At 50.8% G+C, this 115,430-nt stretch overlaps 2 protein-coding genes and 10 non-coding genes across 19 annotated transcripts; 5 read left to right on the forward strand and 7 right to left on the reverse strand.

Moving 5' to 3' along the window:
• The first annotated feature begins 2,087 nt into the window (after positions 1-2,087).
• Positions 2,088-59,773, forward strand: LOC144732875 (inositol hexakisphosphate kinase 1-like). 6 transcript variants are annotated; one of them, XM_078614533.1, is made up of 9 exons: positions 2,088-2,278; positions 5,698-5,759; positions 38,407-38,577; positions 39,360-39,515; positions 40,205-40,372; positions 50,331-50,571; positions 51,029-51,279; positions 51,622-51,797; positions 53,288-59,773. In XM_078614533.1, exons 4-9 carry the CDS (start codon positions 39,404-39,406, stop codon positions 53,789-53,791), a joined length of 1,452 nt encoding a protein of 483 aa, XP_078470659.1. In that variant the 5' UTR covers positions 2,088-2,278; positions 5,698-5,759; positions 38,407-38,577; positions 39,360-39,403; the 3' UTR covers positions 53,792-59,773. The 6 variants fall into 6 exon arrangements, with proteins under 6 accessions (XP_078470659.1, XP_078470658.1, XP_078470654.1 ...); XM_078614532.1 differs by having other exon boundaries at positions 2,089-2,278; positions 38,407-38,593; positions 40,202-40,372; XM_078614528.1 differs by having other exon boundaries at positions 2,093-2,278; positions 40,202-40,372.
• Positions 59,774-67,072: 7,299 nt separating this feature from the next.
• LOC144732937 (U4 spliceosomal RNA) lies at positions 67,073-67,214 on the forward strand. Its single transcript, XR_013588272.1, has one exon. It is a non-coding gene; the product is annotated as a U4 spliceosomal RNA (small nuclear RNA).
• A 1,710-nt stretch (positions 67,215-68,924) lies between these two features.
• LOC144732935 (U4 spliceosomal RNA) lies at positions 68,925-69,065 on the forward strand. Its single transcript, XR_013588270.1, has one exon. It is a non-coding gene; the product is annotated as a U4 spliceosomal RNA (small nuclear RNA).
• Positions 69,066-69,986: 921 nt separating this feature from the next.
• On the forward strand, positions 69,987-70,127 carry LOC144732944 (U4 spliceosomal RNA). Its single transcript, XR_013588278.1, has one exon. It is a non-coding gene; the product is annotated as a U4 spliceosomal RNA (small nuclear RNA).
• A 1,192-nt stretch (positions 70,128-71,319) lies between these two features.
• On the reverse strand, positions 71,320-71,460 carry LOC144732938 (U4 spliceosomal RNA). Its single transcript, XR_013588273.1, has one exon. It is a non-coding gene; the product is annotated as a U4 spliceosomal RNA (small nuclear RNA).
• A 1,232-nt stretch (positions 71,461-72,692) lies between these two features.
• Positions 72,693-72,833, reverse strand: LOC144732946 (U4 spliceosomal RNA). The gene has a single exon (XR_013588280.1). It is a non-coding gene; the product is annotated as a U4 spliceosomal RNA (small nuclear RNA).
• Positions 72,834-73,855: 1,022 nt separating this feature from the next.
• On the reverse strand, positions 73,856-73,996 carry LOC144732942 (U4 spliceosomal RNA). The gene has a single exon (XR_013588277.1). It is a non-coding gene; the product is annotated as a U4 spliceosomal RNA (small nuclear RNA).
• A 1,475-nt stretch (positions 73,997-75,471) lies between these two features.
• Positions 75,472-75,612, reverse strand: LOC144732945 (U4 spliceosomal RNA). The gene has a single exon (XR_013588279.1). It is a non-coding gene; the product is annotated as a U4 spliceosomal RNA (small nuclear RNA).
• A 935-nt stretch (positions 75,613-76,547) lies between these two features.
• Positions 76,548-76,688, reverse strand: LOC144732950 (U4 spliceosomal RNA). Its single transcript, XR_013588284.1, has one exon. It is a non-coding gene; the product is annotated as a U4 spliceosomal RNA (small nuclear RNA).
• Positions 76,689-78,149: 1,461 nt separating this feature from the next.
• Positions 78,150-78,290, reverse strand: LOC144732951 (U4 spliceosomal RNA). The gene has a single exon (XR_013588285.1). It is a non-coding gene; the product is annotated as a U4 spliceosomal RNA (small nuclear RNA).
• A 1,161-nt stretch (positions 78,291-79,451) lies between these two features.
• On the reverse strand, positions 79,452-79,592 carry LOC144732936 (U4 spliceosomal RNA). The gene has a single exon (XR_013588271.1). It is a non-coding gene; the product is annotated as a U4 spliceosomal RNA (small nuclear RNA).
• A 721-nt stretch (positions 79,593-80,313) lies between these two features.
• ATP5F1C (ATP synthase F1 subunit gamma) lies at positions 80,314-93,284 on the forward strand. 3 transcript variants are annotated; one of them, XM_078614534.1, is made up of 10 exons: positions 80,429-80,554; positions 82,602-82,636; positions 83,493-83,624; positions 84,266-84,470; positions 85,145-85,288; positions 85,510-85,574; positions 86,943-87,098; positions 87,461-87,557; positions 88,539-88,568; positions 92,994-93,284. In XM_078614534.1, the coding sequence occupies exons 1-9, from the start codon at positions 80,514-80,516 to the stop codon at positions 88,543-88,545; spliced, it is 882 nt and encodes a 293-aa protein (XP_078470660.1). In that variant the 5' UTR covers positions 80,429-80,513; the 3' UTR covers positions 88,546-88,568; positions 92,994-93,284. The 3 variants fall into 3 exon arrangements, with proteins under 3 accessions (XP_078470661.1, XP_078470660.1, XP_078470662.1); XM_078614535.1 differs by lacking the exon at positions 88,539-88,568 and having other exon boundaries at positions 80,314-80,554; XM_078614536.1 differs by lacking the exons at positions 88,539-88,568; positions 92,994-93,284 and having other exon boundaries at positions 87,461-87,561.
• The last annotated feature ends 22,146 nt before the right edge of the window (positions 93,285-115,430 follow it).

Raw genomic sequence — 115,430 nt, forward strand, 5'->3', positions numbered from 1 at the left:
CCTGTCAACCCTAATGGTTTACCCGTATTCTTATACATGTTGTACATGTTTGTCTATTTGTTTGTGTTTCTCCCTTGTGATTGGACTTTGTAGGATGAATGTTGAGATTTATAAGGAGCACGGGGTGACCAATAGGGTCAGAATTGATGTGTAATAAGGTTGGCACTGATAAGGGGTTGACAGGAATGTGTATAGTAATAGGTTTTTACCCTTTCAACTGGTACAAAACTGACACCTTTATACAAGGGATCATGTTTGCAATAACCACAACACAAGCAGTCAAAATGCAAACAAAAAAAACAACTCTGATAGTGATAATGATATGCACTGTCCTTGAAGTTGATTGGTCCACACCCGTGGCAGCTTTTCCTAGAGCCTCGTCTCCATTGGTGTTGGACCAGATGACGCCAAAAGGCGTACAATTCAAAAACAGCGCACTATCAGAGTATTGAGAGCTCGGGGTAAGCATTTACACTATGATACCTCCTTTACCAGTGGCAAAATATAGTAATGTATGTGTATGCCAGGCGAAACAGGTGAGTTTTGAGAGAACACCTTAACACGGTTTAATCACCTCACCTGTCCACCTCTCCCCGCTCTATGGAGTTGCCCAACATTGTACGCACACAGCCAGATTATAAATCAGATGATCTGGTGTTGCTGATGCTACATTGGCAGTGATACACAACTACAACAGCCATTCGCTCCGAAGTAGCGGTGACGTCACCAAGGGGCCTGTGCCAGGCCAGGTGCACTTTGAGGCCACGTGAAGGAGGAGGCCTCGGGGACAGACGCAGCAGGCGCCGTGGGTTGGCTGTTGTTGTTTGACTTGCATCCCACTGCGATTTTTGTACACAGCGTTGGTGTACGGTGCCTTTTCTGCAATATTTTGCTGTCTTTTCTTGGATTTTCTGTTTGCACATATTCACTTTAAGATGTTTCCTTGTTCATGTTTAAGTTTTTTGTTTGTTGCGGTTGCACCCGATTCAAGAGCCGAATGGCTCACAGGGCTATACCTAATACATGAACTTGACTGAGATGACCGGCAGATGCACCCAGCTGTACCCCTCCCACTTTGCCAACTTGCTCTATTTTATCCGCCCGGCGCTCCGCTCGTTGTTGTGAGCGTCGCTCCTCTGCTCTCCGTTGTTGCTGGAGAGCGACTGCCTCCAACAGCAGCGTCCTTCACGATCCTCCTCCATGAGGACAATAACACCACGCTCATGATCACAGAAGTTGACCCTCAGAGTGACATCTCGCGATGGGTGTGACCTCTGAACGATGGGCGTGGTCTAGTGGCGGATGGGCGGAGCCTCGTTCTTTTGTGGGCGTGGCTTCGCCTAGGTGGGCGTGGTCGAGTGGCCCAAACAGAATGAGACCCAAACAGCGCAGGAGGAATCCGATGAGCTATAAAGCTCTTCCCCCCCTCCCCCCACAGATGTTCAGTCGTCTTGTCCACGCCACTCATCTCACTCGAGGGAGCTCTCGAGAAGCACCTCAAGAGGGTATTTTGTCCAGTGGGGGCGGGTCAGAACGATAACAACAAACAATACAAAAACGCGATAGCAGTGCATAGTTACGGAAAGGTCAACAAATCACACAACATATTCTTGTTTCTTTCGGTAAAGTCACGTAGGTAGAATTTTTTTTATAATAGAGAAATGTTTTTGCTTTTATTATTTTAAATGTATTAATTTTTGTGAAATTATCTTTTCTTTTCTATCTACGTGATTTTGGGCAGATGGGCGTGGTCTCGTCTACGTGGGCGTGGTCTAGAGGGGCGGATCCTGGAGGAAGGAAGGGCGTGGTAATGTGCGTGTTCTATTGGCGAGTGGGTGGGGAGGCTTGCGATTAGGAGGTGTGGTCTCGGTAAACTGGGCGTGGTCTAGTGAGCGGGCCGGAAGCGTGAGGGGGCGTGACTTCATAGCAATGGGCGTGGTCTAGTGAGCAGACCGGAAACTGAGGGCGTGGCTTCGTCTCAGTGGGCGTGGTCTAGTGAGCGGACCAAAAACTGGGGGCGTGGTTTCGTCTCCGTGGGCGTGGTCTAGTGAACGGACCGGAAGCTGGGGGCGTGGCTTCGTCTCAGTCTGCGTGGCCTAGTGAACGGGCCGGAAACTGGGGGCGTGGCTTCGTCTCCGTGGGCGTGGCTAGTCACCAAGGTGGGCGTGGTCTCGTCGCCGGGCGGGGGCGTGGCCTCGCGCCCAGTAAACAAACCGATCGGAGCGGTGCATTGTGTGGGGTTGTTTACACGACGCCGCTGCTGCCCCTGGGAGTCAAGGTAACGCGCACCCCCCCTCCCTCACTCTTTGTTGTTGTTGTTGTCGTGAGTTGTTGTTCATAAAACAACCGCGGCTCACGCCGTTACTGCCCCGCCTTTTGTCAAATCCGCTGCTTGGATGAGGGCCGCACCACCACCACCACCAACGCGTTCTGATCGGGCTCGTGGGAGTTCTTTAACCATACTTCACCTCAGTCTGATGGACCATACTTCACCTCGCTGGTCAAGGCGGCGGGGATGAGGCGGTGGGGGCTACATAATCGATAACCACTGCACCACCCGCTCCGAATGGATACCGGGCAGCAGTCCCACATCTCTCTCCTCTGGTCCCAACATGCCCTGTTGTTGTTGTTGTTGCGCACTCACTCGCTGCAATCCGTCCAGTGAGAATCTATGGCATTGTCCAGGAGGACATCTGTGCAGGACATCTGCCAAACACTACTGGACACCTGTGAACAAGAGCTTGATTGCTCATCGGGTTTTTCCAGTGTGAATACAAACTCTGATTCTGATATTCTGTTGTACTGGAGAAAGCAACTACTGTCACTCGCAGATGGCAGTGAGGCGGTGGTGGTGGTGGTGGCTGAGATGTTTTCACCATTAAAAATATCTTTGGTCACATCACGCCATCTCTGCTCTACTTTTATTTACGAAAGTTAAGTAAACATTTTTGTTGACTGCTAAGTAAAGTAAGTGAGCGGGCTTTGGCCGGGGACGTCATACCTAGAAGGAATGATGGTCAGTGTTCGAGTCTAATCATGGAGTGGCAATCAACACAGGGAAGAAACCTTCTTGGTTGTTTCGGTAAAGTCACGTAGAATGGAAATAATAAAATAATGAAAATAAAACATAATAAAATAATTCTCACGACGTTGTATTTTTATTATTTTATTATTTTCATTCTACGTGACTTTACCGAAAGAACCAAGAAGATGAATCCCTGCAGTCACGAAAGCTTTAAATCGAAAGGGAAGACACCGTACATGCCAGTGTTCTTCACTCATTTTCAGGGGGTGCGTGGGGGGCACTTTGGCCGATAAGACATCAATTTGAGGGCCGCCACACATTAGACTCCATTGGGGTTTGACAACACGATGGGGTGTTGACACATTTGTGTGTGTGACCACATTCTGGCGAATTGCCCGATGATGCTAGATGCAATTACCAGCGAAACGTCGTGCTACTCAAAAATTGTAAATGCTGTGGTTTCACGCTTCAACACACCGGTGGGCTAAAGCAGTGAACTATTTTGTCTTGTCAACGTGACACTTTTTTTGCTGATTGGCCGTGTCGGGTTGTGGAGGGTTACGACACATTTATAAATAACGCGATCTAACCCCAAAAAAACGTTAATTATTAATAATATTGGTCGCGAAAGCCTTACGTGTTAAACTAACATTCACACATGGACACCAGGGGCCCCCAAGAGCCCACAGGCCTTGCAATGAAGAACGAGACTGTCCATCGTGGAGGTGGAGGGATGAAATATATTTTGTGTGCGGGAGCTCAATGGTTTGTTGACTCAGGCAGCTAGCTATGGCTGTAGGGTTTTGGTGGTACATGTTGTTGATGTCGTTTATTGTGAAAATTCGGTCACAGTTCCTATGATCACTGTTTCATTGCTTTCATGGCTTTATTTTGGTGATTTCGAAAAGTGTTTTGGTTTGGCCATGTTTGTTGTAGTACGGAGTTAGACTGATGGCCTTAATCTAAGTTGTCTTGTGGTTGTTGTTGTTGTTTGACTTGCATCCCACTGGGATTTTTGCACACAGCGTTGGTGTACGGTGCTTTTTGTGGAATATTTTGCTGTCTTTTCTTGGGTTTTCAGTTTGCACATAGTCACATAGTCACTTTAAGATGTTTTCTTGTTCATGTTTTTTGTTTGTTGCGGTTGCACCCGAGTCAAGAGCCGAATGGCTCACAGGGCTATACCAAAAAAATTTAACTGAAACTGAATCCGTCGCAAGACTGAAGGATGGCGATGGCTTGGGGAGTCCTCCCTACAGGAGTGGATACACAATGGCTGATGATGATAATTAATCATAGTGACATGCCTGCTATAAGACAATCTTCTTTTAACGCAGCTCTTAATAGTTCTGTTCCGTAATATAGTAATAAAATCCACCAATTGATGAAGGCCCTTACACGCCATGCCTGTTTGAGGGAGAGGTTTTTTTAAAACCATACTTCACCACAACGGTCAATGGCTGGTTGGTGAGGAGGGCTTTAATCTCTCAATCGATAATTTCTGCCGCAGCCAGTCCGGTTTGTCATAGGGATAATTATTGGCGTAAGGCATTGCCACCGAGAACCCAGGGTACGCCTATCCATCATCATAATAATAATGCTGTCGTGTTGCAAACCCTCTTCCTATAATCCCACGAACAGGTGTTTTGTTTATAAATAAAAAGAGAAATATAAGGCGAGGAGATGGATGTGTCGTGCCAAAACAATTCCCGGAACAGCGTGCCGGGACGTTAATCGGCTGCAATGACCGGCAATGTAACAGTGCAGCGTGCTAACCACTGCGCCTATCCCAGCACTTGAGTTGTTGTTTTGCGTTTTGTTGTTGTTGTTTTGTTACGCGTGCCGAGAGAGGACATCGTGGCGCGCGCAACACGAGCCCACGCGGTGGGAGGGGGTCGATCTCTCGGCCAGGATAAACAATCGTTTGTTTGAAAATAGGTTTTCACATTTATTTTTTGGTGTTAAGATGTTAAAACACCAAACTTAAACCTTTTTACAAGGAACCATGTCTGCATTAACCACAATACTTGTGGTCAGAATGCAAACAAAAAACATACTCTGATCATTTCTGCATATATTATCAGAGTAATGCGAACAAAAAACATACTCTGATAATTTCTGCATATATTATCAGAGTAATGCGAACAAAAAACATACTCTGATAATTTCTGCATATATTATCAGAGTAATGCAAAAAAATACTCTGATAATTTCTGCATATATTATCAGAGTAATGCAAACAAAAAACATACTTTGATAATTTTTGCATATATTATCAGAGTAATGCAAACCAAAAACATACTTTGATAATTTTTGCATATATTATCAGAGTAATGCAAACAAAAAACATACTTTGATAATTTCTGCATATATTATCAGAGTAATGCAAACAAAAAAACATACTCTGATCATGTCTGCATATATTATCAGAGTAATGCATATATAAAAAAAACATACTCTGAAAATATATGCATATATTATCAGAGTGTTTTTTTTTTGCATTCTGACCACAAGTATTGTGGTTAATGCAGACACGATGCCTTGTAAAAGGTTTTAGTTTGGTGTTTTAACATCTTAACATCTGCTTTGTTGCCAGAAAAAAGGGGAAAACCTATTATCATATTTTGGCGCTGGCAAAGAAGGTCCCATAAAATCGTTTTCTTTCTTAACAGCTGCTCCTGCCGCTACTGCTTACCGCTCAACAGCAGCTGCGAACCAACATCGCATCTCCACGGTGGGTTACACCGCCATCGATCTCACAGAGCGGGTGGTGCGGAGATTCGCGTGATACCCAATGAACCCTTACCCACCCGATATAGCTGCCGTGTGAGGGCCTCCCCCCATCGATCCACACGGAGCGCTGTGCGTGGGTTGTTGTTGTTGCTGTTTGACCGTTCGTTTGTGAAAACAGAGGGCGTGGAAGTACGGAACAACGAAGGATGGTTTGCATGTATTGCGCTGCGACATCAATCCTCGCAGCCTATGCCAACCGTTGTGCTTGGTGGCCGCCCGTACAATCGCTAGCCAGGCGCAAACCAGATTAGCTGCAGAGATCTGACGAAATTGATCTGACGACATTCCTTGGGGGTTAAGCGTGGTGCGTGTTGTGGAGATTTTAGGTTTTAGGGGCGATTGGTGGCACGGTGGTTAGGGCGCTTGGCTATTGTACCTGATTGGCCTGGGTTCGATTCCCGCGTATAGGCAACATCAGTGGCGAATATGTCACCTGGACCTGGAGCCCCCCCCCCAGCCTTATATGAGAACTTTGTACGGTGTGGAAACATCAGCACTGGGGAGACAAAGGCGGCTGGGCGTGGGGCTGACCATACCGTCCCATCGTGCGCCGTTCCGGCCTTTATAGCTGATTGCTAGCGGCACTTGCCCCTACTGCCTCTATAGGCTATACGGGGGATCTTCGCCTTCGTATGTGTTTATATATGTATGTGTAAACACATACAGATCCACTGACTCGCCTTGCAATTTGACACTGATGTTGCTGTAAGCATGGCCCGAGGAAGAGTCTAGAGTTCTCGACTTCTTGTTTCCAATTCACAGGGCGACCTTTGTAAGGTTACCATGTCTTAAATTCTGTACGTATGTAGGGTGAACTTCTTTCGCACTGTACGTAGCCAACGGCGCTAATCGGAGGTGCGGGGGAAGAACAGAAAACTGAACACAACAAGTAGTTCTAAAGAATTAAAATTTTAATGTAGATAACTTGAAAGTGCATAGCTCCAGTGGCTCCTATGATATCGGCAAGGAAGAGCATTCCAGACGGCCGCAGAAGCAGAACAGAACTACTAAGAACTGCGTTAAAAGATGATTGTCTTATAGCAGGCATGTCACTATGATTAATTATCATCATCAGCCATTGTGTATCCACTCCTGTAGGGAGGACTCCCCAAGCCATCGCCATCCTTCAGTCTTGCGACGGATTCACTTTCATTTATTAGGTATAGTTCTACACTATGGGAACCTCATTTGCCAGTAAAAATATGATAATTGGTTGTTGGTGTCATCTGGTCCAACCCATGTGAGACTAGGCTCTAAGGAAAGCTGTCTCGGGTGTGGACCAATCAACTTCAAGGACAGTGCACATTATTCGAGTTATGTCTTTTGTTTGTATTATGACTGCAGGTATTGCGGTCTATGCAAACATGACTCCTTCTAAAAAGGTGTCAGTTTTGTTGCCAGATAGAAGGGTAAAAAAACAATTATCAGGTATAGTTCTGCGAGCCATTCGGCTCTTGAATCGGGTGCAACCGCAACAAACAAAAAGCATGAACAAAGCGCACGATGGGGTGACCGTCTTAAGGGGGGGGGGGGGTCAATAAAATCACTCTTGACATTATTTTCACACAGCAGCAATCCGGCGCTCGCCCGATGCTCCACACGGGCATGGGGCAGCCGTGCGTGGGGCAGCGGACAACGTCGAGCGCCAGGAGCAAAGAAAAATTTACCCGTAAAAACAAAGTTTTTCACTATAAATCCTTTATATGCATGGCGGCTAGAGTCCTCTCGTCCTCTGGCTTGAGATGGCTGCCACCTATGGGTCAGATGATTGCCTGCCACCATTAAGCAATTGGTAATTAAATATAAAAAAAAAATTCCTAAAAAGTGTAAAATTTTGGAGAAAAAATGTCAGCTCGATTGGATCACGGGAAGTGGGTTAAAAAACGACCGAAAGATTTGCACGGTCGTAAGCGCGCAAGCATGCAAGCACGCAAGCACGCAAGCAAGCAAGCGAACTTAATATAAAGGATTTAAAAAAAAAGTCTGGAAATCCGCGACGGTCGCGAGGGCACCTGCCAAAGAAGGCACCTGCGCTCGTAGCTCATTCAGCGCACGCCGGACTTAGCCGGTGGGGGGGGGGGGGGCGGGTAGGCGGGCGCTATGTTTGGGGGGCAGTGTTGGTTGGGGCTTTGTTGCGGTCAGCAGTTCAATCCGCTGGACGGGAGCCGTGGCGTTGAGCCCGGTCGGTGTTGATTAAAATAGCGGCTTCGTCATCTTCGACAGCCGACCCTCAGCCCCTTGTCGTTGGTTGTCCATCTTCATTACCGTTTTGAGCCACCACCACCACCGTCGTCGTCGTCGTCGTGATCGCCGTCGTTGTTGCCGCCGTTGGAGTGGTTGTGGAGAATAGGGATTACGGATCGTGAATTTGTGGCGTGCCTGCTTTGAACGAATCCCCCAGCATCATCAGAGCGCCTCGCATCGCATCTCCGCCTCCATTATTCCGGTGCCCACAGCTGTAGGTTGATTTAAAGCTTTCGTGACTGCAGGGATTCATATTCTTGGTTCTTTCGGTAAAGTCAAGAATAGGTTTTATTCGTTGTTTTAATCGAGGGCGGGGGTCGGCGACCTGCGGCTCCGGAGCTGAGTTGCGGATCTTTTAAGGATCGTTTCGTGACGATGTTTTATCCAGGACCGCTGTCTCGTGTGTGTCACGTTGCGTTGTGGCTTTTGAAATGTTGAGGAGTTTTTGTTATTTTGGTTGCCGACCCCTGGTCTGGGGGGACCCCCTGATGGCAGCTGCCCCTGTGTGGCACAAAGTGACGCAGCACCGGCCTGCTGGTGGGCACGATGTTACGAGTGGTTATTTCAACGCGAGAATTGTTGTGTTTTTTACTTAGCAGAAGTTTAACACGTAGGCTTTCGCGACCAGTGTTATTCATAATAAAGACTTTTGGGTTAGATCGCGTAAGTATAAATGCGTGGTAACCCTTCACCACCCGGCAGGCGGTGAGGTTTATCATGTAAACAACGCGCCAATTAGTTACTACTTCACCACACCGGTGTGTTAGCAGATGCTGAGCTGTGACCTACTCTTTTATCAAATAAACGCTTGCGGTAACTTGCACAGGGTAATTCCTGTGCACTCACAGGCTTAACCAGGGCGGCCTGACCTTTGCCAGTGTCTGTCTCTGGGTCTCCTTTAAGAGGTGGGAGGGGTATTTCAGCCGATTCGAAGCGACATCGACGGTTGTATTTTTTTATTCGGGAAATGTTGCGTAACTCGGTGTGATAATGTTACGAGGGATGGCGACAAGATCTTGTGGACGGAAGGAAGCAAGGGGCAGGCGTGGTGGCCTTGGAAGCGTTGGCCATGATGACCTCTTGACCTTGACTGGAACAAAAACGTGAATTCTAAATCCTGTATGCGAGGGTCATGAATAGGGGTGATGCGTGCTAATGCCCCTATCATGACCATCAGCAGCAGTAACCATGATCTATCCACAACTCGATGAAGGTCTTTGACAACCACCGCCATCTCTCCCAGTCTCGCAATCCAACAATCCGTCCGGCTCTTCCACACGCGAGCGGAATTTCACTCGCTCCTTCTCCGCGGCGGAAGTAGGCACCGGCGTTTTAACAACTTTTTAGTTGTACTTGTACGCCCCCCGGATTATTTTTGACGCTTCCGCCAAAGTTGGCACCGGATTGCTCGCAACCGGATCGGGACCTGGCTCGAGGGTGCTCGGACCGCTCCTCAAATGTCAAACTGGCAGAGGCCTCGCCTGGCACTGGACCATCTTTTTCTTTTTAGCAATCGGAGCCGGGAGGTGAGTGCCCACCCTCTGTGTCCGCCGCTGTGTGTCAGCGGAATTTTCCATTCTTCTTCTTGTTTTTACCTCCTCCTCCTCCCCCCCCCTCCTCTTCCTCCATCCAGTTTATTGATATCCAGTCCGGACACGCAGTGAACTTCCGTCGTCACGCGTTCAGTTGGAAATTTGTGCACATTCCTTGCATGTTCCACTTGAAGACGGAAGCTTGTGTTGCCTCCGAAACGTCGTGATTTTTTTTTACTTTTATTAATTTTAATTTTTTACCTACGTGACTTTACCGAAAAAACCCAAGAATATGATTCCTTGCATGATTTTTTCCGAACTTGTTTGTTTCGTAGTTGCGTGAACAGTAGGTTATAATATTTGCTGCTTAATACGTCTGTCCTTTTGTTTTGCTCGACCCTATCTTGAGCCAAACCTTGCAGCCTTCTCTATTCAGTTGCGTAATCGTTGTGGTTCGTGTGCATTGGGTGTAACAAATGCTGTCGCGGGTTGGGCTAATCACTTGAAGAAGCTGTCAGCACGGCGAGCGAAACGTCGCGCGTCCGTGCCGAACGCCACACGAGGTACGGCCCGCAAACCTGGCGAAAAAAATTTGAACAATGTTCTGAAAAGTGCGCAAAGAAACATGTGTGTGTGTGTGTTGAACATCTTTCGGACCGTACGTAGCCAACCGCGCTAATCGGAGGTGCGGGGGAAAGGACAACAAACTAAACACAAAAAGCGGCTCTAAAGAAATGAGTTTTCAATCGAGATTTAAAAGTGCCGTAGCGGCAGCAGCTTCACACGTAGGTTTCGCGGCCAATATTATTCATAATGAATATTTTTTTGGGGTTGTATCGCGTAAATATGAATGTGTTGTTAAACCCGCCACCGCCCGACACAGCCAATCAGTAAGAGTTTGCGAAGTAAACAAAACGTGCCAGTTAGTTACTAGTTCAGAACACCGGTGGTGTGTTGGAGAGTGCACCCACGACATTTGCGATTCGAGCACGATGTTGCGTTGTGCCCCCCCCCCCCCCCCATTGACCACGCTGGTCAATCCGGGTTTGCGGTGAAGGTGCTTACCCCCGATGCCAAATCAGAAATCACTCGCCAACGATGTTTGTCGAACTCAGGCTGCCGGGTTCATCGCGCAGTGCGCCACCGCTGTCCCACCGCTCTCCCTCGCCCACTTATTACGTAGGACCCCTGATGGAAGTCTTCACGTACGGCTGAGACTTCCATGAGTAAATTATTTTTTTGATAATTGTGCAATAGACAAAGCGGGGGGGGGGGGGGGACCAGTTTCAAATTACAAGATCAGCCATCACTCAAGTGGTGGCATTGTTTATTTCAGGGCTGGCATCCCCAGCACTTTGTGTAACATCGCAGCATTTCACAGCAACGCGTTCATTTCTGTTCCTCCGGGGCTCGCGTTGCCGCGTGAGTTTGCCGCGTTTGCGCTGCTGTGCTGCGCTGTGAGTCTTTAAACCAGGGGTGGAGAACGTCCGGTCCGCGAGCCGTACAACGCTCGCGAGATCATTTGGTCTCTGGCCCTGCCAAGGCAAACGCAGGCGGGACTCGAAATTCAATAAATCTCGGAGCAAACCTGGAAAAGCAGTTGCGAGTAGCAACATCGTCAATAGCAGCTAACATCACACGCCTTGCCAAAGAGAAGCAGTTCCAGCCATCGCATTAGGGGCGAGTTAATTAAATGTTTGACCAAATATAACGGGCTAATTTTTACATTGATAATTTTGTATGGCCCGCGAATGATGTTACAAATATCCAAATGGCCCTTGGCAGAAGAAAGGTTCCCCACCCCTGTTTAAACCATCTCGATTGAAAACTAATTTCTTGAGAACCGCTTTTTGTGTTTAGTTGCCCTTCCGCCCGCACCCCCGATTAGCGCGGTCGGCTACGTACGACGCGATGTTCGACGTTTCGCTCCACGCGCCGCCGCTAGCTTCTTCGGGAACTAGAGGAACTCATACGGACGGGGTGGGTGGCCCACTTCCACCAATACGTTTGAGACGCCTGTAAAGCCCAAAGCATAAAACGCATCACCGACAAGTGGGCCATCCACTCACACCCCGGCGATATCGCTGCAATCCGCACTGCGTCGACCGCCGCCTTGGATTGGTTGAAGGGCCTTAACATCCAACTATGGCATCATCGACACAGACTGTTGCTCACGTGCCATACGAAGGAATAATTTTAGGTTCCGCAGCCCGAGCGAGGGTCAGCCACCATGTCGCCCCGTGATGTTCTCCAAGCGGATGAGCTTCTTCTACAGCAACGTGATGGGGGTTAAACCGAAGAAGCTGCTGTGCATTTGCACGTGGTGATGATGATGATGGGCCACTTTGTTGAACTGTCATTTGTGGCCAGGTCGCTCCTGAAAAAGAAGCTAATAGCTCAATGGGCTTTACCTGTTAAGGTAAAACGTTGTTTATGTATATATATTTTTAAGTGATTTGTCCTATAATTTGCACCCCTATCGTGTTTCGTGTTTTGTTTGTTTGTTGTTGTAACCGTTCTGACCCCGTGCCCCTATTGGACATCTGTCAAAAAGAGCTTCATAGCTCATCGGATTCCTCCTCCTGCGGGATAAATAAATATTCTGATTCTGGAAGCGAAACGTCGGGCGATCGGCACAAGCGAGCCGGAGAGAGGCTCACTTTGTGTCGGCTCTTACCAGCTTGTATTTTTTTTGTCATTGTCGCTGGCCAGGGGCCAGCGGGAATTTATGCAGAGTTTGTTTGACAGAAGGCGTAGTAGGCATCACTTTATTTATCTCCGTCTTCCCGCAGTGCCCGTGGTGAGATGTAACCCGCTTGGTAAACTGAAATGCACCGTCCTTTGAAGTATTTTCGAATACAGAGCCTCAACCGGTGGGGGAGGGAGGGGGTGGCTGTGTTGCTGCCGTCACCGCCGCCTCTGCCGTTGAAACATTTTTAAATCCTTTATATTAAGTTCGCTTGCTTGCTTAGGACCGTGCAAATCTTTCGGTCGTTTTTTAACCCACTTCCCGTGATCCAATCGAGTTGACATTTTGCACACAGACTCGTTGTGCGTGATAATGCATTTTCGTGAAAAAAAATCCAAAATTTTCCACTGTTTAGGGAATTTTTTTTTAAATATTTAATTACCAATTGTTTAATGCTGCCAGACAATCTTCTGACCCATAGGTGGCAGCCATCTCAAGCCAGAGGACGAGAGGACTCTAGCCGCCCCGATGCCACGCATATAAAGGATTTATAGTGAAAAACTTTGTTTTTACGGGCTTACTTGTTTCGAACCAAAACGGATCGTGAAGCGGCGTCACGGTGTGACACGAGTCCGACGACCCGAGTTCTACTCCCGGTCAAGGGCCAACGACGGCGCTGAGCGGTGAACCGGTCCGAGGCGGTCTCGCTCGCTTCACCAATAACACTGGTCGACACACTTTTTCTGGCATAAGGTATTCCAACGGTTTTAAGGTAAGTTTGGGGTGCTGATTCCACATCTGGCATCAGTTTTTGTCTATCACATCAGGTTTTTGAGATATCAAATATTGCATTTTCAATAAAAACTGCAGAAGAAAAATATTAAACAAATGTGGATATCTACATAAAATGATGTTATAAACACACTTTCCTAAAAATACAGCACCATATTTTAACACTAAAGCAGTCACTGACTCGCAACAACTTGCAATCATAAGTGACAGAGTTAATTTCGGGTAAAATCAATGAAAATGGGGTATGCCGATAGCATAAAATGAAATGTGATAGAGCAAATCCGAGATCAGATTTGGAATCAGCACCCTGAAATTAGTCTAAAACAGCTGCAAAAGTCCAGGCCAGAATTTTTGTTGTTGTTGACCAGTGTTATCCGCGTTGGCCGATGTGGCGAAGTATGGTTAAAACGACCCCCACGATTTCCCCCGTCGCGGCTAACATCGACAGAGAGTGAACTAACTGCTCGTGGGTTCCCCATCACTTCACCGATGCACACTGACCGGTACGGTGAAGGTATCGTCAACCAAGCCCCTATGGCGTATACAGCATGGGAATGCCATCGTGCAGCAGGGGAATGATAAGGGCCTTTGCATTAGTTGAACCTCACCGCTCTGTTACCACTCTACTCTTCTCCACGCACTCTCTGCTCTAGCAACCTTGGCTCTTCTGTCAGAGTCTGCGGTCAGCCTGAGCTCAGTGGAAGGTCGCTCATTCTCCTCTGCTTCCCCCCCTCTTCCCCACTCCCCCCCCCCCCCCACCGTGTCTAGAACTCCACTCCCCTAGCCGCCCGTGCTGTCGACTCCCTGTCCCCTGGCTCAAGTGCGGGCTCGAGACCTCCCCGTTAGCCTCACACAGGGGTCGGCAACCAAAATAAGAAGGGACATTTTTTTTTATTCGGTGAAGAACTCAATATTTAATGAGCCGCGATGCACGTGAATACGAGACAGTGGGTCCTTAATAAATAACTTCACGAAACAGTCCTCAATGAGCCGCGTACGGCTGCAGAGCACCAGGTTGCCGACCCCTGTCCATGGTAATCTCATGGACTTCCATGGTCAGGGGGTCTGCGGTCAACGTAACAAGAAGAAGAGACATTTTTTTTCGAATTTCAAAAGCCGCGCTGCAGTCCTTAATGTGCCAGCATGTCTCTCCGGAGCCGCAGGTTGCCGACCCTTCGTCGAACCCAGCAGACGCACCTCTCTCTCTGCCCCCCCCTCTCTCTCTCTCTATTTAAGGCCTCGACACAGAGGCATTGGGTCTCTGTGTGTCTCTGTGTTGTCTCTCTTTGTGTGTCTCTCTCTGTGTGTCTCTGTGTTGTGTGTCTCTCTCTGTGTGTGTCTCTGTGTTGTCTCTCTCTGCTTGTGTGTCTGTCTGTGTGTCTCTGTGTTGTGTGTCTCTGTGTGTGTGTCTCTGTGTTGTCTCTCTCTGCTTGTGTGTCTGTCTGTGTGTCTCCGTGTCTGTGTTTCGTCTCTCTCTCAAATTTATTTCTACCTGATGACGTTTGCTTGTGTTGCAATCGAAACGTCGTATTCTATTATTTAATTAATTTTCTTTCTACGTGACTTTACCCAAAGAACCAAAGGGTTAGTAGTAGGTTTTTACCCTTTCAACTGGTACAAAAACTGACACCTTTATACAAGGGATCATGTTTGCAATAACCACAACACAAGCAGTAAAAATGCAAACAAAAAGAAACAACTCTGATGATGATAATGATATGCACTGTCCTTGAAGTTGATTGGTCCACACTCGAGACAGCTTTTGGCGTCATCTGGTCCAACACCAATAGAGACTAGGCTCTAAGAAACGCTGTCTCGGGTGTGGACCCATCAACTTCATGGACAGTGCATATCATTATCATTATCAGAGTTGTTTCTTTTTGTTTGCATTTTGACTGCTTGTGTTGTGGTTATTGCCAACATGATCCCTTGTATAAAGGTGTCAGTTTTTGTACCAGTTGAAAGGGTCAAAACCTACTACTATATTTTGCCACTGGTAAAGGCGGTCTCAGTGTAAACCAAAGGGTTTCTCACCTTTTACCGCAGCCTGCATCCCTTTGGTTCTCAAAAGGCGCTCGCACCCCCAGAGGAGTGCGGGCAGCCCGGGTCAAGCACCACTGGCCTAACCGATCGCCTCTTCCCCTCTCTCGAAATAGACGTGCGCACCGTGCCTGCGAGCTCGTCATCGCGTCTTGGATTCCGCAATGTGTTGTTTTGGCCGCGCCGTAGTTCCAGCTCGGGTCTTGAGCAACGGACGTGGTCGTTCTGGCAGGCGGCGGCGTCGCCGCGAGCGCCGAATGCTCGCGACTTTAAAGGCTTAGCGAGCGCAAACTCTGCCGCCTCGTTACTCGGCAGCGACCAGGTCGTAGGAGGAGGTGTCGATGACCTGTTTTCTTCGGCTCGGATCTCGGGGCAATAGATATGCGCAGTTGTGTTTGGCCATCTCACCACAGCGGTGGGAGTGTGAGGATGATGATGATGATGATATGAATGGAGAGGTTTTTTTTTTATAGATGCAGCGGAATTTATGCCTCATCACACAACGCTTGCGCGGTCCGCAAGCGTGGAGCCGCGGACGATCAAGATTGGGTTCTTTGTTTTGGTGCCATTTCTTAATTTGTTGATTAATTTTAGATTGTGCTCGCTAGTAGGGTTCTTATTTATATGTTCTTGGTAGTGGCTGTCCGTGAGCCGCTTCGTTGAGCTATCATTTGTGGCCAGGTCGCTTCTGAAGAAGAACTACGCAGCTGAGTGGGCCCTTGCCTGGTTAAAAAAAGGGAATTGGTATTTTATATAATTAATGTGCATCGTTATGGGATTCCATTAATATGGACGATGCTATTTTAAAATTAAATTTTTTTTATCTTCTTGGTTCTTTCGGTAAAGTCACGCGTCATTCAGGCGCTGTCTTTCCGACAGACCTGTTCTTCACCTGAGGACGGCTGCTTGCGTTGTGGCCGAAACGTCGTGAGAATTATTTTATTATCTTTTATTTTTATTATTTTTATTATTTCCCTTCTACGTGACTTTACCGAAAGAACCAAGAAGATGAATCCCTGCAGTCACGAAAGCTTTAAATCGAATTTTTGTTTTTATTACGATGTTTTCAGCCAATTGGTGAGCGTGCGTGCGTGCGTACCGTTGCGGGAGGAAACCGGAGCACCCCGAAAAAAACCCCACGCGTGTGGGTGGGGGGGGCCCGGGGTTGGGGGGGGGCCCGTGGGGGGGCCCGACGTTCAAGCGGATGAGATTAGTCCGCGCTCTGCTGCACCGCCTTCACCTGGCGAGCCAGGGTGGTACGGCACCTCATCGATGCCGACCCACGCGGAGAAGGGAGGGAGCTTAGCGGCGTTCGTGTGCGGTGATCCACCAACTCTCGCTGCTGCTGCTGCTGCTGCCGCTTCCACAGCGCTGGGTCACAGACAGCCGCGTGCAGCAGCAGCAGTGTAGCCACTACCACCACCACCGCCGCCGTTCACCATCAAAGATCAAAGGCAACGATCCCCCGTGTAGCCTTTAACAGACGGGGCAAGTGCTGTTAGCGGGCACCTACGAAGGGGGACGGTGGACAGCACCACGCCCGGCCACCTTTGTCTCTTGAGCTGCAATGTTTACTACACATTGCACCAAGTACTCATTTGAGGCTGAGGCGATCTAGGGAAGGCCCAGGACCGGTTCGTATAAATGTCATTGGTGTTTCCCGTGAGCGGGAATTGAACTCGGGTGGCCAGGTTCGTAGCGCGGTGCGCTAACCACTGCACTACCGCCACCACCCGCCGCCACCACCACCACCACCATCGCCGCCGCCACCATCGCCACCGCCACCACCGCCGCCGCCGCCACCCGCCGCCGCCGCCGCCGCCACCGCCGCCGCCACCACCACTGCCACCACACCACCAAAGTCACCGTGCAATGCTAGCGGCAGGGGCATCTGTCTTCCACGTAGAACTCTTGGTGGTCGAGTTAAAAGTGGAGGTCAAGGACAAACTTCAAACGGCACACGCAGATGAAACGCGGCAAATGCCGATACGTCGATGGTGTGACGATGAAGCGGTGACATTTGATTGCATCGGTGCAATTACGATGGGAGGGTGACAATCGTGAGACAGACGTTTCATTCGACAATTCGTAGTGCCGTAGTTGTACGATAATGAAACAAATAAATAACACCGATGGTGGTATGTTGATGATGAAATCACGCAGGTTTGAATACTGTACATCAGGCCTTCACAGGTGCTCACCGACAGCACTTGCCCCAAAAGTCTGTTAAGGCTATACGGGTGATCTTTGTGTGTATGCGTGTTTGTGCTCCAGATCTGTACAGCTGTATTGACACTGGGCACAAGTTTGGGGTTGCGTCTTACACTCCGGAGAACACTTTGGTGAGATCATAAAAAAACTGACATTTTTTACGATGCATCAGTCATGCGAGCTTCTTCGCACGGCCGATGTTGATGCAGATGATCACGTTGGGAGTAGCGCAGTGCATCACAGCCGTGATGAAGCCTCCCCCTTCGTATTTGTGATTCGGGCATTGAGGCGTTATGTGACTTGCTCACATTTCCTATACTTGGCACTTTGCTCATGATGATGATCCGTAATAGAGGTTTTTTTTTGGGTTCGATCGCGTAAATATAAATGTGTCGTTAAACTGACCACCACCCGACACAGCCAATTGAAAAGGTTTGTCACGTAAACAGAACGTGGCCAATTCGTTACTAGTACAGCACACCGGTGTGTTGGAGAGCAAATCCACAACATTTACAATCATGAGTACGACGTTTCGCCAGTCATTACAAACAGCATCATCAGGCGACAGCCAGATTTGTTCTTCACCTGAGGACGGCTGCTTGCGTTGTGGCCGAAACGTCGTGAGAATTATTTTATTACGTTTTATTTTTATTATTTTATTATTTCCCTTCTACGTGACTTTACCGAAAGAACCAAGAAGAGAAATCCTCCTGTTTCGTTCTTAAATTAGGGGATGAATGTGACGTCGTTCCTCGTGAGCCAATCAGGTGCGAAGGCCAGTTCGGGGGGGGGGGGGGTTATTGAATGCATGTAAATTACAATGGATATGCATTACCGGATTGGGTTATTCATATGGTAATCAACATACATTATGCACGCACATTGTGCTTGTACATCTGATGATGATGATGATTATGGGGATTCATCTTCTTGGTTTTTTCGGTAAAGTCACGTAGAATGGAAATAATAAAAATAAAACATAATAAAATAATTCTCACGACGTTTCGGCCACAACGCAAGCAGCGGTCCTCAGGTGAAGAACACCTGAGGACGGCTGCTTGCGTTGTGGCCGAAACGTCGTGAGAATTATTTTATTGTGTTTTATTTTTATTATTTTATTTTTTCCATTCTACGTGATTTTACCGAAAGAACCAAGAAGATGAATCCCTGCAGTCACGAAAGCTTTAAATCGAAAAAGATGATGGGGATGTTGACGTTCGTCAACAGGTGTCCCTCGCGAGCAATCACAGCCGACCGGTCACTCCGTTCGACATTCAGTTTGCCCACTGTCCAGCTCAGAGGGGGCTGGACCTCAAAACTCTCCGGTCCTCATCCAGAACTCCGTCCCGTCTTTCCGCTCGTGCCGCCCGCCGAGGAATCGTCCCGCGAGTGATGAGGTTATATAACTCGGAGTTGACTCGCGCGCCTGCAGGAACCAGTGGAGGGTACAGGGGCAGCAGCTGAGAGGTTGTTATGATTCACGCCGGCGCTAATGAGCAAATCAAATCCCTGCTTAGCTTGAGATCTCCGAAACGAAAGCGGGCTCGAGGCTGGACCAGCGCTTGGGACGGGCGATCTCCAACGCAGACAGCTTCGAGAGACGGGCAGAGGGACGCGTGGTGCGGAGGAGATACGCACGTTACGATGTAGTCGTGAGATTGTAAATGCTGTGGGTTTATTCCCCCGCGCTACGAACCCGGCGACCCGAGTTCGATTCACGCTCACGGCCAACACCCAGTGACGATTATCTGAATAGGTCCCGTGCCTTCCCTAGGTCGACTCGGCCTCAAATGAGTAGCTGGTGCAATGTGTAAACATCGCGGCTGGGACGTGGTGCTGGCCACCCACCCACCCCCACGTGTGCCGCCCCGGCCTTCATAGGTGCTCGCTAACAGCACTTGCCCCAACAGTCTGTTAAAGGCTACGCGGGGGATCTTTGTGTGTGTGTGGGCGTGTGCCCCGGTGTGGTGGGGCTGGGGCGGGGGGCGCGGGGGGGGCTGGGTGGGGGCAGCCGGTGGCGGCTGGGCTGGTGTTGGTGGAGTGGGGGTGGGAATGCGATCGGTGTGCAGGGTCGTATAAGGAGTGTTGAATCAGCGAGGAGCCCTGCCTGTGAAGTCACGGCCGGTAATATTAGCCTCCCCCGACCGCGACGGCCACACCTCGGACGGCCTTCCGCCGAACCTTCGTTCCGTTGACGTACGTGTACGTCATCTGAAATATAATAACTTAATTAGTAACGAAGATCCCACAAGGCCATCATGCGGGGAGGGCGCGTGGCACAGTTTGGCCCCAGCTATCGCAGAGTGTGGTCGTGTCACTGCAGTTCTCTGCAGCGAGACAACTTCTACGACTCTCTGAATAAAATTAATGCTGAGCCGTTTGCGCCTTGCGATATTCAGCGGTGAACGGGACCCACTCAGCAACTTGCAGAAGTCATCGGAACGGGAAAGGGTCGATCATCCGTTGGCTACAGCCTGGGTCGAGCAGCGGCAAGAGCACAGTGCCGCGAACCCGGCGAGCCGAGCTCACTCCTGACCGACTGCGGCTAACATCCGTGGCGTCGTTGGGGATGCCCAAAAACTCAGAAACCTATCGGGAGAAGCCCCCGGTTGAGCCAGCCTGCGTGGCCGCCTCGGTTCAACGTACGTGCCGACATCATCGTGGAGCTGCCCCTGCGTCGTCGACTTCAGAAGTAGCTCCGTGAAGGCATCTTCCCGGGGACCGCGCCCCGGTGCCGCAACACCGCTCCCCACCACGCTCGCCGGCGTGACCTCCGCGGCGGGAGTCGTCCGGCGTCTTCGTGTCACGACGCCGGGAGGGGGCGAATTAAAAACAGCCGCGGCATATCTACAATCCCTTCGCGGGCTTTTTCTGATTTCTAGGTCACGCTCCATGCGCCCCGGGCACAGCGGCGACAGTGGGCGCAGATAAATATATGCTGGTTTACGGCCAAGTGTCTCAATCTTTCCACTCACCTGACATGAGCGCGTGATTGCCGCTCGGCTCGGCCGCTGCCACCCCTCGGATCGTGAACGCCGCGGTGTTTCGCCAGCGGATGGCGACCTCGGTGGCTAGGAGATGTAAACTACCTCGCCTGGTGTGCAGGAGGGCGTGGGTTCGATCCCCGATCCTGATGCCTGCTGCGGTATATTTGGCGTCTCGGTCCGCGTGAATCGCGTGGAAATGTTTGTTTGTGGGTCCTTCGATTTTTCCCTCCACATTTAGAATGAACATCACACGTTTCGAGTATTTGGCTCCTATACATCGATGATGGACTTTTCCACGTCGTTTACCTCGCTGGGTTTACATGAGGTCGTGCGTTCAGAGTATTATATAAATGTCCACGTGATCAGCCACTTCGTTGAGCTCTCCTTTGTGGACAGGCCGCTTTTGAAAAAGAGCTGCGTAACTCAGTGTGGCCTTACGTGCTCAAATAAAAAAAAAGCGTTTACAAGTTCTATAATGAACAAGAGCCCTGTCGCCGTTGCGATGGATGGCGCCATTGGCAATTAGCTATTATTCCGTGGCCGTATAGTTAGCGAGCGTGAACGCCGCTGTCCGTATAAAGTGAAGCGACCGCCGCATTCTCTGGATCGCAACGCACCTTCCCCCCCCCCCCTGCGTCGTTTTGGCTCCCCTTGGTGGTTTTGTTGGGAGCAGCCTCAACACACGGACAGACGGACACACGGACAGACGGACAGACAGACGGACGGACAGAAGTCTTTGAAGGGCAACGCGGAGAGGTTGTCACGAGGGGCACGTGGATGGGCTTACACAAACACTGACACGTGTTAAATTGCTTACATATAAAAACAAAGACAAAGATCCCCCGTACAGCCTAAACAGACTGTTGGGGCAAGTGCTGTTAGCAAGTAGCACCTATGAAGGCCGGGACGGCACACGTGGGGGTGGGTGGCCAGCACCACGTCCCGGCCGCCTTTGTCTCTAAAGTGGCGATGTTATCACATCAGGTACTCATTTGAGGCCGAGTCGACCTAGGAGAGGCCCAGGACTGGTTCAGATAATAATCGTCACTGGTGTTCGCCGTGAGCGGGAATCGAACCTGGGCCGCCGGGTTCTTAGCGTGGCGCGCTAAGCGTTGCATCGCCGCTCCCCATACGCACACACACACACGCACAGGTAAGCCTTGGTTTCACTGTTACCTGTAGGGTCGGTGCAGCACACACACTGGTAAGGCATTGCTAGTGTTACTGTCTTCGCCGGATTAGAAGATCGCACTTTTCACCCCTGTAATTCAAGAACGTTGGCCGTGTGTTGTATAATCCGCTCTGCTGCGTGTGTGTGAGTGTGTCTTTGTGTGTGTTAGAGTGTTTGTTAGTGAGTGTAGGTGCTCGCTAACAGCACTTGCCCCTACAGTCTGTTAAGGCTATACGGGGGATCTTTGTTAGTGCGTGTGTATTAGTGTTAGTGTGCGTTAGTGTGTGTGAGTGTGCGTTAGTGTGTGTTGGTCTGCCGCTACAAACCCATTGACCCAAGTTCAATTCCCCGCTCACGGCCTACACCAGTGACGAGTATCTAAACCGGTCCTGGGCCTCCTCTAGGTCGACTTAGCCTCAACATGACTACCTAGCGCGATGTGCAAACATTGCCACTGGGAAGACAAAGGCGACCGGGCGTGGTGCTGGCCCACCCACCCTTGATAGGTGCTCGTTAAGGCTCTACTGGGGGGATCTTAGTCTTTTGCTGGTGTGTGTGTGACCAGATTTGTATAACTCTATTAACTCCGGGCACAATTTTGGGGTGCGTCTTATTGCCTCGTGCGTCTAATAACGCCGAGACCACGGTCAGTCGTGCAGAATAGAAGAGAGCGAACTCCGGTCATCCTCATAGCGGTGGCTTGTGGGCTAACCATCGAACAGCGGCGGTCACCGCACAGCCCCGGCGCTTTCAGATGCGCTTCTGCGGCAGTCTGGAACGCTCTTCCTTCCGATATTAGGAAGCCACTGGAGCAATGCACTTTTAAATCATCTCGATTGAAAACTCATTTCTTTATAAATGTTTAGTTTGTTGTACGTCCCCCGCACCTCCGATTGTAGCACAGTTGGCTACGTACGGTGCGGAAGAAGTTCAACATAAATGTGGTTCACCCTGCTAGATTTTTTTTTTAGGCCTGTCTATTTCGGGTATATTTAAACACGTGGGTGATTGGATGTGAAAATTAATGCCGGTGAAACTTTATCCACTGTGAAAGATGTGCCCTTTGAATTAGGCTCCAGTTCAATTACTGACATTCTAAGGTAATTGACAGGCACTACCGGATTGGGGATGCCGTGGCGGTGAGTGTCGTCAGTGCCGGATTATCCTCGTAGCAAAATTAGCTCCATATGCTACGGGCCCTGCACTTTAAAGGGCCCCGCGCTAAACGCATTCAAGCTGTCAATTCCGGTTCAGTGATTCTGCACTTGCTCTATGAGTATAGTACTATACCGCCTTCAACTTTTATGAACGACTGGGTGTTTAAGCTTAGCGATTTGTCGTATTATCTGGCTGTATAGCAAATGAAAAAATACAATTACTTTACTATGCAAGTAAAAAATGTGTGTTTTAATATTTTTTTTATTTAGGGCCCCTTTATAACACATACTACAGGCCCCGCACTAGCTTAATCCGGCACTGAGTGTCGCAATAAGCCGGCCGTGAAGGGGCAAGCCTCCGATCCTGGGGTGTGGAGGCGAGGGTGAGTGGATCACCTTGAGATGTGTGAAACTTCCAAAATCCCAAGAACCTTGAGTCTCGGTGTGGCTTATCCTGGATAAGTGCACTGCGCCTTGTCGAACGTTCTTCTTGGTTCTTTCGGTAAAGTCACGTAGAAGGGAAGTAATAAAATAATAAAAATAAAACATAATAAAATAATTCTCACGACGCTTCGGCCACAACGCAAGCAGCCGTCCTCAGGTGAAGAACAGGTCTGTCGGGAAGACAGCGTCTGAATGAAACACCCCAGGCTTGGAGCGTATATTTAAGCTGGGTTGGAGGGGGAAGAGCGCCTTGACAAAATAATTTGCATATCAAGAGGAATTTAGCATATTTATGGGAAATTCAGATATGGGATTAGTACTACTTGTGAAATGCGTAGGTGGGCGGGGGGTTTCAAAGTCATATGCCCGTGCATTATGCCGGATTAGCAGCATCATGTTTTATTTTTATTATTTTATTATTTCCCTTCTACGTGACTTTACCAAAAGAACCAAGAAGATGAATCCCTGCAGTCACGAAAGCTTTAAATCGAAATTTGTTGAACATTGTATAGGGTTCTCGCTGTCAGTCTTGCAATGCAGGTATGGGGAATTTATTATATGTCTTGTTCCCGAAGTTTTATTGCCTCAACCGAAAACGATTTTTTTATTTGATCAGGTAAGGCCCACTGAGCCGGAAGCGACCTGGCCACAAACGACAGCTCAACGAAGTGGCTTATCACCACGTGGAAATGTACAGCAGCCAAATAAACGCACGTTGGTTCTAAATGTGGAGGGAAAAACCGGAGGACCCGGAGAAAAATCCGTCCGTCCACTGCGAGAACATGCAAACTCCAAATATACAGCGGGCGTCAGGGTTGGGATCACGACCTCCTGCACACCAGGCGAGGGGGTTAACATCTCGCCACCGCGGCGCCGCTGAGATTGTGCTCTTGACGTCTCGCCGTGCAACGATTTGGAAGTAGATATGACAGAGCTACCTCCGAGACCCCTTCCAATGACCCTGCCGTATGGCAATTTATTCAACCTGCAGTGTGAAACCAAGATTTTACGCGTTGTTGTTGTTGTTGTTGGTTATTGTCAACTCGGTACGCGCGGAAACCCGCGTCAGTCGCGGGCAGCGTCTGAAACCCGGACTCGAACCCAGGCTTCTTATCCCCTGACCCCTGAGCCAACCCGGCCGCCCCACCGCTGCGAAAACGCAACGCGCAGCGCGCCCGATGCGAATGCCCACATATGGGCGGTCTCGCGCATTCCATCGCGATTAGCGGCGGGCATTGCCCTCCTCCTGGCGCGCTCGTGCGCCTTTTGAGTACGGTGAGTACGGTGAGTACGGTGAGTACGGTGCGTACGGTGAGTACAGTGCGTACGGTGAGTACGGTGAGTACGGTGAGTACGGTGAGTACGGTGCGTACGGTGAGTACGGTGAGTACGGTGAGTACGGTGGGTACGGTGAGTACGGTGAGTACGGTGAGTACGGTGCGTACGGTGAGTACAGTGCGTACGGTGAGTACGGTGAGTACGGTGAGTACGGTGAGTACGGTGCGTACGGTGAGTACGGTGAGTACGGTGAGTACGGTGAGTACGGTGAGTACGGTGAGTACGGTGCGTACGGTGAGTACGGTGCGTACGGTGAGTACGGTGAGTACGGTGCGTACGGTGAGTACGGTGAGTACGGTGCGTACGGTGAGTACGGTGAGTACGGTGAGTACGGTGCGTACGGTGCGTACGGTGAGTACGGTGAGTACGGTGAGTACGGTGAGTACGGTGAGCTTGTTCTTCTGTGTACGGTGAGTACGGTGAGTACGGTGCGTACGGTGAGTACGGTGAGTACGGTGAGTACGGTGAGTACAGTGAGCTTGTTCTTCTGTGTACGGTGAGTACGGTGAGCTTGTTCCGCGCCGTGCGTCGCAGACCCGGCTAATCGGAGTCCCCCGTGGATGCGTCTGCCTGGCTCCCCTTACTCGCGTGTTCATCATCGAGGCTCCCTGATCGCGCTGCGCGGCGTTTTGGCCACTGCTGCCGTTACGCAATATTACGTGTGTGCGCGTGTGTGCGTGTGTGTACGTGTGTGTACGTGTGTGCGCGTGTGTGTACGTGTGTGTACGTTGAACTTCTATCGCACCGTACGTAGCCGAACGCACTAATCGGAGGTGCGGGGGTTGGCGTGGGGAGGAGGGGGGGGCGATGAGGGTGGCATTGTAATCGGTGCCCGAGTGCAGCGGACCAGATCTCAAGGAGCCAAATGAGAATGATGTCCTCAACAAACTTCCATGAATTGTTTCGTTGCGATTCGTTCGGCATGGGGTGGGCAACGCACGTGAGCTCGCGGGCTACGCGACTTGGCGGTTCGTCCTGTGATGGAACTTCTGCAACTTTTAATTCGCTTTCCTCCCTTTCCTTCTTCCTTCCGATATGAGGAAACCCCCGCTGGGAGCTGCGCACTGTTAAATCATCGAGATTGAAACACTCATTTCTTTAGAACTTCTTTTTGTGTTGAGATTGTTGTCATCCCCCCCCCCCGCCGCGCGCACCCCCCGATTGGCGCGGTTTGGCTACGTACGGCGCGAAAGAAGTTCAACACACACACAGCAGCAGCAGCAGCAGTGAGGCTCGCCTTATGCCTAGGGCTGCCCGGCTCGCTTTCGTTGCGCGTGTGCGCACGCGCATGCGCGCGCGTTGATCCGAAGTCGCGTGTTGGAGGTGTGTCCCGTGCGCGTCGCGCTCCTGTTTATGTTTCTCCCACCGCTCACCGCTCACGCGCGCGCGCGCGTGCTCGAGCGTGTGCGCGCGTGTCGTACACACACGCACACGCGCACGCGCGCGCGCCCTCCCCCGGTGACGCGTCGCGGCGAACGCGCATCGGCAAGCCGGCGGTCGACCGCGGCAGGGGACACTTTTATTGCGCCGGCCCGCGGCTCACAACCAAGTTCGGCTCGCGGGCATGTGAGTATGTCCTCTTTGCGCTACGATTTACGGTTACGGAGGGAACAGCCAAAACCTGTTTACTATATATATAGCGTATATATATACACACGCGCGCACACGCACGCACGCTAACACACGGTCGGACAGCGTAAGACGATAACTCGTAAAAGCAAGTTTGGGAATTAAAAACGTGATGAGTCGTTGTTTTTTTTTAAGTTGGAACGCGGCGCAGGTTAATAAGCGGCTTCGCCTGTTGACGTTGCGTTTTGGCCAAATATCGTCTCGAGCTTGGAACATCCAAGGAACGTTCAGTACTTTTTGAATCGTAACGGTGATCTTGCCGTTGCTGCCGAGTAGGGTTTATTTATTTTACGGTCGTGCCGTGCAGGGACAGAGGGTGCTCAGAAGTGGAGCATTCGGCTCCCGAAGAAGCTCCCAGCACGCGCAGCGGAACGTCGGACACCGTGCCGAACGACACGCGGCACGGCCGCAGGACACATCGGAACGGAGCCATAGTCCTCTCGAGCGAACGCGTGCGCGCAGTGTGTGTTGTACGTTGTGTGGGTTTCGATGTAAGTCTGCGGGTGCTCAATATAAGTCCGTAGGATCTCAATGTAAATGGGATGTTGTGGTCCTACGGCGTCCGCCTGACGCAATGGGATTCCCCCGCGATGCGTGAAAAAAAAACCACCCGCGGCGTTCCGTGGGAGATGACACGCCGGTCGGCCGGAGTAAGGTGGCAGATGAGCAGTGGTAGCGGTGAGGCCGCGTCGCGAGTGGGCGGATTGGATGTGGTGTGGCCGGGCTGAATGCGGTGTGGCCGGTGGTGTGGACATCTATTGCTGCACGGGTGGCCTGACCAGGACAGAGCCGGCTGGAATTAAGCCCTGCTCTTAGTTTATGGCTCTCTTATGTAAGTCTATGGACCTCTGTGCAAGGCTATGAGACTGTTGTGTAAGTCTACGGGTCTCTATTTAAGTCTATGGGTGTCTGTGTAAGTCTATGGGTCCCTGTGTAAGTAAGTGGGTCTATATGTAAGTCTACGTGTCTCTATTTAAGTCCGTGGGTCTCTATGTTTACGGGTCTCTTATGCAAGTCTATTTGGTCTCTAAGTCTACGAGGCTCTATAGGTAAGCCTTTGGGTCCTCCCCAGGGCTTCAATCTCACTTGCGTATTCTCCCGTTCGCTGCGTCGCTGTACCATGTTAGTCGGCGACTTGCAGTGCACAGGCCACGGCGAGGAGCACGCACGGCCGCGGTGCACCGCGTGCCCAAATGTATTCCATGTCGACATTGGGCGGGAGGTTGCGGGCCAACGGGGTTCCCCCACGCGAACGCTAATTGTCACCGGTAAAGAGTTAGAATTAGCGAGCTGGGGCGGTGGCGGTGGTGGTGGTGGGGGGCATGTGTAGGAGGGAAGGAGGAGGATGGGGGGGGGGTGAAGAGTGGAACAACACTGGGAGGGAGTGGGGACAGGGAGGGAGAGAGAGAGAGGGACAGAGGAGAGACGGTGGCTGGGAGCTATTTTGAGCGCGTGTCGGTCTGTGACGTCCCCCGCTCGCATCGCTCGCCGTCTCTCCGTATCTCCCTCTCTTCTCCCCCTTCCTCCCTCTCTCTCATGCTCGGTGTAGTCGGCACTTTGCTTGGGTCATCATTTCGTTTAAAAAAAAATCTTTATGTAAACCCCCCCCCCCCCCCCCCCGTTTTAAATGAAAGATTTCACAAAAGATTTCACGCTCTGCTCTCCTTACCCATTCACTCTCTCTCTCTACCCCCTCTCTCTACCCCCCCAACACCACACGCTCTCCCTCTGACGCCCCCCCCCCCATCCCTCTCACGCTCTCACACGGACGCGATTCGCCCTCCACGCCACTCGTCCCCCACGCCACCACACGGAACGAGCGTAGGCAGCGGAGGCTGAGTTCGTTTTGACTTCACTGCCACCCCTCAGCCCGCTCCACCCTACCCCTGCAGCCCGCTTTGTTTTGATTTACCTTCAGAGAGCGCCCGTACCGGGCCCTCCCCCCCATCGATTAGAACTCCTGCAGCACCTGGTGAGGCTCGCGTGCGCAACGCGTTCCCTGTTTTTTCCCGCGCGTGTTGTTTATCGCCGAGATTCGGACGGCGTTCATTGTTGTTTGGTTTGTGGAGGGGGGGGTTGTTCGTCGGAGAGGTTTGGAGGATGGCTACGGTGTGAGAGATGGTAGGAGGGAGACGGTAGGAGGGAGACGCTGGGGGAGACGGTGTGGGGAGACGTCGCAGAGCCCGCAGGGAGGACGCGCGCGTGTCCGGGGTTCGTTCTGCGCTGCCGCCGGTTCGAACCCGTGCGGCCGCCCTCTGGGTGGTTTGGCAACCCCCGCGGCGCGGTGACGCTGCCAACGCTTTGGCGTCAACGACAAAGAAGAAGAAGCTGCTGACCGCTACGTCTGACCCCGGCTTTGTGGTCGTGCTGTTAATGATGTGTGCGTGTGTGTGCGTGTGTGCGTGTCTGTGTGTTCGTGTGTCTGTGTGTCTGTGTGTTTGTGTCTGTGTGTCTGTGTGTTTGTGTGTCTGTGTGTTCGTGTGTCTGTGTGTCTGTGTTTGTGTCTGTGTGTCTGTGTGTTCGTATGTCTGTGTGTCTGTGTGTCTGCGTGTTTGTGTGTCTGTGTGTTCGTGTGTCTGTGTGTCTGTGTGTCTGTGTGTTTGTGTGTCTGTGTGTCTGCGTATTTGTGTGTTTGTGTGTCTGTGTGTCTGTGTGTTCGTGTGTCTGTGTGTTTGTGTGTTCGTGTGTCTGTGTGTCTGTGTGTCTGCGTGTTTGTGTGTCTGTGTGTTTGTGTGTTTGTGTGTCTGCGTATTTGTGTGTTTGTGTGTCTGCGTGTCTGTGTGTCTGCGTGTCTGTGTGTTCGTGTGTCTGTGTGTTTGTGTGTCTGCGTGTCTGCGTGATTGTGTTTATGGTGGGGAGCGGCAGTGTGGTAGCGTTGTGATTACGGTACAGATGTTAAAAGCTAGCTTTTGTTTAAACCGCGCGGCGTTGAGATTTCAGTAGTCTCGAGGATTAGCCCCTTTGCGAAGTTTTCGTGTTTGGTCATTGTCTGTCGACGTGTCGTCGGACTTGATTGCGGTGACAACGCCACAACACCTCCCTTGCTGGCCACTCGTTTGGCCGCGGTCGGAACTCCGCGCAGATCCTTTGACAACCAACGCAAGTGTCAGCCGCTGTGCTGGGTTGTGGGAAGCGGGTGAACCCGACCAGGTCGGGATGTTTTGAGGGTGGGATAACGCTACGACTGTAGCCCCGGCGTTTTATCCCAGGGTGTCGTTACGCTCGTGGTTGTGCGTGTCCAGGGTTCCCGGAGTCCCTGAAGTCTCCTGGATGTCCAACAACGATGTTTCTCTCCGTTTATCGGGGGCGTAACAGGTGCATTGCTTCGTTTGATTTATCGTTCGTTTTCTGTGTTTGTTTCTACGTACGTATGTACGGATGTACGTAGAAACCACACGTAGCCAACCGTGCTCGTCGCAGTTGTTTCCATGGCCAAAGCCACGATTTTGATCAATGTTTGCCAGTTTCGTCCGTATGGATTTTTCTCCAGGTCCTCCGGTTTTTCCCTTCCACATTTTGAATCAACACGGGTTTAGAGTATTTTGGCTGCTATCAATTTCCACGTGAATCGCCACTTCGTTGAGCTATCATTTGCGACAGCCAGGTCGCTTCTGAAAAAAATTTTATTTTGCTAAGTGGGCTTTACTTGGTAAAGTAGAATAAAAAGTTGTTTAGTTTCGAGCTGTCTGGCTCATCGCAGAGTCTCACAGAGCCACTCACGCGTCGCCCGACACGTCTCTCTTGCAAATCCTGCCTTACGAGAGGTATTTTTTGACATCGGCACTGGGGTATTATCCAAAAATTTTAAAAGCGTCTATTTTTAGCATTGCCCGAGTCACAGATTGCCACCTCATGAGACCGGAATCAGAGTCGGAGGGGGGCTTACTAAACTAAACGACGCTGCCACGGGTAAGTGTGACAGGTTTGATAATTGTTTTTTTACCCTTTTATCTGGCAACAAAACTGACACCTTTTTTTTTACAAGGATTCATGTTTGCATTGACCAAAATACCTGCGGTCGGAATGCAAACAAAAAACACAACTCTGATAATGTATGCACTGTCCTTGAAATTAATTGGTCCACACCCAAGACAGCTTTCCTTAGAGCCTAGTCTCACATGGTGTTGGACCAGATGACGCCAAAAGGCGCACAACTCAAAGACAATGCACCATCAGAGTATGAGAGCTCGGGTTAAGCATTTACACCATTGGAACCTCCTTTGCCAGTAGCAAAATATAATAGTTTTTTTACCCTTTTATCTGGCAACAAAACTGACACCTTTTTTTTGTTGCCAGATTAAAGGGTAAAAAACCAATTTTCACATTTTGCTCCTGGCAAAGGAGGTTCCAGTGGTGTGACAGGTTTCTTTCTCTTTTAGCGGCTTTCTTTCGCCTTGGGTTTTATTCGTATTTTAAAAGCAGACGGAGGGCCCACCGAGACGATCGAGTGGACAAGGTGGTGCGTCGTCACTGACGACATCGTCAGCGTCGGCGGCGGTAGTCATGTTCTATCGACACCTGGACGAAGGCCGCCTTCCCCAAGTCACCGGCGATGCGACAATCCGACTCATCCGCGCGCATGGGCTGATCGGTCGGTCGGTCAGCCCTTTAATTTTTAAATCCTTTATATTAAGTTCACTTGCTTGCTTGCTTGCGCGCTTACGACCGTAAGCGCGCAAGACATTTTGCACACAGACTCGTTGTGCGTGACAATTTATTTTCGTGAAAACATATTTTTTTCCAAAATTTTACACTTTTTAGGATTTTTTTTTTTCATATTTAATTTAAAATACCAATGTGATAAAATGAAACTCTTTTTAAAGAAAAACAGAAATGAATAATAAAATAAAACTGATGCCACGCATATACAGGATTTATAGTGAAAAACTTTGTTTTTACGAATTAATTTTTTACCTGTCCATCTGTCTGTCGGCTGGTCTATCAGTCTTCGTCACTTGGCAAGTCCATCGGCATCTGTGTCTGTCAGTCAGTGCGGCCATCATTGTATCTCTCTGTCTGTGAGTTTCTTTAGGGGCGCCACGTTGGCGTGATGTTAACTACCTCGCCTGGTACGCAGGAGGTCGTGGGCTCAATCCCGACCCTGATGCCAGGCCCGCTGAATTTCCGTCCGCGGCACGTTTCATTGTTTTGAATCACCCAGCGAGCCGGGCGTGATTTAACCTCCTCCCCCACCCCTTACCCCCCGCGGGGGGGGGGGGGGTTGCCGGGCTTCGAAATTAGCGTCGCGTAACCGCTGCCGGCCTTGCCCACAGCGTGATCGGCTGCAGAGGGCAAATCGGCGTTGCGGATGTGATCGCAGTAATTGCTCCATCGCGAGCGGGTTACGTAACGTGGTAGTGGCGGCGGCAGTCTGAGCGTTAGGTAAGAGGCACATTTTTCTCTGCTGTCACCGCGCATGAACATCTGCCGGCTCTCGAATTTGTTGTTGTTGTCGCTCAATGGTAAACACTGGTGCTGCCTTGCAGCAAGAAGGTGCCTGGGTTCGATGTCCGGCGCGGGCGTCTTTCTGTCTGCGGATTGTATGTTCTGTTGAGTGAGCGTGAGTGAGTGGAGTTTGTATGTTCTGCCCCATGTTCTGTAGAGTGAGCGTGAGTGAGTGGAGTTTGTATGATTTCCCCTGTTCAGTAGAGTGAGCGTGAGTGGAGTTTGTATGTTCTCCCCATGTTCTGTAGAGTGAGTGTGAGTGAGTGGAGTTTGTATGATCTCCCCCTGTTCTGTAGAGTGAGTGTGAGTGAGTGGAGTTTGTATGATCTCCCCCTGTTCTGTAGAGTGAGTGTGAGTGAGTGGAGTTTGTATGATCTCCCCATGTTCTGTAGAGTGAGCGTGAGTGAGTGGAGTTTGTATGATCTCCCCCTGTTCTGCAGAGTGAGTGTGAGTGAGTGGAGTTTGTATGATCTCCCCATGTTCTGTAGAGTGAGCGTGAGTGAGTGGAGTTTGTATGATCTCCCCATGTTCTGTAGAGTGAGCGTGAGTGAGTGGAGTTTGTATGATCTCCCCTTGTTCTGTAAGGTGAGTGTGAGTGAGTGGAGTTTGTATGATCTCCCCCTGTTCTGCAGAGTGAGTGTGAGTGAGTGGAGTTTGTATGATCTCCCCTTGTTCTGTAGAGTGAGCGTGAGTGAGTGGAGTTTGTATGATCTCCCCTGTTCTGTAGAGTGAGTGGAGTTTGTATGATCTCCCCCTGTTCTGTAGAGTGAGTGTGAGTGAGTGGAGTTTGTATGATTTTCCCCTGTTCTGTAGAGTGAGCGTGAGTGAGTGGAGTTTGTATGATCTCCCCCTGTTCTGCAGAGTGAGTGTGAGTGAGTGGAGTTTGTATGATCTCCCCATGTTCTGCAGAGTGAGTGTGAGTGAGTGGAGTTTGTATGATATCCCCCTGTTCTGTAGAGTGAGCGTGAGTGAGTAGGGTTTGTACATTCTCCCCCTGTTATGCAGAGTGAGTGTGAGTGAGTGGAGTTTGTATGATTTCCCCCTGTTCTGTAGAGTGAGTGTGAGTGAGTGGAGTTTGTATGATCTCCCCATGTTCTGCAGAGTGAGTGTGAGTGAGTGGAGTTTGTATGATCTCCCCCTGTTCTGTAGAGTGAGCGTGAGTGAGTAGGGTTTGTACATTCTCCCCCTGTTATGCAGAGTGAGTGTGAGTGAGTGGAGTTTGTATGATTTCCCCCTGTTCTGTAGAGTGAGTGTGAGTGAGTGGAGTTTGTATGATTTCCCCCTGTTCTGTAGAGTGAGTGTGAGTGAGTGGAGTTTGTATGTTCTCCCCATGTTCTGTAGAGTGAGTGTGAGTGAGTGGAATTTGTATGATCTCCCCCTGTTCTGCAGAGTGAGCGTGAGTGAGTGGAGTTTGTATGATCTCCCCCTGTTCTGCAGAGTGAGTGTGAGTGAGTGGAGTTTGTATGATCTCCCCATGTTCTGTAGAGTGAGTGTGAGTGAGTGGAGTTTGTATGATCTCCCCATGTTCTGCAGATTGAGTGTGAGTGAGTGGAGTTTGTATGTTATCCCCATGTTCTGCAGATTGAGTGTGAGTGGAGTTTGTATGATCTCCCCCTGTTCTGCAGAGTGAGTGTGAGTGAGTGGAGTTTGTATGATCTCCCCATGTTCTGTAGAGTGAGTGTGAGTGAGTGGAGTTTGTATGTTATCCCCATGTTCTGTAGAGTGAGTGTGAGTGAGTGGAGTTTGTATGATCTCCCCCTGTTCTGCAGAGTGAGCGTGAGTGAGTGGAGTTTGTATGATCTCCCCATGTTCTGCAGAGTGAGTGTGAGTGGAGTTTGTATGATCTCCCCCTGTTCTGTAGAGTGAGTGTGAGTGAGTGGAGTTTGTATGTTATCCCCATGTTCTGTAGAGTGAGTGTGAGTGAGTGGAGTTTGTATGTTATCCCCATGTTCTGTAGAGTGAGTGTGAGTGAGTGGAGTTTGTATGATCTCCCCATGTTCTGCAGAGTGAGTGTGAGTGAGTGGAGTTTGTATGTTATCCCCATGTTCTGTAGAGTGAGTGTGAGTGAGTGGAGTTTGTATGTTATCCCCATGTTCTGTAGTGAGTGTGAGTGAGTGGAGTTTGTATGATCTCCCCATGTTCTGTAGAGTGTGAGTGAGTGAGTGAGTGGAGTTTGTATGATCTCCCCCTGTTCTGTAGAGTGTGAGTGAGTGGAGTTTGTATGATCTCCCCATGTTCTGTAGAGTGTGAGTGAGTGGAGTTTGTATGATCTCCCCCTGTTCTGTAGAGTGAGTGTGAGTGAGTGGAGTTTGTATGATCTCCCCCTGTTCTGTAGAGTGAATGTGAGTGGAGTTTGTATGATCTCCCCCTGTTCTGTAGAGTGTGAGTGAGTGGAGTTTGTATGATCTCCCCATGTTCTGTAGAGTGTGAGTGAGTGGAGTTTGTATGATCTCCCCCTGTTCTGTAGAGTGAATGTGAGTGAGTGGAGTTTGTATGATCTCCCCCTGTTCTGCAGAGTGAGTGGAGTTTGTATGATCTCCCCCTGTTCTGTAGAGTGAGTGTGAGTGAGTGGAGTTTGTATGATCTCCCCCTGTTCTGTAGAGTGAATGTGAGTGAGTGGAGTTTGTATGATCTCCCCCTGTTCTGCAGAGTGAGCGTGAGTGAGTGGAGTTTGTATGATCTCCCCCTGTTCTGCAGAGTGAGCGTGAGTGAGTGGAGTTTGTATGATCTCCCCCTGTTCTGTAGAGTGAATGTGAGTGAGTGGAGTTTGTATGATCTCCCCCTGTTCTGCAGAGTGAGTGGAGTTTGTATGATCTCCCCCTGTTCTGTAGAGTGAATGTGAGTGAGTGGAGTTTGTATGATCTCCCCCTGTTCTGCAGAGTGAGTGTGAGTGAGTGGAGTTTGTATGATCTCCCCCTGTTCTGTAGAGTGAATGTGAGTGAGTGGAGTTTGTACATTCTCCCCTTGTTATGCATGGATTTCCTCCGGATATCTCCAGTTTCTTCCCATAGTTGAAAATCCGAACCGCACAGTGTTACCGGTTTTGACCAAAACATGCCAATTTTGGCAGGAATAAAACGTTCCTGGAAATGGCTCAATTTGAGAGTCATTCGCAGCATCAGCAATAACATCGCTCCCCCACCACTCGCACCCTCCCACCCTACCCCAAAAAACTTGGCAAGACCCTCCTGCAAAAAGGGCCTTGAGGCTCAGCGAGGGCTTGTGCCAGCGTAAACAAGTGCAATCATCGTAATATTATAATCCTAATAATTATTGCTGTGTACGTGAATGCGCCCCAATGCATCATCATTTCAAAACTCGTGCTTACGTCATCGGTGTGGAGTACAAGGACAAAGGGCTGCTGTGTATCTTCCAGATTGTTACATAAGACAAATTATATTCCTATCCATCGTTAAAAAAAAAACATTAATGTGCTTGGCACAGCAATCTCATGTGAGCTTCATCATCATCATATAAAAAAAAACTATTATTATATTTTGCTACTGGCAAAGGATCCCTCATGATGTAAATGCTTACCCTGAGCCGTCATTACTCTGATGGTGCGTTGTCTTTGAGTTGTGCGCCTTCTGGTCGAGCACCGTGTGAGACTGGGCTCTAAGAAAAGCTGTCTCTGGTGTGGACCAATCAATTTCAAGGACAATGCATACATTATCAGTGTGTTTTTTGTTGGCATTCTGACCGCAGGTATTGTGGTCAATGCAAACATGACTCCTTGTAAAAAAGGTGTCAATTTTGTTGCCAGAAAAAAGGGTAAAAAAACCTATTTATTTCTCATGTGAGCTGTCATGCAATGACTTCATGAAGTCCAAACGGTTTTCACTCCTGCAACGCTGCACAAATTCAGCTGAAGTTGGGCTGCTGCTGCTGCTGCCGCTTTAGTGGTGGATCAGCCAGCTGCTACCTCACTCAGTCACTCACCCAGTCAGGGTGATTGATGATACGGCCCTCACTGATTCACTTCACTCACAAACTCACCCACCCAGTCACTCACCTACTCACTCACTCGCCACACTACAGGTCAGCTCCCTTCTCACCCTGCTTCTTCCCTTGCACTGTTTCACCTGAGAATTCCCTTCTTCCCATCGTCGTATAATCTCTTTCCCAAGGTCAAGCGTGTTACACTCTTGTCTGTTCCAACGTTGATAGTGATGTTTGTTGCTGACCGCTCGACGTTCTTTGGCCTCTGGCCCTTTGCTCTCGGCAACTGTGTTAACAACAAACGAAAAAAAACCCCACAGACCAATGGGGCAGGTGCTGTTTGCGAGCGCCTGTTAAGGTCGTGACGGGACATGAAGGAGTGGTGTAGATGCCATTCACCACTACGCCTGGCACAAGCACTGGACCGTCGGCACAGTGCGTGTGCCAGCCTAGGTGCACGTTGAGGCCATCACGTGGTGTGTGGAGGGCTCGCCGCTGCTGGCAGGAGGTCACGGGACAGACCGAGGTGCCGTCGGGTTGACCGACTGAGAGATGGACTGGCAGATGCTGTACCAGCTGTGTCCCTCCCCCACTGTCTCAACACACACCGGCAAACACACACACACACACACCCGTACTCCCACAGACATGCGTATGCACACACACGTGCACACTGGCACGCACGAACGATGACGGTGACGTAATCGCGTGCGTCGAGTTGTCGAAACGTAACGCGTTTCACAACCGCCTGTTCACTGCGCCGGCAATGAAAACACAGTCGCCCGATTCTGCTCGGTTTTTTTTTCCATTGTGTTTGTTGCAACATCACGACAACAAACCCACAGCAATAACAACAATAACATCGTAATCACAACAACGCCGCGACCACAACAATGCCCCAACCACAACAACACCGCGACCACGGCCACAAGAACGCCGCAACCGCAACAATTCCGCAGCCGCGACCACAACAAGTCTACATTTATTGCCGTTTCAGTCTTGCGTTGCGAGCGATTGTTTCGTAACACGGTTTGAATGTTTACCGCCGTGTTGCCCACCTTTGCTCCGGGCTGGCGCAAGTCTGGGCGGGTGGCGTGAGCCGAGTTTGCTGACGATCGATTTCTGAATCGCTGATAATTGGTTTTTTACCCTTCTATCTGGCAACAAAACTGACACCTTATTTACAAGGAGTCATGTTTGCATAGACCACAATACCTTCAGCCATAATGCAAACAAAAAACACAACTCTGATAATGTATGCACTGTCCTTGAAGTTGATTGGTCCACACCCGAGACAGCTTTCCTTAGAGCCTAGTCTCACATGGGTTGGACCAGATGACGCCAAAAGGCGCACAACTCAAAGACAATGCACCATCAGAGTATGAGAGCTCGGGGTAAGCATTTACACCATTGGAACCTCACCAATCAACTTCAAGGACAGTGCATATATTATCAGAGTTATATTTTTTGTTTGCATTATGGCTGCAGGTATTGTGGTCTATGCAAACATGACTCCTTGTAAATAAGGTGTCAGTTTTGTTGCCAGATAGAAGGGTAAAAAAACAATTATCATATTTTTTACTGGCAAATGAGGTTCCAATGGTGTTCTGAATCGCTCTTGCGAGTGTCAGTGGCCAGGTGGATGGAAGAGCGCCGAGCTTGGCACCGATAAGCTCCTGCATTCCGACGCAACCAGCTGCCTGCGATGGAACTGTGTTCTGACGTTCGTTGGGTTGACGGTCTCACTCTGGTTAGCTCGGTTGGCTACACGCGGTGCGAAAGAAGTTCAACATTGCGTACATACAGTAACTAGCTGCAAGTCCCTGCATTCAGATCCGGGCCACAGCCGAGTGCAGGGAGTTGATGGTCACCACTGACTCACGTAAAGAGACCCATCGACTTACATAGAGACAGACAGATTTACTTAAATGCCCACTGGCTCACATCGAGACCCAGAGACTCGCATCGACCGAGAGCTGTGGTTAAACCGGGCTCTCAAGTGTAGTGAGTTGATGGACTAAGCCTGGTCACTAATGACCTGTATTTATCAAACAAAACCCATCGCAATATATTTGGTTCTCAGAATTGTAAATATCGGTTTTGACTCGTGTCATGCACCGAACGTCACTCTCATATGCAGGGCGGTGTGCATCAGAGGTCACTTGAATGGATCTCAGCGTCGGCTCCGCGATATACGCTTCCGTGGGCCGTTCTCCGACGCAAGGGCAGGTTCGGGCTGCTCTGCGAGGTTTCCCCGATGATGCCGCAAACGGCGATCGCACTCACCACATAAAATTATGGGTGGGGGGGAGAAGTTATATAAACAACAAAATGAACTCTCGCGCCGATTGCAGCTGCGTTCCCACGCTCAGCTCCGTACGGACGGGACGCGCTCACAACTCCCCCCCCCTCCGGTCACTCGACGCCAGAGTCTGATTCATAATTTATCGTGTCTCTCGCACCGGCGGGTCGTTGTGCCCGACCTTGCCGAGTCCTCTCCCCCGTTTCTGCGCGCCCGGCTGCCGCTTGTTTACCCCCGAAACGTTCCGCCGTCGGGTTACGGGGACGTGCGCGCTGGTTGTGGTTTTGTTTTTTTCTTTGTTTAACAAACACCGCGGTTGGTGACGCTAAAAAGAATAAAGGCGCAGCCATGAAATGTACCTTCCCGCGCTGCTGCCGACGTACACGCGGCCCTGACCAGAGCGGGCCGCCGTGAGCCTCTCCGTCGAGGGTTTTGCTGCCTACTCGTGAATGAGGTGGGGGGGAGTACCCACACTTCACCCCGCCACCGGTGACAACGTCTGTGTACACTGCTGGACATGCGGTTTGGCGGGTGATCGATTCGAGCCGGCGATCTGTTTTTTGCAAGTCCAGGTGCGCGGACGGTTCACACAGCTGCCACGTCACCCCCCTCCCCTCCCCCGTATTTGATGTAAAACGACCTTTGTTTGTTTTGCTTTGTGTCGGCAGACGTTGCGGACGGACCGTTGGCGAGAACAGCCCGCAGGCGACGGGGCGTACGGACGCAAACGCGACTCGTCGTAGGGGGACTCGCGAAGCCTCCGATCGCCGCCGTACCCAACGCCGCCACTCCACAAGCGCCGTGCCCACTCCGCCGGCTCCATACCCGTCTGCGGAGAGGTGCGACCCCGCACAGGTGTTTTGCTCCGACGGTTCGATGACAGCCGCGTGGCTGGGGCAGGGCGCCACGGCGAGGTGGCCGGCGTGGGTGGTGGTGGTGGTGGTGGGCCTCGGAGGAACAAGCTGCTAAGCTGGCGCCGCTGAGACCCAACGGTTGAATCCGTAACGGCAACAGCGGCCAAAATGTTGAATCCGTTGTTTGTTTTCTTTTACTCGCTATAAAACAATTCGGGATCAGAATATTTATTTATACTGCAGGAGGAGGAGGAATCCGATGAGCTATGAAGCGCTTTTTCACAGATGTCCAGTTAGGGGCACGGAGAAAGGTAAACAAATCACTAAAAAATGTACAATTTATATTTTTGGTATTAACCGTTATTTTCAGAAGCGACCTGGCCACAAATCATAGTTCAACGAAGTGGCTTATCACGTGCAAATGTCTCGCAGCCAAATACTCTAAATGCACGCTGATTCTAAATGTGGAGGGGAAAATCGGAGGACCCGGAAAAAAATCCACTTGACCACAGCGAGAGAGAGAGAGACACGCAAACTCCAAATATACAGCAGCAGCAGGCGTCAGGGGTCGGGATCGAAGCCACGACATCCTGCATAGCAGCTGAGGTAGTTAACATCTCCTGGCCACCGTGGCACCCTGAGACAATTATCATCGACTCAGCTGAGCGCCGAAGTTGAAGCACAACTCTCTTGCCGCCGCTGTTGCTGTCATCACAGCTGCGGTTGACATTGACGTCGTTGTTGCTGTTGCTGCTGCTGTCGTTTAGCGGCGTGAGGCTGTGCAGGAGCGAGCGTGTGCCGCCCCAGCCCCATGGTGAGGAGAGACATGTGCATGCTGGAGCCCCTGCGGAGCATGGAGCGCAGGGGCAGCAGGGACTCGGCCACGCGCCTCGCCCTCGACACGTTCGTCCCTGGCCCGGCAGGTGAGAGAGTGGGACGCCACTACCGCCACTACCGCCACTACCGCCACCACTGCCACTGCCAACACCACTACCGCGACTACCGCCACTACCGCCACTAGCGCCACTACCGCCACTACCGCCACTGCCAACACCACTACCGCCACTACCGCCACTACCGCCACTACCGCCACTAGCACCACTACCGCCACTACCGCCACTGCCAACACCACTACCGCCACTACCGCCACTACCGCCACTACCGTCACTACCGCCACCACTACCACTGCCAACACCCATAACAACCGGCGCCTTTACCACCATTACCACCACGACTAACAATGCCACCACGGCCACCACGGCCACCACTACCACCACTACCACCACTACCAACACCACTACGACAGCCACCATCGCTGCTACCACTGCCACTACCACCGCCACCACCACCCCTCCCACCACCCCTCCCTCTACCATTACCAACACCACTACCAACCGCCACCACCACCACCACCACCGTTACCACCATGACTACCACCGCCACCACCACCACCGTTACCACCACGACTACCACCGCCACCACCACCGGCACCACCACTTCCACTGCCACCACCGCTATCGCCACTCCCACCACTCCCACCGCCGCCACCGCTACCACCGCGGCCTACCTCCGGCTTTTCGGTTCCATCTTCCTCCGTGTGGTCCCCCAGCAGCGGGCAGGCGGGGCGTCCAGCTGGAGCCGTTTGTGCACCAGGTGGGCGGCCACACGAGCATGCTGCGCTATGACGAGCACACCATCTGCAAGCCGCTCATCTCGCGCGAGCACCGCTTCTACCAGAGCCTGCCGCAGGACATGCGCCAGTTCACCCCGCAGTACAAAGGTACGCGCTCCACCAAGGCCACCACCACGGCCACCACTACCGTCACCACCACCGCCGCCACCACCATCGCCACCACAACCACCACTACCGTCACCACCACCGCCACCAACACCACAGCCACCACTACTAAATCCACCATCACCACCACAGCCACCACTACCGTCACCACCACCACCGCCACCACCATCGCCACCACTACTAAATCCACCATCACCACCACAGCCACCACTACCGTCACCACCACCGCCACCAACACCACAGCCACCACTACTAAATCCACCACTACTAAATCCACCATCACCACCACAGCCACCACTACCATCACCACCACCACCGCTGCTACCATCGCCACCACAACCACCACTACCATCACCACCACCACCGCTGCTACCATCGCCAGCACAGCAATTAACTATCATCACCACTGCACCACCGCTCTGCCACACTGAAACAAACACACACACACATACACATGTGGATGTCCGGTCCATTGCTGGGGGGCATTGGCCAACATTCATGACCCATAGACTTACATACAGGGCCATAGACTTACATAGAGGGGCCATAGACTTACATACAGGGCCATAGACTTACATAGAGACCCATAGTCTTACATAGGGAGCCATAGACTTGCATAGAGACCCATAGTCTTACATAGGGAGCCATAGACTTGCATAGAGACCCATAAACGTACATGGAGGGGCCATTGACCTACGTAGAGACCCATAGACTTGCACATAGAGCCATAGAAGGCAATCGGCGGACCGAACCCGCTGGTGCTCAGACCTGACATTCATCTCCCTCCTCGGCGGGGAAAACACCGAGGAAGTGTGTCGGTGGCGCGGCTATTCTGAGCGGAGCGCGTAACGATGCGGACACTCGGAGGCACAAACAACCGCTCGCAATAATGGGCCGGGGGAGCTCACCTCTCGCTTTTATCTTCCCCGTGTTGTGGCTTCCCCCGCCAGGCGGGGGGCTAAGCGCGCCGGATTTACACTGCGGCGGGGAGGGCGGTGCACTCCGTGTGGCGCGTTAATAGAGGCCGCGCGTATTTATAGGCCCGTCCGGAGGACACCTCGCGCTGCTTTTTGCGAAGGGCTCAGGGCTAATGGAAGGGATTGCTGCTGCTGCTGTTGCTGCTGTCAGCCAGCCAACAAACCAGCCAGTCAGTCAGTCAGTCAGCCCACCAACCAGTCAGTCAGTCAGCCAGCCCACCAACCAATCAGTCAGTCAGCCCACCAACCAGCCAGTCAGTCAGTCAGCCAGTCCACAAACCAATCAGTCAGTCAGTCAGCCCACCAACCAGTCAGTCAGTCAGCCAGCCCACCAACCAATCAGTCAGTCAGCCCACCAACCAGCCAGTCAGTCAGTCAGTCAGCCAGCCCACAAACCAACCAGTCAGTCAGTCAGTCAGTCCACCAACCAGCCAGTCAGTCAGCCAGCCCACCAACCAATCAGTCAGTCAGCCCACCAACCAGCCAGTCAGTCAGTCAGTCAGCCCACCAACCAGTCAGTCAGTCAGCCAGCCCACCAACCAATCAGTCAGTCAGCCCACCAACCAGCCAGTCAGTCAGTCAGCCAGCCCACAAACCAACCAGTCAGTCAGTCAGTCAGCCCACCAACCAGCCAGTCAGTCAGCCAGCCCACCAACCAATCAGTCAGTCAGCCCACCAACCAGCCAGTCAGTCAGTCAGCCAGCCCACAAACCAATCAGTCAGTCAGCCCACCAACCAGCCTGTAAACCCACCAATCAGCCCGCCCGCGATCTAGATGCCTTTACCGAAAGTGGATCCGAGCCCTTTGGATGAGAATTCTGTTTGTCCCGAAGCACTCAGAGCCCCCGGACGCCGCTCTCCGACGACAGGGAATTTGTTTACGCTCTGCGCTCCGCACTTGTCGTGCGCCCCGCGTTGTTTCTTGACGACGTAGTCCGACAAGCCCTTTCCCTGGCTACACCGGTGGCATTTCCCATTTCCATCTGGTGTGGATGCGGAGGCGGGGGCGGGAGGCTGATGACAGATGCCCGGGTTGCGGTCAAGGATGTCTCTCCCTTCTGGTCACTCGTGTTAATTCCTGCTCGTGAGCTCACGTGTGTGTGTTTGCATCGCCGCGCGCGGGGAGCGGCGGTGCAACGTTTAGCGCGCCGCGCAATGAACCCGGCGACCCGAGTCCGATTCCCTAAGAGGCGGGGAAACGTGGGGCTTTCGCCCGTGTCGTGAAGTCCCGCTGCACGTCATCGGTGTGTGTCGACGCCGTCCCCGGTTCGACTCCGGTTACAGGAGCCGGAACATTTTTCTCCCACGCTCTACGCCGGTTTCCTACATACCCAGCCGCGGGCCTCCCCCAGGTTCACTCAGCCTAACATTAGCCGCCGGCCGCAAAAGCGAGGGGGGACGCGCGCGGCCCCGCGTGGCGGTATCTGTCTAACTCTCTCACCGCCAGCCAAGGCCGCCGTGGGCTCTGTCATTCAGCGTGTGCTGCAGCCTCGCACGTTCGCCGTTTGATAGCGCCGAGGTTGGCGCAATGGTCCCACGCGCCGTGGACTTGCAACCCAGAAGCAGCCGGTTCGATTCCGTGTCCCGACACTTGCCGTTGAAACGAGATCCCCTGGGTTTCATCGTCCAGGAAGCCCTATGGTCCACCCTAAACCGCATCCGCCGCACGAACCATGGCAGCAGATACGGATGCCTGATGCACAAATGGAAAATTAAAGCCTCTCCAGCAGCGTGGCACAGTGGTCGTGCAGAACGAACCGTGCAACACGTAAGAGACGCGATCCACGACAAAGGAAGGTGACGTCACACTCCGCTGCTCCTGACGCGGTTGTCCGGCTTGACCACCTGGATGTGAAATTTGAGTTGCTGCCCTGCATCTACATCGGCATCCATACGGAGGAAGAAGCGGAAACAATTGGACACGATTTCTAATTCCCCAACCACCCCGCCCGCCCTTATCCACCCCGCTGGGCTCCCCCACTGTTAGCCGCTCGGCAGGTCGTCTGTGGTGGGGTCAAGTGTGGGCGCTCCCACCTCTTGCAAGACATTCAGCAGGCGCGGAGGAGTAGGCCAAAACGACCCGTGGGCAAAGCAGTTTTGCCGGGCTGCACCTTGGCGGTTCTTAAAACTGTGATACGCGCCGCGGAAGGAAGGGAAAAAGAAAACAAAAACTCGGCTCGACTCGGCGAGTCTCGCCGCACGAACCGAACCGATTGGCAACGTTCGCGCGCGTCGCCCCACGTGGCCCCGCAGGCGAGTGACGGGGGAACGCGCGCGCGGAAATGGCGAGGCGTGTTTGAGCGTGCGGAGGGTGATATCGTCGGCGTGCGTGGGATATTAGCGTGCGAGCGTGCACTTTCTTCCGACCCGCCTGACCCGCTGTGCCCGGGGACCAGCTGCGGTGGCTCGGGTTACGCTGGCGGGCGGGCGGGCGGGCGGGCACGGGCGGGCAGCCTTCTCTTTCAAAAGCAGATGTTCCTCCAGTTAGGAACCCGGCTCCGCTCGGAATGAAACACGATGTTCAGAACGCGCGGAGCGATAAAATCAACCGCACGTGTCGTCAAACCTCCCGCGTCGTCAGCGGGGTGAGGAGTTCGTTGTGTTTATCGATTTTTTTTTATTTGACGCGTAACTTTCTTATTGACGCTACCCCAACCACGGCTGAAAGCATTGAGGCGTGAGCTCTGTCCGTCCGTCCGTCTGTGTCTCATCCGTCCGTTTGTAACGGTGGGGGGGGGGGGTTCCCGATAATTCTGGATATAAACTCTGGGTCACGGTAACTTTGGTTATAATTGTCCAATATCAGCGTCGTCTCGGTGTCACCGTTGCTGCTAGTTAGACTTTAGCGCAGACGCACCCTGAAAACCATCGCAGAGCCAACGCGTGACGATGATTTTCCCTCCCTGTGTGACGATGCACCGTCATCGTATATGTAAACAAACGCGTCCTCGCTTATATAAGCATTTGCACGTACAGCATATAGGGCAAAGATCTGCCCTCTTGGCCTACATAGGTTGCTGTTAGCGAGCGCCTATTAAGGCCGGTGAGGTGCTTGAAGCGGTGGTGTGACTCCCATGTGCCGATGTTCACGGACCGCACCGAGTGATCGTTTACGGCCGAGTCGACTTAGGCGAGTCCCGGGACCGCTTTTGAGATCTCGCTCGCCACCAGCTCACCGGCACCCAACGCACGGTCGCGCCGACCACTTGCGGCCGCGGTCAAAAACGTTGACGTGAAATCTTGACTTGAAGCTTTCGTGACCGCGGGAATCCGTACTCTTTGGGTCTTTCGGTAAAGTCACGTAGATAGAATATATAAAAAAGATTTTTATTATTATTTTTCTGCTGTTATTTTTCTCTATCTAATTAAATAATAACAAAATAATATATTTTTATATATTCTATCTACGTGACTTTACCGAAAGACCCAAAGAGTACAATGTTTACGTTCCGACTTCTCCGCGCGGAATGCCGCCACCACCGCCACCACCGCCGCCGCCGCTCAGATAACGCAGAACCGCGCCACCCACCTCTCTTGGGCGAGGAGAGAGGGGAGTGGGGGGTGCAAGAGTGGGACGGGGGGGGGGGAGCTGTCGGCCCTACTTCACCATCGCGTTGCGCTGTCGACGTGTCTTGACGATTGGCAGCTCGGTCAGCGTACGGAGTTTATGTGTGTGTGTATATGTGTGTATGTATATGTGTGTGTGTATATGTGTGTGTGTATATGTGTGTGTGTATATGTGTGTGTGTATATGTGTGTGTGTATATGTGTGTGTGTATATGTGTGTGTGTGTGTATGTGTGTGTGTATATGTGTGTGTGTATATGTGTGTGTGTATATGTGTGTGTGTATATGTGTGTGTATATGTGTGTGTATATGTGTGTGTATATGTGTGTGTGTATATGTGTATGTATATGTGGGGAGCGGTAGTGTAGTTTTTAGCGCGCTGCGCTACAAACCCCGCGACCCGGGTTCGATTCCCAAACGTAATAATGATATATACTCTACGTAACACATTCCTGCTGCGGAGGGAGCTGGTAGGAACGTCGGGTTGCTCGGTCAATGGCCAGGGTCAACGGCGGCGTGGTGTATTCCGCAAATATGCCCGACTGTGAGGGCGGGCACAAGCCGGCGTGAGTAGGTTAAACGTTGAGTTTTATAAGGGCACCACGGGGTGACCAGCCCCTCCCCACCCAGCCCCTACCCCTCCCCACCCAGCCCCTCCCCACCCTCCCCACCCAGCCCCTCCTCACCCTCCCCACTCAGCCCCACCCTCCCCACCCAGCCCCTCCCCACCCTCCCCACCCAGCCCCTCCCCCCCCCACCCAGCCCCTCCCTGCACGACGGACGGATGGACACAATAATCCCCTGTGGGCTGGTGTAACCAGGAGGTTCCTACCAGTATTATCGTGTATATGTACTTAGTTTTTATGCATATTGAATTCCTCCGCACCGTACGTAGCCAGCCGCGCTAATCGGAGGTGCGATGCGTAATCTACTCTGTGATGGAGTTAGCACAGCGAAGCTTCCGGGGCGTAATGGTGAGCACGCTGGACCTGCGAACCTGAAGGTCGTCGGTTCGATTCCACCTCCTTAGATTATTAAAGGCGACCCTGTCTGCTGCTGTCCTCCCAGCGGTATGCATCTTCGCGTGTGGTTGCGGTGAGTGGGTGAGTGAGTGGGTAAGGGAGTGGGTGAGCGGGAGAGTGAGTGGGTAAAGGAGCGGGTGAGTGGGTAAAGGAGCGGGTGAGCGAGAAAGTGGTTGGGTAAGGGAGTGGGTGGGTGAGCGAGTGAGTAAGGGAGCGGGTGAGCGAGCGAGTGAGTGAGTGGTTGAGGGAGCGGTTGAGGGAGCGGGCGAGCGAGTGAGGGAGTGGTTGAGCGAGCGAGGGAGTGAGTGAGTGGGTAAGGGAGCAGGTGAGCGAGTGAGTGAGTGGTTGAGGGAGTGGGTGAGCGAGTGGTTGAGGGAGTGGTTGAGCGAGTGAGTGAGTGGGTAAGGGAGCGGGTGAGTGAGCGACTGCAAGGTTGAGAGCGGGCGGGCGGGTGAGCACATGGATATGCAAATTTTTGGAAGTCAGACTGGTGAGTTGGCGAGTGAACCATATGGATGGCGGGCGGGCGCGAGAACGAACTTTCGGAAACCGCAGGGACGGTTTGGAAACTATTTCCCCGGGCGCACGTTGGCATTGGAACATTACTAAGGGAGCCTAAAAATAGCCCTCCAGCGTGGCCCACGCTAATGACACTCGCCGAGAACCACTTACAAGGTTGAAAATCGACTGGCGATTGTTTAATTGCCGGCACGCGCTGCGTGCGCTTTCGAAATCGCCTTCGGCGGGGCCTTTCTATTTTCGCAAACGGATCATAAACCACGGCCGTCGTTTTTCGCTCCGCGGGGTCTCTCCAGGGTCCAGGGGGTGGTGGTGGGGAGGAGGCGGTGGTGGTGGGGAGTTGGTGGTGGTGGGGAGTTGGTGGTGGTGGGGAGGAGGCGGTGGTGGTGGGGAGTTGGTGGTGGTGGGGAGTTGGTGGTGGTGGGGAGTTGGTGGTGGTGGGGAGGAGGTGTTGGTGGTGGGGAGGTGGTGATGGTGGTGGGGAGGTGGTGGTGGTGGTGGGGAGTTGGTGGTGGTGGTGGGGAGGCCATGGGCTCAGGAGGGGGTTGACCGCCCGCACACCGAGCTCGCGGCTTCTATCGCTCGCGCGTCCCCGCGGCGCCACTGCCGTACGGCCTTCGCGGTGGGTACGTGCCCGTCTCTAAATATACACGCGTCCGTGAACACACACGTGGACACACACACGCGCACGCACGCGCGGACACACACGGTGTGCACGCCCGCCCCCCCTCCTCGTCTGATCCGTGGGCCTCGTTCGCTCACGAGAGGTCGCGCGCGTTGGCCGCTGCTGCGCGTTCGTCGCCTTCTCGGTCGGGCGATCATTATTAATGCCGTCGTCATAAACCCCCCCACTGCCTCCCCTCCCCGCCTCCTCCCTGCCGAGCGAAACGCCCCCACGCATCGGTGTCGACGCTTTACGACGGAGGTTCTCTCTAAGCGTGCGTCCGTGCGTTAGCTCGGTACGTACGTTGTGGACGCGCGTCTGTCCGTCCATCCGTCACGGGGGGCGGGGGGCGTGGATGGAGGGGGCGGCGGCGACGATAACGCCGGTAAAAGTGATCCAATATGACTGCGACGTGTCGTCGAATATGTCCGTGTGTGTTTGTTTGCGTGTGTAGGTTGAACTTCCTTCCCACCGTACGTAGACAAACCGCGCTAATCGGAGGTGGGGAGCCCGGAGCGGCTATTCGGCTTTCCCCATGCGTGGGTAGCGGCAGTGATTGCACCATCGTTGCACCATCGTGTGCAATCACTGCACCTTTACAATGTAGGGCGGCGGTGGTGGCGTAGTGGTAACACCTGCGTCTAACAGCGAGAAGTCGCTGGGTTCGATCCCTGACTCAGGAAAAGGGATGATGCATGTGCTGTTCACGAACCCCTCTTAAAGGCTGGCATGGCGCACGAGGGGGTGGGTGACCAGCACAACGCCTGGCCGCCTTTGTCTCCCCAGTGGCGATGTTTACGCACCGCACCAGGTACTCAATTGAGGCTGAGTCTTATATATATGTCTGTTGAACTTTTTTCGCACCGTACGTAACCAACCATGCGGGGGAAGGACAACAAACTAAACACAAAAAACAGTTCTAAAGAAATTAGTTTTCAAACTAGCTGATTTAAAAGTGCTTAGCTCCAGTGGCTTCCTAATGTCGGAAGGAACAGCGTTCCAGACGGCCCCGCAGAAGCGTCTATGAACCTTCATGATGAAACGCCTGCCCACATAACCCTCAGTCATGGGGATGGTTTGACCATACTTCACCACCCTGCTCAATGTAGGTTGGTGAATGGACGGCTCAGGACTGTTTTGTATTTCAGTCGCAGAGGTTTCTGCCAACTCAACATTTCCAGGGCGCTAACCGTGGCACCACCAATCCACCGGCGGCGCCTAAAGCCCCAAACTTCCCCCCCCTCCTCCGCTCGTAAACAACGTCAGCCTCAACGCTTCAACGCGCTCACCCTTCATCCTGGCGCTCGTGCGACGCCCGATCGGATTTTGGCAAAAGCTGATTGGCGAGGTGGATTTTAACCCCCCCCCCCTCCTGCTTAATTCGCGGGAACATCTTGTAAAGGTCCTCCACGTCTCACCGGGGGGGGGGGGGGGCGTCTCCGGGTCTCCGTGTCTCTCCGTGTCTCTCTCTGTGTCTCTCTCCTTGTCTCTCTCCGTGTCTCTCCGTGTCTCTCCGTGTCTCTCTCCTTGTCTCTCTCCGTGTCTCTCTCCTTGTCTCTCTCCGTGTCTCTCCGTGTCTCTCTCTGTCTCTCTCCTTGTCTCTCCGCGTCTCTCCGTGTCTCTCTCCGTGTCTCTCTCTGTGTCTCTCTCCTTGTCTCTCTCTGTCTCTCTCCGTGTCTCTCTCCTTGTCTCTCCGTGTATCTCCGTGTCTCTCTCCGTGTCTCTCTCCGTGTCTCTCTCCTTGTCTCTCTCCGTGTCTCTCTCCGTGTCTCTCGCCTCCCGCGGACGAGGTCGGTGCGCCGTTTGCGGATTATTACCTGTGGCCTGCGTCAGTTTTAAGGCGCTCGGTTTTTATTCTTTGCGTTTGCTTTAGTTTTTTCAAAGCGCAGGTGCTTTGCTCCAACGGTCCGATGACAGCCGCCTGGCTGGGGTAGAGCGCCACGGCGAGGTGGCCGGCGTGGGTGGTGGTGCTGGTGGTGGTGGGCCCCGGAGGAACAAGCTGCTGAGCTGGCGCCGCTGAATCCGTAACAGCAGCAGCGGCCAAAATAACGAATCCGTTGTTTGTTTTCTTTTACTCGCTGTAAAACAATCGGAATCAGACTACTTTTTTTTACTGGAGGAATCCGATGAGCTATGAAGCTCTTGTTCACAGATCTCCGGTAGGTTCGGCCGCGTCCCTCCTGCCGTCGCGACGCGCTGCCAGGAGGACGTTTGAAACTAGAACTAAACTATTTTTTTAGTTTTATCAGGTAAGGTCCACTGAGCTACGTAGCTCTGTTTCAGAAGTGACCTGGCTATCACAAATGATAATAGCTCAACGAAAAGTGGCTTAGGGTGCAGAAATTCACAGCAGCCGAATACTCGATTCTAAATGCGGGGGGGAAAACCGCGCGACCACGGGGAGAGAGAGAGAGAGAGACGCACACGCAAACTCCAAATATACAGCAGCAGGCGTCAAGGTCGCGATCAAACCCACGACCTCCTCCGTACCAGGCGAGGTAGTTAACATCTCGCCACCGTTTTCATCTGGGGGTCCTCGCAGCGATCAGTCGCAGGACAACAGCCCTGGGGAGGAGACGATTTTTTATTCGTCTAAAAAAAGAAATTTCAACGTTAGCCTTGTTCCATCTGCTGCTGGATTGAAGGCCTCCCGAAACCACGGCACTGCGACGTGGCAATAGTAATCCACCCAGCGCCTGCGCACGAGCCAATACCATCCCTCCGTCTCCGTGGCGGACTTCCTCTCTCTGGGCAAACGCGTTCCCTCCCGCCGGCTGTCGCTCCGCCGCGAGCCCAGGCCCCCGTTCTCGACGGCCGCTAGGCTTCGTCTGCGGCTTGCGTACGTCCCCCCGTCCCCGCTGTGCCTCTCGACGCAATCGCAGGCGCGATCCTCCGCGCGCTTCTCTTGGACGCGCTTTTCACGTTTCGTTCCGCACTCCGTCGGCGACCACGTCTCTCCACGCGTCACGGCGTGACGGACGGCGCCCCAGGGTGGTGACCTGAAGCCGGGCGCTTCCAGCTGCCCAGGCAGGGTCGGGTGGCGGGGTGGTCACCGGCCTTACCGCCGGAGTGCCAACGCACCCTGCTGCTGCTGCTGCTGCTGCTCTGGCCGAACGAAAAACCAACGAAAGTAACCCCCTGACCCCAACCCCCCCCTCCACTCCCCCCGCCGCTCCGTCGGGCCTCCGGCAGGAGTGGTGTCCGTCTGCTTCGAGGAGAACAGCGAGGGCTACATCAGCCTGGTGGCCTACCCGCACTCGGAGCGCGACGAGCTGGCCGCAGCCGCAGCCGCCGCCGCAGCCGCCACGGCGCCCGACGGCTGCCGGGCCCGGCACCAGCACTTCCGGCGCACGGTGACGACGCGCTCCTCCGCCGTGTCGTCCGACGGTGGCGGCAGCGGCGAGCGGTGCGAGCAGGAGGAGGTGTCCACCAGGTCGGTTGGCTCGCGTGCGCTCGGAGACACGCGGACTTACACAGAGAGCCATAGACAGAAACCCAGTCGGTCAGTCAGTCAGTCACAAGCAGTGAAAAATCACAATCGATGGCTCCTGCTGCTGCTGTTGGATGCGTGCTGCTGCTGGTGCGTGCTGCTGCTGGCTGCTGCTGATTGTTACTGCTGCTGTTGGGTGCTGCTGCTGGTTGTTACTGCTGCTGCTGTTGGGTACTGCTGCTGGCTGCTGCTGATTGTTACTGCTGCTGTTGGGTGCTGCTGCTGGTGCGTGCTGCTGCTGGTTGTTACTGCTGCTGCTGGCTGCTGTTGTGTGCTGCTGTTGTGTGCTGCTGTTACTGCTGCTGCTGCTGCTGCTGGCTGCTGCTGTTGTGTGCTGCTGTTACTGCTGCTGCTGCTGCTGGCTGCTGTTGTGTGCTGCTGCTGCTGCTGCTGGCTGCAGCTCGCAGGAGGTGGAGAGCGTGGAGCTGGAGCTGCACGTGAGCAACACGGACGTCAAGAGCCTGGAGGTGCAGCTCCGCTTCCAGACGCAGGTCACCGTGGAGCTCAGCGAGAACAACAACAACAACGGCAGCAGCAGCTACGCGCACGGCGCCAGCGACGGGAACTGCAGCCTGCACACGTGGCGCATGAGTTGCCACAGCAAGCAGATGAGCCGCATGTGGTCGGAGGCCAACGAGCGTCAGCTCTTCCGTATCCTTGCCCCTCCATGAATACGTTCGTCGATTCATTCTGCCGTTCATTCCTTCACGTCTCCATTCGATCGTTTCACTTGGGACGCGGGCCCCCCCCCCCGCCGCGCCGGACGTCGCCACGTGCCGCCAAAAGCTAAATAAATCTCTCGACGGTCCCCGCGTCTGCCGTGTAAACGGACTCCTCGCTCCTTCGTGTGCGTGCTCGACGAGGAGCCCCCACGCGTCACCGCCACCCCCACCGCCTTCCCCCCCCTCTCCCTCCCTCCCTCCCCGACTCCCGCCTGTCGGCGCCGCCAGATTTACGACGCAACTCCTTGACCTCCCCGGCGTACCGGCGCAGATTTCCTCCTGCTGGAGAACGTGGTGTCGCGCTTCTCGCGCCCGTGCATCCTGGACCTGAAGATGGGCACGCGGCAGCACGGCGACGACGCCTCCGAGGAGAAGAAGGCGCGGCAGATGCAGAAGTGCGCCCGCAGCACCTCGGGCTCGCTCGGAGTGCGCATCTGCGGCATGCAGGTGAGCGGGCGGCACACTCACAGACACACACTCGCAGACACACGCGCGCAGACACACGCTCGCAGACACACGCGCGCAGACACACACTCGCAGACACACGCGCGCAGACACACGCTCGCAGACACACGCTCGCAGACACGCGCGCAGACACACGCTCGCAGACACACGCGCGCAGACACACGCTCGCAGACACACGCTCGCAGACACACGCGCGCAGACACACGCTCGCAGACACACGCTCGCAGACACACGCGCGCAGACACACACTCGCAGACACACGCGCGCAGACACACGCGCGCAGACACACGCTCGCAGACACACACTCGCAGACACACGCTCGCAGACACACGCGCGCAGAGACACGCTCGCAGACACACGCGCGCAGAGACACGCTCGCAGACACACGCGCGCAGACACACGCGCGCAGACACACGCTCGCAGACACACGCGCGCAGACACACGCTCGCAGACACACACTCGCAGACACACGCGCGCAGACACACACTCGCAGACACACGCGCGCAGACACACGCTCGCAGACACACACTCGCAGACACACGCGCACAGAGACGCGCGCGTGTCTGCGCAGACGCGCGCGCAGTGACCGATGGACCGACTGATGAACTGACAGCTAGAGGAATTCTCCGCACTTCTGGCTATCGCCTGGTGAGGCTGGTTGTTGTAATTAGCGGCGAAACGTCGCGGTGCTCGAATTGTAAATGTCGTGGGTTTGCTCCTCCAACACAGCGGTGTGCTGAACTAGTGAATAATTGGAACGTTTTGTTGGCTTGACAAACGATTCATTTATATTTACGAGATCTAATAAAAAAAAAACTCTTATGGATATTGGTCTTGAAAGCCGATGTGTTAAACTCCTTCGCTTGGTATACAGGAGGTCGTGGGTTCGATCCCGACCCTGACGCTTTCTGTATTATATTTGGAGTTTGCGTGTTCTCCCTGTGGTCGCGTGCATTTTTCTCCGGGTCCTCAGGTTTTTCCTTTCACATTCACATGCAGTGTGCTTTACATTTTCACGTGACAAGCCACTTCGTTGAGCTCTCAGTTGTGGCCAGGTCGCTTCTGAAAAAGTGCTTTCCAGCTCAGTGAGCCTTCCCTACGGACTGCTGAACCAACAGACCGATCGACCGCTCAGGCTCGGCGACAGAGCGCCTCACTGATCAAGCGACTAATGCGCTGACGGATCGACTGGCAGACGATGCAGACCGATGGACTGACCAACACCGATTGACTGACAAATAACGAGACAACATACAAACAGACTGTCCCACAGACGTAACTGTCCAGCAGGCCGCCGGATGGATAGACTGACCGACCGACGGACGCACAGATGGATAGACAGTTTGACCAAGTCGCGGAACCGCCTTCAGCCGTGACCGCGAATCAACCTCAGGTGGTCGCCGGGTTCGTGGCCGAATGCGCTGACCGCACAACCGCCGTCACCACCGCCCCTCCCCCGCCTCCCTCCGTAGGTCTACCAGGCGGAAACCAACGACTTCCTGTGCCGCAACAAGTACTACGGGCGCGAGCTGTCGGCGGACGGCTTCCAGCGGGCCATCTTCCAGTTCCTGCACAACGGGCGGCGCCTGCGCACGGAGCTGCTGGCGCCGGTGACGAGGCGCCTGCGAGCGCTGCAGTCCGTGCTGGAGTCGCGCTCCTCCTTCCGCTTCTACTCCAGCTCGCTGCTCGTCATCTACGACGGCACGGAGCCGCACGCGTGGGCCGCGGCGGCCGCGATGACGGCGCCGGATTCCGCCGTGCCTTCACCGTCGTCGTCGTCGTCGTCGGATGCTGCCGCTGCGGCTACGACGCCGCCGCCGCCGCAGGTGGACGTGCGGATGATCGACTTTGCCCACACGACCTGCAGCGGCTTTCGCGAGGACACCACCGTGCACGACGGGCCTGACCAGGGATACATTTTCGGGCTGCAAAACCTGATCCGGATTCTGGAGGAAATCGGAAACGCCAACAGCTGAAGGGCGGGGGGGGAGCGAGATGGACCCCCCTTTCTGTCGACGCCGTGAGAGCCGCCACCGGTTGGTGGCGCAAGGCGCACGCAAACTCAGCAAAAGCGCAGGGCCCCCAAGTAGCACAAGGGGCCCCAAATTGCTGTGGAGAAAGTACGGGTGAGACAAACGTCCACTCGAATTGAGATCCTGATGGACACGGGCGAGCTAATTAATCTCTTCTCAATGCTGTCGTATCCGTGTCTCTCTCTCTCTCTCTCCTCCCATTGCACTCCGTCTCCTGGCCCCAATCTGTCTCATGTCCGCCTCTCTGTTCTCGTCTCTGCGTATCTCCACCTGGCGTCTGTACCTCTTCTGTCGTCTGGCTATGAGTTTATGAATCTAAGTGAGGGGGGCAGGCGGGTGGGCCGGAGAGGGGGGGGGGGCCTACAAATATATTTCTGCTTAGAGCCCCCGATGGCACGGCCGCCGCCACGGTCACCGCCACCGCTTGCCGCCATTGCTACTCCTTTGGCGCGCGGTGTGGGAATCCGTCTTCCTGGTTTTGTGCGTGTGGTTTTCTTTTGCACTAGTCGCGAAGATGGGACCGCAGTCCAAGCGTGCCCTCCACAGAACTAAACAAGGGGCCGGTGACTCGGTCCCTCCCAGCGGGGGGGGGTGGGAGGGGTTCCGAATCGACTCCGTCTCTTGCGCGACGTTTGCGACGTCTTGGGTTGGTATTGCGGGGTCACGGTCCAGGTGGACCTTTTTTGCGCGCGTTTTGTGTTTATAACCAAAGAAGAAGATTCCAACGAAAGCTTTCCACGGTAGCGTGCTGTTTTTTAGCGTATTTATAACCAGACTTAGCTCGCAGAGGCATTTTGAAGATGTTCGTGTGGAAGGCACGGTGGGGGTGGGGGGGAGAGGGCGGAACGTTGGCGTTCTTTGGGGGCGTGGGCCCGTTGCTGGGTTGTGAGCGGCCCTCCCACGCCATTTGGTTTTTAAATGCGCGGTCGCTGTGGCAGAAGTTACCGGCACGCAAAAGGCAGCGTCTTACTCGCACGCACGCACACACGCGCGTGGCGCACGCACACTCCGCTGCGTTTGTCTACGAACTTGTGAGGGAGTGAGGCTGCGTCGCCGTGCGTTTTGTAAACCGGTCGACCGCGTAATTCACGTTGGTACACAGAGGGAATGATTGTTATGATTATTACGGCCGTCATCATCGTTGTTATTATCGTCATATATTTATTTTGTAGAGGGTTATAGCTCCTCTTCTCGATTAAGCATTTTAAATCGCGCGCACACATCTGTTCGGCGTTCGTTATCGTCTGGGTGCTGACGTTCTTCCTTGTACCCACCTAAAAAGCACATTGATTAAGGAACGTAAATACCTGTGGGAGGTCTGACTTTCTCGCTCGGAGAAAGAAAAAAAAAGTAATTGTGGTAATTTATTCTACTGGTTCGTTTTTTTTTATAAACGCAGCACGCATTCGTGCGACGGGGGCGAAAGGAAACCGTTTAGTACGAGAGGAAGATATTTAATATTTCATGGCGGCAGCATCCGGCCTGGCGCTGCGCTGTGGTGGAAGGTAACGGAGGATTTTAACGACGACCCAGAGGTCCCCGTTCACGGCCTTGGCAACGAATGACCCACGCGGCCTACGCTGTAGCTTCAGTTTAGTTTTCAGTTTCATGTATTTGGTACAGCCCTGTGAGCCATTCGGCTCTTGAATTTGCTGCAACCGCAACAAACAAAAAACAAAAACATGAACAAGAAAACATCTTCAAGTGACTATGCGCAGACAGAAAAATCCAGGAAAAAACTGCAAAGTCTTCCAGAAAAAAAGCACAGTACACCAACGCTGTGTGCAAAAATCCCAGTGGGATGCAAGTCAAACAACAACAACCACAAGACAACTTAGATTAAAGCCATCATTCGTAGCGCCGCCCGCGTGCTTTTGGCCGGTGACCCGTGAGGCGGGTCGTTCGTTAAGGCCTCCGACCTGGCCGTCGGTGAGCGTGGGAGCCGCTGTACCCAGCTGGTCGTGGTGCCCTCTTGGCCTGCGTGGGCCCACTGTGCGGATGTTGATGTTGTTGTTGTTGTCACGGGAGCTGATAGACGATTTATTTTTCGTGTACTTCTCTCTCTCCTCTTCGTTTTCGGGTTGTACCGTGCGCGTGTTGTGTGACACGACGTCCGACGTTTCGCTCCGCGTGCTGGGAGCTTCCTCAGGAACTGAGCCGAGCAACTCAACTCTTTTCTTGCCGAGCCAATCCGCGTCAAGAACCAGCAGCAGCAGCAGCTGGCTACGCTGCATCATCGAGAAAGTTCAGTTCCTGAAGAAGCTCCCAGCACATGCAGCGAAACGTCGGACATCACGCCGAGCGGCACATAGCGAGGCAACCCGAAAATGCATTGAGAGAGCCCTCGCCGTGTAACGACGCAACGAATGTTTCCTGAAGGCCCATCCCTGGCCCTTCTTGGCCCCAAGACAGATCCAGATGTTGCTCTGAGGCAGAGGTCGCAAACGGGTTTTGTTTCCTTACCCGTACCCGGCCGGGTACGGGTATCCGTTCCCTACCTGTACCCGTACCCTACCCGAAATGAGTGACAAACGGTGACTCACCAGTGACTCACGGCCTACCCGTACCCGGCCGCACCAGGGTCGCAAACAGGTACCCGTACCCGGCCGGGTACGGGTAGCCGGGTATCGGGTAGGGTACGGGTATCGGGTACCCGGTTGCGACCTCTGCTCTGAGGTTCCAGCAGCGCATCACGGTTTGGTTTTGTGGATGTATATACATTTTTTGCATCAGGTAAGGCCCACTGGGCTACTACACAGCGCTTGTTCATAAGCGACCTGGCTATCACAATGATAGCTCAACGAAGTGGCTTATCGCGTGGAAATTTATAGCAGGCACATAATCTTAATGCACGTCGATTCTAAATGCGGGGAGAAAAACCGGAGGGCCCGGAGGATAAATCCACGCGAGAAAGACACGCAAACTCCAAATATACAGCAGCAGCAGGCGTCAGCGTCGGGATCGAACTCACGACCTCCTGTACACCAGGCGAGGTAGTTAACATGTCCTAGCCACCGTGATGATGATGATGAGAGAGAGACACGCAAACTCCAAATATACAGCAGGCGTCAGGGTCGGGATCGAACTCACGACCTCCTGTACACCAGGCGAGGGAGTTAACATCTCCTAGCCACAGTGGCGCCCCGGCTCGGCATGGCAAACAGCCAGTGGAAAAAAAAGCATCTTAACCAAGAGGCCTCGTGCGGTGACAGAAGGGACTGAGGTGTGCGTGTTTGTGGTTACCTGTCAAAGGTAACTGAACGTTCTATTCAACCCGAGGCAAAGTGCAGGATCTCCGCCCCTGGTTTGAAAGCCACATGGCACGGGCTGTTGGTTTGGTTTGCATCGGCCGAAGAAAGCCACCGCTCAGCATGTCATGGCAATTGTAATCGCAACGGTTCATAATTGACGACAGTGTCGTCACATTTCGATTTAAAGCTTTCGTGATTGCAGGCATTCATCTTCTTGGTTCTTTCGGTAAAGTCACGTAGAAGGGAAATAATAAAATAATAAAAAATAAAACAATACAATAATTCTCACGACGTTTCGGCCACAACACAAGCAGCCGTCCTCGGACGCTGTCTTTCCGACAGACCAGTTCTTCATCTGAGGACGGCTGCTTACGTTGTGGCCGAAACGTCGTGAGAATTATTTTATTGTTTTATTTTTATTATTTTATTATTTCCCTTTTACGTGACTTTACCGAAAGAACCAAGAAGAAGTGTCGTCACAGTGATGAACAATGCAACTGTCACCTGTTCGACCATATCATATATATGAAATGTATATATAAAATTATCAATTGATGTTTGGATCAGGGCATGTAATGATCTGACCAAAGTTGTGTTGTTGAACCCTCCGCCACCCGACACAGCCAAACGCGATCCTGACGATGTCTGACGCAGTTGCAAGCGAAACGTCTCGCCTCTTCACTGTTGAGAAGCGTTCCTCGACTCGCCGGTTTTGCCGCCAAGGCAACCGATGGCAATCGTCAAACGCTTGTACACCACGTGACCATTTCATTTGTTCGGCTGTGTTGGCTGGTGGAGGGAAACGCGCCAAAAAATGTGGCTGAATCGTTACTACGTTCGTCGCAAAAACAAAAAAATTAATGATCGTATTAATCTCAATGATCATATTGGCTGTGATTACCTCCGTGTGTGTATTTATTTATACGACGAATCTGGAAATTTGAGAGGGAGCCGATTTAAAATTATGTTAATCACTGTTTCGTGACATGGCTAGGCATCTATCGCGTACCCCGCTCCAAATTTCAGCCTCAAGTACCCTACACAAATCAAGTTGCGGAATTATATTTTCCATGTTAGCACTTTCCTAATGATGTAATAATTCCATTTTCGCTTTTCGTGGTGAATATTGTGTGACTTTTAGTTTCTCTCTCTCTCTCTCTGTTCTTTGGGGTAACTATGTTTGCACGTAATGGCAGTTATATATATGTATATTTTTGTATGATAAGTTGACAATGATACTAATATTTATTTAACATAAAAATCACATCTGCAATCCACTGCTGGATGATGCAGGCCTCGGCGCGGCACGTGTCGGCCTTGTCATCGTTCGTGTCCCGTTTGTTCCATTTTTTGTTTTGACCATACTTCACCGCGCCGGTCAGTGCGGCTTGGTGTGCAATGATGAGGCAACTGTAGGACCCGATGAGAATCGCTTAATCGAGGAGTCGTTACGAGACTCGTTTTGTATATTTGACTTCAACCACTTTGGCGATGGATTTTTATCGTCCCCCCCCCTTCCACTCCTAGATGGTGTGATGCCTTTTTGGAAAACGATGTACCGTTGGGTTTTTGTTGTTTTTGTGGCAGCGAAGAAGTCTGTTCATGCTATTAGGTTTTTTCGGTAAAGTCACGTAGGTAAAAATAACAACAACAACTCAACACATCCGTCAACAACACTGTGTGGCCCTAACAAGAAACGGTGTTACAACGGGTGACGTTTCGGGCATTAGCCCTTGTTCAGAGCACATGGGCCAGAGAGGGAGTGAGTGGCTGTACCTCTGTGTGGCATCCCCCACGTGCTGTTGAGAAGGCTCCATTGGCCGGAAACGTCTCCTCTTACAAGTCTCTGTCTCTTCATCTCTAGGCAAACTAAGATAACGAGAAGAGACGCGTTTTTTTTGTTTCGAATTCGGCAAAAAATATACAAAAATTACCAACTCAAAATTTCAAGAGCCGCAATGCAACGTGGTGAATACGGAGACGGCGTGGTGGTCCCTTCATCAAGAGCGGTCGCGGAGCGCTCCTCAAAAGAGCCATCGCGCGCGGCCCCTGAGGCCACGGGTTGCCCTCCGACCCCCCTCCTCCTCCTCTCGGGCCACTCTTAGGAGGGTCGCCCCCTCCACCTAAAAACGACGTCGCGTGGCGCGTCGCGTGCCTTGTCGCGTGGCGCGTCGCGTGCCTTGTCGCGTGGCGCGTCGCGTGCCTTGTCGCGTGGCGCGTCACGTGCCTTGTCGCGCTCGCCTCAATGCCGTAGAATGCGCAGAGTAACGCGTCCAAACAAAAAACTAAATCGAAAAAATGTCGATTTAAAGCTTTCGTGACTGCAGGGATTCATCTTCTTGGTTCTTTCGGTAAAGTCGCGTAGAAGGGAAATAATAAAATAATGAAAATAAACATAATAAAATACAATTGTATTTTAAAATACAATTGTATTTTATTATGTTTTATTTTTATTACTGTATTGTATTTTATTATGTGTTCTTTTTATTATTTTATTATTTCCCTTCTACGTAACTTTACCGAAAGAAGATAAAACGAAAAACTTCCTCGCCTCATCCTCTTTGAAGTTTGCGCATTGTCGACTTGTAGCGCGCGTGACCTTCGTCTTTCCCCACCCCCCACCCCGCCCGCCACTGTCACCTGAACATATTAAATGTCGATTTGTACTCGCTAACTTTCGTCTCGGCCTTGGCTGTTCGTGTCGCCGCGTGTTGCCGGTGTTCCGGGCCTCCTCTCGCATCGAAGCCCGGCACACCCCCCCCTCTCCCCCACCTACGAACTCGGAGGAGTCGGAGGTAAAAACAACAGTCAATGCGGATTGTCCATGAGCACAGCGCGGCGTCTCTCGTCTTAACAGGCCGAAAGCGGCGTGCGGGCCAGCGACAAACAGCACCATCGAATTTTTCAAAAACACTCAAATTACACTGGTCAACACACTTTTTCTGGCATAAGGTATTCCAACGGGTTTAAGGTAATTGTGGGGTGCTGATTCCAAATCTGGCATCAGTTTTTGTCTATCAAATATTGAATTTTCAATAAAAACTGCAGAAGAAAAATATTAAATAAATGTGGATATCTACATAAAATGATATTATAAACACACTATCCTAAAAATACAGCACCATATTTTAACACTAAAGCAGTCACTGACTCGCAACAACTTGCAATCATAAGTGACAGAGTTAATTTCGGGTAAAATCAATGAAAATGGGGTATGCCGATAGCATAAATTGAGATGTGATAGAGCAAATCTGAGATCAGATTTGGAATCAGCACCCTGAAATTAGTCTAAAACAGCTGCAAAATTCCAGGCCAGAAAAAATGGGTTTTTTTTGTTGACCAGTGTTATTTGTATGTTAGCAGGTAAGGCCCACTACTGAGCTACAGTGTACAGCTCTGTTTCAGAAGCGACACTGGGCCATCACAAACACGAAGCGGCTTATCGCGTGATAATGTATTGAAGCCAAATGCTCTTAAAGGACGCGTTGATTTTAAATGTGGAGGGGAAGAAAAAAACCAAAAAGACCCGGAGAAAATTCCACGTGACCACGGGGAGAGAGAGAGACACGCAAACTCCCAACTATACGGCAGGCGTCGGGATCGGGATCGAAGCCACGATCATCGGTCTCGTCCCAGGAGCGTATCGAGCGTGGGGCAGCCAGGGGGGGGGGGGGTGCCTTGACCCCCCCCCACCCGTCCACCCTCCCCCCGCTGGTGGCCAGCTACGAGTTGGGCCCCCCTTGGCAGCCACCGAGAGATACATTTCCAACAACGGTGTAAAGGAACAACTTTTATTTTAAACGCGGTTTAAATTATATTTTTATAACCGAAAATGCTTTAATTGACGTCCCATATTTTATTTTAATTCGAGCAATAATGTTTGGCGACCCGTGCGAGACTAATCAAAAATTGGGCCCCACCTGGATCTACCCCCCCCCCCCCCCCGAATCGATTGCCGCATCCACCCTGAACATGAGAAAGTTGTTACGACGCCACTGAACAGCGTCTGCGGGATCTGGTGGAGGGAGAGGGAGGGGTAGGAAGCGAGGATGTGGCGGTGGTTTCAGTTTTCAGTTTAATTTCAGTTTCATGTATTAGGTATAACCCTAATTCTAGATTTGAAGCTTTCGTAACTGCAAGTATTCATATTCTTAGGTTTTTTTCGGTAAAGTCACGTAGGTAAAAAAATCTAAATTAATAAAAGTAAAATAAAAATAAAATAAAAATCACAACGTTTCGGAGGCAACACAAGCTTCCGTCCACGAAACGTTGTGATTTTTATTTTATTTTTATTTTACTTTTATTCATTTTGATATATTTACCTACGTGACTTTACCGAAAAAACCTAAGAATAGGTATAACCCTGTGAGCCATGCGGCTCTTTACTCGGGTGCAACCGCAAACAAAACAAAAACATGAACAAGAAACATCTTAAAGTGACTACACGCAACAGGAAAATCCAGGAAAAAACAGCAAAGTCTCCTAGAAAAAACACCGCACTTCAACGCTGTGTGCAAAAAATCCCAGTGGGATGCAAGTCAAACAATAACAACCATAAGACAATTTAGATTAAAGTTATCAGGCCCTCTTCAGAAATAAATCTGCCCCCATTGGCGTTCCAGCGCGGTTGGCATTGCACCCCCACCCACCCATCCGTTTGGCACGAGGAGTGAAACGTGAACCGATCTCCGTGTTCGATCACCAACTCTCCTCTCTCTCTCCACCCTACCGCATCGGCGTCTCCGCTCGGCATTGCTGACAACGATAGCGAGCGAGCGAGCTTGCTGCTGCTGCTGCTATCTTGGTGTTACGCGGAGGGTCTTACTCACACGACACGGAGGGGCTTACCTCAAGCCAGAGGTCGCAACCGGGTACCCGATATCCGTACCCTACCCGATACCCGGCTACCCGTACCCGGCCGGGTACGGGTACAGGTACCCGTTTGCGACCCTGGTGCGGCCGGGTTCGGGTAGGCCGTGAGTCACTGGTGAGTAACTGTTTGTCACTCATTTCCCAACTTCTTGTCTCTTCTCACAATTCAAGTTCCTAGAATCAACCCACCCGCGCCTGCAAGATGGCTTCATCCCAGAGGTCACAATCAGGTACGTGATACCCGTACCTACCCGGGTAGGGTACCGGGTACGGGTAGGGTACGGGTACGGCCCGGTACGGGTACCCGTTTTCGACCCTGGTGCGGCCGGGTACGGGTACGGGTAAGGAATCAAACCCCGTTTGCGACCTCTTTCTCAAGCTACGTTTCGCCCCGGTTGCCGAGCCAGAAAGACAAATGAACGCATCGATCGCGCACGCCACCCAATGTACCTCCCGCAGCTTGTGGCGGTGGGCACACTCAAGTCGCGTGCCACCAACCCTACTCCGTACCGTGTCAACCCAGACGGTTTATCCCGCATGCTTGTGCAGGGAAATTGAGTTTTCAGGTCCATACGGCGTACAGCCGTTTCAATACGGGCAACAAATATATGAAATGTGTCTATTTGTTTGTGTTTGTCCCTTGTGATGATGGGACTTTGTAGGATGAGCGTTGAGATTTATAAGGGCACGGGGTGACCAATACGGTCTGAGTTGGTCTGTAATCAGGCAAGGGCACTGATCAAGGGGTTTGACAGGTATGTAGTGGTGAGTGTACTAGTGGTGATTGTCTATTTGTTGGTGTTTGTCCCTTGTGATGATGGCACTTTGTAGGATGAACGTTGAGATTTCTAAGGGCACACGGGGTGACCAACAAGTTCTGAGTTGGTCTGTAATCAGGCAAGGGCACTGATTAAGGGGTTTGACAGGTACGCTCCTCCGGCCTAGCGCCGACGTGGGTAGCTAAACAACATCATCATCATCATCCGCATTGTCGGCCGCCTTCAATCCACTGCTGGACGAAGCTCCCCCCCGCTCCCTCCTTATTTTGCGTTCTTGTTGTTGCGAGCCGCTGCCATATTTCAACATCCTAAATGTATCCGCGAGTTGTCGCCCGTGGCGACTCCAGAACGTTGCGCCTCGTGCCGAGTCACAATAATCTCTGCCGCAGCCCGGGGCAGACAGATGTCCCCTGCGAGGTGGCCCGGCTGACGCCTGCAGCCGGAACTGGCAGGGCCCCCTCCACACACTCACCACCAGCAGGTCGCGGAGTGTTGGTGGTGAGTATTTACACTATGAGATCTCTTTTACCAGTGGCAAAATATAATGGTAGGTTTTTACCCTTTTAACTGGTACTCTGATATTGCACTGTTTTTGAGTTGTACGCCTTCTGGTGTCATCTGGCCCTACACCAATGGGGACTAGGCTCTAAAGAAAGCCGTCTCGGGTGTGGGCCAATCAACTTCAAGGACAGTGCATATTATTATCCTGATCAGAGTTGCTTCTTTTTGTTCGCTTTATTGACTACTTGTGTTGTGGTCATTGCAAACATGATGCCTTGAATAAAGGTGTCAGTTTTGTACCAGTTAAAAGGGTAAAAACCTACCATTATTGGTGGTGAGTGTTGGTGGTGAGTGTTGGTGGTGTGATGCCGATGCGGTGGTGGTGAGCGCTGTAGGTGATGATGATGGTGGTGGTGGTGAGGTGGTGAGTGTTGGTGGTGTGATGATGATGGTGGTGGTGGTGAGGTGGTGAGTGTTGGTGGTGAGTGTTGGTGGTGTGATGCTGATGCGGTGGTGGTGAGCGTTGTCGGTGATGATGGTGGTGGTGGTGAGGTGGTGGGTGTTGTAGGTGTGATGATGTGGTGGTGAATGTTGTAGGTGTAATGATGATGGTGAGTGTTGGTGGTGTGATGTTGATGCGGTGGTAGTGAGCGCTGTAGGTGATGATGATGGTGGTGGTGAGGTGGTGGGTGTTGTAGGTGTGATGATGTGGTGGCGGTGAGTGTTGTAGGTATGATGATGATGGTGAGTGTTGTAGGTGTGATGCTGATGTGGTGGTGAGTGTTGTATGTGTGATGATGTGGTGGTGAGTGTTGTAGGTGTGATGATGATGATGGTGAGTGTTGTATGTGTGATGATGTGGTGGTGAGTGTTGTATGTATGATGAAATGGTGAGTGTTGGTGGTGAGTGTTGTAGCCCATGGGCCCCAGACCCCAGCTCGAGTTGCCACCTGCCCTGGTTTTCGCAGGATCGTGCTCTTGTTGAGATAACTCTCCTGCTGAAATCCCCCAAGGCTTCACGGGGCTTCAAATGTCCCAAATTCGCGCGGCTGGGCCACGCGCGGCGCGAAAGGAGTTCAACATCCAATGCATTTTGCGCGTCGGTTCCCACCTCTTCTGGCATTGTGAGATGTCCTTCTGCTCGTCACGCACGACACGTCCCAGATCGTACGTACATCAAAAGTGGAAACCGTAGCCACTACCCACCCCCACCACCACCACCGCCCGCTGTGCATCCGCACCAAAGCTGTGCCAACCATCTGCCCGAGTCCCCCCGAGTGTGGGAATTTGTCGACCAAGTTTGAGTCTCTGCCACGGCCTTGGGTAGGCAAAGGTCAGACGCGTCTGCTAAGTGCAGCGCAGCCCGCTGATGCCGACGCAATGTGTCTTCTATTTGCTATATTAGGTTCGAGTGATCTCGTCTATAATAATAATAGTTCAATTTGTAACGCGCGCAAATTTGCAGACGTAGTGGCCGCAACTCAGAGGCGCGGAGCCAAGCTCAGAGTCGCTCGAAAGCACGTGGTTGTAGAGGTGAGTTTTTAAGTTTCTCTTGAAGGAGGCGATTGAGGTGATGCTGCGAATGTGCAGAGGGATCTCGTTCCAGACTGTTGGGGCTGCCACCGAGAAGCGGCGCATAGACACGGTGACCATCCTGGATCTTGGTATCGAGAGGAGGTCGTGAGTCGCGCCGCGCAGGCATCTGCCGTGTGCCGAGCTGCAAGTTGTCAATAATCGCGTGGATGAGTGTGTGCTGATGAGACCTGGGAAGTCAAAGCCTGCTCCAAAAAGTTCCCTTTTAATAAATAGTGCGGATTGTAAATATTGAAATGGACTAAACCATTATTATTAAAAACAGTTTTTTTTTTTTAATGCAATAACGAGTTGGATTCCGGGCCACGCACGGCTATCAGCGGTGCCACATTACATCAGCGACGGTGGCGTGGGCCCACCTTTCACCAAACCCACACACTGACCAGCGCGGATGGTTAAGCCACTCCCATGACCAACGCAACGAGCGGAGAGGCCTTCATGCAGCAGTGGACGAACAAACGGCTGAGAATTGTAAACGTATCTGGGTTTGGGTTTGGTGCTGTGCTGAGAGATTGGTTACGTAACCCCACTAATTGGGGGGAGTCCAGATTATCAATGAAAGTATTATTTACGACAATGCTTGCCGTCGTGTTAAGGGTTAGCATACTGGACTTGCAATACAGAAGCCTCGAATTAGTTTTTTTTTATCTCCAGGCGCGGCAGATGGAACAATGGTGGCAATGTTTCTTAAATCCCTCCTCGACCTCACTCCGCCCAGCAGTAAAACCTCGACTCCTCTGGCCTCTCTGCGTGCCGTGAAGAAGGGGCCGTTGCCCGAAACGTCGCCTAGCATGTCCTCCCCAGCGTGCTCTTTGACGAACGTGTTGAGTGGAGGGACGCGTGCGGTGGGTTAACGCGTAGGTACTGACACCTCTTTCAAGACGTCCGAGCCCAAGCATGGAAGGCGACGAGACAAATTCCCTGGAGTGGAGACCCCCTTCCGCCAGCAGCGACGTGAGCGAGCCATTGCAGTGCCGCGCCTTTACATAGGGAGGAGCATTGAAACACATTCATCTGCGGAGGGAGCTGGTAGGAACGTTGGGTTGCTCGGTCAATGGCCAGGGTCAACGGCGGCGTGGTGTATTCCGCAAATATGCCCGACTGCGAGGGCGGGCACAAGCCGGCGTGAGTAGGTTAAACGTTGCGTTTTATAAGGGCACCACGGGGTGACCAGCCTCTCCCCACCCAGGCCCACCCCTCCCACCCCCCACCCAGCCCCTCCCCACCCTCCCCTCCCCACCCAGCCCCACCCTCCCCACCCAGCCCCTCCCCACCCAGCCCCTCCCTGCACGACGGACACAATAATCCCCTGTGGGCTGGTGTAACCAGGAGGTTCCTACCAGTATAACTTCGCGTTCATGACGAGGTGGGAGGGAGGCCTTGTATGGCCTGCGACGCCCTCTTGTGGATGCACTTGGTAAACAAGTATAACCCGTAAAAACAAAGTTTTTCACTATACATCCTTTATATGCGTGGCGGCTAGAGTGGCGGCTAGAGTCCTCTCGTCCTCTGGCTTGAGATAGCTGCCACCTATGGGTCAGATGATTGTCTGCCAGCATTAAGCAATTGGTAATTAAATATTTTTAAAAAAAATCCCTAAACAGTGTAAAATTTTGGAAAAAAATTTTCACAAAAATAAATTGTCACGCACAACGAGTCTGTGTGCAAAATGTCAGCTCGATTGGATCACGGGAAGTGGGTTAAAAAACGACCGAAAGATTTGCACGGTCGTAAGCGCGCAAGCAAGCAAGCAAGTGAACTTAATATAAAGGATTTAAAAAAGAACATCGTTCGTACGCGACGTGTTCACGTGGTGCGTGCTACTCGACTTGTCAACGTCACGTGGGTGGTTTCACTCTCCACTGCACCGCGTGTGCTGAAGGCGCAGCTAAATTGGCACGTTGTGTTTACGTGACTGAGCCTTGCGAATTGTCCGTGTTGGTTGGTGGCGGGTGTAACGACGCACTAAAATTTACACGATCTAACCCAACAACAACAACAACAACGAAAAATAAACCTCGATTATGGAAAACATCAGTGTGTCTATACGTCTGGTCCGGGTAGAGTGTTAAATTATTTAAATAGATTTAGTAAAATCCTTATTGTATTATATAAGAACACCAAATGTGTTTTCTAGTGGATGTGTTTATTTTAGTATTTGAATGATCCCATGGCGTTGAGGTAGGACCGCGTCACTTAAGAGGGAACGGGGCCGGCCTCAACAAACCAGCTTTGCGCAGTGGCAGTATCGTAGCCAATGAGGTTTATCCGAGGCGCGATTATTGCTAATTGAAAACTTTTCCCAATACCCCCGCCACGCTGACTTGAAACACAGTCGGCGTCGGCAATTTTTGCAAGCTCTTTCGAGAGCTTTGGCTTGTTTAATGAAGTGTAGAATTGTTTTCTGTTCCACGTGTTTGATTCCATATTGTTATTCCATGAAATCAACAGCACAGTTTGATATTTGCAAGCTTTGCCCCTTTCTTCTTTGGGGCCGTCCATAAATGACGTCACGCGATTTTGGACGATTTTACCCCCCCCCCCTCTCGTCACGGCGTCACAAAAAGTCAGACCCCCCCGTCAAATATTACGTCCCAACGCTCTGCCCCCCCCCCCCCCCCCAAATAAAACATGCTTCAAATAGCTTTAAACTATTGTCATTGTAGTGCGTATTTAATGTGCCGCTTCACTCTGATGTTGTAGGAGAAAACATTTATCAAAAAGTCTATTTCAGGGGTCGGCAACCAAAATAACAAGAAGAGCCATTTCTTTCCAATTCGGTACAAAATTCAGTATTTCAAGAGCCGCAATGCATCTGAGTACATACTGTACATACGTACATATCGTCAAGAAGCAGCCCGTAAAGAGCCGCATGCGGCTCCGGAGCCGTAGGTTGCCGACCCCTGGTCTATTTAAACACATTCCTGCGGAGGGAGCTGGTAGGAACGTTGAGTTTCTCGGTCAATGGCCAGGATCGACGGCAGGGTGGTGTATTCCGCAAATATGCTCGACTGTGAGGGCGGGCACAAGCCGGCGTGAGTAGGTTAAACGTTGAGTTTTATAAGGGCACCACGGGGTGACCAACCCCTCCACACCCAGACCCACCCCTCCCACCCCCCACCCAGCCCCACCCTCCACACCCAGCCCCTCCCCACCCTTTCCTCCCCACCCAGCCCCTATCTACCCAGCCGCTCCCCACCCTCCCCACCCAGCCCCTCCCTCCCTCCCCACCCATCCCCTCCCTGCACGACGGACACAATAATCCCCTGTGGGCTGGTGTAACCAGGAGGTTCCTACCAGTATAACTTCGCGTTCATGAAGAGGTAGGAGGGAGGCCCTGTATGGCCTTGTATGGCCTGCGGCGCCCTCTTGTGGATGCAGTTGGTCAAAACATCAGTGTGTCTATACCTCTTGGCCGAGTAGAGTGTTTCTGCTTAAATAAAAAATGTGTAATGTTATTTTTTCTATCCAATTTAAACTCAATTGTTTATTATATGTTAATCTTGACTGAAAGCTTTCGTTACTGTAGGAATTCATATTCTTTGGGGCTTTCGGTAAAGTCACGTAGATAGAAAATAACGTCGTAGTTAATGTTTTATTTTCTTTGAACCTATCTGCGTGACTTTAATGTAAGACCCATGTAATATAATTGTTAATGCTACGTGAGTTTGGACACAGTTCTAAGTATCTATGACGGGCGATTCCTTTTGTAATTAGACGATCCAGTACCGCTGACCAGAGAGGCTGAGACTCTGTAGCATTACCACGACGAATCCGCCGTATGAATGACGTCACCAAACCTCCCGTCCAGCGGCACACGTGGGAAGAGGTCAGCAAAAGTCTGAGTACTATACAGTTAATTTCCTCATCCAATGAGTCGAGTAACCGACTATCAAAATATTAAATATTTACAAGAATCTTTATTGATATATTTACGAAATTATACCCATAAACAGATTTATTTATAAAATCTTAATATTTTTTTTGAATCGATTCGTTTATTTTCGCCTTTGGACTGATCCCATGGCGTTGAGGTAGGACCGCGTGACTTAAGAGGGAACGGGCCGGCCTCAACAAACCAGCTTTGCGCAGTGGCAGTATCGTAGCCAATGAGGTTTATCCGAGGCGCGATTATTGCTAATTGAAAACTTTTCCCAATACCCCGCCACGCTGACTTGAAACACAGTCGGCGTCGGCAATTTTTGCAAGCTCTTTTGGGAGCTTTGGGTTATTTAATGAAGTGTAGAATTTGCTTGAGGTTTTAAGTTAGCAGAACCTGCCGTCATTGTAATAATTTTGCATCGGACTGCCGAGCCAGAGGTCGCAGACCCAATCTCTCAAACTGCTTTGCACCCAATAAAAACACGTTCCTTCGGAGTGGGCAGGTAGGGTCTTGGTTGGACAGCGCATTCGTGCACGACAGACAGACAAATAATCCCTGGTGGGCAGTGTGGGCCGGGTAGAGTGTTTCTGCTTAAATAAAAATGCGTAATGTTTTTTTAAAATCCAATTTAAACTCAATTGTTTATTATATGTTAATGTTGACTGAAAGCTTTCGTGACTGCAGGAATTCATATTCTTTGGGGCTTTCGGTAAAGTCACGTTAGATAGAAAATGACGTTGTAGTTTTTTCTTATTTTGTTATTTTCTTTGAACCTATCTGCGTGACATCACCGAAAGACCCAAATAATATATTTTTGTTAATGTTTCGTGAGTTTTGACACAGTTCTAAGTATCTATGACGGGCGATGCCTTCTGCGCAGTATCTGATGTAATTAGACGATCCAGTTTCGCTGACCAGAGAGGCTGAGATTCTGTAGCATTACCACGACGAATCCGCCGTATGAATGACGTCACCAAACCTCCCGTCCAGCGGCACACGTGGGAAGAGGTCAGCAAAAGTCTGAGTACTCTCCAGTTAATTTCCTCATCCAATGAGTCGAGTAATCGACTATCAAAATATTAAATATGAACAAAAACTTTACGTATAAATTTACGAGATTATACCCAAAAAAACCTATTTATATATAAAATCGTAATATTTGTTTCGAAACGATTCGGTTATTTTCTACTTTGGACTGATCCCATGGCGTTGAGGTAGGGCCGCGTGACTTAAGAGGGAACGGGCGGCCTCAACAAACCAGCTTTGCGCAGTGGCAGTATCGTAGCCAATGAGGTTTATCCGAGGCGCGATTATTGCTAATTGAAAACTTTTCCCAATACCCCGCCACGCTGACTTGAAACACAGTCGGCGTCGGCAATTTTTGCAAGCTCGCTCGAGAGCTTTGGGTTGTGTAATGAAGTGTAGAATTTATTCAGACGCTGTCTTTCCGACAGCCCTGTTCTGCACCTGAAGACGGCTGCTTGCGTTGTGGCCGAAACGTCGTGAGAATTGTATTTTATTATGTTCTATTTTTATTATTTTATTATTTCCCTTCTACGTGACTTTACCGAAAGAACCAAGAAGAAGTGTAGAATTGTTTTCTGTCCCACGTGTTTGATTCCATACTTTTATTCCATGAAATCAACAGCAAAGTCATTCATGGACGGCCCCTAAGAGAAAGGGGCCTTTAGGGGCCGTCCATAAATGACGTCACGCGATTTTGGCCGATTTGACCCCCTCCCCCCCTCGTCACACGATGTCACAAAAAGTCAGACTCGACTCAAATATGACGTCACAAAGCTCTGCTCCCCCCCCCCCCCCCCCCCGAAACCATATTTCCATTCTGAAAATAAAACATGCTTCAAATCGCTTTAAACTATTGTCATTGTAGTGCGTATTTAATGTGGCGATGCACTCTGATGTTGTAGGAGAAAACACGTAATAAAAAGGAGGCGTTGGGAAAGCTGCAATTTCGCATAAAATTCACTTGAAAATGTTTAACGTCGAACTAAAACTGCAGATGTTCAGAATATTATATTGAAATTCTCTCATAATTATAATAAATTAAAAGTAATTACAACTATAAAAAAAATACTTGAAACTTTGTAGTAGAACGAAGCAAAATGGAGAGTAAAATTATAAAAATCATATTTTCATTCCACAGAATGAAAAGCCCTGGTAGAATCATTAAAATCAAAATGTTTAATAGCAATCATTTAAACATTTACAAAATGTATGCTTCTCAATTCTCCCACAGAGAAGCAAAATGCTCCTTCATGGAATAAATTAAAGGTGACCCTAAGTAAATTTAAATAATCAAATAGTTAATAATGAAAATCAAAAAAAATTGTGTTGTTATAACAATTCTATTGTTAATATATATTTAAAGTTGCGCATTTTGATGTGACGTCACATTTATCAAAACCCAATCGTCACACACTCAGAAGGAACGTGTTTGGGTGCAAAGCAGTTTGAGAAATTGGGTCGGCGACCTCTGGCTTGCCAGTGCAACATTATTACAATCTCGGCAGGTTTTGGCTGTGCTACCTTAAAACCTCAAGCAAATTCTACACTTCATTAAACAACCCAAAGCTCCCGAAAGAACTTGCAAAAATTGCCGACGCCGACTGTGTTTCAAGTCAGCGTGGCGGGGTATTGGGAAAAGTTTTCAATTAGCAATAATCGCGCCTCGGATAAACCTCATTGGCTACGATACTGCCACTGCGCAAAGCTGGTTTGTTGAGGCCGGCCCGTTCCCTCTTAAGCGACACGTCTCTACCTCAACGCCATGGGGTCATTCAAATACTAAAATAAACACATCCACTAGAAAAACATTTGATTTGCTTATATAATACAATAAGGATTTTACAAAACATATTTGAATAATTTAATGAAACCGATAGTCAATTACTCGATTAATTGGATGAGGAGATATGTTAACATTGTCTGTGCCTCTTCCCGCGTGTGCCGCTGGACGGGAGGTGATGGCTGGCGGTTGAGGACGTCATCGGTATACAACACGTGACTTCGAAGTGGTGTCCTGTGAAAGTGCAAATAAAATTAAGAGTGCGATAATTAATGCGAGGCTTTGTGATACCGTGGATTTTTATTGGTTGAAAAGCAAAATAATATTTACGTTTTAATTGTTCATAAATCGACTGTTCCTTTATACTTTTGGTTGTAAGCGGAATAACAAATGGGAGAAGTCAGTGACACTGTTTCTATTGCTGGAAAGCTAATGGTATTTTTTCCAATAATTAGAAATACCATCACCTTATTGGTTGACAACGGGCTAATCAATCTGTTGTTATCTGGCTGCTCTAAGAGGCATTCTGGTCCTACCGCGACACGCGCGCACTGCCCCCCTTCTCACAACCCCCACCACGTGTGCCAGGGGGAGGGGCGGGGCTAGACACTAATGGGCGTGGCCCAAATGAGAATGGGCGGGGCCTATAAAGGAAACGCGCGGGGGTGGAAGAAGCAGAAACAACTGGGCCTGATCATTATTGATTACGAAGGGGCAGGGTATAAGGAGAAAGGGGCATAGCTTGCGGAAATTGAACTTGGCTGTTGATTTCATGGAAAGAGAACAGCATAACTGTCGTGCTGGAGATGCAGCCATGGGCTGACTAGTTAATTGTATATAGGTAGGAACAACAATTCCACACTGCCCACCAGGGATTATTTGTCTGTCGTGCCTAGCCCCTCCCAAACATGTAAACTCCCGGATTAGTTGAAGTGCGTCACGTGACCCGCGAGCTTTCTGTCGTGCACGAATGCGCTGTCCAACCAAGTTCCTACTGCCCACTTCGAAGGAACGTGTTTGGTTGCAAAGCAGTTTGAGAAATTGGGTCTGCGACCTCTGGCTTGCCAGTCCAGTGCAACATTATTGTAACCATGGCAGGTTTTGGCTCTGCTACCTTAAAATCTCAAGCAAATTCTACACTTCATTAAGCAACCCAAAGCTCCCGAAAGCGCTTGCAAAAATTGCCGACACCGACTGTGTTTCAAGTCAGCGTGGCGGGGTATTGGGAAAAGTTTTCAATTAGCAATAATCGCGCCTCGGATAAACCTCATTGGCTACGATACTGCCACTGCGCAAAGCTGGTTTGTTGAGACTGCCCCATTCCCTCTTAAGTCACGTGGCCCTACCTCAACGCCATGGGATCAGTCCAAAGCTGAAAATATCCGAATCGATTCGAAACAAATATTACGATTTTATATCTGAATACGTTTTTTTGTGTATAATCTCGTAAATATATCAATAAAGATTTTTGCTAATATGGAATATTTTGATCGTCGATTACTCGACTCATTGGATGAGGAAATTAACTGGAGAGTACTCAGACTTTTGCCGACCTCTTCCCACGTGTGCCGCTGGACGGGAGGTTTGGTGACGTCATTCATACGGCGGATTCGTCGTGGTAATGCTACAGAGTCTAAGCCTCTCTGGTCAGCGGTACTGGATCGTCTAATTACAACAGATACTGCGCAGAAGGCATCGCCGGTCATATATACGTAGATCTGTGTCCAAACTCACGTAGCATGAACAATTAAATGATTTGGGTCTTTCGGTAAAGTCACGCAGATAGGTTCAAAGAAAATAACAAAATAAGAAAAAACTACGTTATTTTCTATCTACGTGACTTTACCGGAAGCCCCAAAAATATGAATTCCTGCAGTGACGAAAGCTTTCAGTCAACATTACCTTATAATAAACAAATGAGTTTAAATTGGATTTTTATTTAAAACATTACACATTTTTCTTTAAGCAGAAACACTCTACCCGGCCCAGACGTATAAACACACTGATGTTTTCCATAATTGAGGCTTATACAGGTAGGAACAACAGGTTCCACACTGCCCACCAGGGATTATTTGTCTGTCTGTCGTGCACGAATGCGCTGCCCAACCAAGTCCATTCCTGCCCACTCCGAAGGAACGTGTTTTTATTGGGTGCAAAGCAGTTTGAGAGTTCAATCTTAATTTTTGGAGATTTTTGAGAGATTGGGTCTGCGACCTCTGGCTGGTTAGTCCGGTGCAAAATTATTACAATAATTACAATCACGGCAAGTTCTGCTAACTTACAACCTCAAGCAAATTCTACACTTCATTAAACAACCCAAAGCTCTCGAAAGAGCTCACAAAAATTGCCGACGCCGACTGTGTTTCAAGTCAGCGTGGCGGGATATTGGGAAAAGTTTTCAATTAGCAATAATCGCACCTCGGATAAACCTCATTGGCTACGATACTGCCACTGCGCAAAGCTGGTTTGTTGAGGCCGGCCCGTTCCTTCTTAAGTCACGCGGCCATACCTCAACGCTTTGGGACCATTCAAATACTAAAATAAACACATTCACTTAAAAACCTTTGATGTTCTTATATAAAACAATAAGGATTTTACTAAATCTATTTAAACAATTTAATGAAACCGATAGTCAATTACTCGATTAATTGGATGAGGAGATATGTTAGCATTGTCCGTGCCTCTTCCCGCGTGTGCCGCTGGACGGGAGGTGATGGTTGGTGCTTGGGGACGTCATCGGTAGACAACACGTGACTTGGAAGTGGTGTCCTGTTAAAGCGCAAATAAGGTTTAAAGTGCGATAATTTACGCGAGGCTTTGTGATACCTTGGATTTTATTGTTTGAAAAGTAAAATTATTTTTCCGTTTAAATTATTCAGAAATCGGCTGTTCCATTATACTTTTGGTTGTAAGTGGAATAACAAATGCAAGAAGTCAGTGATACCTTTTTCTATAGCTTAAAATTTAATGGTAGTTTTCCAATAATTAGAAATACCGTCACCTTATTGGTTGACAACGGGATAATCAATCTGTTGTTATCTGGCTGCTCTAAGAGGCATTCTGGTCCTACTGCGACACGCGCGCACTGCCCCCCTTCTCACAACCCCCACCCCGTGTGCGAGGGGCGGGGCTAGACACCAATGGGCGGGGCCTAAATGATAATGGGCGGGGCCTAAAAAGGAAAGGCGCGGGGGTGGAAGAAGCAGAAACAACTGGGCCTGATCATTGTTTATTACGAAGGGGCAGGGTATAAGGAGAAAGGGGCATAGCTTGCTGAAATTGAACTTGGCTGTTGATTTCATGGAAAGAGAACAGCATAACTATAGTGCCGGCGATGCAGCCATGGGCTGACTAGTTAACTTTATTGGGTGCAAAGCAGTTTGAGAGATTCGGTCTGTGACCTCTGGCTTGGCAGTCCAGTGCAACATTATACAGGTAGGAACAACAGGTTCCACACTGCCCACCGTGCATATGGGGAGGGGAGGGTGGGGGTGAGAGGGGTGGGGCTGGGTGGAGAGGGGAGGGTGGGGAGGGGCTGGGTGGGGAGGGTGGGGAGGGGCTGGGTGTGGAGGGGAGGGTGGGGAGGGGCTGGGTGGGGAGGGTGGGGCTGGGTGGGGGGTGGGAGGGGTGGGGCTGGGTGGGAAGGGGCGGGGCTGGGTGGGAAGGGGCGGGGCTGGGTGAGGAGGGGCTGGTCACCCCGCGGTGCCCTTATAAAACTCAACGTTTAACCTACACACTACACTATACACGACATTATACAGGTCGGAACAACAGGTTCCACACTGTCCACCAGGGATTATTTGTCTGGCGTGCACTAATGCGCTGTCCAACCAAGTTTCTACCTGGCCTCTCCGAAAAAAGACGTGTTTATAACCATGTATTGGCTCTGCTACCTTAAAACCTCAAGCAAATTCTACACTTCATTAAATAACCCAACGCTCTCGAAAGAGCTTGCAAAATTTGCCGACGCCGACCGTGTTTCAAGTCAGCGTGGCGGGGTATTGGGAAAAGTTTTCAATTAGCAATAATCGCGCCTCGGATAAACCTCATTGGCTACGATACTGCCACTGCGCAAAGCTGGTTTGTTGAGGCCGGCCCCGTTCCCTCTTAAGTTACGCGGCCGTAACTCAACGCCATGGGAACATTCAAATACTTAAATCAACACATCCACTAAAAAAATAATTTTCATGTTGTCATATAATACAATAAAGATTTTACGAAACATATTTTAATAATTTAATGAAACCGATAGTTAATTACTCGATTAATTGGATGAGGAGATATGTTAACATTGTCCGTGCCTCTTCCCGCGTGTGCCGCTGGACGGGAGGTGATGACTGGTGCTTGGGGACGTCATCGGTATACAACACGTGACTTCGAAGTGGTGTCCTGTTAAAGTGCAAATAAAGTTAAGAGTGCGATAATTTATGCGAGGCTTTGTGATACCGGGGATATTTTTGGTTGAGAAGCTAAATAATATTTACCTTTTAATTATTCAGAAATCGGCTGTTCCCTTATACTTTTGGTTGTAAGGGGCCGTCCATAAATGACGTCACGCACCTAGGGGGGGGGGTCAGACATTCGTAACAATGTGTGACGGGCGGGGGGGCTTGAGAAATGTGACAGTCACATAAAAATGCGCAACTTTAAATAAATATAGACAACACGTTCTACTTAATTAAAGATACTTTTTGATAAATGTTTTCTCCTACAACATCAGAGTGAAGCGGCACATTAAATACGCACTAGAATGACAATAGTTTAAAGCGATTTGAAGCATGTTTTATTGGGGGGGGGGGAGGGGGCAGAGCTTTGTGACAATATTTGAGGGGGGTCTGACTTTTCGTGACGCCGTGTGACGGGGGGCGGAGGTCCAAAATCGCGTGACGTCATTTATGGACGGCCCCGAAAGAGAAAGGGGCAGAGCTTATAGATATTGAGCTTTGCTGATGATTTGATGGAAACAAACACGGGGAACAGAAAACAATTCTACACTTCATTAAACAAGCCAAAGCTCTCGAAAGAGCTTGCAAAAATTGCCGACGCCGACTGTGTTTCAAGTCAGCGTGGCGGGGTATTGGGAAAAGTTTTCAATTAGCAATAATCGCGCCTCGGATAAACCTCATTGGCTACGATACTGCCACTGCGCAAAGCTGGTTTGTTGAGGCCGGCCCGTTCCCTCTTAAGTCACGCGGTCCTACCTCAACGCCATGGGGTCATTCAAATACTAAAATAAACACATCCACTAGAAAAACATTTGATTTGCTTATGTAATACAATAAGGATTTTACTAAATATATTTGAATAATTTAATGAAACCGATAGTCAATTACTCGATTAATTGGACGAGGAGATATGTTAACATTGTCCGTGCCTCTTCTCGCGTGTGCCGCTGGACGGGAGGTGATGGTTGGTGCTTGGGGACGTCATCGGTAGACAACACGTGACTTGGAAGTGGTGTCCTGTTAAAGCGCAAATAAGGTTTAAAGTGCGATAATTTACGCGAGGCTTTGTGATACCTTGGATTTTATTGTTTGAAAAGTAAAATTATTTTTCCGTTTAAATTATTCAGAAATCGGCTGTTCCATTATACTTTTGGTTGTAAGTGGAATAACAAATGCAAGAAGTCAGTGATACCTTTTTCTATAGCTTAAAATTTAATGGTAGTTTTCCAATAATTAGAAATACCGTCACCTTATTGGTTGACAACGGGCTAATCAATCTGTTGTTATCTGGCTGCTCTAAGAGGCATTCTGGTCCTACTGCGACACGCGCGCACTGCCCCCCTTCTCACAACCCCCACCCCATGTGCCAGGGGGAGGGGCGGGGCTAGACACCAATGGGCGGGGCCTAAATGATAATGGGCGGGGCCTAAAAAGGAAAGGCGCGGGGGTGGAAGAAGCAGAAACAACTGGGCCTGATCATTGTTTATTACGAAGGGGCAGGGTACAAGGAGAAAGGGGCATAGCTTGCTGAAATTGAACTTGGCTGTTGATTTCATGGAAAGAGAACAGCATAACTATAGTGCCGGCGATGCAGCCATGGGCTGACTAGTTAACTTTATTGGGTGCAAAGCAGTTTGAGAGATTCGGTCTGTGACCTCTGGCTTGGCAGTCCAGTGCAACATTATACAGGTAGGAACAACAGGTTCCACACTGCCCACCGTGCATATGGGGAGGGGAGGGTGGGGGTGAGAGGGGTGGGGCTGGGTGGAGAGGGGAGGGTGGGGAGGGGCTGGGTGGGGAGGGTGGGGAGGGGCTGGGTGTGGAGGGGAGGGTGGGGAGGGGCTGGGTGGGGAGGGTGGGGCTGGGTGGGGGGTGGGAGGGGTGGGGCTGGGTGGGAAGGGGCGGGGCTGGGTGAGGAGGGGCTGGTCACCCCGCGGTGCCCTTATAAAACTCAACGTTTAACCTACACACTACACTATACACGACATTATACAGGTCGGAACAACAGGTTCCACACTGTCCACCAGGGATTATTTGTCTGGCGTGCACTAATGCGCTGTCCAACCAAGTTTCTACCTGGCCACTCCGAAAAAAACGTGTTTATAACCATGTATTGGCTCTGCTACCTTAAAACCTCAAGCAAATTCTACACTTCATTAAATAACCCAAAGCTCTCGAAAGAGCTTGCAAAAATTGCCGACGCCGACTGTGTTTCAAGTCAGCGTGGCGGGGTATTGGGAAAAGTTTTCAATTAGCAATAATCGCGCCTCGGATAAACCTCATTGGCTACGATACTGCCACTGCGCAAAGCTGGTTTGTTGAGGCCGGCCCCGTTCCCTCTTAAGTTACGCGGCCGTACCTCAACGCCATGGGAACATTCAAATACTTAAATCAACACATCCACTAAAAAAATAATTTTCATGTTGTCATATAATACAATAAAGATTTTACGAAACATATTTTAATAATTTAATGAAACCGATAGTTAATTACTCGATTGATTGCAGGAGGAGATATGTTAACATTGTCCGTGCCTCTTCCCGCGTGTGCCGCTGGACGGGAGGTGATGACTGGTGCTTGGGGACGTCATCGGTATACAACACGTGACTTCGAAGTGGTGTCCTGTTAAAGTGCAAATAAAGTTAAGAGTGCGATAATTTATGCGAGGCTTTGTGATACCGGGGATATTTTTGGTTGAGAAGCTAAATAATATTTACCTTTTAATTATTCAGAAATCGGCTGTTCCCTTATACTTTTGGTTGTAAGGGGCCGTCCATAAATGACGTCACGCACCTAGGGGGGGGGGGTCAGACATTCGTAACAATGTGTGACGGGCGGGGGGGCTTGAGAAATGTGACAGTCACATAAAAATGCGCAACTTTAAATAAATATAGACAACACGTTCTACTTAATTAAATCGACTTTTAATAAATGTTTTCTCCTACAGCATCAGTGATGCGGCACATTAAATACACACTACAATGACAATAGCTTAAATCGATTTGAAGCATGTTTTATTTGGGGGGGGGGGGCAGAGCTTTGTGACGTCATATTTGAGGGTGGGTCTGACTTTCTGTGACGCCGTGTGACGGGGGGGCGGAGGTCCAAAATCGCGTGACGTCATTTATGGACGGCCCCGAAGGAGAAAGGGGCAGAGCTTACAGATATTGAAATTATTGGTTCTTTCGGTAAAGTCACGTGGAAGGGAAATAATAAAATAATAATAAAAACATAATAAAATAATTCTCACGACGTTTCGGCCACAACTCAAACAGTCGTCGTCGTGAGAATCATTTTATTATGTTTTATTTTATTATTTCCCTTTTACGTGACTACCGAACGAACCAAGAAGATGAATCCCTGCGTTCACGAAAGCTTTAAATCGAAATTTGCTGTTGATTTCATGGAATAAAAGTATGGAATCATATACGTGGGACAGAATACAATTCTACACTTCATTACACAACCCAAAACTCCCGAAAGAGCTTGCAAAAATTGCCGACGCCGACTGTGTTTCAAGTCAGCGTGGCGGGGTATTGGGAAAAGTTTTCAATTAGCAATAATCGCGCCTCGGATAAACCTCATTGGCTACGATACTGCCACTGCGCAAAGCTGGTTTGTTGAGGCCGGCCCCGTTCCCTCTTAAGTCACGCGGCCCTACCTCAACGCCATGGGATCATGCAAGTACTAAAACAAACACATCCACAAAAAAAAATTAATTTGCTTATATATCACGAAAAGATGTTACTATATGCCTCAATATTTGAAGGAACGTCAGTTACTCGACTATTTGGATGATGAGAAATGTTTACATTTGGGGTATTTCTTCCGGCGTGTGCCGCTGGACGGGAGGTGATGGCTGGGGCTTGCTGACGTCATCGGTATACAACACGTGACTTCGAAGTGGTGTCCGCCTATATATTTTTAAGTGGTCCACGCATACGGAAACTCTTTTTTAAACCAATTGTAGCGTGTAGTGTGAGAGTTTGACGGTATATATATCGCGTATGTATTATATCCTGTTAAATCGCAAATAATATTAGACCATTGCTCTTGTCTCATAAATTACCCCTTTCTCAATCAATGAAATAAGCCTATTTCCCCCTGGCAAATGAACACTCGCAATCTATCGCATAAATTATCCCGCTCTCAACCAATGAAATAAGCCCATTGCCTTTGGCTCATAAATTATGCCGCTCTCAACCAATGAAATATTGCCATTGCCTTTGGCTCATAAATTATGCCGCTCTCAACCAATGAAATAAGCCCATTGCCTTTGACTCATAAATTATGCCGCTCTCAACCAATGAAATATTGCCATTGCCTATGTTTCATAAATTATGCCGCTCTCAACCAATGAAATAAGCCCATTTCCCCCTGGCAGAGGATCGCGTGCAATCTGTCGCATAAATTAAATTATGAGGCGCTCTCCGCCAATCAGACGCGGGCTTCTCTCAGGCGTCAGTGAGGGGGGGAGGGGCTGAGGGTGTTCTTGGTCCTCGGCTCGTGAGTTGACCTTCATTGCTTGGGCAAAGATGTTCTCCCGCGTCTCGCTGCACGTCTTCCAGCCGCAATGGTGAGAGTCCCCGGCGGTGTTTAGATCGGCGTCGCGCGCCGGGCGAAGAGCGAGCTTCGGCTCCTCGTTCGTGGGGGTTTTTTTGGTTGTTTTTAAAGTTGCGGAGCGCTTTGCCACCGGTTTAAGCACTAAAGCCTTCGCGGGTAGGCCGCGAGCCGCCGTTCAGATTTGGTAGACGCGATGGGCGGAAGCTCGCAGCGGGTTGGTGCGTTTGGCACACGTGATGCTCATTGGACCAATAGCAAGCGAGGCACGAGTCAGAGGTTGCTTAAGCGTGGTTGGAAATGTAAAGAGCGCTTCGGGACACGTTTAGCGATTTGTACTAATTAGGGGAACGTTTAATCCGTATTAAAATTTAAACAATCGAACTACGGCTACATCGTTGTCCGGCAGCAGCACTTGTTTGCAATTGTCACACTTTGCGTGCGGTTGGGTTGATTCAAGCGTTGAGGTTACATTGACTTTGCCCTCACGTCAAGGGGACTTGAGCTTAGTGGTGATAAGGCACTCAACTTGCCGGGATCTACAAACTATAGCGAACCATTCTCAATCCACTGCTGGATGAAGACGCGCCCCCTCCCCCCTCGTCGTGTCAGTCATGGGGTCGTTCGAACATACTTCACCGCGCTGGTCAGTGCGGGTAAGTCAAGGTGGGGAGGGGTGGGTCGGAGATCTGGGCCCCGGGGAGATGTCACACGCCACTCGATGTTAGTTGGCCGGGGAATCTGAAGTCGGGTGGCTGACACAGATTAATGACCCCCGGTGATTATTCAGTTGCCATTGTCTCAGTGGAGGGGACGTGATCGGAAACCGAAATAATAAGATGAGACATAATAATAGGGGTTATCCCCTTTTTTCTGGCAACAAAACTGAAACCTTTTAACAAAGATTCATGTTACTGCATTAACCACAATACTTGCCGTCAAAATGCAAAAAAAAACTCCAAATGATAATACATGCATTGTCCTTGAAACTGATTAGTCCACACCAGAGACAGCTTTCTTTTGAGCCTCGACCCAATTGGTGTTCGACCAGAGGACGCCAAAAGGCGCACAGCTCAAAGACAATTCACTATCAAAGTAACGAGGGCTCGGGGTGAGCATCTACATCATTATACCTCCTTTGCCAGTACCAAAATATCATAATAATACAAAAGGGAAAAACCCTATTATTATATTTTGGTACTGGCAAAGGAGGTATAATAATACTATTAAAAAAGGGGAAAAACCCTATTATTATATTTTGATACTGGCAAATGAGGTCTAATGATGAAGATGAGACATGTTTTTGTTCGAATTCGGTCAAACACACAACAACACCCAACAACAACAAAAACCCCCCCGCAATATTTCAAGAGCCCGCAATGCATTGTGCGGAGAATACGAGACGGCGGTGTGCTCCTTAATTAAAATCACGATCACGAAGCCCGCAGTCTTTGAAGAGCCGCATGCGGCTCATGAGTCGTAAGTTGCCGACCCCTGCGGGCTGTCGGATATTGAGCAATGTCAGGCGTCTGTTCGTGTGTCCTTCAGTGGTGGGGAGCGGTAGTGTAGCGCTTAGCGCTGAGCTGCGCTAAGAACCCGGCCACCCGGGTTTCGATTCCCGCTCACGGCCAACACCGGTGACGATTAATGATCTGAACCGGTACTGGGCCTCCCCTAGGTCGACTCGGCCCCAAGTGAGTACCCGGTGCAGTGTGTAAACATCGCCGCTACAGTCTGTTAAGGCTACACGGGGGATCTTTGTGTCCTTCAGGGGGTTATTGGTAATGCAATCTGGGGTTGGGGTGTTCATAGTTACTTTGATCAGGAATTTTGCTCGATTCAAATCCAGGCTCAAGACGTCAATATTTTCCACTGCCCATCTTTCCGAAAAAAAAAATGCCCGCCGTCTCTGCCTAGCGTCTTGAAACGTGGTCGCATCTAGACACTTTACAGTAATGGCATTGTCCAATGCAGTGCAATACGATTGCAAATTACGTGCGGTGTCTGCATAAAACGAATGAGCCGTGCGAGTAAAGATGCGTGCTTGTGTGCGCTCGTTGCAGTGGCCAAGTCAGGAGCATGGCTACCCTGAAGGACAGTAAGTACAGCTTTGCACGTCATACATTGACTTTGTCGTCGTCATTGGCCTCAGCAGCAGCCCTGTTCCAGCCACTGTTGGATGAGGAATTCCCCATGCCATTTGTCACTGTTACCATCGGCCATGGTTCGGCCACTGCTGGATGAAGGTCTTCCCACGCTATGTTATTATCATCGGTCATGCTCTGTCCGCTGTTGGATGAGGAATTCCCCATGCCATTTGTCACTGTTACCATCGGCCATGGTTCGGCCACTGCTGGATAAAGGTCTTCCCACGCTATGTTATTATCATCAGTCATGCTCTAGCCGCTGATGGATGAAAGTCACCGCACGACGGTGTGGCAGAGAGAAAAGACACACACACCGGTGTGCCGAAGTGGTAACTCATTGACACGTTTGTTCACGTGGCAGCCTTTATTATAATTGGCTGTGTTGGCTTTCTGACACGATTGCATTCATGCGATCTGACCAAAAAAAAAAATAATGTTCGTGAAAGCCCACGCGTTAAATTCTGGTCCCTTGGTCACACGTGGTTAAGCAAAATAAACTGACGTTAACCGAACGTAAATTATTTCTGCATTTGTGGCCATTTATAGTTAAAACATTTTGCATACATGTAAAATATACTTTAAGAAAAGAAATGGCTTTGAAACCAAGTAGCGCATTAAGATGGAGTCAATATCGAGATGAACATCATGCAATTTCAATTATATTGTTCCACACGTGGGTTGCGCTTTTGTAAAACAAATGTATGAAGCTCATGAACGGTTGCCATGCTAGTAGTGAAAGAAGAGAGATAAGGAGACGACTGATTGCATGTGCGTTGTTACTCATGCACCCCCCACCTTGTTACCCAGTCTCCCTTCGCCTGAAGTCCATCAAGAACATACAGAAGATCACCAAGTCCATGAAGATGGTGTCTGCCGCAAAGTATGCTCGTGCAGAGCGGGAACTTAAGCCGGCACGTGCGTACGGCCAGGGTGCCCTTGGTGAGTGAGTAGCAGAATCACACACCCACACACAAACACGTACGTATGTACAGTGAACCCTCCGTTAATGGACAAATGATGTACTTTGAGCACTAAATCCACACCCGACAGCACCCAAACTATTGATAATTTAGTAATGATCATTATAAAATATTGTAATGCTTTTCATAGTAGAAAAATCAAACCGTAATAATACCTCTACATTAATAATACAGTACAGTATTGTAACACCATACCAACCTGTTCTGTTGAAACTCTCCAAGCGTCAAGCAATAACTGTTCACCTTTGTCGTGTTGTTACATCTACGATACTGTACTGTAAAATATTTTTAAAGACCAAAGTACTGTAAATGTATTGTACAACTAATTTTCCAACTTTTATTCGTCCGATTTTGACCTATTTAAAAATAAAAACACGTAGTGTAATAAATACTGTACACATTAAGGGGAAGAAGCGAATATTGACCGGACTGATTTCCCCATTACCGGAGTTAGTTCGTTGTTTGGGGCACCCGTCATAAAGGACGTCAACGCAGGCGCTAAGTGGTTACGTTCACGCGTCCCGGGTGATGGAAGAGACTCGCTTCCGCGCGTTTCTGCACCGGCTGAATTTGTTTGATGCCGTTGCGCGACTTGCACAGCCCTGTACGAGAAGGCGGATATCAAAGCGCCGGAGGAGAAGCCCAAGCATGTGATCGTGGCCATGTCGTCGGACCGTGGCCTCTGTGGGGCCATCCACTCCAACATCTCCAAGGCCATCAAGCTCCAGATCGGTGACCTCACCTCCAAGGGCAAAGACGTCATGGTGGTGTCGATTGGCGACAAAGTGCGCGGCATCCTGCAGAGGTGTTTTATTTGGCTTATTTTTGCGGCGAATGCGGCGTTTGTCATCGTTTTTCTGCAAAGTTGACGCATTTTGTGAACGAGTAGCAGCATAGTTTACAAATACGCGTTTAATTTTTTCCACGGGTCAATTAAGATGCTTTTGGTTTTCTTGGCATTTTCATAATATTTGCTCGGTTATATTCTAGTTATGCTACTGGTGTCATGTCATAAGACAAAGACATTTATATTTAAGTGTGTCACAACAACTCTGCAGATGTGTGTATATCAACATCTGTAGGTGTGTAGGTGTTAGTGATGATGTTAGGATTTAAAATCTTGGGATTTTTTTTTTAGGACTTATTTTTGTGGGATTTTTTGGGTCATGAGCATGATGTAATAATTGAAAGCGCAAACACACCACTGGCATCGCCCAAATGCCAAGCGACAGCCACGTTTGGCGGAAGCGATGTAATAAGAGTGACGTGTCCAGTGACGTCATACTTTCCGTGTCCTTCGTAAAAAAATCCGTTCAGATAAACTTTTGTCTAGGGCTAATTTTCTATTATATTCCGATTGATGAGCCGATACTCATGAACACACATCTAGTATGCGCGTGTGTATAAACATCCTCGGTATTTCTTTGGACGAGTATCGACACCTGTACGCCCGCGTGTACGTGTCCATTGTCCGTGCAGGACCCACGGCAAGCACCTGTACATGACTTTCCGCGAGGTGGGAAAGAAGCCGCCCTCTTTCGCCGACGCCAGCTTCATCGCCAAGGAGCTGCTCGACTGCGGCTTCGAGTTCGACCAGGGGACCCTGTTCTTCAACCGCTTCCGGTGAGTGCCGGAAGGGGAGATAACATCGAGCGTAGATACACCGCAATCTGCGTTGCACGAATTCCATTCTTCTCAACATCCCCCCCCCCCTCCCCCGAGTGTGAAACTTCTTCGCTTCGGGGGTAACACTGGGGTCTTTCTGCCGTGTGGCAGCTCGAACGCTTGCGTCCGCTTGTACGCTGTGCGTAATTTTGCGCTGTGTTTGCTTACTTCTTTTTTAGGTCAGTGGTGTCGTACAAGACCGAGAATAAGCCCATCTATTCTCTGGAGACCATTTCCAACTCTGGTAAGAGGTCAGGAGGTTAATAGGATCGATGCTGGTGGTGGTGGTGGAATTTGTGAGCATTTGTGACAGAGCCGGGCTCTCCCAACGATTAGAGGAGTCGATTCTTCTACCGATGATCGTTTCAATTACTCGACCGATCCGCATGAAAAGAGTCGCAGATACGAAATTTTCACCTTTTCTCAACCTGTGTGCCGCTGGACGGGAGGTGATGGGCCGGGCTTCATTTCGGTCGCGTCACGCGGGGGGGGGGGGGATTTTCCCGCCTCCGAGAGGCAGGTTGTGGGTGCGGGCCACCGTTTTCCAAGGTGGCCTGGTGATTGAAGACAAAGATGGAAGGATATCAATTTGTCGTTGATGAATCGACTTAATCAACTCATCGCACGACCTCTAATTGGGACGCATGCCAGCGCGGTAGTCTTAGTGTGACTTTACTGGATAAATACAGGGTATCATTATACACAGTGTAACAAAACAATATATATATTTTTTTTGTTCCTGGGTTGTTAGTGTTATTTCCTAATTGCTCATGCCTCAAAAGTACAGGAAATGAATTTTGCTATTGTGACCAGGACAGTGCTATTTTGAAATTTGCCTATTTTCAATGAGAAAACGTGGTGTGCGTTTGTGTCACGTAAAGTTCTGATCACAAAAGCAAAGTTTGTGGGAAATAATAGCCATTTTCTATTTTTTTGAGGCATGACAATTAGAAAATAACACTTACTACCCAGGAACAAAAATCGTGCTACATAGTGAATTATCAGCTGCGTACTAAGCGGCTGGCTCATCTGTATTTATATTTATACGTTTGTCCAGCAAGACTCTCGTAAAGATGATGCAATTTGAAGAAAACTTTAGGTAAAGTTTGTGTAGCTATTGGGGACTCGCCCCTAGGAAAAAACAACTCTGAAATCGATTTAAAGGGGTTAGTGTCCAAAACTTGTCGCAAAAAAAACAACCCAAAAAAGATTTCTCCTTGATGCCATTATCACACTTCGCGATGCCACACGTCAAGCGTCACGTGATGCCACCGCCTTGCGCAGCTTGAAACATAACATCGTTATCGCTAATTCTGCGATTTCATATAAATGCTGATGTAAATACAGAGCAACAACTACAATTTCACATTCGGGTGGTCGAGCACAAATAACCGCGGCAGGAGTCGTGGAGTGTATCATCGCCGTGATGTCTCCTTCGTATCTGTGGATCGGGCATCGTGACATTATATGTTAAACACTGCCGAGGGCAAGCGCGCGTTGAAAAGGCCTTCCGTGATCCATGCGTTTGCGTTTATCTTTCTTCCCCGTTTTAAATCGTTTCTCCGCCGTTCCTTCGCCCGCTGACCGCCAAAACGACGCTGTCGCACCGCAGAGAGCATGACCATCTACGATGACATCGACGCGGACGTGTTGCGCAACTACCAGGAGTTTGCGCTCGTAAACCTTGTCTACTACACCATGAAGGAGTCGGCCTGCAGCGAGCAGAGCTCCCGCATGTCCGCCATGGACAGCGCCAGCAACAACGCCTGTGAGTAGTGTCCCCTTCGCGTTTCCGTGTCCTCCTCCTGCGTCTCCTTGACCCCACCACACGTCTTCGTGTTCCAACCACACGTCTCTGTGTGTGTGTCCCCCGGCGTTGTGGTGGGTAAATCGTGGCTTTGGTTTAACTGCGGTTGTGGTATAACAGCGGTTGTGGTATAACCAGCAGTTTTGGTTTAACTGCGGTTGTGGTATAACCACGGTTGTGGATTAAGCGCAGTTGTAGAGTAACCGGGGGTTGTGATTTCACCGTGGCTCTTTAACCGTGGTTGTGATACAACCGGCAGTTGTGGTGCAACCGCGTCTGTGGGTTAACCGCGGTCGTGGTTGTTTCCTGTCGCCCGTCCACAGCGGAGATGATCGACAAGCTGACTCTGACGTTCAACCGCACGCGCCAGGCTGTCATCACTAAGGAGCTCATCGAGATCATCTCTGGCGCTGCCGCCCTGTAAGCCACACCCAGCGGCATTGGCTTGTCTTGCCGGTCTCTGTCTTGTTTGTTTGCGTGGGGAGTAGCAGCCCGGCCCATATACGCTGTGCGCATTGGGCATTGTACCTCTCATTGTTGGACTTTTCTCAGTGATAATTGTCACTTATATTTGTCCGTCTCTTTTGAGCTTACTAATTTGTAATGGGTCCCATTTCACGTTGTGTTTCTCACCTGTACTTTTGTGTTTTCTTACGTGTCATTTATGTAATTCGTTTCCTTTGTACTGTCTTCCCTGTGTGCGCTCTGCAATGTGCGTTTCTCATTCGTACTTTCCAAACCCCTGTCATGTCGACCGTTTGCGTACCGACTCGTCTAATTATCTGTCTCGCTTGCAATGTCTTGTGTGTTCTGCCTGCCTTGTTTGTGTGTTTGCGTGTCCCGTGAATTCTGTTTCCAATTGTACCGCCCGTCCTTCGTGTGCCCCCGTGAGTGTCGAGTTATCAGTACGATCCATCTCGTTTGTACTCTCTCATTTGTAATGCCTCGTTTGTATTGGCCCATCTCTTGGACAATAATTTTCATCGGAATCCTCGTGAATATCCAAACACGTCTACGTACGCGTCTCAAATTCTTGTTTGTTAACTCGATTTAACACGCTTTTGACAGCATGGCATGGGTTTTCCCCCTCCGAGTGCTCCGTGTTTTCTCCCACACATATAAACACTAAGTAATTGGCTGAAAACATGTTGACATAGAGAGGGCAACAGATCTTGGCCAATTTTCGGTAGCACCGATTCATCGCCTGGCTGCTGCCGCCGCCGCATTCCTCGGCTATTGCGAGAAATGGAATTTGAATGAACGGCGACGCTGCACACACAACTCAAGAACTGTTACAGTACGTTGCATATCTCGTGTTTTCTCATATCTGAATCAATGCATGTCTCTTATGAATGCCTCTTGCATGCGTAACACGTGGCTTTTTTCTTCCAATCTAATCAGCACATAGAAGTTGAGAGGCCATCGATAAAGGTGCCTTTTACGTTTGATGTCGCACTGTCAGTTTTTACCAAACCCTCAGAGCGATAGGCGGCGCGCTGCAGAAAAGCGTCGCATGAAACACCGGTCATTTAACCCTTTACCGTTCGGATGATGTCTGCAAGTTGCGGGGGGGGGGGTGGATGTCACGTCCACCACTGAATCTCGGAAACGTGCAAGCGGCTCTGGGTTAATCTTACTTAGGCGTAGTAGCGCCGTGGTTTTGAAAGGCATTGTGCTCACCACAGAACCGTAGCGACGCGAACGCTGCAGTCTCTACGATGGCTGACGCCAAAACTGTGCCACACGCCCTCTCGCATGGTCTAGTGGGAGCCTCGGCACCGATAAAGTTACTTTTGATTTTCGATCGAAACGGAACCCGAATAAATTTTTTTAATATCATCACGCACGTCATCGGAATGGGGAGAAAGGGTTAAGACGGTGTGGAAAATTGGGTTGGATCGCGTAAGTATAAATGTGTCGTATTCTGACAAATCGCCCGATGATGCTGGATGTAATTACCAGCGAAACGTCGTACTACTCAAATTGTAAACGTTGTGGATTTACTCTCCAACACACCGGTGGGCTGAAGTAGTAACTAATTGCCACGTTTTGTTTACGTGACAACCTTACTGGCTGTGTCGCATAGTGGAGGGTTACGAAATTTATACGTACGCGATCTAACCCAAACTTCTGATAAAATGTATGTCGGCCAACATCTCAATATGTACGTGAGCGGATTCGTACGGATTTGCGTATTAACTCAACCACACTTATACTCCTTGGTTCTTTCGATAAAGTCAGGTAGGTATAAATTAAAATAAATCGCGACGTTTCGATCGCAACACAAGCAAGCGGTCGTCCTCAGGCAGATAAAAAAATATAATCCAGCAGTTCCACTTGTGTTTTACGATCGAAACGTCGTGATCAATTGTATTTTCTACCTCCGTGACTTTACCGAAAGAACCAAAGAGTATGGATTCCTGCAGTCACGAAAGCTTCAAATCTAGATTTAACCGCGCTGGTTTTAAATTCTAATTTCCTTGCTCGTTCATTGGCTGCTGTCCATTCGTCCGAGCGTCAGGGACTCCGTTTACCCGCGTGGCCGCAAACGTGTCGGCAGGGACTCCCCGGTTACTTTAATGAGCAACAAATAAAAACAGACGACCGAGGTCTATGTCTTCACCCTCCCCGCCCCCCCCAAACTACAAGTTTAAAAGATAATTTAATTGCAAGGTTATCCATTCACACTGCCGGTGTACGCGCACGCTTGTGTGTCTGTTTGGGGTGGCGCATGGGGAGGGGTAGTTTAGCGGTTAGCGCGCTGCACTACGAACCTGGCGACCCGGGTTCGATTCCCGCTCATGGCAAACACCAGTGACGCTTATTTGAACCGGTCCTGGGCCTCCCCTAGGTCGACTCAGCCTCAAATGAGTACCTGGTGCGGTGTGTAAACATCGCCGCTAGGGAGACAAAGGCGGTCGGGCGTGGTGCTGGCCACCCACCCCCTCGTGTACCGCTCTGGCCTTCATAGGTGCTCGCTAACAGCACTTGCCCCTACAGTCTGTTAAGGCTATACGGGGGATCTTTGTCTTTTTGGGGTGGCGCAGTGGTTAGTGCGCTGGGCTCCGAACCCGTCGCCGCGAGTTCGATTCCTGCTCACGGCCAACACCAGTGACGATTATCTCAATCGGTCATGGGCCTCCCCTAGGCCGACTCTGCCTGAAATGAGTACCTGGGGCAGTGTATAAACAATCGCTACTCCGGGAGAAAGGCGGCCTGGCGTGGTGGTGGTGGTGGTGGTGGTGGCGGCCACCCCCCACCCCCTCGTGTGCCGTGCCGGCCTTCATATGTGCTCGCTAACAGCACACGCCCACTAGTCTGTTCAGGCTACACGGGGGATCTTTGTCTTTGTTTTGGACGAAATTTTCAATATTTTTAAGGGATTTTTTTTGCCGGTTTCAAAATGATGAAAAAGAAGAATAGGCTATAATACAAATATTAAAATTGTAATAGTCAAAACATTTATTTGCGTGCATTACCACAAGCGTGTGAGGTCAATGCAGGCTTGATACCTTGTAATTGGTGTCGATTTGGTGTTTTAATATCTTAACGCTGCTATAGTTTGGCGGAAATGGCAAACCCTGTTCTTTTTTTTTTCATAATTAAAAATATCGTACATTCCTTGGCAGTCTGTCTCGTAGTGAGTTCAAACGTTTTAAGTAATTAACTGCGTGCTTTGGATATATATGCATAGTTATGTAGTTCGGAATGAAGTTGCCTTGTTTGTAGTTATTTAGTTTGTTATTTTAATAATGTATTCTTGCACCCAAACAATCGCAGACATTTCACAATCACTGCTTTTTGTCTCTAGTTTGTTGTCCTTCCTTCCGCACCTCCGATTAGCACGGTTGGATACGTACGGTGCGAAAGAAATTCAGCATACAGTCGTACCTCGGTATACGACTGCTTTGAAATACGTCGAATTTGGTATACGTCGTGTTTTGACGAGAGAAAAAATGTCTTGGGATACGACGTCTTGCTTGGGATACGGCCGCTTGCTAGAATTTGTATGGGTCGGGATGAGTCACTGCGTACCCGCGTAGACCCCACTCACGACTGAGACAAAGCGCCGCTCCTCAGTCAGCCTGTACGGTAGATCTCGTTCAGTGCACAACCCTTGCTAGAACTCTCTGTGAATTTTCAGAGAGTTCCGGAAAGAGCATTTTAATATTGTGCACTGTGTAACTCTGATACACAAAGCCTGGCAGGAAGTTTCCTATAAGACCATGAGGGTCAAGCGATGTTAAATTTTATTTTTATTTATTTTTATTTTTTTATGCATTTATTTTAATTTATGTATGCATTTTAGTAATAAGTAGTGTCTAAATTAGTTTATACAACCCCATTAATGTATAATATGCCATATAAAATATAATTTCTTATACTCTGGAACGGATTATTTCCTTTCCATTTATTTTTTGTGGGAATAAAAATTTACCCGTAAAAACAACGTTTTTCACTATAAATCCTTTATATGCGTGGCATCGGTTTTATTTTATTATTCATTTCTGTTTTTCTTGAGTAAGAGTTTCATTTTTATCACATTGGTATTTTAAATAAAATATGAAAACATTTTTTTCCTAAAAAGTGGAAAATTTTGGAAAAAAATTTTCACGAAAATAAATTGTCACGCACAATGAGTCTGTGTGCAAAATGTCAGCTCGATTTGATCACGGGAAGTGGGTTAAAAAACGACCGAAAGATTTGCATGGTCGTAAGCGCGCAAGCAAGCAAGCAAGTGAACTTTATATAAAGGATTTAAAAATTAGTTTGGTCTACGTCATGTTCGGTACAAGTCCTACCTTCTGGAACGAATTAACGACGTATACCGAGATTCCACTGTACAATCTTAATTTGGAGCTTTCGTGACTGCAGGAATTACTCTTTGGTTCTTTCGGTAAAGTCACATATAAAGATAAAATAATAAATTAAATACTAGCATACGACGTTTCGATTGCAAAACAAGCAATCATCATCGGGTATAAATGAAATAGAAACACAAATCTAGTTTCTGACTCTCTGTTGTATTGCATTCCATTTCTCAGTATACTAGATTTGTGTTTCTATTTCATTTATACCTGATAATGATTGCTTGTGTTGCAATAGAAACGTCGTATGCTAGTATTTAATTTATTATTTTATCTTTATACGTGACTTTACCACTGTACACACGTACACAATCGCCAACATCCCAACTGACCAGCCTTATCGTGAGACTGTCTTTGATGAATCGTAGACTCATTTATCAGAATAATTGGATATCCTTTATGGCTAAAATCACCCCACCCCCCAGTTGCATCAGATCCCAGAAGCTAAGCAGGGTTCTTGGCCTGTATAACGCCGTGTGTGGGCTACCACCGTGCATCAACCTGGGCCCACGCGGGGTGCGGGTCAGAATCCGAATCTTGATTTGGACTGTAAGAATCTAATCAGCTGTGAAGTTCTTGTTTCTCCACAATAGTCCAGTGGGGGCGCGTTGGACAATTACAACAACAGCAAACAATACGAAGAACAAGAGGAGTGCACAGTATGGGAAAGCTAAGGAAGCGTATAAATATAGATGAAAATAAACTTTAAACGTGCACATCGTCAGCTCGTGGAACTTGTGGCCCACATTGGGGCAGTGTAGCAGAATCCCTTTGCACCGTACCTCTATGTTCCCGCGTCTTCGCTTCCTGCCCTCGTTAACATGCTCCGATCCGCACCGGTGAAGTATGGTCAAACAATGGCACAAATAGCCAATCTCAATGACGAGAAAAAAAGTCTGTTAAAAGTTAAATTTATCGTAATTGAGTGATCGTCCCAGCTGTGGGGTTGGTGCCTTGATACGGCTCTGTTCCGTGCGTGTGCTTGCAGATAACACACCTCCCCCCGCCGCCGGATGGCGCCTGGAGAAGTTGGAATCGCTGCATCCTGGGTGTCGTGCAGAGCCTGCGGAGGAACCATCGTGTTGTTGTTGTCGACTTACTTTTGCACACACCCACAACAACAACCACCACCGTATTGATTGTTGACTTACGTGGCCAACACCCATGCAATAGCGGTGTGTGTCCTGATAATAAACACATTGGCAGCACTAGAGCGTATCGTTGGGTCTAACGTGTGGTTCTGTACTGCAACAAATAAAAACCTATTGCCCTCATGAAATGTTCACCTTTTGGATGGTATGGCTTTAATACAATTCTGTTGTGTTCACACACACTTATGTGTTTTCACTTTTCCCCCAAAGCTTAATACCACTTTGTGTGCCGTGCCGGCCATAATAGGTGCTGCTACTAGCAGCACTTGCCCCAACAGCCTGTTAGAGGCTAAACGGGGAACATTTGTCTTTGTAATAATAATGTTCAACTTGTAATGCTGTGCCACCACCAATGCACAATTTGTCCAGCCCAAGCCGACAATGCCTGTGACATTGGCAGGCAATCTATCCCAGGTTTCAACCAGCATCGCGTCTCATCTGACAAGGCCGGGTGCATACAGTGTGACTTGGGTGCAGACGGCGAGGGAAGCGTCTTCAAGATGCCATCGTGGCCAGAGCAACTCTTGATGGCACATACTCTTAGGTTTTTTTCTGTAAAGTCACGTAGGTAAAAAATAAAATTAAGAAAAGAAATAAAATAAGTGATTTATTATTTTATTTCTATTTTATTAATTTTATTTTTTACCTACGTGACTTTACCGAAAAAACCTAAAGAGTATGAATCCTTGCAGTCACGAAAGCTTCAAATCTTGATGGCACTTTACACGAGTCTGGTTTTCTACGTGAATTTGTTCCCCCTGTGCAAGTCTGCAAATCAATCGTGACCACGCTGAAGTCCATCCACTCGCTGCACTTGAGAGACCCATTCCTGTCACGGTTTGTGCGACCGAGAATCTGATTGAACCCAGGGTTGTGGCAATGCCAAACCTCTGGCTTGCCCGGAAAGGAAATATTTCTGTAAAACTCCGATGGACGCACAACTTGTTTTAATGCTAAAATCGGACAGTCTCTTGGATTTTAAAGCCCTTCGAAAAGAAAGATGCACCGTAAACTGTTTCCCGGTGTCAACGTTACACAGACCTGCACACACCCACAACAACAGCCGCTGCTGTTCACGGCGCCTGTGCCAGGCCAAGTGCACTCTTGAGACCACGTGAAGTTTCAAAGGCTCGCTGACAGGAGGTCGCCGGATTGATCCAGGGAACCGTGGGATGATTTTGAGATTACTGGCAGATGCACCAGCTGTGCTGCCCCCTACCGTGCCAACTTGCTGTATTGTTTGACACGTAGGCTTTCGCGACCAATATTCATAATCAACGTTTTTGGGTTTAGATCGCGTTATTTATAAATGTGTCGTAACCCTCCACCACCCGACACGGCCAATCGGAAAAAAAGTGTCACGTTGAAAAAAGACATAGTTCACTGCTTAAGCCCACCGGTGTGTTGAAGCGTGAAACCACAAAAATAATTGCTGTATTGTATCAGCCCGGCGCGCCACACGTTGTTGTGAGCGTCGTTCCTCCGCCCTCCGTTGTTGCTGGCGGGCGACTGCCTCCAACTGCCCAGTAGCAGCGTCCTTCATGAGCCTCCTCCACAGAGGCCGATCTTGACATCGCTGGTAGCAATCTCCGGCAAGTCCACTCGGCTCCACATCCTCCCATACCGCATCAGCTCCATCTCTTCTCCAGCCCGTGTGGTGCCCGTTTAGCCTCTTCCCTCTATCCGGCTAAACAAGCTGCTTGGATACGCTGCTGCAGCAGTAGACACACACACGGACACGCTCGCATACACAAGCGTGGACAAAACGCTGAAGGATAATAAGACGGACCCCCAACTTTAATAGACGGATGGAAAGGTGCGTAATTTATCTGTATAAATGAAGACTTTAATCTGTTAGTCTCAATAATTTCTAGGGTACTTACCAAGATAGAAAGATGAAATTTTGTAAATAGCTTTTGGGACACAGACAACAGGAACAATATGAAAATCCGAGATTTTTCATTTTAAGGCCCCCAAATCTCGATTTAAGTGCCCCATAAACATGTTTGTGCGTAGTGTAATTTAGGAACCGTTCAAAATATTTGATTGCGGGTTTTTCGTTTGATAGAGTGTTAAAGAGCAAATAAAAGTAAAGCGAAAACCATTGTTCTGTCTTTTTTAGTTTTTTACATTTTTCGGATTCAAGCGTGTTTGAACGAAAAAATACGCATTTTATGATGTTCAAATCTGAATAATTTGCAAACCGTACAAGATAGGAGCTTCTCCGCCTAGATTATTAAGTTAATAATTTTTAGTAATGTTTTTATTATAAAAAAAGACAATTATTAGTAGTAGTTAGTGTCTGATCGTAGATACAAATTGTAAAAAAATAATAGGTTCATTATTATACATTGAAAACGTTTGCCTGGCGAAGACAGGCTTTTTCAACTATTTTTGAATACGAAGTGTTTTATTATAACAAAAATAATCGCTAGAGGGAGCTGTTCTCTTATGAAATCTGTCCGGTTTGCATTTCTCATGCGCCGTACAGATCTGTGTTGGTTGCATGCCATCACCATCATCAATGAGCCTAGTGAGCATTGAGATGAGTGCATCATTTTTACTCAATTTGTTTATATGGTGCTGTGTACTGAGTTGTTTTACTGGGTGAGGAGTGGAAATGTGGTGGCGAGCACACTGCGCTGCGAACCCGGTGACCTGAATTTGATTCCCACTCAGCCAACATCGGTGACGAATACCTGAGCCGGCGCTGGTTCTCCCGTAGGTTGACTTAGCCTTAAGCGAGTACCTGGTGCGGTGTGTAAACACTGGAGATACAAAGGCGGTCGGGCATGGTGCTGGCAACACATTCCTGCGGAGGGAGCTGGTAGGAACGTTGGGTTGCTCGGTCAATGGCCAGGGTCAACGGCGGCGTGGTGTATTCCGCAAATATGGCCGACTGTGAGGGCGGGCACAAGCCGGCGTGAGTAGGTTAAACGTAGAGTTTTATAAGGGCACCACGGGGTGACCAGCCCCTCCCCACCCAGCCCCACCCAGCTCCACCCTCCCCACCTAGCTCCTCCCCACCCTCCCCTCTCCACCTAGCCCCACCCCTCCCATTTTTGGATTCACGACGGACGGACGGGCACAATAATCCCCTGTGGGCTGGTAGAACCAGGAGGTTCCTACCAGTGTTATTTTCGGCATCTGCCAGTCATCTCAGTCAACCCCATAGCACTTGGGTCTGTCCAGTGCCGGATTATCCCAGTAGCACAAGTAGCATATGCTACGGGCTCCGTGCTAAATGCTTTCAAGCTATCAATTCCGGTTCAGTGATTCTGCACTTGCTCTATCGCTATAGTACTATACTGCCTTCAACTTTTATGAACGACAGGGTGTTTAAAGTTAGCGATTTGTCGTATTATCTGGCTGTGTAGCAAATGAAAAAATACAGTTACTTTACTATCCAAGTTAAATATTTGTGTGTTTTAATATTGTTCTTTTATTTAGTGCGCCTCTATAACATCATGTCACAGGCCCGCAGTGCTCCGTGGCCTCCTGCCAGCAGCAGCGAGCCTTCCACACTTCAACATGCACCTAGCCTGGTACAACGAGTGTCACCGCCACTAAGTGGCAAATGGCTGCTGCTGTCGATGCATGCTATTTTAAAGTGCGTTTGTGTATTGTGTACACTGTTAACAGTGTCTGTAGGTGTTTTATTACAATCGCATATGCATAATGTGTGCTGCATGAAGTATGTAATATTTATTTATTTTAATTTCATTTTTTACCTACGTGACTTTACCGAAAGAACTAAGAGTATGAATCCTTGCAGTCACGAAAGCTTCCAATCTAGAATGCATGAATAGTCTTTGTGTAGTGACATTGAATGAGTCACTGGAGCGCGTGCCGCTGGGGGATTGGTAGACAATACAATTAGGGGTAACAGCCCGTTCTACCAGCTGACCTGTGGGCAAGGCACGGAGCCACCTGGGGGATCCAGAGGAGGGCGTGGCCGAGGGCGGAGCCTGGCCACGCTGGGAGGATAAAAGGCGAGCTCCCACTCAGTCGGGGCTGCTGCGATCTGCAGTGGAACTCGTCATGCCGTGAACATCGTGATCTTTGCCCTTTTCAAGCTGTGGGTCTGGCAGCGTGCTGGCTGTCCCGAGCTGGTGTGCAGTCATCCCCTCAGGCTGTGAAGGCCGGAATAAAAGAGAGAGAGAGAGAGAGAGGACCTCCTTACTAGTGTCTGTGAATTAGCACACTACAATTGTATGGAGGGTAAATATTATGAAGTGTGTGGGTATAAAGTACCGTTGATAACCGGTAACTGGTAAATCGAAAGCACACGAAATCTTGGGTCTCACCAGACTGGATTCTGTGAGGAGCTCACTGATCCTTGAAAGATCTGGACACAGTCCCATCAGTGAGCTCTTTCGGCAGGCGAGGCTGCGTTGCCTGGGTCACATGCCCGGCCACGGCATGCCCAAGCAGCTTCTGTTTGGCCGGATAGAGGGCATGGCACGGGCTAGAGAAGAGCACGGAAGAATGTGGAGATGATTGGACTTGCCGATGAACGGTACCAGCCATGTCATCAAGATCGGCCTCTGTGGAGGAGGCTCGTGAAGGACGCTGCTTCTGGGCAGTTGGAGGCAGTCGCCCCTCCAGAAACAACGGAGGGCAGAGGAGCGACGCTCACAACAACGTGTGGAGCCATACACAGCGAGTTGGCACAGTCGGGGGCACAGCTGGTACATTTGCCAGTTATCTCAGTTGGTCAACCCATGGCACCTGGGTCTGTCCTGTGGCCTCATGGTGCACCTACCTAGCCTGGCACAGTCTTGGGGTCGCCGGTTATTGTCATGAATAGGCATGAATAGTGTACGCATGTTGTGTATGTGTAGTGACGTATATTGGGTCACTACCGCGTTAGCGCCAGCATGGAAGGGGGCATGGTACTGGTGACTGTCAGAGAGAGAGAGGGCAGTTGAGGAGGTGAGAGTCTGGGTGAACCCCAGAGGGCACATCACCAGGACAGGATAATGAGGGGTGCCAAGAGCGAATGAGAGAGACACGTGGTGTATGGCCCAGAACCTTCTAGTATGATCCAGAAGGGGGGCGTGGCCGAGGGCGGAGCCAGGCCACGCTCAGGGGCATAAGAGGGAGGTGCCGAGAGCCAATCGGGGCTGTCGTCTGGAATGAAACTCGCCGTGCGACGTATCTTCGATCTTCGGGCTTCAGTCGTCACCGTGGGTCAGGCAGTGTGTTACTGACCTGACCCAGTTATGTAGTTACCCCGTTGTGGTGGAGTTAACCGTGGTAGTTACCACCTATATCGTTATCCCGTGTTGCCTCCAAAGTCGAGTGTGTGTCTCCAGTGAACCCTCTACATATGTATGAATAGTGTATATACGAATAGTGCATGTATGTAGTGTATAGTGTGTGTTGTGTACGTGTGTATCGTGCATAATGTGTGCGTGTGAGATGTGTGTACGTGAAGATGCACAAAGACAGACAAATATTCCTACAGACTGTTGGGGCAAGTGCTAGGAGCGAGCACCTATGAAGGCCGACACAGCACACGAGGGGGTGGGGTGGTCAACAACCACACCCGGCCACCTTTGTCTCCCTCGTAGCGATGTTTACGCATCGCACCAAGTACTAATTTGAGGTCGAGTCGACCTAGGGGATGCCCAAGACCGGTTCAGTGTCGACCCGTGAGCTGGACGCGAACCCGGCTCCGCCAGCTCATCGTAGCGGCAGCGCAGCGCGCTAACCGCTGCACCACCGCTCCCCTACGCGTATGTCGTGTGCCTGTGTAGTGGTGGTATTGACGTGCGCCGACTGTGACAGTGATGGATCACGGGGCGGCGCGGGGTGCGGGGTTGGGCACGCGTTGTGGGCGTGGTGTGGACGCGCGCGCCGGGAGTGACAGATGACGGGGCGGCGCGGCGTGGGTGGTGAGGCACGATGAGATGTGGGAAAAGAGGATCGTAGCCAGCGCCCGGCGATTGGTCGAATAAGTGGGTGCTCGCAGCGACGTCCGCAGGTGGGGTATAAAGGGGGACGCGCGAGAGCACTCGAGGAGAGTTACCCAGTTGAAGACCCGAAGACGGAGCTGAAGACCTAGTGCCCCGAGACCCCTAGTCCCGCCGTCCTTGTGGGGACCGGGGCCCTGTGTGGCTCGGAGGCGAGGCTGTGGGACCCGGGGTCCGACGCCCCCGTGGGTCGGGCTGGGGACCCACAGTCGAGACGGATACCCCGGGCAGGGAGTGTCCCGAGTAGCTCAGTGGCGTTAGTCGCCGAGTAGCTAAGTGGATGTTGGTCATCCGAGTAGCTCAGTGGGCGTTAGTCGCCGAGTAGCTAAGTGGGTGTTTGTCACCCGAGATACTAAGTGGATGTTGGTCATCCGAGTAGCTCAGTGGGCGTTAGTCGCCAAGTAGCTAAGTGGGTGTTTGTCACCCGAGATACTAAGTGGGTGTTTGTCACCCGAGATAGCTAAGTGGGTGTTTGTCACCCGAGATACAAAGTAGGTGTTAGTCACCTGTAAACGAGTTTGATAAAATAAAGAGTGTGTTACCCGTGAAGTCGTCTCCCGCCGAGTTACTACATTACAACTGGCGTCAGAAGTAAACCTGTCTTCAAGGAGTATGGACACGAGGAAGACTACCCGTACCCACGAGCGAGGTCGGGACGACGACGGCGTACCGGGGACACCGACCTCGGGAGTAGAGGACGAGGAGTTGCCGCCGATGCAGCACTTCGCGGTGATGGCCGACGCTCCGCTTGCCTCCGACACCAGCCTCCAGGACGCGCACGCCCGGTTGGCGGAGTTGCTACTCGCCGCCGCCGCTGTCTTGGCCGACATCTCCGTTCCGGCGAGCGGAAAAACGGCTGCGGGGGTCGTGGAGGAAGCGACGGTGGAGGATTCCCGCCAAAAGGCGCTTCGCGCCAAAAGTCTGGAAGTTGCCGCCGTTTTTGGGGGGCCGCCACCGATTGGCGGGAAAGACGGACGCCACGTGGCCGGACACCTCCGCGCAGCGCAGCCCACGTCATCAGCGCGCGCCGGAGCCCTCCATTTTGCGCCTGACAACCGAGCCGACATTTTACACAACTACAGCGGAGCGCGGGAAAATCTCTCCGACGTCGACGACGATCGGGTCCTCCAGCAAAGATTGCCCGCGCTGTCGGCGTTCAAGGCGGATGGGGGCGACTGGGGAGCCTTCCAACGAAGGTTCCTCGCTCATCAGGAGATGTCGGGGTGGTCCGACACCACTGCCCTGCGTGCGTTGCCAGCGATGCTTGACGACGACGCGCTTGCAGCCTTCACATCTGCTGCAAGGTCGTCCCGCTCTACGCTCCAGGCCGCACTACACCTGATGGCGAATGTGTTCGGGCCGCCCTCCACGTGTCGCCACCAGTTCTACGATCGGCGGAAGGTGGCTGGAGAAACGACGCTCGCCTATCGCACGGCACTACTCGCCTTGGCGGACGCAGCTTTTCCCCGCATGGATAAGGAGGGGAAGGACGCCATGGTGACGGAGCAGCTGCTGGTGTTGGCCCACGAGTTGGGGGTCCCCATCAACGTGGCGGACGAGATGGATATATGCTCCCTGGCGATCGCCACGAGCATTCACGCGTACGAGGTCCTCAAACGCAAGCCGGGGGTCGTCTGCAAATGGGCGGGGAACGCGGCACTGGCCGCCACGATCGCCGAACCTCAGCCAGCTGCGGTGCAGGAGCAGGCCTTCGCTGCATCACGTCCGGGGGAGTGGAGAACGGGAGGTCGTTCGCCCACACGTTCGCCCCGCAAGCTGGAGCAACCGAAACCTACGACGTCCGTCGTCTGCTACAACTGCGGCCTTCGGGGTCACGTCGCAGCCGGGTGCCGGGCCCCGCGTCAGCGCGCCACAGGACCACGTCGGGACGACGACCAGGGCCACAAGTCATCCCAACAAAACCCGGCAAGTCGCGGCACCTCACACGTTCGGTCCACAAACACGGCACATTCGGGTCGCCGCTTCGCGGTGGGGGGTTCGCGGCTGGGTGCCGGGGGTTCATTTCGGCGAGGGGGGTCCGTACGCGGCCCGCAAGCAGTCGAGTGGTCCGAATTGGCCCACAGGATCGTGGCTGCGTCGGCGGGGTCGTCCGTGGTAACGGGGTTCATTGACGGGGTTGAGGTCCGGGTGCTTGTTGACACGGGTGCGTCGGCCACCATCATCTCGGACCTTATTTATAACATTCTTCCCGTCCAAAGTAGACCCCTTCTGCCAGTAGACGTGCCATTTTATGCGGCGAATGGGGGATCCCTGGGGATCATCGGCCAGATTCGGGCGACTATTTGCATTGGTGACATCAAATTGGCGGGCCCTATTTTTGTATCATCATCGCTGGCCGTTCCCTGTTTGCTAGGTACGGACTTTTTGTCCAAAATGCCCATCAAAATTCTTATAGATCAGGCCTGCATAGAGCTTCCGTCAGGTCGGCGGGTTGCGTTCTTGTCGAGCCCTACCAAAGTGCGCACGGTTTGTGCGACGGTGCAGGCGCTGGCGACTCACACTGTACGGGTGCCCCCGGGATCGCAAATGTTAGTACCCCTTCGGTTCAGGAAGCCACTTGAGGTGGGTGCGGAGGCACAGGGGGTGCTGTTGGGGCCGTCTAACAGAGCCAGTAGGGGCCTCGACTTAGCGGTTGCTCAAACCATGGTGAGAGGGGACAGTGAGCCGTTCGTAATGGTCCTGAATACGGGTCGCGGCCGGCCGTAATTGTGCAGGGAACGGTGCTGGCTCACGCCGCGCCGCTACCCGTTGAGGAACGGCTCGTGGCTCAAGCAGATTTCACTGTTAAGTCGCATCCTCCAAGTGATGAGGGGACTGAGTGGTTGGACTCGTTGTGTGCCGGTTCTGCTAACTTGTCCGGGGTGCAATTGGGAGCATTGAGGGGTTTGCTAATCGAGTTTGCTGACGTGTTCAGCAAACATAAGTACGATATCGGCTGCACTGACCTGTTGCGCCACCACATAGCTACAGGGGACGCGGCCCCTATTCGTCAGAATCCCTTCCGGCTCAGCCCAGCCGAGAAGGAACATGTGCAATCGGCGGTTAATGATATGTTGGCGGCCGATATCATTTCGCCCTCTTCTAGTCCGTGGGGTGCTCCTATTGTCCTAGTAGAGAAACAGGACGGGTCCTTGCGGTTTTGTGTCGATTTCCGCCGCTTAAACAAAATCTCGATGGCGGATGCGTATCCGCTCCCCAGGATGGATGAGTCGCTGGATGCCTTGGCGGGAGCGCAGTTTTTTTCCACACTCGATCTGCTTTCTGGATTTTGGCAATTGCCACTCGATAACGAGTCTAAACCTAAAACTGCTTTCCGGACACCTGGGGGCCTATTTGAATTCAACCGTTTGCCCATGGGCTTACATTCCGCTCCCGCCACGTTCCAGAGACTCATGGAATTGGTTTTGTCGGGCCTCCAATGGGATACCTGTTTGATTTATCTCGACGATATCATCGTCTTTAGTCGGACTTTCGAGGAGCACCTCCAGCGACTGAGAGCGGTGTTCCTCAGGATGCGTTCCGCTAAGCTTAAATTTAAACCGGCTAAATGTTTTCTGCTTCGGGAATCGGTCAGGTATTTGGGCCATATCGTGAGTCGTTCAGGGATCTCGACGGACCCTGCTAAGACGCATTGCGTCAGCTCATGGCCAACGCCAACCTCGGTCACGGAGGTTCGTAGTTTCATTGGTTTCGCCTCCTATTACCGTCGTTTTGTCAAGCAATTTGCCACCATAGCCAAGCCCCTGCACGCTTTGACGGCTTAGGGTGTGAGGTTTCACTGGGGGGCGGAAGAGGAGGCTGCGTTCGGCTCCCTCCGTGACGCCTTGGTGCAGGCTCCCCCCTTGTGTTACCCCGATTTCACACAACCGTTTTTGCTTGACACGGACGCCAGCAATACGGGTATCGGGGGGGTGCTCTCACAGGTGGTCGGGGGGGTTGAACGGGTGGTCGCCTACGGTAGTAGAGTTCTTTCCCCCGCCGAACAACGCTATTGCGTAACTCGTCGTGAATTGTTAGCCATTGTGTTTTTTACACAGCAATTCAGGCCGTATCTTTACGGCCGTCATTTTACGGTCCGTACGGACCATGCGGCTCTACAATACGCTATGCGCGTGGCACAGCCATCGGGCCAATTGTCCCGATGGTTGGAGGTCCTTCAAGACTACCAATTCACGACGATTTACCGCAAGGGGTTGCGACACTCAAATGCGGACGCCTTGTCGCGGTTGCCTCCGTGCACGGACTGCACATGTTTGTTGGGATCGGCGCGGTGCAAACCCCCGGTCGCCGGCACCCCGGGAGTTGCGCTCGCCGCCACTGACACCCCGGGAGAGGACGCCCCCACGGGGAGGGATTCGCTGTTGTCGTTGCCCCTCATTGAGTGGGGCCGCCTCCAGATGTCCGACAGCTCCCTACTTACGCTACGTCGGAAAGTTGGCGCTCCCGAGGAAGGGGAGGCGCGGGTCGGTTCCTGGGTGTGCAGACAGGGCCTTTTGATGAAGTGGGACAACATGTCCCGGCGTCACGTGCTCGTTGTGCCTGTTGCTATGCGGGGTAGGGTTGTTCTGGCAGCTCATGAACGGCTCATGCATCTGGGTTTTCACAAAACGCTCGCCCTAATCCAGCGAGACTATTATTGGCCGGGGATGGGTAACGACGTGGCGAATATTCTTAAGGGATGCGTAGGGTGCGCCAAAAGGAAACCGCCACCATTGGCAGCTAATCCACCGCTGCAATCCATTCAGGTTTCGCGTATAAACGAATTGGTAGCGTTGGACATCTTGGGGCCCTTTCCGGCTACACCAAGGGGAAATAGGTTCCTGCTGGTTGGCGTGGAATACTTCACCCGATGGCCTATGGCATGGCCGCTCGCCAACCAGTCGGCTGCGGCGGTGGCGGACGCCTTTGTCCAGGGTTATGTTTTGGACAAGGGCGCCCCCGAACGCTTGCTGACGGATCAAGGAAAGAATTTTTCGAGCGTTTTGTTGCGCGAGGTGTGCGACCTGTTGGGTACAAAGAAAGTGCGTACTTCCCCCTACCACCCGCAGACTGACGGGATGGTTGAGCGTCTGAACAGGACGATTACGTCTATGTTGTGCCAACAGGTCTGCGTCGATCAGGTTGATTGGGACTTACAGGTGCCGGGGGTACTCGCGGCCTATCGAATGGCCCCTCATGCGGCGACGGGGTTTTCCCCATTTTTTCTTATGTATGGGCGGGAGGCCGATCCGGCCATGGACGTCCAACTGGGGATTTCCCAGCCACGTGCAAAATCTAAATTGGCAGACCACATCAAATTTAATATCGCCAAATTGACTGAAGCGCGGGAGGCGGCAAGGTTGAATTCGCGGTCGCGGCAAATTGCGAACGAGAAATTGCATGAGCGGAGGGTGCATACGCATGATTGGAAACCAGGCGATAAGGCCTGGCTGCATTGTCCACATGCACCGTTGGCTACGTCCCCCAAGTTGTTGAGACCTTGGAGGGGACCGGTGGAAATTGTGCGGGTTGCACGACCCCAGAGTATACAGATTAAATGGGGGAAACGCCGTTGGTACGTGCACCCCTCCCGACTGAAGCCCTATGCGGCACCGTGTGACCCCGTTCTGTGCCGTGACGACCGGGCGTGTGATGTGACCGTCGACTCGGGGAGGGAGGTGTCGCAGGCTGATCCTCACGTGTCTCCACCTGACCCACCCCCAGGTGCCTCGGGCTTGACGGCTGCTGACCGTCGAGAGCCTGAACCCCGGGGCACGCACGGGTCCTCGATGCCTGGCCGATGTCTTCCTGAACCGCCGGCACCACCGGACGTTCAACCGCGTCTGGTGCCGTACGACGGACCGGCAAGGCGGACTCGGGCTAGGTCTCAACAATTTTCATGAAGACGTTTTTTCTCTACACCGAGCTCGCCCGGTGTTCCCCTCTGCCGGGGTAATGTCCCGTTGTAGGGACGCTCGGAAGAAGAAGGGGACACTGCACGAGTCGAAAGAAAAAAAAAAATTTCCATTTATTTTCCTTTTTGCATACACATTGCTATTGTCACTCGCCGGTTTGTATATATTGTTCTATTGTCGCGGTGGCATTGGTTGAGGGTTGCGGATGGTAGTGTTCGCGTCGTGTTGTGTTGTTAAGTTAGTTGTTGTTCTTGTTGTTGTGTTGTGTTACGGGGCACACAGGGCGGTTTGTATATTTTTATAGCAGCCGGGTCGGCTGCGAGCTATGTGGTAGGGGGTGATGTAGTGGTGGTATTGACGTGCGCCGACTGTGACAGTGATGGATCACGGGGCGGCGCGGGGTGCGGGGTTGGGCACGCGTTGTGGGCGTGGTGTGGACGCGCGCGCCGGGAGTGACAGATGACGGGGCGGCGCGGCGTGGGTGGTGAGGCACGATGAGATGTGGGAAAAGAGGATCGTAGCCAGCGCCCGGCGATTGGTCGAATAAGTGGGTGCTCGCAGCGACGTCCGCAGGTGGGGTATAAAGGGGGACGCGCGAGAGCACTCGAGGAGAGTTACCCAGTTGAAGACCCGAAGACGGAGCTGAAGACCTAGTGCCCCGAGACCCCTAGTCCCGCCGTCCTTGTGGGGACCGGGGCCCTGTGTGGCTCGGAGGCGAGGCTGTGGGACCCGGGGTCCGACGCCCCCGTGGGTCGGGCTGGGGACCCACAGTCGAGACGGATACCCCGGGCAGGGAGTGTCCCGAGTAGCTCAGTGGCGTTAGTCGCCGAGTAGCTAAGTGGATGTTGGTCATCCGAGTAGCTCAGTGGGCGTTAGTCGCCGAGTAGCTAAGTGGGTGTTTGTCACCCGAGATACTAAGTGGATGTTGGTCATCCGAGTAGCTCAGTGGGCGTTAGTCGCCAAGTAGCTAAGTGGGTGTTTGTCACCCGAGATACTAAGTGGGTGTTTGTCACCCGAGATAGCTAAGTGGGTGTTTGTCACCCGAGATACAAAGTAGGTGTTAGTCACCTGTAAACGAGTTTGATAAAATAAAGAGTGTGTTACCCGTGAAGTCGTCTCCCGCCGAGTTACTACATTACACCTGTATCAGCGATGTGTGTACGTGAAGGTGCACACGCAACAGACACACCCACACAGCCGTATCATCTCATCTCGCCCGACACGAGGTCTCAAGCAACCCCCGCGCCCCCCCCGCTCTCTCTGCCCCTAGGCTCCCGTGTTCAATAACCAACACCGCCACCATCCCAGAAAAATAAACCAAAAGAGAATAAATAAAAATAAAACAAACTCACCCCCCCCCCACCCCCCGGGCGGGGGATAACGTCGTAGTTTTTTTGTTTCTTTTATTATTAATTTTTTAAAATATTTTTTTTTACCTTTCTACGCTACTACCGAAAGACACAAAGAATAGAGAATTTGCAAAGGCTGGCGGCGACAGGAGATTCGTGCAGAGTCGGAACACGTCCCGAGCAATGGGGGGGGGGGGGCGAAAGTTGCTTCTGTCTGAAATATCATCCGCAGCTGAATTAGTGTTGTCCCAGTCGTGGTGATCCAGCACCCACTGGGACGAGTCGGTGTCACCTCCGTGTCGCCCTCGCATCGCAACTTACACCGTGAGCTTCGCTCGCCGATTCATCCTCCAACCCTGCACGTGAATGACTCGGTCAATAAGACACTGACCGTTTCATCTCGTCCACACACTCTGTTCAACCGCCCACACTGCCGGCTACAACTCACGCACACGGTCACCCCACACACTCACTCGCACACAGTCACTCACACACTCACTCACACACTCACTCACACACACACTCACTCGCACACTCACTCACTCACACACACTCACTCGCTACACTAACTCACTCACACACTCACTCACTCGCACACTCGCACACTCACTCACACACACTCACTCGCACACTAACTCACTCGCACACTCACACACTCACTCATACACTCACTCACACACTCACACTCACTCACACACTCACTCACACACTCACACTCACTCACACACTCACTCACTCACACACTCACTCACACACTCTCACACTCACTCACTCGCACACTAACTCACTCGCACACTCACTCACACACTAACTCAACAACAATCGCGATTCGCCACTAAGTGGCGGTGACGTCACCAGGCTAGGTGCACGTTGAGGCCACGTGAAGTGTCGAACGCCCGCCGGCAGGAGGTCACGGGGCAGACCCAGGTGCCAAGGGTCGACTGACATACACACTCACTCACACACTCACTCACTCACACACTCACTCACACACTCACACACACACTCACACACTCACTCACACTCACACACTCACTCACACACTCACTCACTCACACACTCACTCACACACTCACTCACTCACACTCACTCACTCATACACTCACACACACACTCACACACTCACTCACACACTCACTCACACACTCACTCACACACTCACACACTCACTCATACACTCACACACTAACTCACTCAGACACTCACACGCACACACTCACACACTCACTCACACACACACTCACTGACACTCACTCACACACACTCACTCACTCACACTCACTCACTCACACACACTCACTCACTCACTCACTCACACACACTCACTCACTCACTCACACACACACTCACTCACTCACTCACACACTCACTCACACACTCACTCACTCACTCACACACTCACTCACACACTCACTCACTCCACTCACTCACCCACTCACACACTCACTCACACACTTACTCACCCACCCGCTCACCCACCCGCTCACCACACTGCAGGTCACCCCACTTCCCCCTCTGCTTCTTCCCTCGCACCGCTGTTATGAAGACCTTACTCAACTCACAAGCGGGTGTCAACTCTTGTCTATGACACCTCTGACAGTGCTGTTTGCTGCTGGCCGCTTGACGTTTCGAGCCTTTGGCCAATATGAAGCGCACGAGAGAGAGAGAGAGAGAAGGAGAGAGATAAAAAAGAGAGAGGAGAGAGATAGGAGAGGAGGAGGGTGGAGGAGAGAGAGGGGAGAAAGAGAGAGCGTGAAATCTTTCATTTAAAAAAGGGGGGGGGGGCACATAAAAAAACCGAAATGATGAACGAAACAAAGTGCCGACTACACCGAGCATCTTCTTTCGATGTAAAGCTTTCGTGACTGCAGGGATTCATCTTCTTGGTTCTTTCGGTAAAGTCACGTAGAAGGGAAATAATAAAATAATAAAAATAAAAAGAACCAAGAAGAGCATCTTGTTTCCTCTGATCGTAAAAAAAAGAAAAAGAGATCAAGCGAGAAGCAGAGACAACTCTACCCACGCCCCGTCCCTCCATCTCAAAGGGTCGCTTGGGGCAGAGGGGTGGGAGGGTGCTTCTGAAATGGCCATTCACGATTTAAACTTTTATTATTTTATTTTAGCAGGTAAAGGCCCACTGAGCTATGTAGCTTTTTGTCAGAAGCGACTTGGCCACAGATGATAGCTCAACGAAGTGGCTCATCACGTGGGGAAATTATATAGCAGCCCAACATTCGAAACGCGTGATGTTCATTCTAACAGTGGAGAGAAACATCACAGAGAACGTGCAAACTCCAAATATGCAACAGGCGTCAGGGTCTGGTCTGAACCCACGAACCTCCTGCATACCAGGCGAGATAGTTAACATCTCCTAGCCCCGCGGCATCCCCCTCCCACCTCCCCTGCGACAGAGACACCCAGCCCCGAGGACTCGAGCCCATGAATGACCTCAGGAGGATGCTGGCTGGCTGAGTGAGCGAGAGAGATCGAGAGCCAGCGGCAGAGATAGAGCGCGCGCGAGAGAGCGAGCGAGAGAGAGAGTGAGCGAGAGGTGGGGGTTTACATACAGCAAAGTTTAAAAATAAAAAAATACAAAATGATGAACGAAGCAAACTACACCGAGCATCTTCTTGTTTCCACTGATCGTGAAAGAGAAAAAAATATAGAGCGAGCGAGCGAGAGAAAGCGAGGGGAGAGAGCGAGCGAGGAGAGAGATTGAGAGAGAGAGACACCAAACCCCCCTTACAACCCCACGCCACTCCTCTTTTTTTACGATCAGTGGAAACAAGAAGATGCTCGGTGTATTCGGTACTTTGCTTCGTTCATCATTTCGTATTTTTTTTTAAATAACTTTGCTTTATGTAAACCCCCACCACCTCTCGCTCTCTCTCTCTCTCCTCGTCTCCTCCGGCACTTGGCGATGCGCGTGATGTTCCTGACAACAAAGCGTCGCATTGTGCCGTCCTCAAGGGACGTGACGGTGCCGAACGAGGGCAGCGCGGTGATGGATCTGGGGCGGGTGGGGGGTGAGGGTGTCTGTGTGTGTGTGTGTGGGGGAGCGGTAGTGTAGCGGTTAGCGCGCTGCGCTACGAACCTGGCGACCCGGGTTCGATTCCCGCTCACGGCTAACACCAGTGACGATTATCTGAACCGGTTCTGGGCCTCCCCTAGGTCGACTCAGCCTTAAATGAGTACCTGGTGCGGTGTGTAAACATCGCCACTGGGGAGACAAAGGCGGCCGGGCGTGGTGTTGCCACCCACCGCTTCGTGTACCATGCCGGGCTTCATAGGTGCTCGCTAACAGCACTTGCCCCTACAGTCTGTTAAGGCTATACGGGGGATCTTTGTGGGGGCTAGAGAAGAGATGGTACCAGCGGTGTCAAGAGCGGCCTCTGTGGAGGAGGCTCTTGAAGGACGCTGCTACTGGGCAGTTGGAGGCAGTCGTCCTCCAACAACAACCGAGGGCGGAGGAGCGACGCTCACAACAACGAGCGGAGCGCCGGGTGGCTAAAGCACAGCAAGTTGGCACAGTAGGGGGCACAGGTGGTGCATCAGCCAGTCATCTCGGTCATCTCAGTCAGTGGACCCGTGGCACCTGCTGGGTCTGCCCTGTGACCTCCTGCCAGCGGGCGTTCGACACTTCATGTGGCCTCAAGGTGCACATGGCCTGGCACAAGCGTCGTGGTGACGTCACTGCCACTTAGTGGCGAATGGCGGTTGTCGTTGTTGTTGTGTGTGGGGGGTGGGGGAGCGGTCCTGGGACTCCTCTAGGTAGACTCAGCCTCAAGTGAGTAGCTGGTGCGGTGTGTAAACATCGTCTCTGGGGGGACAAAGGCGGCCGGGCGTGGTGTTGCCACCCACCGCTTCGTGTGCCGTGCCGGCCTTCATAGGTGCTCGCGGACAGCACTTGCCCCAACAGTCTGTTAAGGCTATACGGGGCATCTTTTCCTCTGTCTTTGGAGCGGTAGTGTCGTGGTGCGCGCGTTGCGCTACGAACCTGGCGACCCAAGTTCGATTTCCGGTCACGGACAACACCAGTGACGATTATCTGAACCGGTCATGGGCCTCCTCCCCAAGATCGACTCAGCCTCAAATGAGTACCTGGTGGTGTGTGATGTGTAAGCATCGCCACTCTGAAGAGAAAGGCGGCCGGGCGTGGTGCTGGCCACCCACCCCCGAGTGTGCCGTGCGAGTCTACATAGCGGACTCCACGTTGCTGAGATGTCATCATCACCACGGTGGCTAGGAGATGTTAACTACCTCGCCTGCTGCTGTATATTTGGAGTTTGCGTGTCTCTCTCATCATCATCACCGTGGCCAGGAGATGTTAACTACCTCGCCAGGTATACAGGAGGTCGTGGGCTCGCTCCCGACAGTGACGCCTGCTGCTGCTGTACATTTGGAGTTTGAATGTCTCTCTCCCCGTGGCTGCGTGGATTCTCCTCCGAGTTTTCCCGTCTGCATTTAGAATCAACGTGCGTTTCGCGTATGCCACTTCCACGTGATAAGCCACTTCGTTGAGCTATCATTTGTGGCCAAGGGTCGCATCTGGAAAAAGAGCCACATCGCTCAGTGGGCTTTACCTGGTAAATAAAAATAATAAATTAACCAATTTTTTCGTAGTAGGTTTTTACCCTTTCAACTGGTACAAAAACTGGCACATTTATACAATGCATCATGTTTGCAATAACCACAACACAAGCAGTCAATTACTATATTTTGCCACTGGTAAAGGAGGTCTCATAGTGTAAACATTTTTTCTTTTACTTTAAAGTTGCTCGATAACAGCACTTGCCCCAACAGTCTAGTACGTCTATACGGGTGATCTTTGTCTTTGGGGTGTTGGTGGGGGTGATCGGAGGGGGGGTTGAACACCACGGGGTTGGAGACGCCAGGCGCCGTGCGTTGTGCCCCCAGCCCTTTGAGGTTGGTAACGGGAGCCGCTCGGAGCTGTCAGCCGTAGAGACACCGCGTGGTGCGGGAAGAAAGCGGAAAGAAAGCGGGGGGGGGGGGGGGGTGTCGTGAAATCCGCTGGAAAGTTTCGGGTAGAAATGCGTCACAGGCACTGTGTCTAGTGTATGAGCCACGGTGGCTAGGAGATGTTAGCTACCTCGCCTGGTGTGCAGGAGGTCGTGGGTTCGATCCCGAGCCTGACGCCTGCTGTTGTCTATTTGGAGTTTGCGTGTCTCTCTCTCTCATCATCATCACGGTGGCTAGGAGATGTTAGCTACCTCGCCTGGTGTGCAGGATGTCTGTGAGTTCGATCCCGAGCCTGACGCCTGCTGTTGTATATTTGGAGTGTGCGTGTCTCTCTCTCTCTCATCATCATCACGGTGGCTAGGATATGTTAACTACCTCGTCTGGTGTGCAGGAGGTCTGTGAGTTCGATCCCGAGCCTGACGCCTGCTGTTGTATATTTGGAGTTTGCGTGTCTCTCTCTCTCTCTCATCATCATCACGGTGGCTAGGAGATGTTAACTACCTCGTCTGGTATACAGGAGGTCGTGGGTTCGATCCCGAGCCTGACGCCTGCTGCTGTATATTTGGAGTTTGCGTGTCTCTCTCTCTCTCTCATCATCATCACGGTGGCTAGGAGATGTTAGCTACCTCGCCTGGTGTGCAGGAGGTCTGTGAGTTCGATCCCGAGCCTGACGCTTGCTGTTGTCTATTTGGAGTTTGCGTGTCTCTCTCTCTCTCTCTCATCATCATCACGGTGGCTAGGAGATGTTAACTACCTCGCCTGGTATACAGGAGGTCGTGGGTTCGATCCCGAGCCTGACGCCTGCTGCTGTATATTCGGAGTTTGCCGGTCTCGCTCCACGTGGTCGCGTGGCATTTTTTCCCGGGTCCTCCGGTTTTCCCCTCCACTTTGAGACACGTGCGCTCGGAGTGTTTGACCGCGATAAACGGCCACGTGAAAAGCCACTTGATTAGGCGATAATTTGTGCCGAGTTTGCTGCGAAAAAGAGCTTTATAGTTCAATGGGGCTTGCGTGGTAAAATAAAAAAAATAGTTTTTACATTGCATATGCAGGCTGGCCCAAAAGTCAGGGTTATGATAGTATACTTATTTTAACACTCGCATGAGGCTACAGTATTTAATTAAGTTACTTTTGAAGTTACTTTTGAACTGTTTTTGTTGTTGTCAAGACTACACGGTTAAATATTAAAAACATTAATCGATTATGTTTTGATGTCTAAATTCATTTCAGTGGCTCTCGCTCGAGTTTGAAAAACTACGCATTTGAGGTGATCCCCATTAGAAGCCATATTAATAACGATAACAGATACATACATATTAGCTTAAAGCATAGACAGTAAAAATGTTTTAATGCCACTGTTAAAGTAAATGAAATAACCTTATTGGTTCTTTCGGTAAAGTCACGTAGAAGGGAAATAATAAAATAATAAAAATAAAACATAATAAAATACAATTCTCACGACGTTTCGGCCACAACGCAAGCAGCCGTCCTCAGGTGAAGAACAGGTCTGTCGGAAAGACAACGTCCGAATGAACACCACCAAGCTTGGCAGCGTATATTTAAACTGGGTTAGAGGAGGGAAGGGCGCCTTGACAAAGGAATTTGCATATCAACAGATGAATTTAGCATATTTATGGAAAATGCAGATATGGGATTAGTCACTACTTGTGGAATGCGTAGGAGGTGGGGGGGGTCTCAAAGTCATATTATGCCCGTGCATTATGTAGGATTAGCAGCAACAAATGGAGGAAGTAGGGTTAGCAGTAATAAAGGGAAGGAATTTTAATAGTAAGGAGCTGCAGCAGCCAAACCACCATTTAAATCGAAATTTAAATTAAATAACCCCATGTGTTCTGATTTTTGGGCCACCCTGTCATCGTGACGATTAAATCATCGTGACGATGACGTCGTCCCCGATGATGAAAAGTTGTTTTTGTTTAAGACTCGCTGTCTCTCTTCCTGCTCAATCGAGCGTGCAACATCCCGTTTAGCGCACGAGCCAGTGATGAGAATTCCACGTTCGTATGGCGAGCCCGAGTCCCTGCCCACAACAGGCTGTTGATGGCGGTTGTTGGCCTCCAACAGCGGCGTTTAATCCCCGGCCGGAACTGTCCAGGGAACTCTGCTCCGGGAAGGATTTTAGTAGCCACATCCCACCGCTCCCTTGTCTGTTGCTCACGATTGCCGTGGTGCAGTGCGTGTGTGTGGCGTGCATCGTTGCGGCCTTTATAGGTGCTCGCTAACAGCACTTGCCCCCAACAGTCTGTGCAGGCTACACGGGGGATCTTTGTCTTGTATGGCGAACCCGGCCACCCCAGTTCAATTACCGCTCACGGCCAACACCGGAGGCGATTATCTGAACCGATCATGGGGCCTCCCCTAGGTCGACTCAGCCTCAAATGAGTACCTGGTGCGGTGTGCAAAAAACATCGTCACTGGGGAGACAAAAGGCGGCCGGGCGTGGTGAATCGGTGATCGTTGGATCATGAATCAATCACCCTGATTGGGCGATTGGGTGATTGGGTGAGTGGATAAGTCAGTGGGTGAGTGTGTGAGTGAGCGAGCTAGTGCAGTGAATCGGTGAGCGTTGGATCATTAATCAATCACCCTGATTGGGTGAGCGGGTGAGTGAGTGGGTGTGAGTGAGCGAGCCAGTGCAGTGAATCGGTGAGTGTTGGATCATTAATCAATCACCCTAATTGAGTGAGTGGATGAGTGAGTGGATGAGTGAGTGTGTAAGTGAGCGAGCCAGTGCAGTGAATCGGTGAGTGTTGGATCATTAATCAATCACCCTGATTGGGTGAGTGGGTGAGTGAGTGGGTGAGTGAGTGTGTAAGTGAGCGAGCCAGTGCAGTGAATCGGTGAGTGTTGGATCATTAATCAATCACCCTAATTGAGTGAGTGGGTGAGTGGGTGAGTGGGTGAGTGAGTGGGTGAGTGAGTGAGTGAGTGGGTGAGTGAGTGAGTGGCTGGGTGAGTGAGTGGGTGAGTGAGTGGGTGAGTGGGTGAGTGAGTGGGTGAGTGAGTGAGTGAGTGGGTGAGTGAGTGGGTAAATGAGGGAGCGAGCCCAATGAATCGGTGCGCGCTGGAACACCAATCAATTACCTCGACTGCTGCATCGCCCTGAACCCTACCGAGTGCAGCAGCGAGGTAGCAGCTGGGAGCTCCTCACATATACAGCAGCAGCAGTGCAGTTGCGTGCTTGTGTCGGGATGGCTCACGACTGGCGAACCGTGTTACGTATGCGGTTGATCTGGGAATTGCCGCTCACTCTGGAGGAGTTGCAAACTCTTTGCGCCTGACACGGAGCGTGCCACGAAGAGGTGGGGCCCTTACCATCAGCCCCAACCCAAACAAAGCCACCGCCTGTGTAGGTGGTGTCATCAATCACTGCACCCCCTCAACCTTTTCATGAGTAATGGGCCAGTTGTGGAGAGAGTGGAGGAATTCCCATACCGTGGGCAGTGTGCTTATGACCAGCTCCGGTTTGGCAGCGGTGGTTTCACTTTGAATCACTTGACTGGCCATTATCTTTTCATCGGCACATGAAGCTCCGGGTCTTCTCTGCCACGGGTATGCCCTCTTCACTACGCTTGCGAAACGTGGACCCATTTTTTTTACACACCACCTCACAGACAGACACATCAAAGGCACTTGCACAGGTTTGAAACATTCAGGCTGCTCTGCCCATGATCCATCCCAGGGTTAGCCAGACTGGATTGTGTGAGCTCACAGATTCTTGAGAGATTTGTTATACGGAAACATCAGTGAGCTCCTCCGGCAGGAGAGGCTGCGTTTGACTCGGTCATTTGGCCCGCATGCCTAGCCACCGCTTGCCCAAGCAGCTTCTGTTTGGACGGATAGAAGGAGCTAAACGGATGCGGCATGGGCAAAAGAAGAGACGGGCTGATGTGTGAGCGGATGATTGAGTGGTACGGGCTAGAGAAGAAGTGGGTTAATGTGGGACAGGAGGATGTGGAGCTGAGTTGTCCTGCCGGCGACGATTACCAGCGGTGTCAAATAACCAAAAATAGCAAACGATGCTGTGAATA

This window comes from Lampetra planeri, chromosome 44 (assembly GCF_965212315.1).
Source record: "Lampetra planeri chromosome 44, kcLamPlan1.2.h2, whole genome shotgun sequence".
NCBI lineage: Eukaryota > Metazoa > Chordata > Hyperoartia > Petromyzontiformes > Petromyzontidae > Lampetra > Lampetra planeri.

Bases quoted from the DNA above. Each gene is read 5' to 3' on its own strand.
- LOC144732875 (XM_078614532.1), top strand. From the start codon at position 39,404: ATGGTGAGGAGAGACATGTGCATGCTGGAGCCCCTGCGGAGCATGGAG. The intron at 40,373-50,330 runs GTACGCGCTCCA...GGCCTCCGGCAG, and splicing joins GTTCACCCCGCAGTACAAAG to GAGTGGTGTCCGTCTGCTTC. The intron at 51,798-53,287 runs GTGAGCGGGCGG...CTCCCTCCGTAG, and splicing joins TGCGCATCTGCGGCATGCAG to GTCTACCAGGCGGAAACCAA.
- ATP5F1C (XM_078614534.1), top strand. From the start codon at position 80,514: ATGTTCTCCCGCGTCTCGCTGCACGTCTTCCAGCCGCAATG. The intron at 80,555-82,601 runs GTGAGAGTCCCC...CGCTCGTTGCAG, and splicing joins CACGTCTTCCAGCCGCAATG to TGGCCAAGTCAGGAGCATGG. The intron at 87,099-87,460 runs GTGAGTAGTGTC...GCCCGTCCACAG, and splicing joins CAGCGCCAGCAACAACGCCT to CGGAGATGATCGACAAGCTG.